General features: G+C 40.5%; 2 protein-coding genes across 3 annotated transcripts; both read right to left on the reverse strand.

The window, feature by feature from the left end:
* Window positions 1-10,448: 10,448 nt before the first annotated feature.
* On the reverse strand, window positions 10,449-25,558 carry Nup42 (nucleoporin 42). Of its 2 annotated transcripts, XM_048440296.3 has the most exons (7): window positions 25,353-25,558; window positions 22,916-23,141; window positions 21,294-21,388; window positions 16,192-16,268; window positions 15,527-15,613; window positions 12,686-12,770; window positions 10,449-11,477 (listed from the first exon to the last, which is right to left on the reverse strand). In XM_048440296.3, exons 1-7 carry the CDS (start codon window positions 25,480-25,482, stop codon window positions 10,915-10,917), a joined length of 1,263 nt encoding a protein of 420 aa, XP_048296253.1. In that variant the 5' UTR covers window positions 25,483-25,558; the 3' UTR covers window positions 10,449-10,914. The 2 variants fall into 2 exon arrangements, with proteins under 2 accessions (XP_048296253.1, XP_048296254.1); XM_048440297.3 differs by lacking the exons at window positions 16,192-16,268; window positions 22,916-23,141; window positions 25,353-25,558.
* A 3,963-nt stretch (window positions 25,559-29,521) lies between these two features.
* On the reverse strand, window positions 29,522-80,408 carry Klhl7 (kelch like family member 7). The gene is made up of 11 exons (XM_048440295.3): window positions 80,117-80,408; window positions 63,787-63,889; window positions 62,791-62,884; window positions 62,487-62,611; window positions 56,062-56,237; window positions 52,710-52,884; window positions 49,728-49,870; window positions 37,149-37,389; window positions 34,363-34,564; window positions 31,699-31,796; window positions 29,522-30,847 (listed from the first exon to the last, which is right to left on the reverse strand). Exons 1-11 carry the CDS (start codon window positions 80,234-80,236, stop codon window positions 30,564-30,566), a joined length of 1,761 nt encoding a protein of 586 aa, XP_048296252.1. The 5' UTR covers window positions 80,237-80,408; the 3' UTR covers window positions 29,522-30,563.
* Between the last annotated feature and the right edge of the window lie 29,973 nt (window positions 80,409-110,381).

Raw genomic sequence — 110,381 nt, forward strand, 5'->3', positions numbered from 1 at the left:
TGGTCTCTGCGCTTTTGCTGAAGGCCAGCAGGTGGAGAGATTTCTCAGTTTTCTCTGGAAAAGGACGCCATTTTTTTCTATCTCTTGTGCTCCAGGTCATTTTGAGGTGGACAGTGTCCAGCAGAATGACTTGTGGTATGTTCATAAAGTTGTTGTAGTACTATGACAAGAGCATTCCCTTGTAATTATGTACATGTCTGTAGTGCTTAAAACTATTACTGCACGGGCTGGAGAGGTATGGCAAAGGCACTTATGCTCTTGCAGATGACCTGAGTTTAGTCCCCAGCACCCACACTGGGCAGCTCAGAATCTCCTGTTACTCCAGTTACAGGAGGATCTGATGCCCTCTTCTGGTCACTTTAGGCACTGCACATGCAAGGTGCACATACAGAAACACACACACATACAGATAAAAATAAAATATAAAAAATAAGAATGCAGTCATTATTACAGACCTAAATTATTAAATAAATATGCAGAGAGCAAGGTCCAGTCAAACTTGATTTTGTTAACGCAATTAAAATATAATTGCCAGAAAAAAAATGCAGTCAAATGTGAAATTCAGAAAAAAGACAAACAGTTTGCTAGGTTAAAAATGCCCTAAATATTACAGAGAACTTAAACTAAAAACTATCCATTATCCTCTGAGATGTGCATTGAACCATTTCCTGTATTTTCTAAGTGATGTAACTTAAGCATGGCTGGGGGGAGAAAGGTTGGATCTGGCAGAGGGCATGCAGCATAGAAACATCACAGTCACCCCCCATTATTTTGCACAATTAATGTGTGTTTATTGAAAAGCATCTCATGAACAGCCCTGGTGAGACTGGACTGGCCACAGTCATCAACTTCTGAGTGTTTACTGGGGAGAAGAGGGCACATTCACAGCAAACCTACACACAAATATTCACAGAGGGCTGGGGAGAGACTGGGGAAAAGTGTTTTCCTCGCAAGCACAAGGACGTTGAAGTTCAATCTCTGTAACTCATGGGAAAATGCCAGGCTTGCTGGAACCCCAGTGTGGGGAGGCAGTGACAGGAGGATCCCAAGGTTCTCTGGGATCTCTGGCCTAAATGTTGAGCTTCAGGCCAATGAGAGACTTTGTGTTGCCAAAGTTCCTTCCCTTGGTAAACAATACTTACCCAACCTCCATGGTTCCAGCACCACAGCTCATGGGGAGAGGGAAACCAAGCAGTTTATTAGGCTTACTTACAGAGCAATGGATGAGGGGGTTCCAGGCAGGAGGATGGGTAACTTTAGTCACCCTAGGTCTGCAGCCAGCAGAGACGGTGGCTATTCCTCATGGCTGCACGAACAGGAGCCCCTCTACACCTCTATCATCTGTCCCCTCCCAGAGATCCCGAGGTTGTGACCGCTCTGCCTGCAAAGAGGAGGCAACACCAGACTCTTCTCACTGTGGTTTATTCAGGAACCTCGGACAATCTTCTGACCCTCTTGCCCCGGGGAAAGCCAGCCCATAGCTTAAATACCCTCTGGGTAGCCAACCCTGGCATGCTATGTGGGGAATGCAGATAGGTTCAGATATGCGGAAGCAAGCCAGATCTCTAGCCTTAGCCTTATATGGAGTTGTTTGTGCCAGGGAGCGCTCACCTTCGGGGGTGGGGGGTGGAAAGCAGAAATTGGCGCCATCTTTAAGGCACAGCACTACGCAGCTCCCTACATACCTGCAATTATGGAAGACTTGCATTGGACAGGTGGGATAGAGTGGTTAGCTACTCAGGGTCCTGTGAGCTCCCCATCAGGACAAAAGGTCAAAGGTCAACAAGCCCAGTTGAGGTGATCGTTGGTGAGCAGGCTCAGCTGGACTTCTGAAGATGACTGTAGTTGGCCTTGGAAGACAGCTCTGTACAACACCTTGTCTCAAGGATTTACTGAGGACAACACTTCAGACTTTGGTCTCTACCTACACACCCAAGCACATATGTGCACCTGCACATACATGAACATGCACTCTCCCTCCCACACAAGAGTAGGAAGAATGTGTCAGCAAATGAATAAAATTGTGCTCTCCAAACAAAGGGATATCACTCGGCAGTAAAAATGCAGACCGATAAGCTTGTAGGAATCTCGAGTGCTACACTGAGGGAAAGAAGTAGGCAAGAAAAGAGGATGTCTCGACAAGGGAGGCAGGCCAGTTCTGTCATGGCGACTGCTGGCAAAAGGGCGAGAGAGCCTTCTGAGGTGACAGTACTGTGCTTTCTTGTGTGTGGTGTTCACACAGGTCTATACAGGTGTCAGAAGCACAGAGCACACTAGACAGTGCATTTCATTGCACGTGAATTCAATATTGCAACAATAGCAACACAAAAGAGAAGCCATGCTGTGCCCCGGCTGCAGTGAATCCTCAGCATGTGTTTAGAGGTCCAGCAGCATGTGCTGGTTTGCAATGAAGCTGACACTCACCAGGCCAGGGCTGTGTATTTCTGCTCACTCATGGTGTTAGCATTTGGGTTATTTCTTTGAATAAAGATATGTTTCCTTCCCTATCTTTTAGATGCAGTCATATTTGTCTAGGATTAATTGGTTTTAAGTCTGGATCCCACAAAGTCTACATTTATTCCTTAAGAATAATGAGGGAAGGCACTTTTAGTGGGAACTCTCCTTTCAATCAACAAATTATTAATTGTCCTCTCTGGGCCAGGCCTTCTGCCAAGTTGCAGTCAGATGTAATGGGGATGCCCGGGAGGCTGACCACTGGGAGCTGAGGGGAGGAGATAGGTCAGACATTATATAAATGCTCAAACATATGAATATCATGAATGTAAAAGGCACACATGTGTAGAGAAACTTGAACTGTCTCTCTTGCTCCCCCCACTCCCCAAAGGATGCTCTGTAGTCAATTAACGCTGGCCTCTGGACCAGGTTGAGTTCTGAAGCAACTCCGAGCCACAGGCACAGCCACATCCTGGGACGAGCACCATCTTAGCAAATGTTCCAGCATTTTCCAAAGTCACATCCTATAAAGCTTCAAGAAAACTGGCCCCCAGCTCCAGCACTGAGGTCCATGTCTACCTGGGAGGCAGTCAGAGGGGGCGACAGTAAGGACAAAAGGGGAGAGGAACCGGGAGGGGCACTGGAGGGGCTGGGGGGGACATAGGAGCTGCTGTAAAGAGGGGGTTTTGCTCTCACTTTGTGAATCTGTGAGAGTCAGTGAGTGACCACACCAACGTCCACACCCATATCTGCATCTGTTTATTAGAAAATGCTGAAACCCGGGGCTGGGGAGATGGCTTAGGGGCCAGCAGCACCGTTTCCCATCGCAGAGGATGGGTTCCCAGCACTCACACGGTGCCTCACAAGCATCCACAACTCTAGCACCAAGGGATCTGATGCCCTCTTCTGACTTCTGAGGCCATGAGGCATACATAAACACACAAAGTGCACATTCATGCACGCAGAAAGAACACTCAAACACATAAGATAAAAAATAAAAAAGCCTAAACTTGGAAACAATTCATTGTCTATCTGAAAATGAGTTGCTAAACACAATTGTAATCAATCCATAAAATGTTTCTACCAATGTCAAAAAAAAAAATAGCAAGCCACTGACAGAGGAACACAGGTGACCTTCGAAACGGCTACTCCAGGGGCTGGAGCGATGGCTCAGCGATTAAGAACACTGACTGCTCTTCCTGAGGACCCATGTCCAGTCCCCAACAGCCTATGGCAGCTCATAACCATCTGCAACTCCAGTCCCAGGGGATCCGATGCCTTCTGGTCTCCAATGGCACTGCATACATACAGTGCATAGCCTTACATGCAGACAAAACACCCAAACATACAAAATAATAAAAAAATTAACAAATGGAGCTTGAGTGAAGGGTCAGCAGCCAGAGCACTTGTTCTGGCAGAGGGCCCAGGATTGATTCCCAGTACTCACACAGCTGACTTCCACGGGCACCAAGCACACATTACACATGCATATGTGGTGAAAAATACATACGTATGTACACATGTGGTGCACATAAATATAGGCAGGTAAAACATAAAAAGTCAATTTAACAAAAAATATCAATGAAACAGACTCCATGTGAAAGGGTGACAGCCATGGCCGCTGTTTCCTTACGTTGGAGTGCTGGGAAAGGCAGCCTCGTTGCTAGTGTCAGAGACTAGTCAGCAGCCACCCGGGCTGCAGGGCTCCTGGGGACACACCGGGTATAGAGATATGCTGGCTTTGGTGGGGGTTTCACGCGTGAGAAGTATGGGCTTTGTCAGAAGCAGAACACAGGTACGCTCTGGACCACGAGGCTTGCACTGGTCTCTTCCTGGAAGGAGATCTGATTTTGTGGAAGGCTTGGGAAGAGGGACTGCCGCTGACAGGTGTTAGCAGCATGGGTGAGCACCAGCCTGGAGATGGCGGGGCTGGGCAAGACTGCGATTGGAGCAGGAGGTGTCAAGACCAAGGCAGACGAGGCTTGGAGGAAGCAGAGTCAGTTTTAGAGGTGAGAAAGGGCAGGGACTGATGGCTGTGGTCTCTACCCAGACAAAGAAATACCTGAGGCCTGGCAGCAGAATCATCCCGGTAGTCTTTCTCCCCTCCTGAGTTTCCCTCTCTGTGACAATTTATTTCGGTCTCAGCTTTGGCTAGTTAGAAGCTTTGTGGCCACTTAGAAAGCTGGAGTTCTAGAGCCAAGGTCGGCCCTCTTCCCTACCATCGAGCAGCATAAGGTGGTTGTTTCTCCCTGTAAAGTTTCCCCTTCCAGGCCTTTCTTGTGAAATTCATCTCTGGGCTGGTGCCGGGCTTGTAGGTTCAGTAGCATCAAATGCCATAAAACTGGCCCGGAGAGCAGAGAGACAACTCAGGGCGTTGGTAGTGCTATCTGGCAGCGATCCTCTCTAGTTCTGAGGCGCCCAAGCAGCACCCACGCAGTGCTGGCTACGTTGTGACTGCTTCACAGCTTCCAGTTTTCAGGCCATCCTGGTGGGGAGGGAGTTGCAGGGCAGCACACACCTTTGGCAGCTGGGAGGGAGGGTGGGAGGGAAGGGAGAGAAGGAGGCAGAGGGAGAGGAAGAGAGACAGAGACACAGAACACAAACACTCTTTCTCCCTTTCCCCTCACACCCTGACCCCCCCCCCCCCCACACCTTAGTTAATCCTCTCTTGAAAATGCCCTTCAGCACACCCAGAAGGGCGCTTTATTAATTTAGGCGTCTTTCTTTCTCTTTGTTTCTTTTCTTTTCTTTTTTGGAGACAGGGATTCTCTAGGTGTCCTGGAACTCACGCTGTAGACCAGGCTGGCCTCGAACTCACAGAGATCTGGCTGCCTCTGCCTCCCGCAAGCTGGGATTAAAGGCGTGTGCCACCACTGCCAGGCTTCTAGGTGTTTTTCAGTAACATTAACCATTGTACTGGTTCTGGGAGCTCCTTGAGTCTTAAAAGAAACATGGCGGCAGGTATAGTGGCACACTCTTTAAATCCAGTACACTTGGGAGGCAGAGGCAAACAGAACTCTGTGAGTTTGAGACCAACCTCTACATAGTTGAGTCCCAGGGCAGTCAAAAGTTACACAGTGAGATTTTGTGTCAAAAATAATTAACAAAAAACAAACATGGCGGATTACACCATATACTTAAGAAGAAACATGGTGAATCATGCCCTAGACTAGCTGCTTCCGCCAAAGCTGACTGAATACGAGAGAAACAACTTAAGGGGGCTGTTTTAGTTCCTGGTTTCAGCTCCTGGCAGGAAGGGCACAGAACAGCCATTCACACCTGGCAGTCAACAAGCATAGGCCCGTCCCCACTGACTGCTTCCTCCAGATAGACCCTACTGCCTCAAATTCCCGAAACCTCCCACAACAGCACCACCAGCTGGAATCCAGACTTCCAAGACAGGAGCCTGGAGGGCACATTTATGCAGAACCCATAACAAGCCCTCCGCCTGAATATATTAGCTACAGCAAAGCCATTGGTCCTGCTCTTCTCTAGTGAAGGCAGCTTGATTTCTTGGTTTTCAAGACCTGTATCATGAGGAAGCAGAGGCGCTCACGACTTTCCACTCAGCATTTTCAGTTATACTTGCAATGGAGTAAAGACCTATGTCCTAGAATTGGCCGCTCTAGTACTGTCAACCTATAACTGGGGGTACGTTACATCAGTTAGCAATGGGCAACAGTCATATAAACCTGTATGTTACTAATGTAGAAAGTTCAAGATGTTTTGTAAATAATAATATACAAAATAGTATGCTACCACTGTTCATTATTATAGTTAATAGGCTACACAGAAAGAAGTAGCACTGGAGTGATGGGTATATGGTGATTTGAAGGAGAACACCCCCTTGCAGGCTCCGAATGTTTGAATGCTTGGTCCCCAGTTCGTGGAGCTGTTTGAGGATTAGAAGGATTAGGAAGTGTGGCCTTGTTGGAAGAAGTATTATGTCACTGTAGGTGAACTTTGAGGTTTCAAAAGCCCAGGCCATGCTCAGTGTCTCTCTGCCTATGTGTCCAGATGTATATAGCTCTCAGCTACTTCTCTAGCAACAACCCTGCCTGTGGCCAGATTCCCTGCCATGCTCATAATGCACTAATCCTCTGAAACTGTAAGCCACGCCCAGTTAAGTGCTTTTTTCTCGAGTTGCCCTGGTCATGGTGTCTCTTCACAGCAACAGAACCGTAACTAAGACAGCACTATCAGACTGACTGTGCTGGCTGGGCATTGAGGCAATGCTTGAGTCTCAACACTTGGAAGGTAGAGATGTGAGGACTGCAGGTTCAAAGGCCAGCATGAGACACACAGAGATTCTACCTCAAAACAAAATGGAACACTAAAGACAGTGTTAGCCAGGAGGGTAGGGGATGTCACTTCCCTGTGAGTTCCTGCCTTTCGGTTTCTCTATAAGGACCCAGTGTTACTTTCCTCAATAATGGAATTTGGAGCATAAATTTTTTTGTTAGTATAAAAAGTTCCTTTATTTATATACATTTAAGCTTTTAACTGCAAATTCATCTTGCTCATCTTCTCATGTAAGGTCCATTAAATGACGGAGCATAACTTTTTATGCTGGGCCCCTTGTATTGTTTCAGATTTAAGCTTCTGATAGTAATGGACATGGGTGCTATTGACTCCAGGTAAGACTTAGAAATGAGCTCGCGCCATGTCACCCAGCTGGTCTAGAGACAAAATAATGACGATCCACCTCAAACCCAGTCTTCACAGGTACAACTGTCCCTTTGTTTAGAAGCTCGCTCAGAGACGTGGAGTAGTGACGTGGCCCGCACTGGCCTCAGCCAGCATCTCACCAGACACACTCACCCCTGCTATGTGAGCTCCCTGCGCCCATGACTCCACTGAATCTTTGGCATTCTCGTGTTCTCTTTCCTTTGCATGGACAGGCAGGAGGACTTGGTCCTCATCTGAGAGCAAGAAAAGAGGACGGAGCTTTGGGAGGGGAGTGAAGAGTTCCGGGTCTCCTGAGAGCACTTCCTTCACCTTGCATCTCAGGACACCAAGCTCCACTAATTACACAGTTCTACTGCAGTGAATGCTCGTAAGAGGAAACCTGCAAAGCACACCCCAAAGGCAAGGCATGCAGAAAGTACTGACAAAAAGAGGAAGTCCTCATGACCTAGGAGCGACCACCGTGGTGGTGACAAGGCACGGCTTCTAGGCCAGGTGTCAGAGTCCAATCCGGCCTTATTAGTTGTTGGTCTCAGATGGGCATTTAACATCTCCAGATCTTGGTACTTCATTTAGAAAATGAAGATCAAGGTTCCAGCACCTTACCATATATGTAACAAGACACTGCCCGCTGCATAGCTAGAGCACACTAAAACTTGAGTCCGCACTGACTTTTAGCCCCTCCCTCAGATACACATACAATCTCCTCTAAATCGGATCACACTGTACCTGTTAGTTAATAGAAAACCTTTTTAGGCTCATTAGAATCTTTTCCAATTATTTTATTCTTACAGGTCACTTGAAAAGGATATATTCCAATAAATGAATTACCACAGTTAGCCATGGATGTTTTAAACAGAACCATCACTCTTGTGTGTAGCTAGTCATGTGTCTTTTAAAGTCAGTTTATTCTGAGGCCATGCTGTCCTGAACTATGACCTCAAACTCAAGACAACCCTTTGGCTCCTGAGCACTGGGATTGTGGATCACATCTGGTTTATAAGCCTTTTAAATCTGTGCTTTTTTTGGTGGCCAGATGTCTTGTGCTAAGAACCACCGAGGTACAGCAGCCCTTACACAGCTCATGCTCTCCTAGCAAGTTCTCAGCGTGCACGTCACCTGCAATTCTACACTTGCTCTGGCCTGGCTGAGGAAGTCTGGAAGAGTTGTGAAGAGAGTGGGTTGTTGGGGGACTTTTCAGTTGCTCAGCTAGCTCCCCTAGAATTACCTGCTTCTTGCTGACAGGCAACCACACAGTGACACAAGCCCTTGCTGCATCTCCTTAGGGGTCACCAGGTCAGCTGCATCTAGCCTGTCTGTTACTCTGAAGTCTGTCCGAAGTCTGAAGTCTTCTCGTTCCTCACCAATGCCAGCACACACGTATACAATTTGGTTCTACACTGTGGGCTTTGCTGCTTTTTAGTTTTTTAAAAATAACTCATAGCATTTTTTGACAACTCTGTGTTATTTCATTATTTGTACTTTTTTTTTGTATGTGTAGGAGCACATAAATAGACCAGCAATTAAAACAAACTCACAAGTCAAACAAGCCAAAATGCAGCTGGAGAGGTTTGTTTGCCAAACTTGCCTAGGGGATCACTTGGAATATTCTGTATTTCCAAGTCCAGGCCAATGGAAAGGCCCCATAGTCTGGATATATTATCTTGATATGAGAGACCTAAAGAAACCCAGTGTTTTGCATGTATATGTATGTGCATGTTGTTTTCATGTGCAGGTATGTATGTATGGGTATACACATGCATGTGAAGGCTGGAGGACCATCTCAGGCATTGGTCTTCAGGTGTCACTGACCTTGTTTCCTAAATGGGTAGCTTATTGGCCCGGAGCTCACTAAGTAGGTGAGTGCCTTCCTAGCCCTAGGATTACAAATGAGTACTATGCCCAGCAGGTATATGGTTATCATGATCTGACATACTTGAGACTAATGGGTCCTCCGTGTGTATCCTTAGAGCGTTAAAGAATACTGAGTTAACTGGAACCTAAGGGAGTCATTAACCAATTTTTAGGCTTAGAATGCACCCTCCCATTCCTGTGCTGAAACTTTCACCACCAATGTAACTGTACTAAGGTGGGCCCTTAAGTGACTAAGTCATTCATCATGGCAGACCATTATGGATGGGTAGGGAACTCTTACAGAAGGCCTTCAGAGAACAGGCTCACTCTCGTGTAAGGACACAATCTCCCTCTGTCACATTGAGGATGCAGCAAGCCACTTCTGAAGAACACACCAGGTATTCAGCAGACACTGAAATTACACTTTGGATTTACAGTATACAGAACTCGTGAGAAATAAATTTGTATTTGTAAATATCCCAAATAACAGGAATGACTAAGCATTCATCTACAGGTAGGTCTCATCTGAGACCCTGAGGTCCACGGGGCAGAATTCTTAGTCTATTTTCTAGGAACACACAAACCAAAGGAGTAACAATTTATATTCTACTTACCAATTACCAAGGATAGTTCTAAACATCAAACATAAAAACAAATTCTGAGAATGAATTTGGTTTAACATGCTGAGGCCCTGAACAGGTTAGATGGGGGTCACACTGTTTAAAGTGGATCAGAATTTGGATCCTCTGGGAACTGAATTCTTTGCAAGCATGTATAAATATTTAGAGCGCTCATCTTTCACTAGGTAAGGCATTCACTTTTTTTTGGTCTGATACATGTGTGTACACGTATGTGCACAGGTGTGTGTGGTGGCCAAAGGTTGGGGTTGGGTGTCTTCCCCTGTCATTCTCCACCCTTAGTTTCTTACAAGGTTTCTAGAAATCACTGATTCAGGTAGAATGGTTGGTCAGCAAGTTCTGGGCATCCACATGTCTCTGCTCTTCCAGTGTTGGGGTGACAGATTCATATATTGTCATACCTAATTGCTGGGTATCCAAACTCAGATTCTCACACGCATGCAGCAATTTCTTTACCCATTCAGCAATCCGTCAGTACCTTCCACATATTCCCACCTCCCATGTTAAAAAATCAGGAGTTGGGACCAGAGATGGCTCAGAGGTTAGGAGCACTTACTGCTATTCCAGAGGATCGGGGTCCTAGAATCTACATGGTGGCTCACAATCTGTAACTCCAGTTCCAGGAAATCTGACACCCTCTTCTGACCTCCATGGGCATCAAGTATGAAGGTAGTGCACAGACACACATGCAGGCAAAAGACCCACACCATACACGTAATTAAGAAGTTTGGGAAGTAGCTCAGTGACATGCACAAGACACTGTACCTGGTTCTGAGCTCCACTCTCCACATCCCTGCTAAAGGGATGGATCATAAATTGGAACAGAATGAGAAAATTACTTTATTTAGTACATTGCATTTTTTAGTTCCACTCACAATTACAGTACAAAAGAGTCCCTTGCTTATTGAGTTTTTGGCTGTGCTTTATTTAGCTAGGTTTATAAAAAATGTTAACCTTTAAAATCCCTCAAATTACTAAAAGCTTACATTCCTCATAACTCAAGACAATCTTAAAAAACATATTTAGGGACAGAGTGTGGCTCAGGTAGAACTTGCCTTGCATGTGTGAGGGCCCAGTGATCCCAAGCACTAAAAAAAACATTTCTTTAAACACCATTCAGATATTTTTCGTGGAGGGTTTCACACAGACCTGGCTGGCCAATTACTTACTCTGTGCAGTTCAGGCTGGCCCTGAATTTGTGGCATCCCTTCTCTCAGCCTCCCAGACCGTAGGCAAGCACCATATGTCTGACTAAAGCCATTCTGTAGTTGAAACTGCCCTTTTATACAGTCAGAAGTTCCACAGGTGGTGGCTTCAATGGGATTTTTCCCAGAGTAAATTTCTGGGACTGGAACTGATCCAGCTCCTCTTTAGTCAGCTGATCCCTGGGTGTGAACAGTACATTGTTTGTGGCAGAGGCGGGGAGGGAGGCTGATATGCTACTACCTCCAAACAAGTCATTAGAAGGTTTGGCAAATACAGATTGAGACTGTGGGCCAGGACTACCAAAACCAGCCACAGAACTGCCACTTCCGAAGGCAGGGGCCACTGCAGGGCCGAAAGGACTCCCTGCCAAGGAAGCTGGAAACCCTGAAAACCCAGGTGATCCAAAACCGGAAGCATCAGGGCTCTTGAAAGAAAATGGAACAGCAGATGTGGCTTCAGGCTTTCCAAATCCAAAGGCTGGAGCGGAGGAAGCAATGGCAGAACCAGCAGAGGGCCCAGCCCCAAAGGCCGAGGGACTCCCAAACACAGGCGTGCTTCCAGAAGGGGCAGTGGCAAATCCAGAGTTTGTTTTAAAACTAAAGTTCTGAACATTACTGCTGCTGCTATTCACTGGAAAACCTACAAAAATAGATTACAGTCAGAAAATGTAGCCATGTTATTCTTTTCTCTTATTCCAGGCATGGTTAGCTACTGAAGAGTTTAGGGGACATGTGAAAACAAGGTTAGAGCAAATCATCTGAACCCCACTGCCCCGGCAGTCCTGCTACCCTGATTCACCAGCATGCATGAGCAGTTGGAGAGCAGGGTGAGAACTTCTGGTTTGTTGTGCTTCTTCTGAAACTCACAGCTGTGCAATGATAGGTTCCCAAGGGCACGGCTGCCAAGCGGTAAAGTCCTATCAGATCCCCGAGGTTCCCAAGGGCACGGCTGCCACAGTGGTCTAGTCTTATCTGATCCCTGAGGCAGACTGTCCTTGTAATGAAGATCAGGCTGGCTCTGAACTTTGGGGTCTTTGTTTTCCTTTGTTGTTATTATTGCTGTTTTTTGGTTTTTCGAGACAGGATTTCTCCGCACAACCCTGGCTGTCCTGGAATTAGCTCTGTATGTAGATCAAGCTGTCCTCAAACTCAGACATCTGCCTGCCTCTGTCTCCTGAGTGCTGGGATTAAAGGTGTGTGCCCCCACCACCAGCAACCACAGCCTTGAACTTTTGATTTTTCACTTCAGTCTCTGAATGCTAGAGTTACATGTATATCATCAGGCTCAGTTTCCTATGGAGCTGAAAAAATATTCCTAAAAGGTTCTTCTGGAGCTGGGCACGGTGGCTTACATTGGTAATTCCAGTTCTCAGAGGGCAGAGGCAGGAGGATCACAAAGCCAATCTGGCTTACATAGTGAGTTCCAGGCCAGGGCTACACAGTGAGACCTTGTCTCAAAAGCGGAAGCATTTCTTCTACAAGCTGAGCCACAGCGACTTTCACAGGACACCTCCCTCTGACCGGCCTTTCCTAAGCATCTGTAAGTTCTTCAAGGCTCCATAATGGAGAAACGTGTGAGAATTATTTAAATTGGTGACTCAGGATTTGTAAAGTTGAAACCTATTAACTGGGTGTTGGTGGCTCACGCCTTTAATTCCAGCACTTGGGAGGCAAAGGCAGGCAGATCTCTGTGAGTTTGAGGTCAGCCTGGTCCACACAGCGAATTCCAGGTCAGGCTCCAAAGCTACAGAGAAACTGTCTCGAAAAACAAAAACAAACAAAAAATGTTGAAGCCTATAGCATCCCACTTTTCTGAGTCAGCAAAACTTGTCCCACTCTGTCTCTTACCTGATGACCCAAATGTCCCTGCTTGCTTACTTCCAAACCCAAATGCAGGCGCTGCTTGACTGGCTCCATCCTTTACATCAGAGAGCTTAAAAACAAACAATACACTACTTGATGAATAATTTCCAGATACCATCGGCATACATTACATTTAAAAATGTATTACTTAAATATGCATCTAAATATCTAGTATACAAAATACCCATAATGTGATCATGCAAAGGAAAGGGTATAATACTCTATAAAATGTATAACCAACCAATATGAATGTCTATAGAAAAATGGATAGAAGTGAACAATGACTACCTCTGGCTGATGAATGATTTTAATTTTGTACTTGCTAAATTTCTAAAAGCAACATATATTACAATCAGAAAAGTATTTTTTTAAAAAATCAAGATACATCGTATCCATATGTAAAAATTTCAAGAATAAATAAAATTACATTTTAAAAAAAAGCACACTTCCAGTGTTTATAAGGTCAAACCTACACCTGTGAAGCACTCTGGATGTTAGAGCATGCCCAGTCTACTCAAACGCTTCAGCTCAAGCGAGGTCACATGTTATCAAAAGCTTACTACCAAAACCCAGCAGACGGTCCTACTCTGCAGACAGATGACCCTTCAAAGAACCTGTCACTGACTCCTTTCCTCCAAGACTTTTTTTTTCTTTTAAGACAGGGTCTCACTATGTATCCTTGGCTGACCTGTAACTCACTGTGTAGACGAGGCCTTGAGGTCACTGATATCCACCTGCCTCTAAGTGCTAGGATGAAAGCTGTGTACCACCGTGCCTTTCTCCGACTCTCTTAAGCAGACCAAGTTGGCTGAACTTCATATCCTTGGAAGCAACTTAGACTACGCTATCACATTAACACACGCTATCACATTAACTCAACCTTCCTAATGCTGTCACCCTCTAACATATACAGCTCCTCATGTTGTAGGAATCCCCAATCAGAGAATTATTTCCATTGTTATTTCATAACTGTACTTTTACTACTGTTATGAATCGTAATGTAAATATTTGATTTGTAGGATCTCTGATACGCAGCATCTGTGAAAGGGTTATTTGACTCCAAGGGGGTCAAGACTGACAAGTTGAGAACCAATGCTAGATGCTTTGTTTTGACATATTTCAGTGAATCCCGACACACTTAAAATCAGCACAATCAAAATTCAGGACATTACTGTGACCCTAGGAGCTCCCTGCACTCTTCCCGGGCAGATAACAGCCCTTTCTTGACTTCCGGCCCCACACAACTGCTCATCTGCTCATCACTACACATAAGCTATGTCCCTTCCATAGTTTTATAAGACAGATTCTTTCAGGTTGTTGTTGTTCTTTCCTTGCTTCTCTTTCTTAGAGTAATAGTCACCAACAGGTAAATAGGTAAATGGCTAAACAAATTTGAGTATATCCATACTCATGATAAAAGAATGAACGATGATATGTGCTAAGTCAGCCCAGGATGGTTCTCTCAGATCAGCAGTAGAGTGACCCTTTCAATGTTAGCAAAGAGCTGGAAACATTCATCCCAGGGATGAAACAGTTCCTTACACTCAGTTAGTGTTGTTTTATGAGCTCTCATCAATGGCGATAGGGTCACGTCTCAGCTGGGGTCACAATATACCTAAATAACCCCACTAAGTTCAAATGGCATTATACAACTGCAAGGCGGCATAAACACATCTTTAAGTACTTGAATTTGTAATATTTCTCAGTTTTTAAAACTAGCCCTACCCCAGTTAAAAACCTTACACTAAAAATAGTTTTTGTTTGTTTGTTTGTTTGTTTTTTTGTTTTTTGAGACAGGGTTTCTCTGTAGTTTTGGAGCCTCTCCTGGAACTAGCTCTTGTAGACCAGGTTTGCCTCGAACTCACAAAGATCCACCTGCCTCTGCCTCTCGAGTGCTGGGATTAAAGGTGTGTGCCACCACTACCCAGCCTAAAAATAGTCTTTACTTTTATTTATTTTGAGACAAGGTCTCTTTAAGCAGTTCTGGGTGTCCTGGACTTCAGTATATAGATCAGGTTGTCATCAAACTCCCAGAGATCTGCCTACCTCTGTCTTTCTAGTGCTGGAATTAAAGGAGTGTGTTACCATGTCTAACTAAGAGTTGTTTTTAGAAAGCATAATTGTCCCTACTTTTCTGAGAAAGAAATACATTCTAGGGCTTCAACTATAAATGACCATAGGCAGAGTTAATTCTCCACAGAGATTTTACCCTTCAAATTGAAGCATTCTCTGTCAAAAATCATAGGGGGCTGGAAAGATGGCTCTGAGGTTAGGGGCACTGACTGTTCTTCAAGAGGACCTGGGTTTGATTCCCAGAATCCACATGAAGTTCTCAACTGTCTGTAACTCCAATTCCAGGGGATCTGACACCCTCTTCTAGCCTCCACTGGACCAGACATATATATGCAAGCAAAACGCTCATATACATAAATAAAAATTAAAAAAAAAATAAAAAAAGCAATAGAACCAGTGTATAGCTTTAATCCTGGCATTCAAGGTAGGGCCAGGAATATCTACGAGTTTGAGGCTAATCTGGTCTACATATTGAGATCCAGGTCAGTCAGATGAGACCCTGTCTCAAAAAATAAATAAAAAAGCAATAAATGCTAGGCATGGTGGATAATGAATATAATCCTAGAAAAGAGGAGGCTGAGATAGGTGGTTCTGAGTTCAAGACCAGCCTGGGCTACACAGCAAGTTGCAGGACAAGTGAGCTCTTGTCTTAAAAAAAAAAAAAAAAAGAAGAAGAAAGAAAAAAGAAAAAAAAGCAACACCACAAAATGCAAAGATGAGTCACTTCTTTGAAGAAAATTCTTCAATACTCACCAGAGTTCCCTTGGTTGACATATTTAAATTTTTCAGTTCATTTATTCTATTCTTCCATTGACTTACTAGCTGTTGAACAGAATTTAGCTGAAGAGAGAAGACAAGAGGTAACTCAATATTGAATGTTTAACCCGTGCTCCTGCTTGCCAGCTCCAGCTCTGTTCTCTAGCTCGCTGGATCTCATGGTGGGTCACCTGGCAGTGCAGAACCGGCGCTATCTGGACAGGAGGGGATAATGTAAACTAGCATAATCCTGGCTGCAGACAACAGAAATTCTCATTTCCTTCAGGTACCCAACTTACTCTACTGACCACCCATTCAGACTCTTTTCTTTTGAATGTCTGGTATTCAAAGGAGTTAATCTATTTAGCAGAAGTGCCGTTTATGTCACTTTGTTTTTCTAGTATTCATCATGGGATCTGCACCGAACAGAAGCAACAATATTTTTCTAAAGATAGATGGCTTGAGTTCTATTTTTTAACAATTTAGACAATTAGACAATTTCAAAGAAAGTAGTCTAGAAAAAAATTTAAAAAGGCAGTGGCCTATAAAGAATTAACAGTTCTCACCAAATGTGCCCAAACACAAGCAAGCCACTACAAACACAGAAAACAGTAATTGACAGCCAAGTGCTACTGGGGTAGAGAAATAGGAAACAAACTTACATAGCTCTGTAAGTTATTGCTGGTTAAGAAGTTATGGTATTCAAGCCTCAACTCTTCTGGTGAAATATCTGTGAAACCTGAAGTGAGGAATCATTTGGGATTTAAACAGTGAGTACTGCTGATTCTGGTAGGGCTGGCGTGCTAGACAAGAAAACGTGCTAATGCTGGTTATCAGAAAAACTTCAAGATCATAGAGTAAACTCCAAAGCCTATATACTAATGCTTAAATTATTAAATCAGAATAAGATACAGCTATTTCTTCTTCAAATGAAGAATTCTGCAAAGATAAAGGACAAAAGGAAAATGAAAGATCTGACTACATACACATTCAAACTCTAGCATAAAAAAATGCTGTTAAGTCTACAATAAACAGATTTAAAAGGCATATGATAAATCAGGGAAACCATGACTACATACAAAAGAGTTAACATCTTTTTTATTTTTTTTTAATTCATTTATTTATCAAGTATTCAGTATTCAGTGTTCTGTGTGTATGTATCCCTGCAAGCCAGAAGAGGGCACCAGAACTGACTACAGATGGTTGTGAGTTACCGTGTGGTTGCTGGGAATTGCTGGAAGATCTTTACATCTTTAACACAGAAGTACTGTTCATAAGTCAGTACAGAATACAGCAAAGACAGAAAGTATAAGCAGTTCACTAGAATTTCAAAAGGCTAGTAAATAAAAGAAAATTTAAAAATGCTACTTAGTGATAAAATGCTCTCCTTACGGACTGGCAGACAGTAGAACAGATGATGATTATTGTTACTCAGTGTGTGGTAATGGATGCTGTTCTGAACATACTAAGAGATTTTCTGGGGCAAACTGTCCATAAGTAATGTTTACAGACTTTGACCTACACTTCTAGGATTTATCCAGATACCTATAATTATACATGCATATAGACAAAGGGTGCTACACAAAAGGATGCTTACTCTAGTACTTTCATTGACAAATTAAATGTAAAATACCATTAGGAAAGAAAGCTCAGTGGCAGAATGTTTGCCTGGCATGCCTGAGATCTTGAGGCCATGCTAAAAAAAAGCAAACACTAAGAAAACAAAACTAGATGATGATCACTTTATATAGAGAAATATATAAATACATAAATGACGTGGAGTATGGATGTTTTGCCCGCATGAATGCATGTGCATCATGTGTGTGCCTGGTGTCAGATCCTCTGGAACTGGAGTTACAGACGGCTGTGAGCTGCCATTTGGATGCTGGAAATTGATCCCAGGTCTTCTGGAAGATCAGACAGTGCTTTTAATATGCACATTATTTTAAAGGAAATACAAAAAAAATATTTCAGTCTCTCTACTACCTAGTGATTTTTACTGTCCAGAGCAATGACTACCTTTAAGCACTGAGAAGATTAAGAATGGAAATGTCTATTTTCTACAGACTCCCTTGGTACCCAGGTACCATTCAGTTTACTCCAGTAGCACCAATAGTTCAGGACAAAGAGCATTTGTGAATCATACGGTATTTGCTTTTCTTTATCTAATATATCAAAACTGGTTCAAAACAGAATTCAAATTTGACCAATTCTGTCTCCACTGCCAACAGCTCTAACCCATCATCAGCAATTACTTCCTAACTTGTCTCCCGCATCTTGACTTGCTCCTGCTCCCAACAGCTCATTCTCCCTGCTGTACCACCGAGCTTTTCCTCATCAGCCCACATCCTCCTGCTTAAGCTCTTCATACTGTACACCCAATGTGATCGGACCCCACACCATGTGGACCTTGGCTACCACCCTGGCTTTGTACTGTATTATTTCTGTTATTTTCTTTCCTGAGTGTTTTGGGCTCATGGCTCTCACCTCAAGGGTTTTCCCAAGTCTTATCTAACAGGTACTTTCTCTTCACCCAGGGCTTAGCTCTAATTGTTTCATAAGAATGCATAACTCTTCTTCAAGAACACTCCACCTCAATTACTCTCTATTTTTCCAAGCTGTGAACAACCAGAGTTTATCTGAATCACAGGACACAGAAAATGACGTGAATAACTATTTTCTCAGGCTTTGGAAGGGTGGTATGTGATGGTGACACTCTCGGCAAGAACCTCAGTTGAGGATGGGGCTGTGAGCATGTCTGTGGGGCATTTTCTTAATTACTAATGGATGCACGAAGGCTAAGGGCCCAGCTCACTGTGGGTAATGGCATCCCTAGGCAGCTGGAATTGGGCTGTGTGAAAAAGCTAGCTGAGCAGGCCTGGGGAAGCAGGCCAGTGACCAGTGTTTCCCTGTGGTTTTTGCTTCAGGCTCTTCCCGTCTTTAGTTCCTGCCCTGGCTTCCCTCAATGATGGACTATGAACCTGTAAGTCAAACAAACCCTTTCTTCTCCAAGTTGCTTTTGGGTCATGATATTTATCACAGCAACAGAAGAGCAAACAAGGACATGATACAAGAGCAATCTTCTAGCTACAGAGGAAAAGTTAGTTCTTTATGATAAACTATGCATGCACCCACAGACTTTATTTTCTAAAACAAAAAAACTTTAGTGAAATAAACAGCAAATCTGTCTATAGCTCTTATTAATATTTGGCTTAACAGACAGCTAGATTTTTAAAAAACTTATTACTTGGTTTTTCGAGACAGGGTTTCTCTGTAGTTTTGGAGCCTGTCCTGGAACCAGCTCTTGTAGACCAGGCTGGCCTCGAACTCACAGAGATCTACCTGCGTTTGCCTCCCGAGTGGTGGGTTTAAAGGCGTCTGACACCCTCCCTCCCCGGTTTAAAAAAAATATTTTTAATTATGGGTATGGCTATGCATCTGTTCTGTAGTAGTGACATGTAAGTGCAGATGTCTGTAGAAGTCAATGCAGTATTGGATGTGCTGGAGGTAGTCACAGGAAGAAACTGAACTCACAGACTCTGCAAGAATAGCACATACTCTTATTGCTGATTGGCATCTTGCCAGCTGACTACTGGATTCCTGTATGTGCTTCTGTAGGTGTTTTTTCATTCATTCCGCTGCAGTGTGGTTGCTGTATAAGAACTACATTCCACAGATATGTCACTGGAAAAAGAAGTCATTGGCCTTTTCAGTTAAATGTGGATATTCTTTGACAATGCACCAGTACTGGAAAAGTGGAGTGGAATGGTTTCGGTTTTTTGCTTTTCAAGATAAAGTCTCACTATGTAGCTCGGCTGTCTTAGAACTCACTCTCTAGACCAGGCTGGCCTCAAACTCACAGAGACCTGCTTGTCTCTGTCCCTCAAGTGCTGGGGTTAAAGGTGTGTGCCACTATGCCCAGACAAGTGGGAGGGTTTTAAAGGTCAGTTATAATGTAGACGCAAAACCCAATGAACTTTTGTGTTTTGTTATAATTTATTAGTTTATCTTGGACTTAGAATAGATTTCAGCCAGCACGATTCTGTAACACAATGCTACAGTCTTGAAGATTATTAGTTATGTCCTACAGAACTTCTATATGTTGACACAGGGCATTCTAGAACACTAAAAGAAAAACAAACAAACCAACCTTGAAATCCTCACATATTAATGCTGTCACTAGTCTTTCTTGAAGAGATTTTGAGTATTGAGATGCTATCGTGTTTCTGTGACAGAAAGGTTTCTCATACTCTAACTTTTCCTAGGAAACTTCAGTTTTATTATGAGCGGTAACCCTGCCATCCTCCTACTGCCACCCTGCCCCTTGAGGTGACACACATTTATCTCATTCATTGTTGAGAAAATATCTGCCTAAGCTAAGTCTGAATAACCACAGATGTTATTCTTTCCAATAAAATCTGTCTGTGACAAAGTAACATGATAACCCAAGTGTTCTTCCTCATAGTGAACATCATACATGGATAAAGGGCAAAAGCCTGGTGTATATGTACCTTCCATTTTTAATAGTATAAATTTCAACACTGAAAGTAACCACCAGTGTATTAGTATTATTATGAAAACTTTTATGAACATATATAGTTCCTACAGATGTGTCAGGGTTAGGTTGGCAGATTAAACTAATAAAAATCCAGAACATCTAGGTAAGCTGAAATTTCAGACATAAAACAAATATTTTATTATGTCCCAGATATTACACAGGATACACATATATTAAAAATATTCCTTACTTATCTGAAATTTAAATTTAACTGAATGTTCTATATCTTACATGGTAACCCCACCCAGAGCTCTCTACAGTCACAGCTGCACAGATCAGGGAACCCCGCCTGCTCGCCTCACAATGTGTCCCTCTCGGGGAGATCAGGGAACCCCGCCTGCTCGCCTCACGATGAGCCCCTTGCATGCACATCAGGAAGTAGGACAAATGAAACCCAGTAAACAATTTTTAAATGAATAAAAAAGTAATTAAGGTGAGAATGAGGCAAGGGGTGAGGTGCAGTGGCTTTCCTAGGATTCTGGGACACTAACTTCAAGGGTTCCTGGCTGTGCCATGTCTATTGTTTCCTCGACAGGAGAAAGACTCCAGATATCCCAGAGCAGACTTGGAAAACCTCAGTAGCCCAAGTTTCAGAGAGGCAGTAGGTTATCATGGAAAAAAAGAAAATGGAAAGAAAGGAATATTCTAAAAAAAACACCACCCATGTAGCTCATCATCTTCAAACTACCCAGGAACATCTCACGGACTTTATGAAAAAAAATTCTTGGAAGGGACAAAGAAGAAATGGAACCAAGCCCTGAAGGCTGTGATGGTGGGTAGCTCCTGACACTCCTGGTTGCTGACGGAGCTAGGAGGTTCGGAGGTTTCACAGAGGGAACCAATACAGTAGAACTTCCTCGATTGAACTGTAATTGTGGTGGGTCCTGATTTTATTATTCTTTCTTGAGAATAATACAACTGAAAAGAACTACATTATCCTTCTCAGTCTCTCTATTATGAAGTTCAGTTGGAATACTTTAAACAAAGACCAAATTCTAGCTATTCCTAAGTTTGGAGTAAATTTATTTAGCACAGTCTTAGTTTTAGAAAGTAGTCACTTTGGAATCTATTTTAAAAACACATACAAGTACTATAGCCTAGTGGTAGGACTTTTGCCTAGCATGAATGAAGGCCAGGGTTCAATCCTAAGCACACAACAAAAAGCAACCAACCACCGACTTAATCAATCAAGTGTTTTCCAGTTACCTGAAATGTTAGGTTTCTTTTTCACTGGTGAGTAAACAGAGAACATCCACTGCCCCGATGATTCCCAAATCTCTACATCTTTAACAATTCCTTCCCTGAAAAAAAAAAAGAGAGAGAATAAATAAAAATGAAAGAGTAATGGGTATTTCCACTTGCTTGTTAAAATTGTTATTTATGAAGTAGAATGACTGAAATTTTAAATTCTATTAAATAAATATACAAACTTACATCTTTTCTATCCCAGAAGTTCACAGAAATACAAATTACAACCTGAGTGTGGTGAGCACAGCTGTAATTCCAGCTCCTGGGTGGCTAAGGAGGATTCTGAGGTCAGTCAGGGACACAGTGAGCTTAAGGCCAATCTGGGCTGCACATCGAGAACTTGTTTCCCAAACAACAAACACCTTATATTTTGTAGTTACAAATAATCTAGAATAATCAACCAGTGTTGGCTTTCTAATTCACAGAAAGACTAATCAATATTTAAGAATTATCTGAAATATAATATTTTTTAAAGAACTAAAATTTTTAAAGAACTATAATACACATCAGAAATACAATATTTTTTAAAGAATAAACACAATAACACAATTGTTAACTGGGAACAACAAATAGTATTACTATTAGTTATGGAGAAGCATTAAAATTTAAGAGTGGGTTATAGGACTTCAGAGACAGTTTTCTTAATTTTCTACTTTGTAATACAGGAAACAGGTCCACACACTTTAAAAATATATTTTAAAAAAATTCGTTTATTTTTAATTTCATGTGCATTGGTGTTTTGCCTGCTGTGCATGTCTGTGTAAAGGTGTTGGATCCCCTGGACAGTTGTAAACTACCATGTGGGTGCTGGGAATTGAACCCAGGACCTCTGGAAGATCAGCCAATAATCTCAACCTGTGAGGCATTCACCTCTCCAGTCCCCAGGCCCATGCACTTAACAGTTAATCTGAAACAAACCTGTGGATACAAATGGTTCTAAATTAAAGTTTCTTTCCATCTAGAATGTGGCCATTAGTAAACAGATAGGTATCAAAAAGAATATGTTATTACACTTAGAATCACAATAAACAGAATTTTGCCTTCTTTATATATATAAATATATATATACACACACACACACACAAAATTGATGCTTGCCCAATACACCTGAAAAATTCACGTTCAATTTTCAGCACTTCAAAAATAAACAGCTGGGCACACACCTTTAATCCCAGCACTCTAGAGGCAGTGATCTCTGTGAGTTCCAAGCCAATTAAGGCTACACAGGGAGACCCTGTCTTAAAGTCTTAAAACAAAACAGCTCCTGCTCCCCACCAAACAAACAAAACTTAAAAAGCCACTATTTATGGAACTTCAAATAGGGTAACTGAAATAAAAGTTTTACAAAGAAAAAGAAGTGCTATTATCAGTAATATTCAGGACCACAGTTGTTCTGAGTCACCCAGTACTCTAAAGAATACAGAGTACAATGACCTTGTAAGCAGGACTAACCTTAAAGTGTGCTCATATAGTTTTGTTTACTCTGATTTTCAACATTACTCTTTTTCATAGAAAAGACTTAAGTGCTTCTGGAAAAACCAAGCAATTGGGCAGTGACTTTCTACAAAACTTTAACTTACAGCAGTTTCTTTTCATCTTTCTGCTCTTCAGAGAGAAGTGAAGCAAAAGGATTTGGAGAAGATCCAAAGCCTCTGCTGGTGGAAGCCCCAGAATCAAAAGAGCCGAATAATGGTTTGTCTTGATCTCTGCTGCCACCCCATGGTGTGGACTTGGAGAAGCTGGATGGCTGGATGACATTGGAGTATCTCTGGCTGCTGGCATTCCACCCACCACGCCTGTTACTCCCTAAAATAATCAAGAAAATTAAAGAATCATAAAATTGGTAACTGTTTCAAATCTTGGAAATCTCCATTACATTTTATCTTATTATATCTAGAAATCATGTAAAGGCTACTAAAGTGCTATTTTCTACCATTTTAAAATGTTAATCCCTTTATGATTTATAGTTTGTTACATGTTATAACTAATCACATAATGTTCTAATTGCATTTAAAAAATGAGATCAAAGTCAGGTGTGTTGGTTTAAGACTTTAATCACAGCACTGTGAAATCAGAGACAGGCAGACTTCTGCGAGTTCTAGACCAGCCAGGGCTACATAGTGAGACCCTATCTCAAATGAATAAAAGAAAAACCCAAACAAACAACAAAAAATGAGACCAATGGGCCAGAGAGATGCTTCAGCAGTTAAGAGCACTGGCTGCTTTTCCAGAGGACCTGGGTTCATACCCTAGCACCCACATGGCAGCTCACAACTATAACACAAGTTCCAGGGGATCCAGCAGCCACACAGATATATACATGTAGGCAAAACACCAATGCGTATGAAAATTTTTTAAAAAGGAGATCAAGAGGATTAGAAATACATAGAAAAACAAAGATACATTGCTGAGTTCAGCTTTGATAAGCCTATTAAACTGCTTGCCCATTGTGGAACAAACAGAAGACACTCTAAAAGTACAGCTCTTCAGTGGATGAGCTTTTGCCTAGCATGCTAAGGTCTGTGTTTTGGCCTAGCGCTGGGTGAATGTGTGTGTTCGGGAAGTTATGTTTTCATTAATTTGCTTCTTCACTGGGTCATATAGAGAGAGAATGAATGAAAAAGGACAATGAATAAACTGGACAATAAAAATGACTATCGGTCCTTAAATAGATATTTAAAGACCATTTGCCTCAGTCTTCCCTCTGTGGACACAATACCCACATACCTATCTTCCATATGGAGATTATAGAGCTCGCTAATAGGGGGATAAAGTACAGGTAGATTTCTAAATTTCATGAATATAAAAAACAAGCCAAGGGAGCTGGAGAGATGGCTCAGAGGTTAAGAGCAATGACTGTTCTTCCAAAGGTCCTGAGCAACCCATGGTGGCTCACAACCATCTGTAATGAGATCTTATGCTCTCTTCTGACCTGCAGGCATACATGCAGACAGAATACTGTATACATAATAAATAAATCTTTAAAAGAAAAAAAAGTTGCAAAAATGAGTCAATAGAATATCTTTCCAGTTTTGAATTGTTTTTAATTTTATCACTTTGTAGTTGAGGCTATGATAAAGGTAATTCATCTTATGACTGATTTGGAAAATATGTCATTTAAAATATACTAAAAACGTAACGATAGGTGTAGCCATATTCTAAATTACTCCATAAATCCAAAGAGAAATAGAAAATGGAAAAGACAGCTGAACCACATTTCTGAAGTAGGAATTAAGGGCATTTTGTTTTGAAGTTCCAAATCCTTTATGTATATGTGTGTGTGTGGGTCACACCATATAGAAATCAACTACTTTATACTGCACTGGATAGCCCTAATTTTGGTTTTATAACTTCACAGAATTTTTTCCTCCTTTTCATCCTAAAGTTTTGTTTTTTGACCCAGTTCTTTATCTACCGAACGTTTACTTTCAAATTACTACATTTAAAGTAGGTTTTCAGAGACATGGCAAGCATTACTCCCAGCAGCCCTTGGGAACACATCAATATTTTATCAGAACTCGAGGCCTAATTGTTGGAGCGTTCCACTAGATCAATTGTAGATGAACGACACAATCTGTCTCCTCCACCATGCTACACAAATGACTGGATGAACCTTAAAGACAAGGAAAAAGAAGCAGCCAATAATAACGTTAAAACCTAGGTTCCAAAACGAAGAAAATAAATGAATCTGACTTTTAAAACCTTGTGCTGCCCGGCTGGTTTAATGCCTGGCCCCTGAATACTCTTTCCTCAAAACCTGTAAGGTTCTTAGCCCAGCATCCCACTCTACCAACTAAAGCCCAAGCTTTAAAGCATGCGATCAAGGACAAGGCGGGGCAAAGTAGGTCAGGATGGACCCACGCCAATTCTCCCAACCGATGGAATTCACCAACGAAGTGGTTTTAATAAAATATACTTCTAATTTTAAAATGCAGAGTTTGGTACCAGCATCCAGGTCCAAAGCCCCGTCCTAGTCTGATCAGCCGAACTGACAACCCTACAGGTGGGGAGCGTCACCTGAGGGCGGCGGCTGCTGCTGTGGTGGCGGCTGCCGGGCCCCGCCCGCACCCCGGGTGCCGGGATGCTCGTTCCAGCAGCGGTCTCCGAAGCGGCACCGGCCTTGAAGGAAAAACTGGCAAATGGTCATCTTAGCGCCGTCCCAGCCCGCGGTCTTCAGGCCCAGTTTCTAACAACCAAAGTCCTGTCGCTGGTGTGACGTCATCCCCCTGCGTCCAGAGGTTCTGCGAGCCGTCTCCAGGGCGGTGAGCGGCGTGGGCTTTAGCCAATGGGATTTGAGAAGAGCAGCCCAGCCCGCGCACGTGTGAAGACGTCTTGAGGAAAAACCCGACCCGAATCTAAAGGGTTCGTGTTATAGCAGACAACCACCAAGGTTCTAGTAGGCTGTAGTTTTGCGAGGCCCAGTCGTTCATTACGTTTATTTAGGCGAAAAAAAAAAAAAGTAAAACCGGGCTCAAAAAGAAAACGATGCAGAAAGCCAGGAACCAGGACGCACTGCAGGCGAAAAACATCACAATATTTTCTTAGTTGGTACTGTCTTCCTGCACACTGAGAAATACTGTTCGTAAAATTTCACGTAAATATTGCCCTTTGAAATTTGATCAAGAAGAATGAAATTTGTCTGGAAAACTAACACACAAGCATCCCACTTTAACGGATGCACAGCTTCAATAAAGGTTTTCTGAAAACATTTCTTTTCTCCCTGACAGGCCTTGAACCCAGAGGCGCACCTGTTTCCCAAGTGCTAAGATCACACACACACACACACACACACACACACACACACACACACACACCTGGTATGTTCCATATATCAACTTTGCAGTTCTCAAACAGGACCGTGTATCAGTATAAAGTACACTATATAAAAGCAAAATGAAGTGCTCTTGAAAGTAAATATTGGCTACTGTGGACAAACTAAGAATTGAAGACAGTTCAGGGACTCTCAAGACTCTAAGTACAAGCCGGGCGGTGGTGGCGCACGCCTTTAATCCCAGCACTCTAGAGGCAGAGGCAGGAGGATCTCTGTGAGTTCGAGGCCAGCCTGGTCTACAAGAGCTAGTTCCAGGACAGGCTCCAAATGCTACAGAGAAACCCTGTCTCGAAAAACCAAGAAAAAAAAAACCTCTAAATACATCTTTAGCTCACTTTACATCTTGATTATGCCAGAGGATGAAAAGATGTCAAACAAAACTCTAGTCAGTAAGCATAACACTTGGGATGGTTAATCTTGTCAAGTTGACACACATCTCTGGACTTCGAGGTGTTAGATTTTACAATTCCCATAGATACACACCGCTGGGCATGCCTGTGAGGACGCTTCCAGGAAGGTTTAACTGGAGAGAAGACACCCCAAGTTTGGACTGCACCATTCATGGAGTGGGGTCACACATCGAATAAAAAGGCAAATTCAAGATGAGCATCCATTGCTGTTTCCAGACTGCAAATGCAATGTGACCAGCTGCCTCATGTTCCCGCCCAACTCTCTTCCAGGCCCTGATGGACTGAACCCTTAACATTGTGAGTCAGAATCAGCCCACTTCCCGATGCTGAACTCCCTCCCAGGTCCTGATGGACTGAACCCTTACATTGTGAGTCAGAATCAACCCACTTCCCGAGGCTGAACTCCCTCCCAGGCTGTGATGGGCTGAACCTTTACACTGTGAGTCAGAATCAACCCATTTCCCGATGTTGCTTTTACCATGTTTTGTCACAGTAATAGGAAGAGTATGAACATATTCCACACAGCTCTCCATGTAGGTGTGAACAAGGCTGGACTCAGAAGTTAGCCATTCTCCTGCTTCAGCCTACCAAGGTGTGAACTATCACACCTGCTTCAGATTACTTTTTAATCTACCCACCATACAACACAGAAATTAGTTTAAAAAAGAAGAAAATGAAGAGGGAACCAGTAAAAATCTTTGGAGGAAACTTAAGGTATTCAAGAGGATCAACCAAGTGTTAAATGTTACAACCCATAAAATTGCCCTTTCATATTTCCAGTAGACTGAGATTTAGGGGGAACTGGGTTGGTGTCCTGTTGGATGGAGTAAATTGGATTTTCTTAAAGTCTTTGACATAGGTTAAGATTATCAGTCTTAAAAAGTTTTTTTTCCCCTAAATATCTCCTTTCCTTTGGTAAACACAATAAGCATTTTTTTCCCTAATGCACACAATGAAAAAAGAATATAGACTTAGTTGAATATCTGTTTAAGTGGCATATATTATTTGGATATGGGTATATTAAAATAGTTAATGGCTCAAAAGTTTTCATATTATAATGTCAAGTTTTAAAAACTAGACCACAAAACCAAAATTCCTGTTTATAGTACATAACAATTTTTGGTTACTAAACATTCATACTCAAATTGTGATTTTTCAAAACTTAATCATGTATTATCAAAATAGGTCACTTCCAAGGATAGAACACCAACAAACCCAGCATATACTGAGATGAAAGCAGAGCACACTACAGGAAAGAAACTTTTTGAAAAAAGTAATGAAATATAACTTTTATAGAAAGTAACTTATATACAATGCAATTTTGAGTCCAGTTTACTTTACCCTTATCCTGGCTTTAAGAATTGTGTATAATAGTTCTTGGGGGGATACATTCTTACTAGGATCATGATAGAGACCACTAGGGGTAAAGCAGCTTTATTGAAAGCTATATCAAACTTGATATAATGTCTTCTAGTTAGTTCATACAGCCTAAAAAAGAACAGCTAGTATATTTAAAATATTTTAAACTGTGCTGCACATTCTACATGGGTAGTTCATCTATTAGTATAACCACAATGTAGCATGATAAATGAATATTTTGTCACCAGAAAATTTAGCCACATTAAAAATTTATATTTACCATGTATGTATGTACTCATGTGCTTCACTGTGTATGCTTGGTACTTGAGGAGGCTAGAAAGAGGGCATCAGATCCCCTGGAAGTAGAGTTGTCCATGGTTGTGGGCCTCTGAGTGGATGCAAAGAACCATACTTGGGTTCTTCTGCAAGAGCATCAAGTGCCATCTCTCCAGCTCCAACTAGCCACATTTTAAAATGAAAGTGCAAAGTTAAAAATCATACATAAAAATGTTCCAACAGTCAAATCTGGAAGTGGAGGTTGCCCAAGGTTGGAGTTTGTAAGGGTGTACTAGGTCAAATAGTGCTCCTCACAAAATTCATGTCTACCTAGAACTACAGAATGTGTTTTCACTTGGAAACAGAATCTTTGTAGATGCAAGTAGTTTAAGATAAAGTACCATTTGATATGTCAGCGCACACCCTTAGTCCCAGCAGTTGGCAAGCAGAAACAGGTGGGTATCTTGATTTCAGGGCAGCTAGAGATGGCGCAAAGGTTAAGGGCACTAGCTGCTTATTCTAGAGAACCTGGGTTCAATTCCCAGAATCCACATGGTAGCTCACAACTGTCTAAAACTGTCAAATCCCAGTTTCAGCGAATTTGACCCCTTTTCTGACCTTTGAGGCCACCAGGCATACACATACAGACAGACAAAACATTCATATACCTAAGTAAAAAACTAATAAAGCCAAAATGATTGCTGTGTTTATAAAAGGACTATATGAAGATAGTTACACAGGAGAAGAAAAACAGCCAGAAGAAGACCAAGGTAGAAGACTGTGTGATGTAGTTACAGGTTAAGAAATAAATACCAAGGACTGCTGGCAACCAGCAGCAGAGAGAAGAGGGCACGGTGGTTTTGCCCAATTCCCTGAAAGCCAGATTTGGGATATGTGGCCTCCTAAACAGTGAGAATACATTTGTTTTAATCCATTAAATATGTGGTAGTTTGCAAAAATCTAGAAAGCTAACACATGGGAAACAGAGTGATTACTAGTACATACAGGGTTTTTTTTGGAGGGTAATGAAAATATTCTAAAAATTTGAGGACTGCATATACTGAATATAGTAGAAGCCACTAAAATGGTACAGTTTAAATGGGTGAATTATATGCCTATGGATTACATCTCAATAGCTGTCCATATATCAAAACTCAACAGATAAATCTGTCATATTTTTCAAATTCATTTTTAATTTTAACATTTTAGTCCATTATAACCTCCATATAGAGAAAAATTAAAAATGAAAACACTTTCACAAATTTAAAAATATTATTGAACATACTTAGAGTGAATGAAGAGTAAATCTATTTAAGTTAAAAATATTTAATATCAGATAAAAACATTAATGATTGACAGTTTTACATGGCACATTTTATACATGGTCAAAGGGTAAAACACTGGGGAAAATTTAATAAGTGGTTTGGCAATCTGTTGTTCACATAAAAGCAATGAAGAGTGTGACATATATTTAATGCCAATTATTACAAACTTTTAGAGAAAACGCAGTTATCTCTGACATGTTTTGCTAGGAGAAAATATCATTTAATCCACATGATACTTGGCTACAGTTATCAATGCTTTTCTAGTGACCTAGACTTTTTTCAGACAGACTTTTTTCTTCCGTTGGCTAACCACTTATTCTGATTGGCTCTCACAGTAAGGACTGAGGGTACAGAGCACTTTTTACATTGCTGAGTAAACTATAAATTAATGATGAGTACTAAGCTTACTAGTTTACATGAAAATATGGAATATTTCATTTAATTGGACTGAATATATTTCACAAATTGGGTATGGTGTTAAATCCCCAAATCTGTAAAGTTTTGTGAGAAAATGTGTATGCCTTGAGCTACTCTTGCTTACTTTAAAATGGAATAGTTTGGCACTAAATAAAATGAAGACAAGCAAAATACATAGTACTAGATACAGTTACTCTATCAGAGTTGACCATCTTGAATTACAAGCCATACTACTACTTAGTTCTTGATCAAACAGAAACAAACAGACCTAACTACACAGTACTTACACAATATGAAAATAGAATCTACAGCTAAGCTGGGCTACTTCTCTGATGAGCATATCCCACTCTGCCAGAATCAGTTATATATTTGAAATTCATATTTTCAAGAAATGCTTAAACTTTTCAAGTTTTCTGGCTGATAGGTTCCTGATTACATGGCCAGCTGAAATATGGTCTTTGAATTAAGTAAAAAGATCCAGATAAAATAAACTATTATTTTATTGGATCTTATCAAAATACCAGACCAGAACTTCATAACCAAATTATTGGAACAAACCACGGATGGCCAGATTTCTGAGTCTCAGATGAGTAGGGGGCCCACTCATCATTCATGTTTCAAGGGTCTCTTCATTTGCTCCACAAGTGTCAACAACACAAATTAGACAGCTTGTGACTGGGAAAGCACGGACTTTGGAGTTGGCAATCCATTTGTCTGTTTCAGTGTTGTACTCAAGGATATGTCCTAATCTACCTACGCCTTGAAACCCTGCCAGGACATAGATGATAGAGCCGACGGCTGCACACTTCACTGTCACACCTCTCCACGGCATCGGCGACACCATCTTCCATTCATTTAATTTAATATCGTAATATTCCACATTGTCCAGACCACCTTCAAAAGAACAAAATATGAGAACTGTATCAGTGATTCTTGGATCTCTTCATAGTTTTTAAAATTTTACATTGTATTTTAAAAATAAAATTGTTAAACATATAGAAAGCATATAAGAGCTTTACAATAATTATCCACATATCCACTACCTAAATATGTATTCCTTTTTTTTTACATAATGTGGATATTTTACTAAATATGTATTCTTAAACATAAAAGAAACTGATAATGTTTCAGGATAATTTTCTTTTCTACAAAGTTAAAAGTTAAAGGTTAAAAAAAAATTTCCTACAAATGTTCTATTCTGGAAAAAAAAAGTACCAGTGATTTACTTTCTCATTTACTTTAATTATAACTTATTTCAAATGTTCTTCTTTCTATCTTTTAGCAATTTATGGAGAGAACCAGTGGGCAAAAGAAAAGAAGCTATTTCTTTGTTTTACTTAACACGTAGATAAGCTGATAAAATGAAGTGCTATCTCTAGATTCAGTTCACATTTCTCATTATTTAATTATTTAAAGAAAATGAAAAGGTAGACAAGAAAGAGTAAGGGTACTTTCATGCAGTGTTTAACATGTTGGAAAGCTGGTAAAGACTGTTTTTAAACACTCACACTCCTCAGCTGCTCAGTCAGTACCGCTGAGGCAGCTGTAAAAAGCATCCTCATGGGTATCCTGGAAAGGCACAAGCCTGTCTAAGGTAGTCACAATCACTGCTTGACAACACTAACATATGTTATGAAATAAGACATAGCTCTGAATGGCAAAGGATTCAATTTTAAGACATGCTCCAGTAATTTAAGAATGTAAGCAAACCCAGGTGAGTTGAAGAGTATGTTAACATCATATACCTAAACCATTCTGGCCACCCACAGCAAATATCTTGTCCTTTACAAACACCAGTCCATGATTCTTCCTGGGCTCAATCATTGAACACAGCTCAGTCCATCTGGGGGGAAAAAAGTATTTAGTGTGCTTATTGACAAGAAGTAAAACAGCTCTATGGGACAGGCCTGTTATCCTAACAAATGCTCACTGACTGCCATGTTTCATACAAGTATACACCTACGGAGCCTGAAGGCTAGAGAACACTCAAGTGGTTTTGAATAATGTTTTTATGGGGGGCAGTCTGACAGTTTAGGAATGTACAGTTTTCAACCTGAAGGTTCAGCATTTAGTTTTTCTTTTTACATTCATTATTTATTTTATCTGTGTGTTTTGCCTGCATGTATGTCTGTGTACCACATTTGTGCCTAGTGACCACGGTCAGCAAAGGGCATTGGATCCCTTAGACTTGGAGAATGGCTGTGGGCCATTGTGGTGGTGGTAGCTGAGGACTGAACCTGGGTCCCCTGGAAGAATACTCTGTGTTCCTAGACACTGAGCCATCTTTCCAAACTTGGAAAATATTTAATTTATGAAGATTAAAGAGTATCAAACAGAATGTTAAGAGAATACAAATTTAAAACACAAGTCCAATATAATAAAAGAGATGCTAAATCTTACATATTCTCAAAACTGAATATTCAGCTAGTTAAAAAAACACCGAGATTACAGATTTCTTTTACTTTGTATTTATTTTCAAAACCTGTGTCTGGGTAGGGCTGTGCGCATGGGAATGCAGAGGCCAGAGCTGTCTTCCTTACAGTTCTTTGCCTTATCTGTCTTCAAAGAGGGTCTCTCACTGGTCAGTCAGTCAGTTCTTGGGATCTACCTGTGTGGTAGTTTGAAAGAAAATAGTTCCCCAAAGGGAGTGGCACTATTAGGAGATGTGACCTTGTGGAGTAGGTGTGTGTGGTCTTGTTGGAGGAAGTGTGTCACTGTGGAGGTGAGCTTTGAGGTATCATAGATGCTCAAGATACCATCCATATATGCTCAAGATTCCTGTTGACTGCAAGATATAGGACTGTCAGACACTTCTCCAGCACCATGTCTGCCTGCATGCCACCATGCTTCCCACCATGACAATGAACTGAACCTCTGAACTGTAAGCCAGCTCTGATGAAATGTTTCTAAGAGTTGCCATATTCATGGCATCTCTTCACAGTAATAGAATCTCTAACTAAGACACATTTTATAAATGTCGTTTTTTTTTAATTGAAAGCAACAGTACAAAGAGATCACAGTTTCCCAATTAGAGTACTATAACATATTTTGAGCATAGGATTTATAGGAGGTAAGTAGAAAATTGTAAAGGGGGAGAACACTCCCCTGAGTGTGGTTTAGGACAAAGTGGAATGGATAAACAGCCCAACGGGTGGATGAAAGGACAAGAACATGAGACCTCAGCATGGTTTGGGACAAGTACAGATTTGAAAAGCAGTGGATTGCAATTCATTTGAGCTCAAGAGATTTCTTTAGTAAAAAGTAAATTTCAAGATTGCCATGGGACAATGATTTTGTATTCTTTAAAGATTTATCAGTTGTATTGCTTTAACAAATTGCTGATTGGCCAGTAACCAAGCAAGAAGTAGAGGTGGGGCAACAAGAACAGGAGAATTCTGGGAAGAGGAAAGGCTGAGTCTGTAGTTGTCACCCAGACACAGAGGAAGCAAGATGTGACTGCCTCGCTGATAAAAGGCACCAAGCCATGTGGCTAATATAGACAAGAATTATGGGCTAATTTAAGATGTAAGGGTTAATAATAAGCCTGAGCTAACAGGCCAACCCATTTATAATTAATGTAGACCTCTGTGTGTTTCTTTGGAACTGAACAACTGTGGGACCAGGTGGGACAGAAACCCCTGTCAACACAAGATCAGTGGCTTTTTGGTGCTAACTCTAGGTGATGAGTTGAATAAAAAAAAAATGAGAATAAAAAACTGCAACTGCACTTTTATTTGGGAAAAGGTTATCGTGTTTCTTTAAATCATTTAAAAATAGAAAGCACAAACAGATCATTATTATTTTATAATGAAAACTTTTCCTCTTGTTTTTTTTTTTTTTCTTCAGACAGGGACTCTTGTTTTCTCCCAGGCAGGCCTCAAACTGATGGACATTCTCCTGCCTCAGTCTTCTCAGTCCTAGGAGTATAGGTATGTACTTCCACACCCAGCTCAGCATTTTGCCTTTCAAATAAGTTACTTGTTTCCCACATGATTCAATATTAATTTTATTAATAAATACTAATTCAGATGCACTTTGGGAGGTATGAACCCCAAGACACACCTAGGACAATGATTAATGCCAAGAACCAATTTGTAATATTGCTCCTTAAGGACAAAACTATTTAATTCTAAGCTTTCTTTCCTTCTCCCCTACATTTATGAGTCTGATGGACCAATCAGGTGTATCTGATTCATATTTACTTAACAAGCAGGTTCAGAAAGAGAGGGGCTCCCATGTGTGACAAGGTCAAGCTATTTCCTAAGGTCTCAAGCTATTCAATTGCATTTATATTCTTAAAAGGAGAATTAAATTTCTGTTGGGTTCCTTTTACTTTTTAGCATCTTCACTCAAGTGAGCTTATGTAATACAATATAACGCTGACAGAATCATCTAAAATAGATACATACGTTTCTGTGGCAGGATCATACACTTCACAGGAACTAAGCACTCTCCCAGAAACATTGTTCCCTAAGCTTCCACCACAAACATAGATGAGGCCATTGGCCTCCACCATTCCATGGCTGCAGCGTTGAGTGAGCATGCTGGGCTTCGTGTGCCAACTTTCAGTTCTTGTATCATAGCACTCAAATAAATACAGAGCTGAGTTTCCTGTAAAGAAAAGCACTCAAATTAAGAGGCTGAGGATTGTGAATGTGAGGCAAGCCTGGGGTATGGAGGAGTCATGCTTCAACACCCTCCCTGGAAAAGTTATACTTGGCTTGGTGTGGGTCTGCAATGAAATGACTATAGAGTTAAATGAAGAGAGGGAAGAATTTAGGTGTGTAAAGATCATTTTTTTTACTTGCCACAATTACTTAAGAAAAAGCTCAGATATTGTATGGGCCTTGGAAAACATTAAAACAAAAGAATCTGTTGGACAGATTTATTAGTATTTAAATTTTAGGAAAAGAACACAAGAGCCACTATACAGTCTTCAAAGTCAGTTGTGCATGATAAGAACTAAGTTCCAAATGTAAGTTTTTTTTTAAAAAATTAATAAATATGGCCAGGCAGTGGTGGCACACACTTTTAATCCCAGCACTTGGGAGGCAGAGGCAGGTGAATCTCTGAGTTCGGGGCCAGCCTGGTCTACATAAATCTAAACCTTAAAATACAAAATGACTATATGACAATATTCTAAGACTTACTTAGTATTCTATAACTGCCTGTCCCATTAATAAAACTTTATGCAGATGAGTCTTGAAGTTATCCTGGTCCCTACTTTTAAGTACAACATCAAGGTATCAATGTGTATTTCTGTCTGGTATTTTAAATATTAAATATATTATAAATGAGTATTTTAAGAGCAAAACATACATTCACTATGTTTCACAACTTTCACATATTGTAGAAGCTCAGTAAGAATTGTGTAAATAATATCATTAAAGAATAAGTGCTAATAAAAATAAAAAAGACCTTGGAACTTTATTTTTTCTTTTTGGGACAGGATCTTATTATATAACCTTGGATGTCCTAGTCCTTGATATGTAGGCCAGGCTGTCTCAGATTCACAGAAATAGCCTGTCTTTGTCTCAGTGCTGGGATTAAAGGTGTCTAGTAATAGTAGATAAAACTTAGAATAAAAAGCCAAAAATAAAAAAAATTACAACAGTTAAGTATGCTAACCCAAAGTAAAACATTTTCTGAGCTATATATACAAAGTCACCAAAGAAACAGAGAGCCTTTTAAAATCCATAGCTTAGGCTTACTTGGTCTTATTAATTTTCTTCAGAAGTTCACTATGTAAGTAATTACTTGAAAAGAGAAAAGCATAAGAAATCTAAAATTATATGCTATTCTATAAAATCTATAATCCTAGGCTATACCTAGAATATTCACTTAGAAAAATACTGACCCTAAAATATTATCAATTAGACAAATATTTATACTTATACTATACCTACTGTGATCCATTAACACAAAGATTTAAAGCAGGTCCTGGGGATATAACTTTGTTCGTAGACTACTGGCCTACTAGTCACAAAATCCTAGGTTTGACACTCTGCACTGCATACTAGTGGTCATGGTGGCACAAGCTTGTAATCCCAGCACTTGGGAGATGGAGCTGGAAGATCAGAAGTTGAGATCATCCACAGCTACATAGTAAGTGGGAAGGCAGCCTGGGTACAGGAGGCCCAATCTCCAAACCAACCAACCATCCAACCAACTCCTCACACTTCTCTTTCTTTCTTTCTTTCTTTCTTTCTTTCTTTCTTTCTTTCTTTCTTTCTTTCTTTCCTTCCTTCCTTCCTTCCTTCCTTCCTTCCTTCCTTCTCTTTCTTTCTCTTCCGTCCGTCCGTCCTTCCTTCCTTCCTTCCTTCCTTCCTTTCTTTCTTTCTCTTCCGTCCGTCCTTCCTTCCTTCCTTCCTTCCTTCCTTCCTTCCTTCCTTCCTTCCTTCCTTCCTTCCTTCCTTCCTTTCTTTCTTTCTCTCTTTTTAGCAAATGAATATAATTATTCATGAGCTGGAGATATAGTGGTTCATATATGTGTTCCCAGCACTCAGAAGATAGAGGCAGGCAGATGATGAGTTCAAGACCACCTTGGGCTATGAAGTAAGAGAGTCTAACTCAAAAAATAGAAAGAAGAAAAAAAGAACATTCATTCTTAAGATACAAAGGAAACAAAGATAATACAGATTACAAGTAACATGTTCTTACTGGATCAGTGATTAAGTCAAACTCTGAAACCTTCAAAGGAAATAACATTATCTACCCCAAAACAGGTAATCCATAAGTAAAATTAAGATATTGTCAACTAGCATTTCATCATAATAAAATGAGGGCTATTTATCTAGAAGGATGGCATTATATTTTTTGTTATTTTTAATTATGTGTATGTGTGTCTATGACTAGCATGCAGATGCCTACAGAGGCCAAAATTATTGGATGCCCTTCAGAGCTGGAGTTATAAGTGGTTGTAAGTCTATCTGATGTGCCTACCAGGAATTGAACTCAGGTCCTCTGGATTAACAGTACCTTTAATTACTGAGCCATCTCTCTAGCCCCAAAATGCTGCCACTCTTGCTGGTGAATGTGAAGGATTAAGATAAATTTACAAGAAAATAAGCTCTACAATGTTAACAGACATTAAATTACCAAAGTATCTGGACAAATCTTCCTAATTTTTGGAAAATATGAATGCCAAGATACTTAGATTAAAATACTTCTGTTAAAAATATCAACAGGGTCTTACCTACTTCTGAACCTCCAGATGTATAAATTTTGCCTTCTGCAGCACAGGCAGCAAGGCTGTCTCGAGGTGTTGGAGGGCCCAGTTTGGAATACCAGCTATCCTTTACAACATTGTAGCAATCCATTCGCTTTATGGGGAAAAGCTGAGAACCACCCAAAATGTATACTACATTGTCCCAAAACACACAAGCTGCATCTCTTCGTTTTTCAAAGGGGCAGCGAATGTCTGTCCAGCTGTAATCCTGAAATAAGACAGAACAGGAAGCTTTCAGAAATGGAAACCGGAAACGACAAAACACAGATAAAGAAAGATAATACAAAGACCATGGGTGTGTTTTACTTATTAGACTGCACATTAAAATGTTTGGGTTTAGACTATCACCAGTTTAAACTGAATGAGTTGAAGACTAGATAGTTATAGTTGTTTACCAGACATAGAAAAGAAGCTCACTAAAGAGGTGTAAAATATGTAAGGTTGAGAGGTATCAAAAGACAGCTTTGGACGGTAATACAAGTTATGACAGAAAGTAAATTAGGTACAAGACTTTGGACTCCACCAAGATAGAATAGATAATGGAGTATTTTATCTGAATTTGTCAAATGCAAATGACTAGACATTGTTGATGTACTTATTGCCTGTATATATTATATATAGTTACTGTACTTATTGTATATAGGTTTTCTTATATTAATTATAGTCTTTTTATTTTAGACAAAAGGGGAAATGTGGTTTTTTTTGTTTGTGTTTTAATAAATAATCTTGCCTGAAGATTAGAGTGCAGAGTTAAGCCACTAGAGTCAGGAGTGGTGGCACACACCTTTAATCCCAGAACTCAAGGCCACCCTGGGCTTTGTGAGATTGAATCTCTCTAAAAAGAGAAATAGAGCTCACACAAAGGTGATCCGTGCACTTGGGATCCCATGTCTTTAATCCCAGCACTAAGGAGATAAAGAAATGGGAATGATATGGCTGGGAGGAGAAAGGAATATAAGGAGGAGGAGACAAGAGCTCATTGAAGTCTTAAGGTTTGGTGGAGACACAGTGCAGTCTAGGTAGCCTGAGGATTGCCCTTTGGTTTGAGCATTGGTAGAGCTATAAGGTCTCTCTAGTGGTTTACTGCTCTGCTTCTCTGATCTTCAGCTTTAATTCCTATATCTGATTCTGGGTTTTGATTAGTTAAGACCAACTAGAATTTGTGCTACAAAGTCAGGCTTATCACTTTCTGTTTTGTGGTACTTCTACCCACCTACCTTGTATGTGCATGGGTAATGTCGACAAAGGTATAATATACTAACATTTGTTCCTGCTGCTTTCCAAAATAATTTAAAATTATCAGGATCAATTGTTTGGGAATCCAAACAATTCCCAATCTCACTGAGCAAAGCACTGTGTATAAATGTTACTGCTGAGGTCCCTATAAGAATATCAAACTGATATTTATATCTTGCTAGCATCTGTTGTGTCAAATGTTCATTAGATTAGAACATATCCTAAGAATAGAAAGGCTGATCTCTTAGGAAAGAAAGTGCATTTGCAGGGACTTTTAACTCTTAATGATAAACATTGTTTTTCAATAAGGAAAACAGAGCATTCATCACTCAGGTTTTAACCTTAAGTCAGGATCTTTGTCCCCTTGGGTTACGGGGTGGCATACCTACTGGCAGGCAAACAACTACAAGCTAAATATGACATTTTTGATGTGGGATTCCCCTCTGTATGCTGTGAATATGTTTTATTACCATTCGTTAATAAAGAAGCTGCTTTGGGCCTATGGCAGGGCAGAATAAAGCCAGGCAGGAAATCCGAACAGAGATACAGAGAGTAGGCGGAGTCAAAGAGATACCGTGTAGCTACTGAAAGTGACAGACGCCGGAACTTTATCCGGTTGTGGCGATACACAGAATAATAGAAATGGGTTAATTTAAGATGTAAGAGTTAATTAATAAGAAACCTAAGCTAATAGGCCAAGCAGTGTTTTTAATTAATAAAGTTCCTGTGTGACTATTTTGAGTTTGGGCGGCCGGGAAACGAACAAACAGTCTCTGTCTACACATTTTGAAGCTTTAGTCTTATCCAATGGACACAGAAAGCCTAGGGATAAATACTTTTACATATTTATTAGATAAAACTGTATACTACAGAACAAAGTAATTACCATATATTCTATAGGGAGCAGTTTTTAAAGGCAATCTAAATGATTTTCATATATTGTACAAATCCACTAAGCAGAAAAATACAACTTAACTACATTAACTCAGTCAATCTTAGGTCTTACCATGACTATTCACACAATTTACTGAATACTATATGGGAAAGTCGTTGTAATTTTAAAAGATACCGGTTACTTTATCCTTCTATGACCTTCACTTAAATTTAGGCTGAAAAAGACTAGTCATTTATTCTTTTATTTCATCTCCAACACTTTTTATTCTTGAAATTAAAATAACTGCCCAGGGCCTGGGAAGATTGGCTTAGTGGTTAAGAGCATATACTGCTCTTGCAAAGGACTCAGGTTAGTTTCCCAGCACCAATGTGGGGTGGCTCACAGCTGCTTTGAACTTCAGCTCCAGGGGCTCTGTGAGGACTATTCTTGGCTGTCAACTTGACCACATTTGGAATTAACTAAAACCCAAGTAGCTAGAGATACCTGTGAGGAATTTTTCTTTTTGGCTTTTTAAAGACAGGGTTCTCTGTGCAACAGTCCTGGTTGTCCTGAAACTCGCTTTGTAGACCAGGCTGGCCTTGAACTCACTGAAATAAATCTGCCTGCCTCTGCTTCCCAAGTGTTGGAAGTAAAGGCATGTGCCACCACAGGTCAGCTGAGAATTTTTTTCTTAAATAATTTGAAGTGGGAAGACTCACTTTTAATCCAGATCTTTTGAGGTTGGAAGATCTACCTTTATCTGGGCTAACCTGCTGGCATTGTGTAGGAGGTCCTTCTGTTTCTGTGTTGCTTTCATTGGTTAATAAATAAAGAAACTGCCTTGGCTTAGTTGATAGGGCAGAACTTAGGTAGGTGGAGAAAACAGAACTGGGAATGCTGGGAGGAAGAAGGCAGAGGGAGAGAAGCCATGGATCCTCTGCCTAAGATGGACGCCGGTTAGTGGTAAACCACTGCCATGTGGTGATATACAGATTAATGGACATGGGCTAAATCAAGATGTAAGAATTAGCCAATAAGAAGTTAGAGCTAATGGGCCAGGCAGTTTTTAAATTAATACTGTTTCTCTGTGGTTATTTTGGATGTAAGCTAGCTGGGTGGCCAGGACAAACAAGGGGCCACACTCCTTGCAACACTGGCAGACTATATAACGGACAAGGACCAAGGAAACTTGCCCTCTTTGTTTGCTCTTGCTGGCTAGTTTGTTCCTTCACTGGGAGTAGAGCCCACTTCTTCAGGATTCTGGTGTATATTGAAGACCAACTGAGATATTCAGTGTTGGGGAATATTATTTTCAGGTGTGTTGCTTTTGTTTATGCTGCATTTATTTAAGTCTGTGAAGCTGTGATTTTTGCTTGTCTAACACACCTGATGGGCTAATAAAGAGATGAACAGCCAATAGTGAGGCAGGAGCAAGGATAGGCAGGGATCGCAGACAATATAAATAGGAGGAGCAATGAAAGAACAAGAACAGGAGAAAACCAGGGGGCAGCCATCCACCTATCCAGCCAGTCATGGAGTAAGAGTGAAAGTAAGATACACAGAAGTAAGAAAAGAAAAAGCCTAAGATGGACAGGATAATTTAAAATTAAGAAAAGTAGACTAGAAACAAGCCCAGATAAGGTCGGACGTTTATAACTAAGAATAAGCCTCCAGGTGTGATTTATTTGGGAGCTGAGTGGTGTTCCCCCCTTCCCCCGCCAAAGACAAAAGAGTAAAACATGCAACAATTTGGCATCATGGGCTTAACAATTACTGGGTTCTTGTACCTTCCATTGGTAAACAGTAGTTGTTAGACTAGCTGGACTCCAGCTTGTAAGCCGTTCTAGTAAATCTTCACCCCCCACTCTCAGTTCTGTGTCTCCAGAGCAGTGTTCTCAACCTGTGGGTTATGACCCCTTTGGGAGTTGAGGAACCCTTCCATAGGGATCACCTAAGACTGGTGATCCACTGGAAAATTATATAATGTAATATATTTATAATATAACCTGTAACAGTAGCAAAACCACAGTTATGAAGAAGCAACAGAAATAATTTTACTGTTGGAGGTCACTACAACATGAGGAACTGAATATTAAAGGGTTGCAGAATTAGGAAAGTTGAGAACCACTGCTCTAGAGACTCTAACACAGATTTTGGTATCAGGAGTAGGGTAACCTTAATACAGTATCTGACACCCTCTTTTGACCTTCACGGCTAGACTCATGTGAGCCTTTACTCACAGGCTCATACTCCTAACATGTGTCTCAGGGTCTTCCTACATTTCAAATTTAAGAATGAAAATAACTTTAGGGGTAGCAAGGAGAGTAGAGATGCTTTTCAAAGTTGAAGACCTAAGTTCAATCCTGGAGACCTATAATTTACGCATTTCTTAAAAATCTTCTAAGTTTTCTTAGTTTTGAATCAAGACCTTGCTATGTTGTAGAGTCACATCTCAAACTCTTTGTCTCAAGTGGAACTAGAGGTACATAACACCATGCCTGACTCTTGTTCTCTTTAACATATTTAATGATAGTTAATCTTAAACTCAATCGTTATTGTATATGTCAGACACTATGTTTAGTAACCATTAGCTACATAAAATATTGTAATGGTTACCATCTTTTAGGAAGTTAAACAAAATATCCTTTGTAAACATTTCTACTAAGAATACAAATTACTCATGTTAGCTATTATTTAGTGCCTTACAATTCAGTCATTTAAAAAGATCTGTTTGAAGCCTGGTGGTGGTGGTGCACACCTTTGATTCCAGCACTTGGGAGTCAGAGACAAGCAAATATCTTTGAGTTCAAGACCAGCCTGGCCTATTGAGTGAATTCCAGTAAAGTCAAGGCTACACAGAGAAACCCCGTCTTGGGAAAACAAACAAACAACAAAACAAAAATAAAAACTTTAAATCAGTTAAGTTTTACTGAATATGTCACTGCAAATATGTGCTTAGGTGTTGAGAAAATAGGAAGCTAGGGCTGGAGAGATGGCTCAGTGGTTAAGAGCACTGGCTGCTCTTCCAGAGGTCCACAGTTTAATTTCCAGCACCCACATGGCAGCTCACACCTGTCTGTAACTCCGGTTTCAGGGAACCCAACACCCATGGCAAATCACCAATGCACTATATATATATATATATATATATATATATATATATATATATATATATTTAAAGAAAACAGGAAAACTGGAAAGGTATGAAGAGCAGGATGTAAGTTCTCACACAGTACCATGCCACCATGTATGTATATACACTGAAACAGGATGTTCTTTCTTCCTTGGTCCTACTCAGCTTTTCTTGCCACAGACTATAATTCTTTTTAACAATTTAAATTTATGTGCAGTGGTGTGAAGGTGTCAGATCCCCTGGCCCCGGAGTTACAGACAGCTGTGAGCTGCCATGTGGGTTCTGAGAATTGAACCCAGGTCCTCTGGAAGAGCAGCCAGTGCTCTTAACCACCATCTCACCAGGCCCAGACTATAATTTTTCAAGAACAAAAGTCCTTTCCTTCGGTAGGCTTCATTGAGTCCCTTCTGTGAATCCTGCCCATGTAGAGTCCAGACAGAGAACTGAGCCCTCCATTCCCACTACCCTCCAGCCACTTCCAGATGGCTACAGCCCATAAAGGCACCATCACACAGATTCTATTCTTACTTACAGCCCTTATCATACACCTGAAACTATTTTGTTTTTCTCCAAACCTTTGCATGATCTGCCAATTTACCATGTTATCTGTGACAGACAATGAATTTGTATCCTAGCTTTGTCAAGTTGACACAGCCTTGAGGGATTACTCAGATCAGATTAGGCTTGTCTATGAGGCACTTGATCTAAGAGGGCTGGCCCCGCCTACTGTGGGTGTCATTTCCTTTCCTCACTGATAGACTAATCTGTAAGCAGAAATAAATACTTTCCTTCCCTAAATTGTTCTTGGTCATTGTATCTTACCACAGCAACAGAAAGGAAACTAGACCATCAGGTCAGTCATATTTTCACTGAAAAGTTTCTGAAAGGTGCAGTTATCACACAACACAAAGCAACATATTTCTGAAGGTAAGAATTTTAGGTGCTGGACAAAAGTGGGTGGAGGATATGAGGTAAAGTCCATGACACTACAGTCACTGTGTTAGGAAGATAACTAGAAAGAAACAGGAGGACTGGCAAGATGGCTCAGCTGGTTAAGGTGCCTGTTGCTGAGTCTAATGACCTGAATTTAATCCGTGGGTAAACTCACACGATGAGTTTATGTAAGTTCACATAATGGAAAGATAGAACTGAATCTCGTAAGTTGTTCTCTGATCTCCACATGCACATCACGGCATTTTCATGATCCTACCCCACCTCACAAACATAAAGAGACTGAAACTAACATACTTAAATTTGTAAGGCCTTTAAGGAAGGCCGAGTGCTCAACAGAGAATCTGTTCAGTGTATTCTCCACATGAAGATGAAAGTAATGTGTCTGTCCACTGAAAAGATTCAGGCAAAACCTCTACTGTGAATGAGCTAAAGAGAACAATAGCTTCTTACTGTTAGCTGAGGAAGCTCACGGGTGCCCATAATGATTTCTGTCACATTCCAGCAATGTCAGCTGCTGGGATCATAGCACAGTGTCTTTTGAGACACTGTGTATCCCTGACTGGCCTGAAACTCAGATCTACCTGCCTTTGCCTCTGACTCCAGAATCCTGGGATGAAAGATGCACCATCCTGCCTAGCTCCAAAGTCTCAGTTTTAGAAAGGCAATGTCACTTTCTTTTAAGGTCTACTCTCTAGCTTTTATACATGTTCTTTCAAAAATCATACACAAGATATAAATGTCAAATTCCACTCTCACCATAGGGTAGAACTGTCTCCTTAGCCTTAAGAGAGAAGGTGGCTATCATACTGTGAGATAAAAGTAAGCAGTATTTCTAATGAGAAAATGTGCTCTGGGTTGAAGATAAATTTTTTTGAGGGGGATGGGAGTGAGTTTATATTTAGATGCTACCACATAAAACCAGGTAATAAAATTCCCCGGGAAACGTCATAAAATGTTATATTTGTTCATTCTTTCTCATACACTCATATCCTTCCTCACAACAGACCACATACTAACCTCATACTTAATTTGAATGAGAAAATGTGCCCAGAGATTGTAATTCCAGTACTTGGGAAGTTGAGGTAGCAGATCACTGAGTTCAAGGTCAGTTTGGTCTATACAGTTTGCGGAGAGGGAAGGCTCAGAACAAACCTTTGAATCCCGTATGACAAATGATATATACATTTTCTATCTTTATAATATTTGAGCTGGGTTTACCACTTGTTTGTTTTCTTGCCAAAGAATATGCTAGATCCTTTCTTCTCTATGGCATAGTCTCCCTTTCCTTCAGTACATCAAAGTGGTTAAATGAAGATCTTCACAGAGTTCTAGGCCCTTAACCCATCCTTTTATTAGGCATCCAAATAAAAATTGGTCAATTAAGTCAACTTTTATTTAGGCATCAGTACCATCATACATTGCCATGCTACAGTTAAGTAAACAAACAGAAACAGAACACTGAACACATAGTTCTTTAAGCAATCACTAAGCACTTCAAAGTTGAAAACTAGGTACAAGATGGGAAAAGGGAGAAGTGTTTTTACAATTTTTGCTATCACCTTTTTAATCATCAATTGGTACAAGCATTTGCCTTCTGACACCAGTAATACCCAAGGAATATCAAAGAGGCTATCAGGGAGCTGATAGATATCTCAACTAACAAGCACTGCTTAAAAGTTGTTCTCTTTGAAGGAGATCAGTTCCCTGAAACTGATCATCTTTTTGGCTTGTACAAGAGCCACACAAATGATTCCCATTAATGAGTGAGAACCATTTCTAAACATATTAAGTTAAAGAATTTTAAAGTAAACCACCTCCTCTTTGTTACTTCTTATTAAGCAGTTTATTACTTGACTAATGATATAATGTTCACTTGGGGCATCCCAAATAAATAATTTTATAATTAAATCACCTTATTTAATATTAGAAATAATTAGAACTAATTAATTTAAACACTAAAATGTTAATGATAACTGGCTAAAGTTTTTCAAGATGAGTTTACATCAGAAAAGACAGGAGCTTGCTCTTCTAAGAAAAACCGTAAATACTATAGATGGATTCTAATAGTGCTTAGAATTTCAGGGAATAAAATAACATATGGAACGACATTTTTAAATTAAGTAGGCAATTCCTCCATTATTTGAATTTTCTAATAATTTGTGGTTGAGTACAAAAGGCAGCAATTAAGAGTGGGCCATTTTAAAGAACAAAGCAAGGCATCCAGTGAGGATTCTGGAGCTACAGTCTCAGTACCAAGGTCGTGCAGAATTTCCATCTTTTCCCAGCTGTCCAATAAAAACAACAGCAAGGAAAGTGTTAGATTTACAGGCTCAAGTGTCAGAGTTATCTCATTTGTCTTATTCTAGCAATGATGCTCCTTGCCTCCCAAATGAATCCAAGATTCTCTGGCCCATCATATACACCAGCATAGTTCTTTGTTTGTTTATTTATTCAGTTTTTCAAGACAGGGTTTCTCTGTAGCTTTGGAGCCTGTCCTGGAACTCGCTCTGTAAACCAGGCTGGCCTCAAACTCACAGAGATCCTCCTACTTCTGCCTTCTGAGTGCTGGGATTAAAGGCGTGCGCCACCATGGCTGGTATGATTATTATTTTTTTTATTGCCTAAATAAACACCACAGCTAGGTTTTAAGGGTGAAACTATGATTACCACCTGAAAGCTTAGTTTGTAAAAAGTACAATTTAAACTGCTAGGATTTCAGGATATGCTTAGGAAGGGATTATTTTTTTTTTCTTCACTCAAAAAGATACTGAAAATTTAAAAAGCAAATTATCACTTAAATTTCAACAGGTTTACCCTCATCTGGTATAAAAAAGGTATGCAGGTGTGACTAAGTCTTTTAAACAACTAAGAAAATTGTATTTATTGGTTTGTACGATTTAGGCCACAATTCTCATAGCAGACTTCTAACGAAAAAGAAGTTATATGTAAGCCTGTATTTTGAGGAGGGAGGGATGGTTCAGAAGTAATTTCTGGGTGACAACAGCCCAACAGAGATTAACAAATATGATAGTGAATGTGATTCTTTTCGTGGGAGGTGTTTTTTTGTATCTGGCAGCACATCACTTACTTTTTGGTTTATGGTATTAAATGTCCTCAGAAGAAGCTATTGGAGACGAAAAAGTTACAGAGGAGTAACCGCTGAGTGAGTGAGCCACAGCCAGAGACCGCTGAGGGTCTGGATGTGAATCTGGGACCTTCAAGGGAGTAGACCTAAGCCTGGACCCCTGTAGGTCTGGGCGCGAGTCTAGGACCTCCCAGGAACTAGGCCTGAGCCAGGACCTCTGCCAGTCTGGGCATGAATCTGGGACCTCTGAGGGAGTAGACGAAAACCAGAGATCTCTGTGGGGCCAGGCATGAGTCTGGGACCTCAGAGGGAATAGGCCTGAGCCAGGACCTCTGTGGGTCTGGGCATTGGTCTGGGACATCAAAAGATATAGGCAGGAACCTGGAACCTCTGTGGGTCTGAGCATGAGTCTGGGACCTTTGAGGGAGTAAGCCTGAGCCAGGTCCTCTGAGGTTCTAGGCTCACCAGAGCCTGGGAACTCCAAGGCAGTAGACCGGAGCTAGAAATCATTGCAGGACTAACTCCAAGCCAGGAACTTCTGCAGGAGGGGATACAGACTAGGATTTACAGAAACAGTTCAAAGCCAAAGTAGGCCTGAGACAGCAAACTCCAAGGGAGCAGAGCAGAGCACTGAGCTATCTCCAGGAACAGGAGTAACCGATGGAGTAACTAGAACTGTGACACTGACTGTACCACGAGAACAACCATCTGAGCTTTGGATACATTGGCATCTAGAAGATTATTCAACAGAATCTCAGACAACCCCAACCCCACCTATTAGAAGAAAAGAAGAGTAGAAAAGGTAAGAACACACGTAACACCACAAAGGTCAACACAACACCAGTAAAACCTAAAGACCCTACAAAAGCAAGACCTGAACAATCAAATATAGATGAAGTAGAAGAAAATGACCTAAAAAAATAACTTCAGGAGAATGTTTGAAACTCTTAAAGAGAAAATGAGAAATTCCCTTAAAGAAATGGAGGAAACGATAAAACAAAAATTGGAAGACATCAGCAAATCCCTCAAAGAAAACCAAGACAAAGAAATCAAACATATGAAAGAAACTATTCAAAAGACTTGAAAACTGAAATAGAGACAATAAAGAAAATACAAAGCTAAGGGAATTATAGAAACCAAAATCATGAGGAAACAAACAATCAGGAACGACAAACGCAAGCATGAACAGCAGAACTCAAGAGAAGGAAGAAAGAATCTCAAGTGCTGAAGATACAATAGAGGAAATAGACTCATCAATTAAAGAAAATATTAAATCTAACAAAAGCTTAACCCAAAATATCCAGGAAATATGGGACACCATGAAAAGGCCAAATCTACGAATAATAAATATAGAAGGAGAAGAACTTCAACTCAAAAGCACAGAAAATATATTTAACAAAATCATAGAAGAAAAGTTTCCCAACCTAAAGAAAGATATGCCCATGAAGATACAAGAAGCTTACAGATCACCAAATACACTGGATCCAAATAAAACGTCCTCTTGTCACATAATAATCAAAACACTAAACATACAGAGTACAGAAAGAATATTAAGAGCTGCAAGGGAAAAAGGCCAAGTAACATATAAAGAAAGACCTATCAGAATTACACATGACTACTCATTGGAGACAATGAAAGCCGGAAGGTCGAGGTCAAGCATTATGTAGACATTAAGAAACCACAGATGCCAGCCCAGACTACTATACCCAGCAAAACTTTCAATCACCATAAAAGGACAAAACAAGACATTCTATGACAAAACTAGATTTCACCAATACCTAGCCACAAACCCAGCCCTACACAAAATACTAGAAGGAAAACTCCAACCCAAGGAAGTTGGCTACATTAACAAAAAACACAGACAATTGATGATCTCATAGCAGCAAATCCCAAAGGGTAAAACACACAAATTAACATCACCAACAATGAAAACTAAATTAACAGGAGATAGCAATCACTGGTCATGAATATCCCTTAATGTTAATGGACTCAACTCACCTATAAAAAGGCATAGACTAACAGACTGGATATGAAAACAGAATCCATCCTTCTTCTGCATACAAGAAACACATCTCAACCTCAAAGACAGACATTGTCTCAAAGTAAAGGGTTGGGAAATCAAATGGACATAAGGAACAAGCAGGTGTAGCTATCCTAATATCTAAAAAAAACAGACTTCAAGCCAAAATCAGTCAAAAAAGACAAAGAAGGTCATTTCATATTAGTTACAGGAAAAATCCACTAAGAGGAAATCTCAATACTGAACATCTATGCCCCAAATACAAGGGCACCCTCATATATAAAAGAAATACTTTTTAACCAGTTAGCTACCCAATAACAGGCTACCACACTGGGACACATCCATTTGTAAGAAGACAATGCTTGCCTTCCTAGGAATTGAAACAATGCAGATTTGGACTTGTCCATTTCTGTCTTGACATTCCTATGCTTTTATTACATGGATGTCTTGAAGGACCAACTTTACATAGAAAAAGGTACCAGACAAGTATCCTAATGTCAATAAGATGTTCTCGCCTCAAGTACTAACCATTAATAGAAAAGGGGGACTTTTAAGAGAAAGTTATCCTGTTATGCTTGGATTCAGCATGGGTTATAGATACCTTATAGCAAATTCTGTGTGTTATCATTTATGATTTTGGTACTTGCTCTGCTCCAGCAATGCATGCAGTATCAGAAAAATATTGTATTTCCGTACCTCTAAAAACACAGGATAAGACACAAAGAGAAATATGAATGAACCATATTGAGGCTGTAACCAAACATTGACATATTTTAAAAAGTTGTGTTCCTAGACCTATGGCTCATAATCTGCTCTTTCAATTGTTATTAAATGTACTGGAAAACAGACTAAAAGTGTTAATTGTTTCTAGATAGTTGGATAAAGGTATCTATGTGACTACATTTTTCCAAATTTTCTAAAATGGCAATGTACTATAATTATTAAAGAAATAAAAAACATCTAGCCTAAGAAGCTAGTTTTCACTGAAGATTATCACCTAATCAAAGCAAGGACACGAGAACGAGTGCATAGACTTGCTAACAAAGACTGAACTTTGACTCTTCTGTAGCGGTTTCCTTTTAAAGCACTCCAGAGTAGTTATAGGGGATCTTTGAAATCTAATTCTCAATTTCTTTACCCTATAAAACAACAATAACTAGGCAATCAATTACTACTTACCACATGAGATATGTGTCTTTATGTACTGAGTCCCTTCAAAATAAAAATCAGAAAAAATTAGTTACCTTTGGGTTAAAATATCTACAGGACTGTGGTTGGGAGCCTCCGAACAGAGCTATGCGGTAATCATGTTTCTTTCTTCTAGGCCGGGTGCCACCTGCAAGTTCTTCTCGATCCTCAGGAGACAGTAGATGGTACCTCATTCCACCTGCACAAAATACATGGTTACTCTTCAAGAGCTTCAAGTACTACTAAGTCAGTGATTTGAAAAGTAAAGTAGGGGCTGGAGAAATAGCTCAGAGAGGTTAAGAGCATTGACTGTTCTTCCAGAGGTCCTGAGTTCAATTCCTAGCAACCACACAGTGGCTCACAACCATCTATAATTATATCTGAAACCTTCTTCTGGTGTGCAAGGAAACATGCAGAAGAACATCCTCTTTTGGCATGTAGGCAAACAAGCAGACAGAACAATGCATAAATAATACATCATTTTAAAAAAAAGTAAAGTAGTTCTTTTTATTTTAGCCCCTCCCTCTGTAACTTAAATTATTTTTTGATCCTTCTAGTGTTCTAGGAAGAAAGGAGACAGAGGCAGGATAAATGTCTAAGAATTATCATCTTAATTAATTTACCACCCTCAGCAATCAATATTACTAAGACTATGTCACTTACTATGTACCAATGAATTATCTGGTTACTTAAGAGTGGTTGTCAAAATAAGTACTGAAATCTAGATCTCTTAACCTAGTAATCTCTTTTTTTTATGAATTAAGATTTTACTATGTAACACAGGAAACTGTACTTTAACTAGTAAGCCTCTTGCCTCAATTCCCTAATGCTGAGATAACAAATGTGTGCTCTCTGTTTTCACTGCATATTAGAATCACATAAGAAATCTCTATACCTGGTTCCTACCACAGTTCAATTAAAATCTCTAGTGCAGGCACCAGGTATTTGGTGTGTTAAAGGGTTCCATCTTGTCATTTAAATGTGGTTCAAATAGGAGCAGCTTCAGAACCTGGAACTTCGTTAGAAATGCTGAATCCCACTGCCCAAAAGCTACCAAAGCACCATCTGTGTACCTGATATACACTTACTTAACATCCCAAGTTAACTTAACATCCCAAGTTAACTCAGATGTACATAAAACTTTGAGAAGGACTATCTTAGATCAAATGCAATGAGGATTCAAAACTATTATGGATCTTCCTTAATTTGGTTGAGTCACACATCAATAACTGTTTAAGATGTCATTTTACATTAGTGTGGGAAAAATGGATTGTCTATTAATTTTAGACAAGAGGGAAAAACTATATTTCCTATCTCATATTTTCTTCTCAGCAAAAATTGAAATTTGAAAAAAAATCTCATAAATGTTGGAAAGGAAAACTAGGAAAATATTCATTATATAAAACAGAATTACAAAGCTTTCCTACTAGAGAAATTAAGTTTAGCAACTTCACAAAAAGTAGATTAAGTACCAAGATGCAGTTCACAAAAAATAAAAATAAAGACAATTCTTCAAAATATAAAACATGCTTGAACATCTCCCACACTCTTTTATTCAGATTTGCCGAGATCAAACAGTTGAGCACAGGGTTATGAAGGCCCAAACTAAGGTGCCCAGTCTCTCCATATACAGTTCCATTTGTTAGTCTTGTAAGGACTTGCTCTTAACTGACTCATGGGCAAAACTACATACTCAAGAAGAGCTGACAAGAATAATAAGCAAGAACACTCAATGATAATACAGACAAGACAGGCAGCATAGATAAGTTCCAAAGCATCAAAGTGACCATCTGAGAACAATAATGATATTACTCTCATTAAATAAGAAATCAAGAGTTAAGTAGGGACTCATCAAAATTAAAAATAGTGGAAATATAAAGTTTATAAAGATAAATTAAGGTAAATTCTCAGACGATGACCAATGTGGGAACAGAACTAAGAAAGACAAAGAAACATGAGATCAATATTTAATGAAGAATCACAGTATTAATAACAAAGAACATAGAAATCAAAGGCTGGAAAAAGAAAATGATCTTAAAGAAATACACACACACTACTGCCAACTTTCAAACCACCAGGATTAAATAAAACAGTACACTGATCTTACATGAGATATTAAAACAAAGAACAATCAAATTGGCACTAGAATTCTCAATAGCAGTACCAGCATCCTGCAGATGACAGAGCAGTGCATTCAATAGGCTAACTGCAAGGCTGTTTTCAGCATATGTGGTTTAACTAACTTCAATTTTTATAGTGAAATAAATGAGAGATTCATCAAATCTCCATCTAACAGATGAAAAACAGGTGGAGTCAAGAATGACAGGCCACACCTGTAATCTCAGCACTAAGGAGAGGGAAGACAGGAGATTTTGAGTTTCTGGCCCACCTGGGCTTCACAGTGAGAGAAATTTTGTCTCAAAACAAACAAAAACAACAAAAAAGGAAATAAAATCTTGCATTCAGAAGAGAACAGATTGAAAAGATACTCTAGGATGGTAAAGGAAGGTCCCAGGACAAGAACTGTGTATCAGGCCCAATCCAGAGGGCAAGCAGCCCATGTAGGAATAGGCAGAAGAAAAGTACTGAAAGGAACATTTTAAAGAATAACGTTTTAAATAACTAAAAACAATGGGTTAATTTTATGAAGTGGCATTTTATGAAAATATTTAGGACTTCTCGATTGAGAAAATAAAAAAAAATGAAAGAAATCAGTATATTATTAGCTCCAGGAAAATAAAGAAATGTAAAGATGGAATACTACTTGGTTAAATAAAAAGGAAACACTATTAACGAAGTACATGAATGGTATTGTGTACAAATTAGAACAGGCCCAAGATGGGGGTGGGAATCTTCACTTTTTCACTATAAAACAAGGGCTGAGGCTAATGCTTTTCAGAGGGCTGAGAACCCACACTTAGAAGACAAAGTCTTTCAATGGTTTTCCCTGACAAGTAAGTGTGATCCACTGAACAGGTTTTTAGTTTATGGGAAAAGGTCACGTGATCCATATATAAATGAGTATTAAGGCAACTTACTTATCACCATCTTAAGGCATTCTGGATTGTCTTGAATAAGCGGTTCAGCCTGTACTGTTTTACTTAGGAAATTCTTCGATATAAGAGGAAATCTGACTTTAGCAAGGATATCAACCATAAATGGCTGGCGATTAGGCTCATCATATTTCAGCCACCTCACTGCAGCATCATAAACCTAGGGGGGAAACAGAAGAGTCAAGTTCTGAGATATCAAACATTCCAAACGTCAGTTTTCACTCACATTGAAAAGGGGACAATTACTCATTCTCAGTATTTTGTTCAATACTTGTTTGCATTCCTGACTCTATCTCAAACACTTTACACTGCATTAGTGAGCCTTATAAGCAGTGTGTCTGCTATAACTAACTACTAATATACATCGTGATGGGAAGGATTGTTAACATTGTGATTTTAAGAAGAGATTTATGGGACTGAAGAGATGGTTCAGCTGTCAAGAACACATACTGCTCTTCTAGAGGACCTGAGTTTGGTTCCTAGCACCCATATCAGGCAAGTCACAATGGTCTCTAACTCCAGCTCCAGGGGATCCAATGCCTGGCTTCTAAGGGCACTTGCACATAAGTGCACATATCTACACACATATACATGTAATTAAAAATAAAATTCTGTAAAAAGAATTATTTTCATTTATGTCTATGTATGTATGTGTCCCCATGTGTTGGTGGGTACTTTCAGAGACCATAAGAGGTTATCATAATCTTTGCAGTTGTGACTCATCTGATTGGGAACTGAATTCCTTGGGAAGAGCAGCAAGTGCTTTTAACCACTGAGCCATCTCACTATTCCCAAAATTTGTGTGTGTTTTCTAGAACAACAAATCATAGTTTCCTTTTCAGAAGCAGTCACATGATACGGAAAGAAATCCATTCTTAGTAGTAGCTCCAACACATGCTCAGGACCAGGAACACAGGTTACCCAAGAGGGCTTCCATTCCAGGAGATAAGAGAGCTATTTATTTTAACCTTGTATTTCTATACTGTGAACCAACAGACTTACCTGCTTCTAGAAAATTTAAGTTACAGAATTCTATATTTAATAAAATTGAATTGCTTTCATAAATAATACTGTAGTATTTACCTAACTGCACTGAACAAGCTCAAGTTCATTAATATAATTTAATTTACAAATCACTAAATAGCTCTGACAACTTATTTCATATACATGCTCATCTACTACACATATGTTTGATCTAGATAATAAATTATGGGAACTGAAATTTTAAAGAGATGCCTTTAATTTTACAACATATTTAGATTGTTTTTTGTTTTTGTTTTGGCTAATATCAAGTGCAGAACAGATTTAGATTCAGTATTCTCTGCACCCAGTCACTATAGTATGAAGCATCTGTCATAACCAATTAACACCATACTATTTTTATATTTTCTTAGTGTTTATCTAGTATTATTTTTCTTCCCATTACCCCATAAAGGAGACCACATTATATTAAGTAAGTCACCTATTTTTTTTTTAGACTGTAGAAACTTCTCAGAACTTTTCTTCCTTATGACAACCTGAACAGTTATGAATTCTGGTGAGGTAAACTGTCCTTAATTTCAGTTTGTTTGATGTCTTGTCCATTAGCCTAGTATTATGCTTTTGGGGAGGCTGACCACAGTGATTGGCTTCTATTGCTGTGATAAAACATCATGACCAAAAGCAACTTGGGGAGAAAGGGATTTATTTTTGCTTCATCTCTCAGGTCGTACTCCATCACTACGTAAAATTGGGGTAGAAATTCAAGACAGGAAACTGGAAGCAAGGGACGGAAGCAGAGACCATAGGAACTCTGCTTATTGGTTTCTTCCTCCTGGCTAGCTTAGTATGCTTATACATATCAGGACCACCTGCCTAAGGGCTGCACCGCCCAGGGAACCAGGATTAATGTCCCACAGTCTTGCCTACAGGCCAGTCTTACAAAGACATTTTCTCAAACAAGATTCCCTCTTTGCAGATGTTTCTAGGTTTATGTCAAGTTGACAAAACCCAACCAAACCGTGATGATTTGCTGTTTTATTACATCAAGTAAGCATGCACTCAATAAGACATCACTGATGACCACCAGCCGGCAGTATCTGTCACGTTTTCCAGTATAAAGTCACTTTTTCTTCCCCTGCATACAAGCCAGTTAATTTCGATTTATTTGTATTTTATGTGCATTGTTGTTTTGCCTGTGTTTGTGGGAAGGTGTAAGGATCCCTGGAACAGGAGTTACAGACAGTTGTGAGCTGCTATGTGGGTGCTGAGAATTGAACCCAGGTCCTCTGGAAGAGCAGTCAGTGCTCTTAACCACTGAGCATCTCTCCAGTCCCAAGAACTGATGTGTGTGTGTGTGTGTGTGTGTATGTGTGTATGTGTGTGTGTATGTGTTTTATCTTCTTTTCTCTTGTTTCTCTTTAGACAGGGTCACTTTACATTCTAATTGGTTTCAATATCTTGGGCTCAAGTAATTCTTCTTTGGCATACTGCTGTGCCTGACATAGAGAACTCTTTTTCTTTTTATCTAGTCAAATCTTTCAACCTGAAAATTCTATGTTATGAACAACACAGAGCAAAAGAACATGATTTAGTACAATCTTAATAGAATGTAAATCAAGTAATGCTGGGTTAAAAATCAAGGTCCCAGAAGGGCTACCTGGAGGCCCCATAGGATAAAATTATTTCATGACCATTTCCTGTCTCTTATCACCTATCTGTACTGTGGACCTCCTCCACCTCCAAAGCAGCAATGTCTGGTCAACTCTTTGGTACACTGTCCTCTCATCCACAATTAAGGACTCTTATGATTATGATCATATATATAATTATGATTATAGCCTACCCATCCTCTCATCCTCATCTTGGTCACATGCTCTAAGTTCCCTACCTCATGTAAAGTAATATAAGTTCAGGAAATCTTTTGGGGGAGACACTGATGGGCCTAAGATGGTACCCAATAGCTTTATCTCTACCATGCACTCTGTAATTCAAATAGTTTTGACTTTTTCAATGAAAAAGGCTTTGTGATAATGTTATTTATTAAAGAACACATTCTTGGACACACACCTTTAATCCCAGCACCCAGGAGGCAGAGGCTGGCAGATCCCTGTGAGTTCAAGGCCAGCTTGATCTACCAGAGTGAGTTCTAGGACAGTAAGACCTGTTACATAGAGAGGCCCGTCTTGAAAAAAATAAAACAAAAATACCCAAAACAAAACAAAAAAACAATCAAACAAAAGAAAACATTCTTCCTTAATATGAGAACTTTGTTGTCATATATTAAAGCATCATGTAGAGGAAATTGATAAAGAAATTTCTACCAAGAAATATCTAAGAAGCCAATATAGTTAGTTACCTGATCCTCTGCTCTCACAGTCAGAGTGTCCTGGCTGAGAAGCTGTGTTACTCGTTTGACATCAAGTTGTAGAAATTCATCCGTTTTATAAACCTCAGTAAAATGCTGATGAATAAAGTCATCTGCTGTTGCTTTCAGATCGGGACAGTCCAGACACTCTGCAAGCACACTTATACCTAAGCACAGAGAGAATGGGAACAGAAGACACCGACTTTAGAAAACCACATACTACCCCAGATCATGAGAAGAATAAGCAGGAAAATCTCAAATTTAAGGCTAGTCTGGACTAGAGCAATAGCCTGATTTAAAAAAAAAATAACTGTACTATGTGTTTTAGGGGGTGCTGGGGAGGAGATAAAGCAAGACTTGAGAAAAAATTTAAGTAGATCTCATAAATCTAGGTCTTGTTTCAAAAACTTGTCTACTTTTGTGGCAATATGAGGTTGTCTTATGCTTGACAATAATAAGACAGTATCAATTTTTACAAACTGCTCTCAGGCATTTTTAAATCACTTTCTTTTATAAATAAACTTAAAACTAAGTATCACATCTTACTTACAGATGAATTGATTTTTGTTAGGATTGCACTCAACTTTTGGATTGCTTTGGGGGAACAGCTGAAACATTGAGGAAGAGGTCCATGTAAGCACTAGGCACTGGGAGAGTTCAACACATAAAAGGACTTGCTACCAAGCCTGATATTCCTGGGACCCACATGGAGGAAGGGAGTCAACTCCCATAGCTGTCTCCTGATACTGGGCGCATTTATCTACAATACATCCAATTAAAAAAACAACTTGACATTTCAATTTATTTCGCTGTAAATTATTTATTAACATTCAGCTTTTATTAAATCCTTTTCTTATACATTACTGATATAAATATATATTTTACTCCCTTGTATATATAAAAAATATATTTTTCATATTTTCCAGAGGCAGGAGAAACAGCTCAGCAGTTACAAGCACTGGTTGATCTTCCAGGGGTTCCGAGTTCAATCCCAGCAACCACATGGCAACTCATAACCATCTGTAATGGAATCTGATTCCTTTTTCTGGTATGCATGAAGACAGGTCACTAATATACACAAAATAAATATTTATAAAACAAGTTTTGCATATTTTCCATTCAGCCTTTCCCCAATTATTCTATTTTGTTTTGGAGGGAATTTCTCATGTTCTATATAAGGAGGCAAAGTACTGTCCACAGGTCAAATGTAGTCAGTCCTCAATCTGTCTGTGTGCCACTTTGCTAAAGTTACTGTTATGTTTCAAGTCTAAATGCTTAAAAGAGGAAGATGAGGACAAAAAGAAGAAAGTAGTAGTCGTAGTAGTGGTGTGGGGGGGAGGCAGGGAAGAAGAGGAGGAGAAGTGGGGAAAGACAAATGCTAACAAAGTCTAAAATATTTACTATCATTCCTTTACAGGAAAGGTTTGGCAAGCCCTCTTAGATTATTCTGGTGTACAAATTTGCAAATAAATGTCTTTCGAAATCTTAACTGAGTCCCCTCCGCCCCATGTTTCAACTTCATGTCGCTTATTAACATGTTATGGGCTGGGTTTTTGTTGTTTTATTTTTGAAGCCCTGGGTGCTTGGAACTTGCTACACTGGTCTCGAACTCACACAGATCTGCCTGCTTCTGCCTTCCAAGTTCTGGAATTAAAGGCACTACTGTGTCTGGCCAATACAGTTTTGGGGCTTTCATATTTGTAACATAACTCATCACTATCAACCAATCTGTCAGGGTAGCTGGTATCTTTCTTCTCCTTTCTAAAAATGCACTGACTTTATGCCATGGTATTCTGAATATTCATGGCAAAAAGCATGCTACTTCTATGTATATTTGCCTGTACCAGTGAAACAGCAAGATTTGGCCTGTGGTTTATGGTTTTACCATAACCACAGATTTGTGAATGAAATCTCAGTATGTTAGATTTGCCTTAAACTCACAATCCTTTTGCCTCAGTTTGAGTGCTAGAATATGAATGTGCCACCATAACAAGCTAAAACCTATTCATTTTCTTAAATATCACAAATAGACACTGAAAACACAGAAGTGCCTTTATTACCTATGGCTATGACTTTAAGTATGTTTAGATTTTAGCTTGTTAGTAATCTGAGACTTCTAGACAATGAAAGAGAAGGATGGAATTTCTGGATAAACTCTCTATGATTAATAAACTTTAGAGGGTAGTTTTAGGTTTACACTAAAATTAAGAATAGAGTTCCCTTAAATTTCTTGTCACACACATTAGTTAATCTTCAGCATTATCATTGTTTTAAAAAATAATTTTGTGTGTGTATGTTTTGCCTGCATATATGTCTGTGTACTATGTGCAATGTCCATGAAAATCAGAGGGTGTTGGACCTTTGGAACTAGAGAGTTACAGATAGTTGTGAGCCTTCATGTGGGTACTGGGAAACTGAATCTAGTTTTTTTTTTTTCAAGAGCAACAAGTGCCCTTAACCACTGAGACATCTCTTCAGCCCCCATTATTATCTTGAATTGGAGAGGGGAAGAATTTTTTCTAAAAATACACTCATTGCTGGATTTGAGATAGTTTTAGCACTGAACACAATGGCTCTAAGTGAAGCTAGAGTCACATGCACATTTGTACATGCACACATACTTGTTCTTTGTTCAAAGTTGGCAGTATGGGACTATTTTTGGGACATGTCTACCCTTTTTTATTGATCTAAAATTTAAATAATAAAAATTAATCTCAACTTTCTGTGTGTACTAGCACTAACTCATAAAGACATCACACTTGGTACCTTTCCAGACATCTGAGGTTGGTCTTGCCTTTTGCTTTCCTAGTTACAGATCCAATTCTGATGCTGTTCTTTGAGCTTTCTTTCTTAATCAGACTTTGACAGGTTTTCTTACCTCTTTGAGCAGAGTCCTTAAATCAAAGAAATAAATTTCTTTCTAAAAAAAATGCTTTGGTTATATTTCAAAGATTCTATTTGTTGTGTTATTATCATTTTAAAAACCTAAAATTTAGTTTTTAATACTTCTTTACAATTATTCAGTTAAGTCTCCAGGTGCTGAAAACGGTGCTGGAGACAGGTGCCCTCTGATGCTCATTTCTCACCTCACTGCATTGCTGGGGGCAGGCCCTATGCTTCTTTCCTTCCAGAAGTTCCATGCTTCCGGTTGCTGGTGATCAGTATTTGTAAACATTCCAGGGGAATAAACTTGTACACAGCCTCTGATCACAGTACAAAACAGTCTGTGATATCTATCTAAACAAGTTTGTTACTCAAATCCTACTTTTTCTAAGCCCAACTTTTGAGGTATGGGCAATTTCATAAGTTATGTATTGTGGCCTCTCAAATTCCCTTTCTGTTTAAAACAAGCAGTGATCTTATTTTTCTGGGCATGGTCGCCCACATCTTTAAACCCAGCCCTCAGGAGGCAGAAGCAGATGAATTTCTGTAAGTCTGGGATCAGTTCTGATGTACAAATAGAGTTCCCAGGCCAGGCAAGGTACAGACCCTGTCTCACAAGACAAACAGCTCATTTTGCCACCACTAAAACAACTAACCAGGATATTCTTATTGATGAAGTTAGTAGTCTCATGATGCAATAATCTCAATAGTTGAAGACTAAAGGACACAGAAGTCATTTTGTGGGACACTTCATACACAACCATAGTAGGACAGAAATAGTAGTTTGCTTGTTTTGGTAACCTATCACACTCATCTCTAAGAATTTTATATTAATTTTTTGGTGGTAAATACATGTAATAAAATCTACCACCAGTCACATTTAATATACTCATGTCATCCTGGCATGATTATCATCTAGCTCCACCACTTTTATCACCTCAAACCGAAGCCCTTGATGTTTAAAGATATATCACCAGGATATATTTAAAAAACATCTTGGTTCATGGGTGAGACTTCATACTCAGTCTGAAATTGTCTTGAAGGTACAAATGACTTTTCCTTTGCCGTTTATTGACTGTTTTGCTTCTTTTATCTGCTCCTGGAGCTCCTGCTTCATATTAGTGTCCTGTTTCTTCCTCTAATGGCTCTTTCATCTTTCAGTAATGGCTTCTTTTAATTTGTAGTATTGTATCATGAGATAAGTTTCCCAACTGATCTTTAGTTTGAATTTTAGGGGCATCTAACTTTACTGTTCAATTTGATTAAATGTCAAGACTGGAAAATCACCCCTTCAAACATCCTGTTTTATTATTATTACTATTATTATTATTTTGGTTTTTCAAGACAGTTTTTCTCTGTATAGCCTTTACTCTCCTGAAACTACCTTTGTAGACCAGAGTGGCCTTGAACTCCAGAGATCTGCCTACCTCTGTCTCCTGAGTGCTGGGGTTAAAGGTGCAAGCTGCCACCACCTGCCTATCTTTTCTATTTTTAATTTTCTTTCTATTTTTTACATTAAATTTGTCTCCAGGAGTGTGATTTTTCTGTCTCTCAAACTAATAGGTTTCCTTGAACTTTGTATGATTTTATTTTGTTATTCTGAGACCAGGTCTCACCATATAGCCTTGGTTAGCCTGAACAAGCTATATAAACCAAGCTAGTCAGTATAGGGTTATAGGTGTGCATCATCATGTCTGACTGAATTTTGCCCAATCAATCAGTTGCGATAGATTCCCTCTTAACACTTGTGAAAGTTAGACTGGCAAGAAGCAAAAGGAAATCTTAGGCAGGAGTTTTTTTCAACTGGTCAGCAGTGGCAACTATGCTCAGATCCACACAGAAACCAAGCAGACGCAGGTCCTCTCACCCTATCTTTACCAAGTTACCGAGGGACTGTAAATGGCTCAGAGACACTGTCCCCCTTTTTTGAGACAAAGCCTCATTCTGTAACCCAGCTGGCCTTGAAACAGGGGCAATCCTCCTACTTCAGCCATCATGCCTAGTTGAAGTTACTGTCTTTGTTCCAGGCTTAGGCTCAGAAACAGGCTCCTTTTTAGGCTACTGGGGTATCCTTTCTCTCTCAGCTTTGTTATACTCTCCCTCTCCCCCAAAAAAGAAATAATAAACTAGATAAATAGAGCCATAAATTATTCAGAGCTGTAAACTACAATACAGAAATGGACTCTCAGTCCAGAGGGTGCCTGATATATAGGACAATAACAGGCACTGTTTATTCCCTAATATAGGGTCTTGCCATGTTGACATATGGCTAACAAAGAAATTCCATTATGCTTACTCCACAGCTACTTGTCCTCCTACTCCATCAACTGCAGTTTCTTTTCTGGATATCAGATCAGTCTCATTTTTATCCTTTTTGCCTGACTTTTACTCTTTTCTGCAATTATCCTGTTTTCTTTTTGACAGCCCCCAGGCTCACAGTATGTGTGCCAGAAGGAGTGCCCTGAGGGAAAAAGAATAGGAAAAATTGGGCCAGAAGAAGTCCAAATCATCTTCAGAAGCCCTTTGCCCAGCCTTCAGTTTCCTGCCATCAGCATCCCTCCATTAGTGTTGACTAGGTTCCAGGCCCCTCTGTTTCCTTGATTCTACTCTTTCTCTCTGTTGTTCTGGACCTTTAGCCTTCTCTTTCCCTAAAGCCTATGGATTGCAGTATGTGTAGAGAAATGTAATTACAAAGAGCTGAGTACTTGTTTGCTGCCAGTAAGGATCATCTCACAGTAAAATGCATACTACACTAAGAAACATCTCAGTTACTTTCTCTGTTTCTTTCAAGGACAAATTGCTTACCTGAGCAATAGCTTCAAATGAAGATCTACAGAAGCTCCTCAACTAGTACCTTAATTTATGATTTCTCTGTTCCCTAGTACAAAACATATTTGACAATGGAGAGACAGCATGGTGTACTAAACAAGCATCAGATTACTCAAACTCCACTTTAGTTCACTCAGGGAATGACCACATCACTTCAGGGAAGTTCATAAACCTGACCTCAAATTTTCATTTTAAGAAAATGAAAATGTTCATTTTTTTATATATAAAACTACTATAAATAAATAGATGGAATTCTTGTTGTTTGTCTTTGATGAATGAAAGCCATTATAAAAGTCATGTTACTGCTGGGCATGGTGGTGCAGGTCTTTAATCTCAACGCCCAGGAGGCAGAGGCAGGTGGATATATGTAAGTTCAACGCCAGCTTGACCTGCAGAGCAGTTCCAGGACAGTCAGAGCTGTTACAGAATGAAACCCTGTCTTGAAAAACAAAACAACAAACAAACAAAGAGTCCTATTTCATTTTAGAAAAGTGACACAGTATTTATTGAGCTAATTGCTACCCAGGCTAGTATGTGCTTCTAAAAAGTTCCTTTTAAATTTTATTAGTAAAAATGTTTCAATGGACAGTATCTTTAAGCCTAAATGAAGATTCTTACCAATATGTTTTTTTCTTTATTTAAATACACAATGAGGACTTTTTTTTGGAAAAAAAAAAACAAAACAGGAATTTGGTATTTCTTACCAAGACAATTTGAAGCATCAACTTGTTCTTTCAAAAAATCAACACACATTTTCTTCACAGGTTCAATCTGGTACTGATTTGCTGCATCTAACAAAGACTGGACATTGTTGCTATTCACAGAAATTCTGTAAGTTAAACGAAACAATTTCACACTGTAGAATATGCTCTATGACATATGATCCCTCCAACTCCTCCATTACAGATTTTTGTTCTAAGGAATCAGGAGCAAATTAATTTGTCACAACAATGCTTTTCTGTGGCAGACCCAATCTTACTCCCCCAAACAGGATGATTCTTAACTCACCTCGCAGTATAAGCAAATTCCACCAGTTGTTCAATAATATCAGGTTCAGCATCTTTGAGTTCTACTTCAAAGGATTTAGATTCAAGCATGTTAGCTGAAGGAAGAGAAGACACATAAATGATCACCAGCAGCACCCAGAGGTCTAACTAGGAACTGACACAGTCCAGGTTATATTAAATACAGAAGACATTAGGACAGTATCTCTGGAAGGAAATACACCCAAATCAACTCTCCGTGTTAGTGGCACCCCTTGAATTAATCTAAGAGATTTCTCAAGTGCAAAGAGAAAGATATAAAATTAGATTTTCTTTTCTCCCAATCCTAAAAGAATTCAGTGTCCCTCTTCTCTTATTTCCTCTAAATCCTCAGAGGTAGGTAGGGCACCAAAGACAAAACTTGAGGCAGATATATTGTTTAACTTGATCACAGAACAAGAGATAGGTGTCATGATGTACGCCTGTGATCTCAGCACTTGGGAGGAAGAGGTAAGAGGATCACTCAAATCTTCAGACCCCCCCACCCTGCCTACATGGCAAGCTCCTGTCTCAAAATCAAAACAACAAAGCCTCATAAAAGAATATGAAGTAGTTTAATAGGACTTGGTTCTAGGTCTCAGCTAAAAGAAAGGGTTCTTTCCACTACAATGTGCTACATTTTCTTCCCCTCTTCCTTCTCCCCCTCCAGTCCTTTCGAGGCATAAATTTGCCAAGAGATGTATCTGTTACCCTGATTTTCTACCTCAGGTGAAGAAAACAAACCCTGGACATTCAGGCAGACACTACCTTTATACCATTAAAGACATTGGGCCCTTGGGGCTAATGAAAGAACACTTTACCTTTTGATGGTCATCACATCTGACCACTTTCATTCTCTTTACTGTTCTATAGCCTTAAGTTCTAAAGAGCTTTAAGAACTGGAAAAAAATATTTTTATTTAGATTCTACCTAATTCTCATAGAAAAAAAAACAGTAACAGGTTTTGCCTGAAAATACTCACTTGTGAACATTAAGTTAAAAAAGTGACTGGCTGCAGCGAGGACAACGCGGTGAGCAGGAATCTTCCTTTCCTGGACCATGAGGATCACGTCACACAACGTTCTCTGGTGAGAAGGAGAAAAGCATATAAAAAGCAGCTCACTGGTTCTTGCTCAGCAATATTAATTTTAACAAAGTAGGAACCAACCAAAAGCTGTAACACCTCTATCTACTTTCTACTTAAATTCTTCTTTTCACACACATATTTAGCAAAGATTAACGGAGTTGCTGTCAGACAATATCAAAATTTGGCACTATAATCCCAACAGTCAAGAGGAAAATAAATTAGCATATCTATCATTAAAAACAAGTCTCCGGAGCTATGTGTGATGGCCCACAGCTGTCAAGAGGCTCAAGATAACAACTCTGAGGCCAGTCTGCGCAGCACAAGGAAATTCTCTCACCTCAAAAGAAAGTTGTCTACCAATCCTTCAGAGATGTCAAAACTTTTTTTCCTAGTATAAATTCTGAGGCCTTTATTGTGAGCTTCCTGCAGGGAAGAGGGATTAAATGATATGACGGCATATACAAATCATAATTTTTAAACATTGTAGTCTATATTTGATTTTCCTAAATCATCAATGCTGGTAAAATCCAGAGTAAAAGTAGCTGTCAAGAGTTCTGATGAAAACAGAAAGGATTAGGAACACAAAGTGGATGAACTGATTGCCCCTGCACTAATCTTCCCTTAAACAGCTCTTCTCACAAGCACCCTGCTGACAGGAGATGGAGGGCAGCCATTTCTAAACTCTAGGCTGCTAAAAGGAGGTATGCCTACAACAACTTAAATTACTGGAAAGAACAAAAGGAATACTGAAAAAATATCAAAGGTTGTCATAGATGACTTTTAAAGAAAAAAATTTCTGAAGGGATCATTAAATAATAAATTCATAACGAAACTAAAAGTATTATATACAGAGCTCACAGAAAATTTGGTGCCTACTATTGGCAACCAGTGTCCTAACCACTGGGAGTAAGGCAAGCAATACATTCTGAGTTTTTTATTCTGTCTTAAGTTTTAAAATGTTTATGGGTGTTTACTTGCAAGTATGTCTGTGCACCAAATGACACCTGAGGGGTTCAGATGATAGTGTCAATTTTCTGGTATTGGGATGGTTTTGAGACGCCATGTGGGTACTGGGAATTGAATCTGGGTCCTCTGCTGAGTCACCTTTCCAGCCCAATATTGAGTGGTTTTTAAATCTTGTTACAAATCTATAATAGTTCAGGAGCTTAGCAGATACAGTTTTTGCAAATTTTAAGTATTTTTCTAAATGACAAATATTTTACTAATAGAATATTGTTTTGGACAGCTTGACATTTCCTATTGTGTATTTAGTTAGCTATTTTGTGTGTGCATACACACGAGGCATGTGGGTCAATGCCTGTATACAGAGGCCAGAGAAGGCTAACAGGTGTTTTTCTTCCTCACCTTCCACCTAAGTTTTTTGAGACAGTCTCTCAGTGAACCTAAAACTTGCTGTTTTGTTAGACTTGGCTGGTTAACCAGCGAGTTCTAAGGACCTGACTCTCTCCACCCTCTGCTGGGGTTACAGACACATTTGGCCATGTCTCATTTTCTGTGTGTGTTAGAAACATGAATCAGTCCTCTTGCTTTCCCAGCAAGTGTTCTTACCCATTACACCATTCCCCTAGTACTACTTTATTTTGTGAATAAAAATCCAAGTAAGATGCTAATGCTTAGGAAAAGAGAAATGAGCCCCCAAAAGTAGACTAAAAGATAAAAAAAAAAAAACCTTCAATTTTACAGTCTATTTCAAGATTTGGTAATAAGTTTTGTGGACCAGTGCTTAAAATCATATGCAGATTGATAGCCCCTAAAGCTATGAATGGTTCATGTCTGATCATATGTGGAAAAGGTGCAGAATAGGCACAGTCCTTAGGTGATTTGCCATATACCATACCAAAACACACAAAGTAGCAAAACCAAACCAGAGAGTCATTTAGTTACACCACCAAAAAAACCGAGCTAGTTACACTAACTGGAAGCAAGGTGGTGGGGGTGTGGCAGGATGGAAAGCAGGAATTAAAGAGGAAGACAGAACATCAAGCAAAATCCGTGTATCAGATAACAGAGCTCTCTCTCTCAAAAAGGATGGATCTTTGTCAAGTGATAGGAATTTCCACAAAACGGGAATAACCCAGAATATAGAAAAACATTTCCGTGAAAAAGGAATTTTAAGTTGAATGAACGCTGTCTGCTGGTAGTTTCTGAGTGTGCAGCTGGGTACTACCACTATAACCCGTAGGGTGAAGAGGGAGGAGTCATTTGTCTCCCAGTGGCACATTTATTTAACTGTACTGCAATGAACTGATGTTTCTAAAGGAGATGGGTAATATGAGTTCGTATCTGATACCATCAATTAATGAAGAAGTTATCCACAAACAAGACAGAGAGAGACCCAAGTCTGGAGAATATGACAGTACTCAACAAAGCAAAAAAACCAAACCAAACCAAAACAAAAAATCCAAAACCAACAACAAACAAACCAAAACCACTAATGGTATGAGAGGTCCTTCTGTCTATGCATCTATGTGTTGCTTGTATTGGTTAATGATTTAGAAACTGCCTTGGCCTGATAGGGCAAAACTTAGGTAGACGGGAGGACTGGACTGAATGCTGGGAGAAAGAAGGGCAGAGTGAGAAGACACTATGGAGCAGCCACCACTGGGACAGATATGCTGAAACTTTGCTGGTAAGTCACTGCCATGTGGCAATACACAGATTAATGGAGATGGGTTAAATTAATATGTAAGAGTTAGCCAATAAAAGTTTGAGTATGGGGCTGGAAAGATGGCTCAGTGGTTAAGAGCACTGCCTGTTTTTCTAAAGGCCCTGAGTTCAATTCCCAGCAACCATCTGTAATGAGGTCTTGTATCCTCTTCTGGTCTACAAGCATACAGACAAACAGAACACTATATACATAATAAATAAATCTAAAAAAAAAAAAAAGAAGTTAGAGCTAATGGGGTCGAGCAGTGTTTTAATTAATACAGTTTTCTGTGTGATTATTTCGGGGCTAAGCTAGCCGGGAGGCCGGGATGAACAAGTGGTTCCTTGCAACACACTAATATTTGGCAATACATACTGGCTGGTTAAATAAAGGGGGAAAAAAAACCTACCTTGTAATTTCTTCTGGTCATTGCCTCCCACATTAGTTAAATTTTTGCATTTATTATTCTCAGCTTTAAAATCTTTAGTCTTCCATAAGCAGAACATGTTTCCATGTGTCTGCTATGGTTTGAATCCTCCCCTTAAATCTCACGTTGCATTTTAATCGCTATTCTGACTGGTATTGAGAGGGTACCTTTGACAACAGGGAAAATGGCAGTGGTGGTTCCACAGCAGGCATGGAATGGAGAGCTGTTGTGCAGTGAACAGATGTCCAAGAAAGATATTATTTGCAGGATTACAATTCAGACTCATTTCGTTCATGGCATATACTATTAGGAAACACTGAAAATGTAACTAAGATGGTTAAGAGGAGCACTTGGGTACAGTTTATAGCTATCTTTTTAAAGTAAGCATTTCAAGGGTACTGAAATATAAGCAGTGTCAGTGCAAATGAAAGCTGTGGAGCCTAATGAAGACAAACTCAGGAAATTAAGTCTGAAGAGACCCTGGATAAGGATCTACCAATGTATACAGTATCTGCTATAAAATGGAGATAAAATCAACTTTCCCAAAAGGACGGTGCTGCTCACTGGCTAGTTTACAGGAACACTACAGGATGAGGCTGGGCTTGCTATTAACATTCAAACAAATTCAAAGAAGAGGAAAATGCCAAGCCTTTAAATTTCCAAGATGGAAATAGAGAGGCTATCAGAGGAAGGCAAGAAGCACTTCTGACTATGGGGAGAGGAGAAAAGCTCAGCTGGAAACTAAACAGGATGGAATCATGGGGAGAAAGAAAGGGCAGCTGGATGCCAAAATCCACCAAACCTTGTTTTTTAAGATGCAATTAGATACTGAGCAGTGTTTCATAGCTAATGACAACAGCAACATAACAGATCTTGTTAAGTGTTTTAAGGTGTGGTGGCTGGATGACGGTGCTCACCGTAGTTTACATACTTGAAGGTTTGTTTCCCAGTTGGTGGAATGTTTAGGAAGGATTAGGAGGTCTGTCCTTGTTGGAGAAGGTGTGTCACTGGGAGTGAGCTTTGAGGTTTCAAAAGCCCACACCAGGCTCAGGCTCCCTTTTCTCTGCCCCCTGCCCGTGGAAGAGGATTGTAAGCTCTCAGCAACTGTTCCAGTGCCATGTCTGCCTGTCACCATGTTCCCTGACATGATGGTCATGGATTAACCCTCTGAAACTGCAAGCAAGTCCCCAATTAAATGCTGCCTTGATTATGATGTCTCTTCACAGCCATAGATATAGGGAAGAGTAAAAATGAAGTTAAAACATGTTTACTTAATCTGAGAAATATAATCCCTTATAAGTCTCTTGAAATCTCAAATGTTTTATTAGACTGTAGAATACTAAGATTTTTTTAAAATTTTTCTTTCTACCTCATATTGTAAACTAAAAGGTATTTTAAAAAAGTATGACTTGGGGGCAAGAGATGGTTCAGTGATTAAGAATACTTGCTGCTCTTCCATAGAACTCAAGTTCGGTTCCTAGTAATTAACTTTAGGAAGCTCACAACCTCTTGTAACTCTTGTAAGCAAATAAACTTCCACTTATTTATAAATTACTAGGTTTTACCACAGCAGAAAGCAGACTAAAATAGTGACTTAGTTTAAATTCACACTAACACAATTTCTATAAGGCTTATTCTTTTATAGTTATTCTAACATGTCATCTGATCTCTGCTATCTTCAGCTATGATATGGGTTATGCTTGTCAAATAAATTGCTGCCTTAGTTACTATTCTATTGCTGTAAAGAGATATCATGACCAAGGCGACTAAAAGAAGAAAGCACTTATTGGGATCTTGCTTACAGCTTCAGAGGATTAGTTTTTTAGTTCTTTATGAACATGACAGCAGACAGGCATGGGGTTGAGAGCTTATATCCTGATCCTCAGAACTCATGCAGATGCTGGATGGACATTGATTTGCCTACAATTCCAGCCATGGAAGGTGGAGACAGAGCCCCACAACAAGCTGGCTAGAGAATCTAGCATAGTCACAAACTCAGGTTTGTGAGAAACCCTTCCTTAAGGGGTAGGTAGAAAAGGTATCGATGGAGGATGATTTCTGATATCAATCTTGGGCCTCCACATGCACTCATCAAAATACATGTATGAACACACACAAAATGCAACAAAGATACTACAGACAGTCCATTTTGTCACAAATGAATAAGAGGAACATGTCTGCTGCTCCTTTGTTATAAAGCCTGGAAAATCCAAACACTCAGGAAAGATAAAGCTTAGGGGCAAGGCATCTGTTACATTCTCTAACTAATAAAGATGAAATAAAAAGAGGGAAGACTCCCTCAAAAGACAGAGCTACAGATGGAGGAATTCCATCCCATAAGAAGTTAGGCTCATAAGGGACACCCAAGGTGCAGAGTAGTCAGGAGCAGCAGAGCTGTACAAGATGCAAGGCGGCAACTTGCTCTGCACGACTGCTGGCTGCAAATGAGGGTAACCGCTCTCAAGACGGAGGAAAGCTCCATCACTAGAGAGAACTTGGACATCAGTCAGGGATACGAAGTTCAAAAAATCCACTAGGCCTCCAATATACAGGATGAATAACAGTCAAAGAAAGGAAAGTCAGGGAACCTGGGGACTGATTCTAACCATCTGGCAAATTTCTAGCATTGTGCACAAGAAAAAAGAATGTATCTATGTACTCTTTAGTGGCTTTTAGACATAAAGCAAAGAAAAACCAGTGTACAATTCACAATCCCAGAGACTCTAGACACCAAAGGGGACCCTAAGAGAGACATACATGGATCTAATCTACATGGAAGTAGAAAAAGACAAGATCTCCTGAGTAAATTGGGAGTGTGGGGATCATGGGAGACAGTAGAAGGGGAGGAGGAATAAAGGGAGGGGAACAAAGAAAAATATATAGCCCAACAAAAACAATTAAAAAAAAAAGAAAAAAATAACTATAGCATGATTAATAAAAACCCAGAGACCGAAATTAGGGTTCAACCTGAAGGTTTGAAAAGCAAAACTGCCAGTTACTGGCTCTTACCTCTACCTCAGTCCGAAATGGCGATCCTGCCTCCAGGAATCTCAGAATGAGACTTTCTGAGAGCTGTCTCCTCTTGTGTTATATTCTTCTCTAGGGCTGGGATTCAAAGTGTGCACCACTATTGCCTGGTTTCTATGACAAATTAGCGTGGCTAATGGGATTAAAGGTGTGTGTCACCACTGTCTAGTATGTAAGGCTGGTCAGTGTGTCTGTTTTACTCTCTGATCTTCAGGCAAGCTTTATTTATTAGAATACAAATATCACTACAAATAACTGACATTACCAACATTATTGCGGTGACAAATATGGTCCATCACAAACTCTAGAAAGAATATTTAAAAATTTATATGCTAGAGAAGCAGCAGTGTACATGGACAAAAATCTTTTCTTTAAGAGGTAAATGGTTTCCCTGTAGGCCTCTTGAGGGATAATTCTTCCCAGATGGGTTTAGTCTGACACTCTGAAGGCCAGAGATGGGAGAGTATACGGGTGGGTGTGTGCAGCCTGTTAAAAACCAAAGCTGAACTTTCTTTTCTCATCTTTTCTTTGAAAATTATTTGTTCTGAGGTGTGGTGGGGTACACTTTTAATCCCAGAGGGAGAGGCACGCAGATCTCTGAGTTGGAGGCCTCATTTTACTTTTTCTTCATACTGGCGGGGAGGAGGAGGGAAGAAGGAAACGGGGGGGGGGGGGGGAGACACCACTGCCACAACCAAACAAAACAAAACGCAAAGCCAAGGACAACGAAACCATCAAACCCCAGAAGAGTTACTTTTAGCTGGTGCTGACCCTGGCCATCAAGGAGAAACTGTTGTTCTATCCCATGAGCTGAGACAACTAGAACTCACGTGGTGACACTCTTGAGTATCTTCTGTTGTGGAATGAGAGTCCTTTATGGACCTTTTGATCCTCCACATATCCTGTGACTGACAAGGAAGCAAAGTGCTCCTAATTTCTTGATGTATGCCACTATTTCTCAGAATTGTGTTGGCTGAGTGACAGAATCGTGTAAGAATAAATAATAAGAGGGTCTTGATACAATCTAGGGCCTCAAAGAGCAAGAGGCATTTAGGAGAAGAAAAGAAACAAGAGAGAGAAAGAAGTTAAAGTATATTCCATGTACTAAAGTATGTTAGGGTTTCTATTGCTGTGAAGAAACACCATGACCAAAAAGCAAGTTGGGGAGGAAAGGGTTTATTTGGCTTAACATATCCATATCACTGTTCACCATGGAAGGAAGTTGGGGCAGAACTCAAGCAGGGCAGGAACCTGGAGGCAGGAGCTGATGCAGAGGCCATGGAGGGGTGCTGCTTGCTGGCTTGCTCAGCCTGTTTTTCTTTCCATCTGGCCCAAGGATGGAACAACCCACAATAGACTGAACCCACCCTCATCGATCACTAAGAAAATGTCCTCCTGTCCCAGCTACAACCTGATCTTATAGAGGCATTTTCTTAATTGAGGTCTCCCCCTTCAGATGACTTTTGCTGTGTAAAAGTCGACAAAAAGTTCTAAGCACATACCTGAAGTACAAAAGCTAAAAGAATAGGGATGGACAACTGGAAAAGGAGGTTGAGATCAGACAAGAACAGGGCTTTGAAGGCCAGCTAAAGGGTCCAGAGAACCTTCAGAAACACTGCTAAACACCTTTCTTCACCCTTCAGCTTTCCTTTCTTCCTCTTCCATTTTAGCAGAAGATCTCACTGCCTCTTTTTCAGAGAAAAACAAGACTGGGTAACACCCCAATTTTTCTGATTCCAAACAGACCTATCTGCCAGTCCTTTACTCCTTCTCACTTACTAGGAAGAAGAGCTGCCAGATCTTTGAGACTGACCATGCTTACTTTGTTACCAGGAATCACCAACTCCCCATTTGTCTCTCATACAGTCACCTCCTATTTCTATTATTTTTGTTGCTTTGCTGCCTTTGGTTTGGCTTCTGTTTCATCACAGAGGGTTTCCCTGTAGTTATGCAGCTCAGGCCATCAGTTAATTATGAGCAGCCTGCATTTTGGGATTACAGGCATGAGTCACCTTATCCAGTTTGCAATTCCTTTTTAAACAGATTGATTTTCCTCCCATTTAAACAAAGCCAAGCAACCTTCACTTGACTCTTGTACTTTCTTCAGAGCCAAATTTCTCAAGACCAGTTGTTTTAATTTTCTCATATCTTACATACTACAGCTTACACTAATCTGATTCCCATCTGTCCCTCTAACAAAATATTGAGTCAATAAGCTTATGTAACTATATCTAATCTGCTTCTGACTTTTCCTTGGCTTTAAAATGAGGTCCTCCTTTTGAAACAATTTAATCCTTGATTTTTCGAAATTTTTATATTTCTCCTCTCTTCTGGACACTGTTTTTTCGCATTTTTCAAGGCTCATTCCCTACCTTCGTCCTAGATTCTTAAGCTGCCATAGCATCAATGAAGAAGTTATCTTCTGTAGACAGAGAACTGATTACATTCACACTTCTAGGGGCAGGAGAGATGGCTCAGAGTTTAAGAGCACTGGCTGCTCTTCCAGAAGACCCAAGTTCAATTCCCAGCAACCACAGGATGGCTCACAAGTATCTACAATGAGATCTGGCGCCCTCTTCAGTTATGCAGTCATACATGCAGGTAGAACACTGTATACATAATAAATAAATTCACACTTCTAAGCTACAACCATCCAGACCTATCAGCTGATCATCTTTTGACAACCCAAAAGAAATATATCTGAAAATTCAGATTATAATCCTTGCTCCAATGTTTTGATTTTCATCTAGTTACACATTCCAGAATGTTAAAAGTCAGACTTTGCATTAAACCCCTAGGTTCCAATCGACTACAAAGGGTAACAAAACAACTAACATTTACTTAGATGTCCGGTCCCTATTTTAAGTTATCTTATTTTGGTTATAACCACACATGGAAGTCATCACACTGAGGTCGGCTCACAGTTCAGTCTCACAGCAAACACTCTAAGATCTATTTTAATTCACATTATTTATTTTCACTCACATAAAGAAAAAGATTGTAGGCTAGGTGTGGTGGTATACACCTTTAATTCCAGCATTCGGAGGCAGAGGCAGGTGGATCTCTGAGTTCTGGTCTACAGAGAGACTTCCAATAAAACTATAATAAACAATCAAACCAACAAACAACTTTTTCAAAAGAAAAACAGGTTTGTTTTTTTTTTTAATTTTATTTCAACTTTATTTCATTACATTGGTGTAAAGGTGTCAGCTTCCAGGGAGCTGAAGCTACAGGCAGTTGTGAGCTGCCATGTGGGTGCTAGGAATTGAACCCAGGTCCTCCGGAAGAGCAGCCAGTGCTCTTAACCATTGAGCCATCTCTCCAGCCAAAAAAACAGGTTTTAAATAATGACAAATTCTAACTTGATGAAGCAGCACACAAGCAAGCCCCTGGCTACTCCATCAGTTTCATCCCACACCATGTTCACTCCTCCAGTCAAGCTGGACTTTAACCAATGCCTTGCACGTGCCATTTTAAAGTAAAGTAGGTTTCCTGCGTAAGCATGTTGTTTCTGGTGAGAGGCCTTCTCCTCTGCCTGGGAAACACTCTTATGCTAGTTCTTCATTACCAGTTGCTTAGAGAAAATTTCCTGAGAGTCAATGTACTACAGTCTTCTCCTTAATAATACTCACCACTATTGCAATTTTACATTTATCTGTGTAGCTCTTAACTAATGAATATTTCTCTTTCCTAACTGGACTGTAAACTGTATAGGAAAAGGGCCCAACAGGCTTTGTTTACTATTGTAATCCTAGCAGTATTTCTGGTACATAACAGTCTCTTAGTAAATACCCATTTGGATGAACGAGTTAGGAAGTCAAACCGCACCAGGACAACATATGAATTGTGAGTAAAAAGGGCAGAACTTACTCAACTTTGGGGTTCAATAGTAAAAAGAGTTATTTTAAGAGGAATGTTAAAGTTGAGAATGGTAATGCCTGCTGGTTGATTAAAAATCAAGAAGTTAAAACATGTTTAAATACTGACAGCAAAATGCCAACATAATAAGTTAAAGATGCTGAACAAAGATGGACTAAGAATTTAACTTTTCAGAAGTCAGTATCAAAGAAGCCGAAGCCTCAAAAATAGATGGCATTGTGGTTTAGACATGAAGTTTACCTCCAAAAGGTCCATGTATGGAAAGCCTGGTTGTAAATGGCACCACTATTTTAGGAGATCAGCTGAAAATTTTAGAAATAAGGCCAAGGTAGAAGTAGGCCACTGGAGGCAAGTCCTCTTTTTGGGGTAGGGGGTGGGGAATAATCTGTCCTTGGTCCCTTCTTGTCTGTGTCCTGTCTATGCCATCTGTGTCACATGTAGGACCAGCCAATCATGGATTCAGCACACTCAAGTCCAGATCCCAAGTAAAATCATTCCTTTGTTAAGTTGCTTTGTTCAGGTATTTTATCCCAGCTATGAAAACAACAAAGCAGCAACACAGGAAACTAAAACAAGGAGTGGGTAACCGTTGTAGTTAACCTGAATGTATAGTCCAGGGACCTTTGGAACTAGTACATGGAAAATCTGGAAGAGACTGGAGAAGCCCTGGAATACAATAATGCTTAACTCTCATAGAAGCTCAAAGGGCAGGATGCCAACAGAAATGCAGAGGCTAAGGATGGGAACAAGGATTCTGTGTTACCACATGGCAAAGATGTTGTCTGTATTTTGTTCATGACCTGAATCTTTCTAGAAACCTGAATTTAATCTAGCAGAGGAAGTTTCAGGGCAGCCCAGCATTCAGAATGTGGAACAGGGAGGCAGGTTACTTTATCCAGGTTACAATAAAATGAAGCAGAAACATTTGCAATTTGGTCAGAAAAGTCTGTATAAAGTTGGTGTCAAAGAGGCATGGTTTTTGCAAAGTTAGAGCTATTAAGAACAAGCATGTGATCAAATCGGACTCTCTGATGGTGGCTGACAATGGGGGCTGACTGAGAAGCCATTGATAAAGGAACTGGGACTTGTTTTTATGGCATGTTCTGGCTTTCTGGGACCCTAGTCTATATGGATGCACAGCTTCCTAGGCCTGGATGTAGAGGGGAGGGCCTTGGACTTCCCACAGGGCAGATCTGTACAAAACAGATCTTCAATAGAAATATTGGTGGGGGGGAACCAACCAAAAACCAAAACACCCTGAAACTAAAGGAGATGCATTTAGATACAAGAAGCATGCAGAACACAGAAAAGACCAGAAAAACTTCCTACATCATATTATAGTTAGAACACAGGACTGCTGCAAGCTGCAAGAGAAGCCTCAAGTCAGTTACACAGGCAAGCCCATTAGAACAACAGATGACTTCTAAATGAAGACTTGAGAAACCATGAGGAATTTGGAATAATATCCTAAAAAAGCATCAATGCCAAGTTAGACTAATTTACTCAGCAAAACTGTCACAGTTCAAGTAGAAAGAAAAATTTTCCATGATACAAATAGGCCAAAGAAATTCATGTCCGAACAAGCACTACAGAAAATGCTGGAAGAAATACTTAGCACTAAAGAGAATAAGTATAACCAAGAGGCTTCTGGAGGAAAACAAGTGACAGTGTGATAATTCATATACAAAGTAGGACTAAGAGCACAAACGTGGCTTGGGCAGTTTGTGGGGCCACTGCTGTGAAACCAGTATTTATCCCTAGTGCACGAACTAGCTTTTTGGAGTCCATTGCCTATGGAAGGATACCTTGCTCAGCCTAGATAGAGAGAGGAGGGCCTTGGTCCTGTCTCAAGTGATGTGACAGACTCCCATGGGAGTCACCTTCTCTGAGGAATGGATGAGAAGTGGGGTGGGGGGAAATTAGAGGGAGTGGGAGTGGAGGGAGAGTGAACCAGAATTGGTATGTAAAATTAAAAAAGATTGTTTTAAAAAATAAAGTAAAACAGGGTGGTGGTGGTGCACGCCTTTAATCCCAGCATTCGGGAGGCGGAGGGAGGTGGATCTCTGTGAGTTTGAGGCTACCCTGGTCTGCAAGAGCTAGTTCTAGGACAGGCTTCAAAGCCACAGAGAAACCCTGTCTCAAACATCCCCCCCCCAAAAAAAATTTAAAAAATTAAAAAATAAAATAAAAAGTGTAATAAAAAGATATCAATCAACATACATTTCTCTATAATAACTTCAAACATTAATGGTGTCAATTCACCAACTAAAAGACAAGCTATCTGAATGGATTAAGAAACAAGATCCATCTTCTTATCGACAATAAACATTCCTCACTTTCAAGGATGACACTGTATTAGAGTGAAAGGATTTAAGAAAATATATATACTAAAAAGTTTAATTAGCATTATCCTACAGATAATGCTCCTTTGAGAAACCATGACTACTGTATAAAAAGTCCAGTCTCGGGTGTGGGCTACCCACCTCCCTTAGAGTTGTTGGTCAAGGGAGTCTAAGAGGTTCCCATCAGAACATTAAGACGATAGCCACTGCACTTGGTTGCCCACCAGAACTTGGGGATAAGATGCTAATGCTGAAGATACCGCATACTTGGTTCACAGAACTCGAAGAAAGCACGCTGAAAGCACGCTGGCATCAAACTGGAAGCCTCCTTTTTGATGGTCAATTTTCATAGTGCTACAAGCAAGCTGCTGGGAGAGAAAAGGCACCAATAGTCTTTCCCAGCAAGATATGCCCACTGGTATAGTGGCACCAATGACTCAGGGTGTGTGGTGGTTTGAATGAGAAACAGGCTCATAGATTTTAATACCTGGTCCCCAGTTAGGGGAGGTAACTGGAGGAAGTATGTCACTAAGGTGGACTTGAGGTACAGTATAGCCTCACTTTCTATTCTCCTTACTTCACTCTCTTTCCTGTGCGTAGTTGAAAATTGGTTGGGTGGTGGTGGCAGCACCTTCAATTCCAGCATTTGGGGAGACAGAGGCAGGTGGATCTCTGAGTTCGAGGCTAGCCTGGTCTACAAAGTGAGTTTCAGGACAGTCAGGACTATAGAGAAACCCTGTCTCAAAAAACCAAACAACCAAATAAATAAATAAAATGATATATAATATACATATATATTATATATATGACCATTTCCTGCTCCTGCCACATGCTTTCCTTCCCTGATGTTGCCATGCCTTTCCTACCATAATGGATGCCATCCCACTAGAACCATAGACATAAATAAACCTTTTCTTTTTTAATTTGTTTTTCATCAGATTTATGTCTGATTTAGGGCCTGCTTCAACAAGAGGGAACTCATGAACTATAAAGTAAACTTGGCCAATAACCTGTAGTTAGAAAGAATCTATTACTACCTTTTTGTTGTCTATCACTATACCCCACAGATTACCCCTCCTTAGAGAAGCTTTTTTTTTTGGCAGTGTATAGAAGTTAACATAGAGGATTAAAAATGATCAAAGTGAAGAGATTAAGTCATTGTGTATGTAGTACTCATCCCCAAATGAAAAAAATCAAGTGACAATCAAATAAGCTGCCACTATAATTAGAAGAGGTAAAATAACAAAGGCCAACAGTACCACCCTGTCAGAAGTATAAATTTGGTAAAATCGTGTTGAAAAACTTGAGAGCTATGTGTTAAAATTGAATGTGTTATGTTCTCTATAATAACTTAGTAACTCCCCTCCTTGGAATTTCCCAATATAAACACAAACATACACACACCTTAAAATATATTTAAAAATGTTGAATGCAGTATTCTTTAAAAAAAATGTTTTTATTTATTCTTTGAGAATTTTATTCAATGTGGCTTTGATGTTATTTTTCCTCCTAACTCCTTCAAGATCCTCCCTACTTCCCCAATTTCATGTTCTTTCTCTAAACGTTTTAGGAAAAAATAATTACTTTTCTTTCCTATGTTTTTGTATCAGGGTCTCACTTCATAGCCTTTGCAGGTCTAGGGTTCACTATGTAGACCAGAATGGCCTGAAATTCATATAGATCTGCTTGCCTCGTGGCCTAGAGATCATTCTTAAGATATTTTGGTGAAGAATGTTGCTGTTCTCTGCCCTTGTTCAAAAAGTCTGCCTAAGGCTTAATTGAAAAGTTATTAATCAACAGTTTTGGCAGGGATTTCAAAGCAGCCTAGTACCGACTGTGTTGTGTGGTTATTAGTGGCCAGTTTTATGCTGTAATGAAAAGGGGAAGCTGAGCAAGTTAAACTACAAAATGTACAGTTTAAGGAGAAAAGGAACACCAGGAATTATAATGACCCTTGTAGTCAAGGAAATAAAAAGTTAAAAGCCTGGTCCTAAATGAAATGGAGAAAACAGTGACCTGAGGGCAAAACTCCACCCAACTAAGCTTCCAATTTGTGAAAAGGAATTAGACAAAAGAGAAAGGAAAAAAGTTAAGGGCCAGGCTTGGAGGTAAACAGCTTTAATTAATTACAGCACTCAGGAGGCAGAGGCAGAAAGATCTCTGAGTTCAACGCCAGCCTGGTCTACAGAGCGGGTTCCAGAGTGGACAAGCTTAGGCAGTAAAAGAAAACCACAGCAAACAGAACCCTGGTGAAAATATATTAGAACAAGGGGTTCATGCTCCAGCCTCAGCAAGTAACAGAACTTGGCATAAAATCCTAAGACAAACATACAGTAGGAATCCATTAAGGCGATTAAAATGCTACATGAATTTGTAATACCCTAATAAAACTAAACAGACAATGTAAATCAATACAAAATGATACTATGCATCTTTTAAAAATGCAGGAATCCACCAAGTTGATAAAAATGCTAGAGGAGTCAGAAATACACCCAAGTCAATGATAAAAAATAATCAAGCAGATTAGCCACAGTAAAAGGGTTGGATCTCTGGATGCTCACCAAGAAGCCACATTCCTCTTTGTACTCAGGAGCATAACATTGATTTCTAAGTAACTCTAATTTCATTTCTATATTAACAACAAAATAGACGTGATAGTAGTCTAAAGCCAAGTCTAAGACTATATATGAACCAATTTTAAAATCGCTAAACGTATGTTTAGGCTCAGCCAATCTTCTCAAGCTTAACATCTGATGTTGCAGCCTATCTATTTAAGGAATGAGGTAATGCTTTTCAACGCTGCAGTCCACGGACGACAAGGTTTGGGGGAGTGGGAGTATACGAGAATGAGTTTAAACAAGTTTAAGCACCAGTGAGCTTGATTTAATTACTAATTACCACCACAAGCACACATCAAAGACACCTGCGATCCCAAATCATCAATACTGTAAAGCACACAAAGGTTACAAGTCGACGAATGTGAAAGGAGATAGATATTAAATAATGAAATCAGCCATTCACGGCTATTTCAGCATAAAAGCCAGGAAAGATCTACGCATTGGAGAACAGTATCTACTGAGCCGGAGCACTGTGCCAGCTGGTGAACAAAGACAAGATTGCTGCAACCAGCATTCTCTTAAAGACATCAAGAGCTGACACCTTCCTAAACAGATCAGAAATTCTTCTAATGTCTAGACTCTCAGCAAAAGCGCCAGAAAGGCGAATTAGGTTTTTCAATCACTCAAGCTTAGGTTGTGCTTTGTCCTCTTGAAAAACAGAATCGGCGTCAACAAACTGAAACACCCCTAGAACCTCCTTCCATGTGTGTTCTCTACCAAGTAAAAGCTCACGGAAAGCACTCCCATGCTTACCGGTTGATTAACAGTTAAAATAGTGAATAAATAAAAAACCTGTCTACAGTCTCGCCGTTAAAACGTGCTTTTCCTAAGCCACCTTTCGACGACGTGCTGCAGTTTCACGAATACATCTCATATCAGAGACAGAACAAAGAGACACTCTTGGTAACAGCGGTGTCCAGAGCCCATAGAAACCGGTTATTTACCGGTACCTGTTCTCTAAATTAGAAGGTATGAGAGGATTTGTCAAGGAGTGCGACCTGGGTGACACCAGAGGCAGGGCCTCCGATCTCACTGCACCACAACCCCCCCCCCCCCCGCAAACCCAAGGCTCCCGGCTTCAGAGAACCGGAGTAGACCGGTTACACAACGGCCTTTGAGGCCCACCGCCCGCCTCCGTTGTCCCCGCTGAGTGGGCCTTGGAAGCCCCGTGGCGGAGTAGGCCCGCAGCCAAGGCGATAGCCCCGCAGCCAAGGCGACAGGCCCCGCCGCCCGGCCCCGCCCCGCGGCCCCGCACAGCCCGCACCTGCTTTCTCATGTTGTTCATGACGCCCATGAACCCCGCGAGCAGCTTGGCTTCTTCCCGAGCCGCAAGTTTCTTCTCCGTCTTCTTCTTGCTACTCTTCTCCACGCCGGAGGTAGCCATCCTCTTTCTGAAGCCGCGAGGGTTTGCCCGCCACAGGCGGCGGTCGGGAGCACGGCGTCGATTGAGGGGCGCCGGGGCCTGCGGGAACGCCGAGGGAGGACGGCGCTCCTCAAGTAATCGCTGGCCGGGTGAAGACAGCTCCGCCACGGTTGCAGCTGAAGGGAATCGCGAGTATGCGCACCAGGCCGGGAATGAGGGGGGCGGGACGCTAAGCGGTAGGGGGCGGGGCAGTGCGTCACGGACGCGCGTCGCGCCTAGCAACCGGCTGTGTCGTGCAAAGCCTTGGGTTCGGCCACTGAGTGGCTGTTGCAACGGCCTCATCCAAGGTCGCATGTACCTTCTTCTGCCAAAGGCAGAGCCCCCAGGTTTAGATGTCGTGATGATCTATTTTGGGTGATTGTATAAAAGAGCTTACTAAAACGTCTGCCGATCGTGTAACCTCCTAGAGAACAGGGTCAGTTCTTCACTGCAGCGTCGAGTGTGGCATATTATAGGCTCCCAGTAACTATTAAATGATTAAAGAAAACTGCATACTGCAAGGCGATAGCTTGTTTATCCAGAACACAAGATTTGGGATTCAGAAAGCAATAGTACGGTCCTATCGATGTCTCTTAGCATGGCATGCCTGCTTGTTTAATAGGCTGTTGACTCTCATTAAAACAGATCAGGTGGGGGTACATGAGGCAGGTGAATCTCTGAAAAAAACCGTCTCTCTTGAAAAACTAAACAAAACAAGCCAAAGATCAAGTGTCGGTTCCAGAAGGCTTCAGTTAGGCTTCCTAGGGAGTTCTACAGGAACACAGAGTTCAATCCTAGAACTCAAACGTGTTTCATCCTAGAGTTTTTCATTTTACCGTTTAGGAATATAAAGACTGTCTGAAAACGCTATTTCTAATAATGAAAATTTTCTACATAGCCTCTCAGTTTTCTGCCTAGATGTATAAGGGACTAGATGTAAACATTGCAACTCGGAAAGGTATCATGGCAGTCGGGAGTCAAGAAAAACCATAAAGCCACTGTAAGTGTAGTAGCTTACAGCTGTGCCCCAGGAAAAGGTTTCCCCAGTGTAACAACTCTGCTCGGGCAGGGGAGGGTTTACCCAGTCCTGAAAACCTTTGTTTCAGAGAAGAGTTACAGCTCTGCTCAGGTAGGGGCAAGTTGCCCCGTTTAAGTTTTACAGTTTTGCTCTTTTCCTCTCTGGCTTCTGCGAAATTTGTTAACACCTGGGCTCCAGTCCTTTTTGAAAATGTCACACCTCACAACAAACCTCACTCAAGAGATTTATTAGGAAGGAAAAATCCAGGGGGGTGGCTGCCCCTCTGGTAAGAAGCCATAGCAGACTGAACAGGGTACAGGGCCCCCCTCCCCCCACCCTTTTCACCCTACGCTAGACAGAGAAGCTTTAGGTAAAATGAACTAGACTGTTGTCTATATTAAACAATAGATACTTAAGAGAAAATTAAATAATTTTAAACCATAGAGGAACAGCTACAGCCTAAAAACAGGGGTTCAATTTACCCTAGATAACATGTTCCACTATAAAAGAGATTACATAAATGAACAAAGGAAAATTTTTTAAAAAAATCAAGATATTTACCAAACACACTGGCGGGAACATCAGGTAGGTAAACTACAGCACACTGGAAAAACCCCTTGTATAGGTTTCAGACTTCCCCCCTTTTTCAATCGTTTCTCCCCACCTCCATTTTATGTGTATGGGTGTTTGAGTCTCTGTGTGTCATTTGAGTGCAGTGCCCATGAAGGCCAGAAGAGAGTATTTGATCCTCTAGGACTGAAGTTATAGAGGGTTTTGAGCCTCTGCTTGGGTGCTCGGACTTGAATTCAAGTCTCCTGGAAGAGCAGCCAGTTCTCTCTGGGCCCCATTTCAGCCTTATCTAAATTTTTTTTTATTATTTAAAATAATTTTAAAATTTAAGTATACTCACCCAACTTTAAGTTCTTTCTCAAAACGAAACAAAAATCCAAACCAAATATCCAATACTGTAACAACAAAACCCCAAAACCCAAGAAAGCAAAAATAAAAGCAACACCCAAAAAGAAAAATAAATGCCAACTGTAACCAAATTAAAGCACACACACAGAACTATGGAGTTCATTATATGCTCCACCACACCTGGCTCACATATTACAGATTTAAAACACTTGAGGTTCATGTAAGTACCATAGAATTCAGAGTTCATATAGAACATGAAGATTATATAGCACAGGCATTAAGTGTTGCCTGGATACAAAATCAAGTACCCACAAATTCTAATTCTACAACACTGGGAAATTTAACTTTCCTCGTGTCTTGGTCATCTAATCTGCTAAGGTGAAACTTTGATATCAAGCTGGCAAGAGCATTTTAAAAATGCTTAGATTGATATCGGCACAAAGTGCTCAGTACTGCTTTGTGGAATTACTATTAATTAGACTTATTTAAGCAATAATTTCCTCAAATGCATCCCCCAGAATTCTAATCTCATAACCCTCCCCACCCTTCCCAGCCTTTCTAGAGTTGACTCCATTTGAACACACCTGCAGACTCGGTGTCCAGATGGGCTGGGCCAGCCCTGCTTTGCCCCTCCTTCTTGTCGTTCTCATAGTAACAGTATAACACAACATCCTAACACAGGAAAGTAATGTTTACAACAGTAAACATTAGTTATGTCCTTATTGCTCCCAAAGCAAGGTGTCCTACAGGGCTTGACCCCATGACTCCAGTAGTAGGTAGGGCATAAGCCCTAGGGCTGAGTGTTTTCGTGGTCTCACCACCATAGTGGCATATGGGGCAGAAACAGATGAGATGCCAACTGCTTTCCTGAGCCTTGGAGGAGCCGTGGCTCTTAGGGTGCTGTTTTGGCTGACTGTGAGTAATAAATCTGCTTTGTCTGACCTCTTGAATGAATAGTCTGTCTCATTGGATTTACGCAAATGACAGCCTTTGTAATAACTTTGGGAAGTATTCAAAAATAACTTTCTTGGAGAAAATCCCACATGTGTTTCTATTTCTGGTTTGGAGATTGGTGGCACCTATGGCTTGAAACTATTTGTTGTAGTCTACTGCCTCTTGAAATGGTCTCCATTTTCTCTTTAATTATCCACCCCTATATCCATTTGTGGTGTGGATTGCTAAGGCTGTACTTGATCTGTAGGGCTTGATCTCTACAAGCCTCAGCTGTTAGATCAAGGTTGAACACCAACAAATAAAGCCAATGGGCAAACTTGGTTATATGGCACCGTGGGCTCTCAATAGAGGGATCTTGGTAATTTGCTGTTTTGCAATTTGCCTAGGCATGGGAACGAGGGACCCCGCCACTCATGTCTGGAGCACGTATATAAATAAGCGCAGAAAGGCAATCTGTAGAGACTGCAGACAGGAGAACAAGGCAAAGGTGAAGCCCTAAGGAGAAGTCAGAGGAGACATTGGGCAGTGGGTGGAATTTCTGTGAGATTAACTAGCTTAAAATTCATTGTCTCTAGCTTACAAAGATCTACTTCCAAGGTTGGAGGCCTAGCAGTATGCTTACATGATCCTTTGGTTTTGTAAAATTATTCAAATATTTTAATTATAATAGTTTGAACATTGTCTTTTTCCACTAATTTCCCCTCTAACACACTTCTTACTTTTCAGAGTGTGTTGAAGTAGCCATGGGTATTTTGGGAAACTAAGGACCAATAAAGTAGAGAATACATTTTATTGGTGTCTAGTGGAGTATTTCCAGGTCACACTGAGGTCCATACAGTAAAATTTTTTTCAGTCTTCCTAATATAAGAGTCTCATGGGACTATATGTCAACTGCCAGCCTTATTGTGTCTTCCAAAGATGTGGGGCTGGAGACCTTATCACAGTGCCTTGCAGTACTCACTGGAGGAAGCTTGAAACAAGTTTGGCTAAGCCAGAAGCTGTTGTGTGGCAAATTCCTCAGATCATAAATACGTAGGAACTACAAGGCAGGGATTTGGCACTCTAGTCAAGAGTCGAGGAAATGAAGTTGCCATGCTTGTATTTTAAATCACAGCACATGAATCATAAGGATGACCTTACCTTCCAGAATGGCAGAGCAGGGCCTCTGGGAGTCCTTCCTCCATGATGCCAACAAGAACACTGGACAATTGTCAAAATTAATTTTCTAGAATGCTAGAAATTAACTAATGGCTTAGAGCCACCAGGGAGTATTTATTCAAGAAAAATGATTTAATCTCTGTAAGAGCAATTAAATGTGGTATTTAAACTTTGCCAGATTGGTGGGAACCTTAAAAATTGATAACCCAACAAATATGGTAGTAATGCCATCACCAGTCTAGAAGCCAGTGCACGAGGCAGGAGAGGTTAAGAACCCTGTTCCTCAAGCACCACCAAGCCAGCTTCTGAAGGGCATTCAGGATTGGACCTGCCTATTAGCTTATCTAATAAATCTCCATTTCGGGGCTTGTCTTTAGTTGACCTGACTTAAGCTTGTTTTATGCAAATAATCCTGTCAACAAGGCATTTTATAAAACTAAGTGACATTCTCTGTTGAACTGTTGGTCAGGTTTGTCTAGGAGACTCTCAAAACATACAGTTTGTTGCTGTTGTCCTTGGTTACCCTGCCCCCAGAGGTGGAAGGTAAGTCTCTATTGCTGAAGACACCATGCACTTCAGAAACAGAACCCAGAGGCCCTGGAGCTGGGACTGCCCTAAATGTCCCATCCCTGAGGACTAGCATTCATTGGACCAGAAGGCACAATGCAAGCTTCCAAAGGAGGGAGGAAAGCAACAGTCCTACCCAGCTATGACGCCTCTGAACCACATCAATGGCCAGCATGACACAATAGTACTATGGGTGCAGTAATGGCACACATAACTTGGTAGTTACCAACCTCTGTCTAACTTAGGACCTGCTCAACAAGAGGGATGCCATGCCTGGTGATGGAAACCTGACTAACTACTACTCAGTGCTACTAAAACTGTGGGTATTGGAGGAGAGTCTACAGCTACTACTTTACTAAGCAAGCCCAATCCCTAACAATCTATAAATCTGTATCCACAGATGAGTGTAGTCTTAACCCTCATCAGTGAAACATCTCTTTGCAAAAATGGAGACCATTACATAAAACCACAACCATTCAAGATGCAAGGTTGTGGAGCCCAGTCCTAATGGATACGTCTACAAAATGCTCCTGTACCTGAGGCTCAGGCAACATTGTGGAAGAGGGGGTTAAAAATGGTAAGAGCCAGAGAATCAAGGACTTTTCTGTAAGATTGTGTCTCCTAGTAACATTAGAAACTCTTCCCATAAAGCCCCCAAAATTTGACTGCCCAAATGTGAGCTAAACAAGGATGAGACCAGTGAATGTGCCAGGTGGGCCTCACCGCACACAAAGGACTACAGGCAGCCCAGAAGTTGGGAGCGGAAGAGTGCTCCTCCCAAGGAAAAGCACACCAAGTTTTTGTCTAGTGTCTAGTGTCAAGTGCTCAGTCCTGAAAGCATATATACATACAACATAATAGGGACTCGGTAGATTCTATTTAGGAACATATGTATACACAAATACATGTTTGCTTGCTGTGAGAGAAAGAAAAAATAAAGTTATAATAAATATCTTAGTTATGGTTTTTATTGCTGAGATGAAATACCATGACCAAAAGGCAAGTTGTGGAGGAAAGAGTTTATTTGGCTTACACTTCAGCATTGTTGGTCATCACTGAAGGAAGTCTGGACAGGAACTCAAACAGGGAAGGATCCTGGAGACAGGAGCTGATGCAGAGGCCATGGAGGGGAGCTGCTTACTGACTTGGTTCCTGTGGCTTGCTCAGCCTGCTTTCTTATAGAACCCAGAACCAGCAGCCTAGGAATGGTACCGTCCATCATGGGCTGGACCCTCCCACATTGATCACTAAATGAGAAAATGCCTTACAGCTGGATCTCAAGGAGGCATTTCCTCAGCTGAGCTCCTTCCTCTGACGACTCTAGCTTTTGCCAAGTTGACATGCAAAACCACCCAGTACCATAAGATACCACTCCATAGCCCTCAGATATTCCTATCTTTGAGAGACTAGCGGCATCAGGTGTTGGTGAAGCTGTGGAAGAACTCAGCTTGTATACTGCAGCGGGGATGTGAAACAGATGCCCGCTGAGAAAACCGTCGGGCCGTCGGCAGGCTATAAAAGCTGACCATTCTATTCTGGATGCTTACCCTAAGGAAATGAAGACATATGTCCTAAAAAAGGCTTGTATGAAAATTATCAAACTTATTTAAATAGCCTAAAGGGCCTGGAGAGATGACACAGTGTTTAAGAGCACTGACTGCTCTTCCAGAGGACCCTGGTTCAACTCCCAGCACCCATATGGCAGTTTGCAACTGTCTGCATGTCCAGTTTCAGGAGACCTGAAGCTTCCCATGGCAAAACACTAATGCATATTAAAAACAAAAAAGAAAGAAAAAAAGAAAGAAAAGAAAAAAGAAGAAAATCACCTAAAATTGAAAACAATCCAATGTCCACCAGGTGAAGAGATTAAGTAAAATGATACATTCATACAATGGAAGGCAGATTGGGCATCTTAATCTGGAAATCTGAAATACAATATGCTGCAATATCCAAAACTCTTTGAAGCACTAACATGACATCATAATGTCTGTTATTAGGAGTGTCCAACATTTTGGCTTCTCTGTACCACACTGGATGAAAGAGAATTGTCTTGAGCTACACATAAAATACCTTGAAATCAATGACACCAGCTAAGAATTTAAGCAATAGTGGATAGGATGTCTTCCTTGTCCTTCTCCTATAATCAGATTGATGATTCCCTTAATTGTCTTCATAGAACCTTCATGAAAGCAGATGCAGCGATCCACAGCTAAGCACCTGGCCATAGAGAGGGAGGAGCGAAGATATGAGCAAAAGGGTCAAGACCATAATGGGGAAACCCACAGAAACAGCTGACCCAAGCTAGTGGGAGCTCCCTGACTCGGGACTGACAGCTGGGGAACCTGCATATGACCGAACTAGGCCCTCTGAATGTGGATGACAGTTGTGTGGCTTGGGCAGTTTGTGGGGCCACTGGCAGTAGAACCAGTATTTATCCCTAGTGCATGAACTTGCTTTTTGTAGCCCATTCCTGAAAGAGGGATACCTTGCTCAGCCTAGATACAGGGGAGAAGGCCTTGGTCCTACCTCAAGTGGTGTGACAGACTTTGTTGACTCCCCATGGGAGGCCTCACCCTTTCTGAGGAGTGGATAGGGGATGGGATGAGGGGAAGGTGGGGAGAGTGGGAAGAGGGGAGAGAGAGGGAATTGGGATTGGTATGTAAAATAAAAACGATTGTTTAAAAAAAATTCAAAAAAGAAAATAAAGGAAAAAGAAAATAGACTGAGCAAGCCATGGGAAGTAAGCCTGTAAGCAACACTTCTCCATAGACTCTGTCTCAACTCCTGCATCCAGGTTCCTGCTCTGAGTTCCTGCCCTAACTTCCTGGGATGATGGACCTTAAAAGAAAATAAACCTTTTCCTGCCTCCCCAAAACCTTGAAACCTTGTATTTTTGTGTGTAAAGTTTTAAAATACTTAAATATTAAAATATTCAAAAGATGGTATAAAATTACCTTCAAGCTATGTATACAAGGTATACAAAATGCAAATTAATTTTGTGTCTTAATCTTGGATCCTACACCCTACTCATGCACATGAATATACACACAGAGATTCCCAGATCTGATATACTTCAAGTCCCAAGCATTTTAGACAAAGGATACTCAACTTATACCATGAAGCAAAAAAAAAAGAATGAATTACTGACACTTATGAAAATGGATGAAGATGAAAATTATGATATGAATAGCACTCATAGCATCCTCCTGTTTAAATCAGGTTCTAGACAATGCAAACTCATCTTTAACATTTGACAGAAAACAAATGAGTAGACTCTTGGGACCAGGCTGGAGACAGACAGTTCACAGGAAGGATTAAACCAGGAGCACAAGGAAGGATTTTGAGGGACGAATGCTCATTATCTTGACTGTAATGATAGTTTTGCCAATTCATGGCAAAAATAATCAAATCATACATTTCAAGGGTTTGTAGTTTATTGCATGCCCATTATACTTCAACTAAGTTGTTAAAAAAGAGGCCGTGGTGACTTTCGGATAGATGAGACATAAACTTCATTATTTGGCCTACTTAGTACTTGTTTAAAAATATCTTAAAATTTACCTAACACAGATAAGCTGGTAACAAGCTTAGAGACATTGTAGTTAACATTAAATTTCTTGGTTTTCTTTTCTGTTTTTTTTTGCTTGTTTTTTAATGTATTTATTTTACAACAGGGTGTTATTATGTAGCCCAGCTCCCCTCAAACTTGAAATTCTCCTGTTTAACTTCTCAATTGCTGGGATCATATGTGATGCAATTAACTTTAAATAAAAGTTTTAATTTTACTTTTACTTTATATGTATGTGTTTTTTGCCTGTATGTATGTCTGTGTGCTACTGTGTGCCCTGTGCCTACAAAGGCCAGAAGAGGGTGTCATATACCCTGAAACTAGAATCATGGAGGTTTGTCAGATGTGTGTGAGTTCTGAGAATCGAACTCTTGTCCTCTAGAAAAGCAGCCAGTGCTCTTAACCACTGAGCCATCTCTCCTGCCTATGATTAATTTTTTAAATGAGTTTTGTTGTTTGCTTTTAAAATCTGTATCACCAGTGGAACAGAGGGCATGTGGAAGCTGTCAGTGTGATAAGCAGAAAATGGTCTTTTTAAGTGTTACTTTGAAATCCTTAACTAAGTTGAACATCTTTCCATACGTTTATTGGGTACTTGTAGTTTTCTTTTGTTACCTGTTTATCTTCGCTCATTTTCCTTTGGGATTTTTTTCTTTCTTGGTTTTGTACATATTCTTAGTTGAAGTAGCTTTCAGCCAAATTGAGCATGAGGTCATATGTGTGTAGAACATTCAGTAAGTCACCGAAAGTGCAGGATTGGGTCTCCAAGGACAAGAAAACAGATGAACCAAATCAAATTATTGAATGCACGTTAAAGAAATGAAAAGGATCCAATGGAGTCAAAGAAGGATTGAGTGACCTGGGAAATCATGTCCTTGTGTAACCCGAAGCAGACACACTTCCTTTTACTATCCAGCTTAGTGTGTCAGACATGCCTGTAGGGAGTCAGGGCTTTTCCCGAGTTTTCCTCCTCCAGCAAACACAAGAAGTCCCTGGTTTCTGATGCTCTTCCAAGTGTCTGTCCTACTTTCCTATGTTTTTGCTCTTGGCAAACTCCAACTCAGTGTGCCCTCTTAAGGCTCCAGAATTCCACAGAGCTGCCTCCACCCTGGGAATCTGGAATGTGCTGCGGATGCAGCTGACCACGGTTCCTGGTACACTGCCTTCTGAAACCCAAGCTGCCTGAAGACTGCCAAGATCAGTCTTGTCCAATGACTATCCTTGCAGTTGCCACTACTGCTGCAGCTGAGCCTCGGGGTTGCTGTCAAATAGAGCAAGACAAATAGCTGTGACTTAAGTGGGGAACGCCTGCCCTATTTATTGCCACTATAGATATTTAAGGATGCTAAGCAAGGCTCTAGTACTCACCATTGTCCTAATGCTCTTTTCCCATTCCCATGGTTTTTATGTGATCCTTTAAATAGAATATTTTTAAATTTTTCTCTTAAACAAGTTTGTTCCCCTTCCCCCAATTCTATTAATTTAGGCTCCACAAAGCCTGAAGCCCAACCTGATCCTAGCAAAATTTCACGAGTGTTTTGTCGGTGCTCTTGTTTTTCATTGTTATTTTGACTGTTAAGTGGCAAGGTGGATAACAGAACCAGACTGGTCTGATTTCATGTCTGCTTCTACTCTTACTATGTGTGCAGTGCCAGACTGTGTGCTGACTAGTTTCTTGTCAACTTGACTCAAGCACAACGATTTGGAAAGAAGGACTCTCCGTGGAGAAAATGCACCAATAAGATTGGCTGGTAGGCGGGCCCAGAATGTGTTTTCTTAATTAGTGATTGATGTGGATGACCAAAATGTTGTGCCTTATGGGTCTTATTTGTTGGAGCCACAAGACTACACAGTAAATGCACAGCTGACAGACCAATAGGCAGAGCCACAGGAAGTGTAGACGTACATGTCCACATGGAATAACCCATTTTGCAAAGCTGCGGGAACACTCGCCTTTTGGAAAAATTGCTGTCATATCTGTAAAGACCTTGTGAGGCCATGATTCTCTCTTCAAAATGGGATTCATTCCCCAAACACCTCAGCAGTGTAATTTCTCCTGCAAGGACAATGGAATGACCTTGCTCCATTCCCCCACACCATGAGGCCTTAGAGCGATAACATTCACTCTTTGTTCTAACAATCAAATTTATATAAAGTCAGTCCCACAAAATTACCTGCTAACAGACCACATAAAAAATTCTATGGAAGACAGGCATTGAGCAGGAAGGCAGCATGCCCCACCTTTGCTAACAAACAAATCTGGCTGTCCCCAAAGCTGGTTATCACAGAAGAGATTAGGTGAGGAGAATGGGTGAATGCAGGATTCAGGGATGTTTAGTAACTTTCTCTAATGGTTTGGGATGTCAGGTACTTCCCCTTGGATGCTAGCTCTTTCCTTGATCCTGTCACTTGTTTTGGAGTGCTACTTTGTCAGGTTCTACCTGCCCTTTTGGTGACTTTGGTAAACATATTATCATTGTCCTTGCCTATGGAAATTTTCAACTATGACTGTAAAAAATAGAAACTGTTGACAGAAATCTCAGACAACAAATAGCGCCAATGTGGACAGCTAAATCCACTTAAAACCTAAGAGAGTTTGGGAAGTAATTCTAGACACAAAAGAACAGAGTTAAGCAAGGCTTCTTGGTAGCAGAATTTTCTTGGGTGGACTCTGTTTGCTAGAGGCAAGTATGTCTCATTTAAGAGAGATTTCCTGACTCAGCTTTAGCTGCAAAAACCTTGCAGCTCTTTTAAGAAACCCTGCCATGAAACACTTAAATGGTGTTGATGAATAGCCGATTGCATGTTTTTTGGTGGTGGCAGGGATCTTGAAACTCCATAGAGTTGTGAGAATAAACATGGCTCTGGTCAGTACCTCCACCATGAGGTTAGACTCTCAGAAAGCTAAGGGTGGATCCAGCTGTCAAAGCCACGGCTTTTATCCTTGCCATATCACTTAGCAAATTAAAGATTCATGTGTTCAGAAAAAGAGAGATATACAGTAAAGATAGATTCAGATGAAAAAAACCTCTAAATGGTTTAGAATGTGTTAAAAATATATATAGGCTTGGGAGAGAAAAGAAAAAGGATACAGTTCTAAGAAAGAAAGAAAGGAAGGAAGGAAGAAAGGAAGGAAGGAAGGAAGGAAGGAAGGAAGGAAGAAAGAAAGGAAGAAAGAAATTGGGTGTGGTGGCACACACCTTTAATCCCAGCATTTGGGAAGCAGAGGCAGGCAGACCTCTGTGAGTTCAAGGACAGCCTGGTCTACAGAGTGAGTTCCAGCCAAGATACACAGAGAAACCCTGTTTCAAAAAACCAAAAGTTAAAAATAAAAACAAAAGAAATAGAGTTTAAAAATAAAGCCACTTAAAGATGGAAAATATACAGAGAATCTGGATACTGTAAGCTATTGTGTCTTTGAATTGTTGGACAGCTGAGAAAAGAACAACAGCTGCTAAAAGACATTTAATTACAAATGCTGCTGGATTAATACAACATATATATTTTGAAAATGCATTGACTTCAAAATTTAAGTCAAAAGATATGTTACTTTGGAGAAGAGGTTTTGCTTTTGTTTCCACAGGAAATGAAAGGCTGTGGATTCATTCTGGGTTAAGAAAAATCAGGTTTGATCAATGAAGACCCCTCCCCCACTTGAGAAATCTCTGATGGGAGTAGATGGCCCAGATATCTGAGCTCTATATCCAGAACAGCCTCAAGACTGCTGAGATGATCAAGTCTCACAGAATATTCTAGTCAGGACTTGACCATAATTCTAAATTTTCTTTAGGTCCCCATAAAATTATCAGGGCCCCAATCAGCAGAAAGTAGCCTAGAAAACTACACCCACATTCCCAAAATATAGATTATGGATGTTTGTCTTTGTTTAGAGTGTTGGCTACAAGTGGTTATGGATAATAGACAGGAAAAAAAGCTAAACAAAGGAGATTAGATTCAGAGTTCTTGTTTTGAAAAAAAGAGGGGGTGCTGTGGGACAATGGTCTTGTACCCTGTCACTTGTATTGTTTTAATAAAATGATGATTGGCCAGTAACTATCCAGGAAGTAGAGGCAGGACAACAAGAACAGGAGAGTTCTGGGAAGAGGAAAGAGTCAGACTGTAGTTGCCACCCAGACACAGAGGAAGCAAGGTGAGAATGCCTCTCTGATAAAGGTAGCAAGTCACGTGGCTAACACAGACAAGAATTATGGGTTAATGTAAGTTATAAGAGTTAATAAGAAGCCTGAGCTAATAGACCAACCAGTTTATAATTAATGTAGGCCTTTGGGACTGAACAGTTGTAGGGAAGGGCAGGACAGAAACCTCTGTCAACAAGAAACCTCATGAAGATCACCTCTTTATTCTCCTTATTTTCCTTTTTTTCTGCACTCCTTCACTTTACTTTTCACCCCTCACCTGAAAAATAAAGAGCATGCAGAGGTAATGTGCTTGAATTTATATTTTACCCTCAGATCCCCATTTGCCATAGACATCCTATTCTGAGCCCCGAGGGGGTACTGAGACTGGTACTCCAGGCCCCCCGATACTTATTATCTTATTAATTGTGAAGATATGTACCTTAGAGGCATCCCCTTATTTCCCATGTTTCCTAAATATTGACTACCCCTCACCTCTAAACTAGGCCTATCCAAACAGAGCCCTGAACTTGAAAGAAGAGGAAGCCAGAAGTGGGGTTGGCTCTGAACTTAATTGGTTCATATAACAACTAAGTACAATTTTTTTCTTGCATATCTCAAATTTAAATTTTTCTGAGAGAAAAGATTGCTTTACTTTTCCTATTTCTAAGGCTTCACTGCAGGCAAAAAAAAAAAAAAAAAAGAACATGAACCTTCACAACTATCCATTTTCCCCATAACACTGAAAGTATAAGGTAAGGGTGAATTATCTTTCAAACAATATAGTATACCATTATATCAGCAGGTTCCTATAATCCCAGAATGTGGGAGATAGAGACAGGAGGATCAGGAATTCAAAATCATCCTTGGCTCCACAATGAGTCTGAGGTCATTTGAGGCTACATGAGACCCTGTCTCAAAACAAAACCCAAAAGTCAAAGCAGCAACGTTTAGACTACATCAGTTTCTGGGGTCACATCCAGGATGAAGTACTTCTTTCCTGCTCCAATTATCAAACAAAATATAGTTATTCTTCCACCTTCATCTGATTCTTAAACTGAAGAAAAGCAGTTTAAGTTTGTAATTTAGTTACAAAATTTGATGTTGTAATTTAGTTACAACATCATCCTCATCTTAAAAGATATGAGTGAGGTGTGTGTGTGTGTGTGTGTGTGTGTGTGTGTGTGTGAGAGAGAGAGAGAGAGAGAGAGAGAGAGAGAGAGAGAGAGAGAGCGCACAAGTTCTAATGAAAAGACTCAGGAGTGAGAAGCAGTATCTCAAATATCCTCAAGAAATTGAAATCCAATAAAGTCGATACATTTCTTATAATTGCATAATTGGCCGATCGCCTGGGAACCATACACCAATTCACTTCAACCATAACTTGTGAAATTGAAATGCTATTTTAGTTTAAAAGGACAGCATGACAGTGAATCATGCTACGAACTGATTTCAGTCCAAGGCATTTAGTTCGGCTTCACATTTGTTAAATGAAAGTAAATGTTGACTTTCTTCTCCTGAGTACTTAAAATAGACAGTGTCTCACAGCCATCTTGATTCAAGCGCATAAATATTTATGCAAAACCTAGGTGGGGGCAATATGAGAGATTGCAAATGTAATCTCTTTTCGTTATATAAATTATCAAATGCTTCTGATTATTTTGCTTCCTTTGCCATTTATTAGCAACTTTAGAGAAAAGAGCATTAAACTACTGGCATACACTACCTCGCACAGGGGCCTTGGAAGTAGATTACACGGAATTACAAGGAGAAGTCTGAGTGCACAAGATCTACCAGCTCCCAGGTACTTTCTGAAGTTGATGCCAGAAGCCCAGCAGGGAGAGTGGTCTGAGATTCAACTGAAGGGCATAGATTACATCCTGAGGAAGACTGAAACTTGTGACCAGAGTAACAAACTATCACAGTGACCGAGTGACCATTATGTGCTATACAGTCACTATACAGAACATACATTTAATGAGAACAACAACACTTGACACAGGGAATATCACTAGTTTCATTTTGCAGACAAAAACAAAAAACAAAAAAACAACAGGTTTTGAGAGATTAAGCACTTTGACTTAGGACACAGAAAGTGGCAGGCAGGGCTGGGGTTATATCTCTACTGATAGACGGTTTACCTATCATACACAAACCTCTAGCTTGGAGCCCAGCACCACACAGACCAGTTGTAGTGGTGCATGCTTGTAATTCCAGCATTTGGGAGGTGGTTAGCTATATACAGAGTCTGAGGTCAGCCTGGGTCAGAGGCAGTCTCAGAGAGGCTGCAGGGGTGGCGGGACACATATGTGTTCATTTTGTTTTAGTCACAGTAGCTGGTGAATGGATTCAGCCTAGATGTCCATCAACTGAAGGATGGATAGTGAAAATGTGGTGCATCTACACAATGGGATTTTACTCAGCTGTATAGGAAAACAAAATTAGGAATGATATAACTCAGTCCCCCAATACAAACACCACATATTCTCTCACAGTTTGTTTAATTTGGAGTGTCCGCGGAGGTCAGCAAATGAGAAGGGGCTCATGAAAGGCGACCTTCGGCGGGGAGAGGGGATAGTAGAACTCAGGTAAAATGAAAGTAGAAGGATATTGGGAGTGGAAAGATTTAAATGATGATGGGGGAAGAGGGAGGGTAAACCAAAATTAAGGATGTATGAGAAAGTCATATGGAAACAAACTACTTTGTAAGCTAATTAAAAATTATGAATAAAAAAAGGAGTTTGAATGGAGGTGTCCTACAAGAGTAGATAATATTGTTCCCAGAAGCCATAAATTATTAAATTAAAATCCCATTGCCAGACTGATGTGAAGTTCCCCTCTGTATGCTGTGAATATGTTTTATTATCACTGGTTAATAAAGAAGCTGCTTTGGCAGTGCAGAATAGAGCTAGGCAGGAAAACTAAACTGAATGCTGGGAGAAAGTAGGTAGAGCCAGTGAGATACCATGTAGCTGCTGAAGGAGACAGATGCCAGAACTTTACCTGCTAAGCCACAGCCTTGTGGCAACACACAGAATAATAGAAATGGGTTAATTTAAGATGTAAGAGCTACCCAGAACTATGCTCAAGTTATTGGACAAACAGTATTATAATTAATATAGTTTCTGTGTGAGTTTTTTTGGGTCTCGACATCCGGGGAAACAAATGAGCAGCCTCTAACTACACCAGACATAGGATGTTTCCCTAAGAGACATCCAAATAAAACAAGCTAATGGCATTGCTCTTAGTTGCCAAACTACTAGATTCCTATTGATGAAGACATCCCACATTTGGTTGCTGGACAGAGAAATCAAGCATGAACTGACCTGGAAATGTCCCTTCTGTTGACCAACTTTCATTCTGGAAGATATTATTTAGGCCACCTGGGGAGTAAGGTTCAATGGTCTCAGCAGGGAATCATGTCTACAACAACATGGACCTGCTGGCAAGATCTGCCCACTGGTGCAATAGTAGCATGAATGTTACATGGGCAGTGAAGGTAATAACCACTTTCTGATTGAACTTGAAGTCTGCTATGAAGGAGGGAATTTGTGTCTGGTACTGTAAGCATGGCTGTAAACCTGTGTCTGGAGAGGTCATAGGTCCCACACTGCTGCTGTGTTGCTAAAAGGACACGCTGTCAAAATGCCGTCTAAATATTTATGCTTGTAGCTATAGATTAGTGCTATTCAACGTTGGTCAGAGAACTTCTTTTTGCAATGGGAAGCACTCAGTGGAGCCATTCCCAATGTGTCAAAGTGCTAGGACTGTTGAGTACGAATAATAGAAATGAGACCTTTCTATTAACTCCTCCCCGTGAAGGCTGAGGGACCATCGCAGAAGAGGATGTGGGGGAGTTGCTGTAAACACTGCCTTTTGAATGCATCATGATGGCCGCACTCTGAACTCCCAGCAGCTGCAGCCAGCCACCTGCACACAGCCTGCGTGAGTCTGTCAGCTTTCCAGCGTGGATCAGAGATGAACGAGTGAAACCCCACCCCTCACTGAGATGCTGTCGGAAGTTGGTGTCTGCTGGGAGTGGGAAGTCATCTTCCTTCAATGGTCTGTGCTTCAGCATGTAACTCCACACCCTAATCAGCATGAAGTGAAAACAGCTACAGAGAAAGCAGGAGGGGACTTGGGAAGAAGGAATCTAGAGAGAGTGGTAGGGGGGCCAAGGGGGCAAAGATGATCAAAATACAGCATATACATGAATATGTGAAATTGTCAAAGAATAAATTAGAAATATTTATTTTTCCCAAAGGAACTGGGAGTAGAGGCTAGGCACGAGGGAGCATGCCTCTAGTCTTAGTACTCAGGAAGTTGAGACAGCATTATGAATTCAAGGCTGGCTGGGGTACAAAATGAGATCCTATCTCAAAAATAAAAATTGTTTTTACAGTCACAGGGGAAAATATACAACATGCAATGTTTTAGTGTGTGTGTGTGGGGGGGGTGGACAGTGCAGACAAATTGAGCCCAGAAACCCACATCCCTACCCTATTCTATTGACCCTGAATATAGAAGTAGGTTTTTCCTAGGAGTATGAACTAACCATCTACAGTGTGAACCTGAACAGGACAGATCAGAGCCAGCAACCCTTGGCTACCTTCTCAAGTCTTGAAACCCCAAGTCTTGCTGCTGCCCAGGTGTTGACAGAGGTTTCTGTCATACCCAGTCCCACAGCCATTCAGTCCCAAAGAAACACACAGAGGCCAAAATTAATTATAAACTGGTTGGCCTATTAGCTCAGGCTTCTTATTAACAAACTCTTACATCTTACATTAACCCATAATTCTTGTCTGTGTTAGCCAAATGACTTGGTACCTTTTATCAGTGAGGCATTGTCATCTTGCTTCCTCTGTGTCTGGGTGGCAACTGCAGTCTGACTCTTTCCTCTTCCCAGAATTCTCCTGTTCTTGTTGCCCTGCCTATACTTCCTGCCTGGCTACTTGGCAATCAGCATTTTATTAAACCAATACAAGTGACAAATCTTTACAGAGTACAAGATCGAGTACCCAGGTGCTTCTCAGCTGCTGCTATGATGATCCCCTATCCCAAGTCCCCATAGAACTTGGAGGTCATTGACTGCCAAAAACCCTGGAATTCTGGGGCTGGAGAGATGGTTCAGAGGTTAAGGGCACTGCCTGCTCTCCCAAAGATTCTGAGTTCAATTCCCAGCAACCACATGGTGGCTCACAATCATCTGTAATGAGGTCTGGTGCCCTCTTCTGGCCTGAGGGCATACACACAGACAGAATATTGTATACATAATACATATATACATACATACATACATACATACATACATACACCTTTGTTTTTTAAAAACAAAAACCCTGGAATTCCTTGAGTTCTCCTTTCCGTTCGTGCCCACATCTAATTATCCTTGCTTTACTACTCTGAGTGTGGCTAAACATCTTTGAAGGACTTCACCAAATGCTTTCTTCACCAGGCTCATGCTAGGAAACTGAGGAATCTGAGAACCACTCAAAGAGGCTGAATCTTCATTGAGCAAAGTAAGACCCTGAGACAGTATTCTGGAACACCTCCTCACTGAGTCGGTGATAACAGAACTGCACCCAAATGACCTCACAGAGCCCTATCACCTTTCACCTCTCACCTGAATGATTACATGGAATCGCTCAAGAATTGAGAATCATATAGCAAACATGTCCCTGGTTAGCCATGACAAAATATACATCAGACAAGACACTCTGGGAGATACCAGTAAGGAAAGCTCAGCTGCCATCTTCCTCACAGTCACTGAGTGACTTCCCTGGACATAAAGGCAGTACACAAATGTAGGGTTGCTCCTAGCTTTTCTATAAACTGCGGTAAAACATCTACTAAAGTTCTGGGACTCATGCCAGTAGCCCCGCTCCAAAGAAACGGCGCGCCAGTGTGTCTTGTTAGCCGTATCCCCAGGCCAGTGCTTCTGATTTCCTGGTGAACAAGGCAGGCGGTTCTCATAACTGCTGCAGCTGAGCTCTGACTTGACCCATGCCCTCGAGAGGCTCGGCAAGTTTATGGGACTTACGCCTTCTGTCACTGGGAAGTGTCTGTCGGAGGGTCAGTCACGAACTGAAGGACTTAGCCTTTGGGCCACAGGAAGTATCTGACGGAGTGCCAATCCTGAGCCGAAGTGACTGTTGATTCCCAGAGAACTCCTCTAACAGGCTGAATTATTTTCTCATTGATGTTGCTAAATACCTGATAAAAGAAACCTAAAGGTTTATTTTGGGTCTCAGTCTGAGACTACAGTTCATCATGGAGGGGAAGGCATGGTGGCAGAAGTGTGACCCGCCTAGTGAAAGCTCAGCAGCTGTACTCAGTTCCATTTCCTTTCTTTTTTCTTTTTTTTTTCTTTTTTCTTTTTTTGTATTCAGTCTATGAACCAACCCAATGGAATAATGTCACCCATATTTAGGGTGGGTTCTCCCTCTTCAAAACCTCTCTAAAATCATACCTAGCAGTATGTTTCCATGGTGATCTTAGATCCAGTCAAATTGACAATAACGATTAACAACCCACACAGGCTTCATTCTTCTCCCTTTCATTCATAAGCCCACCTCCCCTTTCCACATCCAATCCTCTGCCTCGAGGAAATCCTGACTTGAAAGGGCTGCGAATCAACCATCTCCAAGACAGCTTCTGCCACTCTATGCCCTGGCATCTTGTGCGGCTGGTGAGAGTCGTTGTACCAGCTCTTTTCCCCACATTGTAAGAGAACAAGACTAAACTTCTCAGCTTGCTTCTCAAGCTATGGTTGGTGGGAGCTGTAAATCAGTTTTCAGTCAACCCAGCACCTGCCATTTTGCTAGACAATCAACTGGAAATAGTAAATGAAGAGGCTCCTTTGTTGAACGAGGTTCTAACTGGTCTTAATAATAAAAACTCAGAGCCAGATATCGGGGCAAATGCTGAAAGATCAGAGAGAGAAAAAGGAGTTAGTCACAGCCAACTTTTACCTTCCTAACTCCTTACCCGAAGAAGGACTGTCTCCTCCCACTTTATATTCCTCTCTCCTCCCAGCTGTATCCCTTCCTGTCTGTCTGTACATACCTCCAGATCTCTATGGTTAACTAGTGGCTAGCTCTACCCTCTGATCTACAGGCAAGCTTTATTTGTTAGAGCACAAACAAAATATCACCACACTACTTTTTTCCTCCATTTCATTAATCAACATCCTGGGCTCTGACTCTTGTCTTCTACATTCCAGACAACTAAATCATCACCACCAGGCCCTGTAAACCATGAGTTGTTTTCAGTTTCTAGCAAATGCTCCATATGGCAATAAAACTGTAGCATCTTTGGGGCAAATTTCTCCACCAACTGTTCAGCGTCACCTTACCAAATACTCGAGGGTGACCTCTAGCTTTATGGCTCCAGCACTATTGAGGCTTTTATTGTTGAGGATTGGTAGTCAAATATACTTTGGAAGCCTAGTTGGTAAACAGTGACATCCAGGTTTCATCATGCCCAACTCTCTTTCCAGAACTAATTTCTTCAAATTTCTCTTTGAAAAGGAGCTAGTATTCCACATACTACAACTGCTACAGTTGTATACAAAGTTGGCACTAGTGGTCTTCAAGAGTTTGATGTAGGGATTTTGCCTCTGACTTTCAGGAACTGGAATGTGTGAAATCTGTTCTGAGAGCTTGCTGCACCTTTGACGTGCCAGCTCACTCTGCACCATGTTTTGTTCAGGCAGAAATGACTGTTCCCTCGTTAGATGTCTTTGCCACCAGTGTGAGTCAGAACTGTTTGCTGATCCAGGATTAACAGCAATCTTGGTGGCAGGGTCAAGGGGACTCAGTGTCTGTGGTCCTGCTGCAGAACCTGGTACCTAGTTGGTATTCAGTAAATGAAACAAGCATATGAACTTCAGTAGATTATACATTTTTTCCTCATTTCTGGAGCTTTTCTAGCACTGGGATGCGACTGTTGATGGAAAATATGGCTTTCTCTTTTAAAAGAGAACAAGATAGTTTATTCAGAGCCAAACATAACTGATCATGACCCAAAAAAATGAATTTAGGGTACTCTGCATGACCTATTCTACCACAGAAACGATCTTTTTGTCACAGAACAAAAGAAGTCATAACTCAAGGCATTTGCATAATGCATTGTTGAGGAGCGCTAGGCAGGTTAAAGCAAAGTGTAGAAAACCCAGCTATAGGTTTTGGATGATGTTTGGTGACATCTTAAACTTTTGGGGTGGTGGAAGCTCTTGATTTGCTCTGCAAAGCATATATTTCTAAGATTGTACCTGAGAATCAAAAGGATGAAGGATGTCAGGATGGGCAATAAATGACCATCAAGGACACTAAAAAAGATCTAAGGTAATTTGATTGTCAGCATTCTCTCTCTTCAAGAGAGAGAGCATTTGAAGGAACCAATTCTTTCTCTAAAGTTTGTCCTATAATGTGCCACAAAAGAAATGGAGATTTCCTTATTTTCCTAAAGCTAGCCCATCTGTGGTTTTTGAAAGATCAATTTCTCTCTCTTCAGAGATAATATAAACAGATTAGAGTACATCACTGCTCTGTTCTCACGGGACACTGACTGCTATGCTTTAGACAGGTACAGAGGCTAAGACAGAAAGGCCTCAGTTACGGGCACCTGAGTATTCCTGTGGCCAGTGGTGTCTGTCCGGACTGAGAGTTTTCAGGAACTTTGTGTCTTGTTCAAAGAACTGGGATTGAATAAAGAAGCAAGGGATTTTATTTCTGACACAGCGGAAGTTCAGAGCAGGTGGGCTGGAAAAGCGTCAGCTACCTGAGCTACGGTGCTCAAGAAGACCTGTTTGTTACTAGGGATTTCCATTTGTGAATCCCCAAGGAGTTGGAAGCGGAGTGTGGACAGCTTTCTGTTTCGATTTACAGACTTGGGTATGTGATCTTTGGTTCACTGTGCATATCCTTTGCCGTGGTGCATCTGATTTTAATAATATGCATACCCCAAAATGCATAGGCAGAAGGTGGTAAATAGATGAATTTATCTTAACATTCACTCAGAGAACAGTTTGCCTTACTATGTATGCACCCCAAACCAGTCCAAGATGGATTAGCACATTGCCCCTAGTTCCTAGATATGTTCCAGGATGCATCTAGCCGCAAATGAATTGTTACTAAGGGGTTGCTAGGGAGCTCTAGGTTGGAATGACCAGATTGCTTTGTTTGGAGAAAGATGTGCATGCAGCTCCAAGTAAGGGCAGCTCCCAGGTTGCTATGTGCTTTGTAGGGAGGTGTGTGTGTGTGTGTGTGTGTGTGTGTGTGTGTGTGTGTGTGTGTGGTGTACTTGCCTCATTGTCATAAAGTGATAAAGGTTTTAAGTCTATTATTGATAATCTGTGATATTGTCTGATTATGACATAATGATTATAACATAATAACTACCTGCCCCCCCCCGTGTTGATATCTTGAGTATTTGTGTCTGTTTGAGAAACAATCTAGATATTTTGGAGATGGTGTGAGTTCTGTGCTTGAGTCAGTGACTTCCTGTGAGAGGACTCTCTCTTCAGTGCCCTTTGGCTGTCTTACAGGGGACCTGGGAGAATGCCTGAGCCCTCTAACTCAGATGTTTCTGTGTTAATGCTAAACAGAACATGCAGATCCAGAGATCTGACATTAGTCATTGTTTGAGTTCCCTGGAGAGGGCAGGGTGTAATTTTGTGTCTACAAAAACTTCAGCTAAGGAGAAGAAAAAGATAACTTTAGATATCTGATTTCCATCAAGGGGGAAAAGCCCACAGTGGGGAAAACTGTGTTTCTTGCTTTAGAGAAAGCCCCAGGGACTGTAATGACGAGTCTAGTGTCCTTCGAGGACCATGGAAGTCTCTGCCACTACCAAACGGGAAGTTAAAGTTAGTATTTTATGTCTCACATCGGACCAAAATTCTAGTTCAAAGCCAGAAGACTGAAGATTATTTGAGCTCTGTGTCTAAAGCGATTTTCCTGAACCCATCTGTTTTCTGACCTTTCCCCGTTTCTGCTTATACGAACACACACAGGGTTATAGCAACGAAACACATTAGAGTTCAAACACAGATCGTGTTTATAGTCCTCCCCAAACAATCTTTCTCTTTGAATCCGGACCTCTCTCTCTCCTTTTCTGTCAGTTAGGTGTAATACCTTTAGTCTAAACAACAAACAAAAAGTCTTAGAGGTGAGTGAAACCCCAGGTTATATAAACTGTAGGGCACAGCAATTTAATATGCTTGGGGAAATCAGTATGAATTCAAGCCTTTCAAGAGACATTTTCCAGCTCTGTGGTTTCTCAAGTGCTGCCTCCTGGTGCTCACGCCCAGATCCAATGCTGTGAAGCTTTTCTCCACTAGAAGGAGCCTTATGCCTTAGATAACAGCAATTTCAAGACTAGGCAGAAAAAAATTTTTTTCAACAAGAAATAGCCTAAGCTTTCTACTATTATTTGTTAATTAAATGAGAACCTCCTAAAATGAGGACCCAGTACCTTAACAACAACAACATCAACAAAATACATGTGCCCCATCCCCTGAGCAACCTGTGTGGAGATCAGAGGACAGTAACCTCAGGTATCAGTCCTCGCCTCCCACCTTGTTGAGACAAATATCTTGTTTGCTTCTCTGCATGCCATCCTTGCTGGCCCATGGGCTTCTGGGAGTTCTCCTTCTTCTACCTCCTATCCAGGACAAGCCATTGGATTGCAGACACACACTACTTTCAGGAGGTTCTGGGAATCAAACTCAGGTCCTCATGCCGTGTGCAGCAAACTCTTTATCCACTGAACTATTACCCAACCCCAGAAAATGAGGGATCTTTCAATGTGCATTAGCATGAGCACTGAAAGGGCAATGGGACCAAATGAAGGGGTTTCCACTGGCAAAGTTTCGAAAGACAGTAGTGAAATGACTGTGTCATTAATTTATTTTCATAAGGTTACTGAAGAGTAAAAAGTTAAGCATAAAAATGAAAAGCAAGACAATGGTGGAGAGCAATAGATTTGTTGATGTTTTGGTGTATACTTATGAATGTGAGCAGTTAGTAAATAAGACAGAGATTTATTTCCAATTAATTGTATGTTTAGCTAAAGAATAAACTTAGGCTGGGTGTGATGGTGCATGCCTAACATCCCAGCACTTAGAAGGCAGAGCAAACAGATCTCTGTGAGTTTGAGGTTAGCCTACCTGGTCTATAGAACAGCCAGAACTACACAGAGAAGCCCTGTTTCAGAAGAAAAAAAAAGAATAGCTTTTAAAAGTATAACCATATGACTTTCTTATGTAAAATCAATGTGAAAAGTTTTATTTAACTAACAAATAAAAACATTGATTTGTTAATAGTGACGTTAGAATTTTATCAAAGAACATATACACACAGACAGACAGAAAGACAGACAGAGTGAAAGATGGAGATGACACAAAGTAAGAAATGCTAAAATGAAATTTCAAAGAGGTACAAATTATATCTGTCCAAAGAACAAGAATCACTGCATTCCATTATTAATTTGTATTTCTTCACAGAAGAATCCTTTGTAATATTATTAGTTCATTACAATTTAACAAGCTGTAAAATATTTCATATAAAACCTCAAAAGGTGTGCCATACAAGACTGCCAATAATCTTAAGAATTTTAATTTTTTTTTACATTTCCTTCTTTCTTCATTCCTTTCTTTCGTGTGTGTGTGTGTGTGTGTGTGTGTGTGTGTGTGTGTGTGTGACGGCAAGGCTCACATATGGAGTCAGAGGGCAACTTTTAGGAGTAAACTCTCTTCTCCCATGTGGGTTCTGGGGATCAAACTCAGATTGCCAGACTTGGTGCCAGGCGCCCTTATCTGCTGAGCTATCTTATGACTAAGTGTTTCTTTAAGTTCATACTCCCTCTCTTGGTTGAAATCTGTTGGCAGGTCAGTAGTCATCTTCGTGTCTCTAGAGTTACCTGGCTGTTCTGGGAACATCCAAGCTTGTATTAGAATCCTGAGGCTGGTCAGTGTTCAGCTGAGCAACTAGAGCTGGCTGCTATTGAGGGAAATCCAGATGCCTTTTAGATCTGAATCTCAGTCCCTTGGGTTAAATTGGTTCCAGTTCCTGTCTGTGTTACCAATGCTGGCTGTGGTTTCTTTTCTCTACTGGGATCAGGGTAGTTCCTCAGTGTTGGCTGATCTGGGTCCTTGAGTGGTAAAGACTTGTAGACTGGAATCCCAGGGCTTATAGCTCCTCTTCCCCTCTTCTCCCCCACCGCGCTCTCTCTCTTGTTAGCATGCCAAGTACTGGACATCATTATGGTATTGTGGGACAAAGTGCTTTAGTGATTGCCCTTCTCCCTGACCCCACTGCTCCTCCCAATCTCTTTTCCTCTTTTATGACTCACATGTCCTTTTCTCTACCCCCATTCTTCCTCATCATCTACCTTTACCATTTCCCAGTCTCTTCCACACTCATACTCATTTATATGTATATGTATGTGTTTGTGTGTTGTGGTTTACAGTCTAGGACCCACATATGAGACAGAATATGTGTTTTTGTTTTTTAAAATTTGGGTCATCTTGCTTAATATCTCCAGATCTAGCAAATTTCATTTTTCTTTGTAACTAAATAAAACTTTCATTTTGTTTATGAATCACATTTTCATGATCTATTCCTTTGCTGATGAACATCTGGGCTGGTTCCATTTCCTCACTATTGTAAATAGAGCAGCAATGAACATGGGTGAGCAGGTATCTCCACAGTAGAATATGGAAACCTTTGGTTATATGCTGAGGAGTGGTTTAGCCGAATCACATGGTAGTTGTATTTTGAACTTTCTTTTCTATCTCCACATTGACCACCACAATGGCTGTACTAGTTAGTACTCCTGCCAGCAGTGAATAAGAGTTCCGATAACCTTTTTTTCTATGTTTTTCCTGTTTTACTGACACTTTAATTACAAAATGTAGAAATAGCTTTATTTTTCTGTCTATAAGAAAAAAATACACCTGGGGAAGAAACATCAGAAGCAGCTATTATTCCAAGAAAGTGAGAAATTGAAACAGAATCTGTCCCGCGCTACCGTCTCGCCAGCAAGAATGACGCGGCACACTTAGGATCCTTCTGTAGAAAAGCTTTAATGCGTCTTGAGAGAGAGAGCATAAGCTTATGCGGAGACCCAGAATGAGGGGAACCCATCCCTTATATAGGAAACAGTCCTCGCTTCGGACATGTCACTCTTGGATTGGTCCGCTGCCCATCAACCCAGATAACGCCTCGGGAGTAGGCAGGGACGCAGCAGTGGAAAGTTACCAAGCACATGCGCATTATAGTCCCACTGTCTCTGCCTCCCCCACAATGCTGGGATTAAAGGCGTGTGCTACAACACCTTGAACCCACAGAGATCTGTCTCTGCCTCCCAGTCATTGGGATTAAAGGTGTGTGCTACCACACCTTGAAGTCACAGAGGTCAACTACCTCTGTCCCTTAAAGTAATGGAGAAAGTGGTTGCGGCCCTCCACAAGAATCCATGAAGGAAAGAAGAGAACTGGTCACACAGAGAAAATACCCTCTCAACTTAGGCCTGCAGTTTGTGGTACGACAGCCGTGTACTCGACAGTGTTTGCCTGTTAGGCATGCAGACCCTTCGGCCCCGTTCTAGCTCCGCTAAACCAGCACCTAGGTCTTGCTGAGAATCTCAGGCAATTTGAATGCACCTTAAAGCTCTGCAAAAAACCTTAGTCTAGATGCTCTATTCACTCTAAAGAGATTCCTGGGGAACTGGAAGTCTCTCTTTAGACCCTTAGACTAGAATATTCTATCAAATATGTTTGGTACTACCAGACCTGGAAAACATGAAAGTATGAATCCTTTTGTTCAGAAATGCCATGTATCAAAAATTCAAGACTAGGAGCCAGTGAGATGACATAACCAAAGAAGTCACTTGTCAACAAGCCTGAATGTTGTCTTCTGTGCTCACAAACACACATAAAGTTAGAAGGTAAATAAATGTTAATGATCAAGTCTATTTGAAAGGCGTTTAATTAAAAGCAAAAGTAAGTTTTAATTATAATAGAGTTTCAATTTAATAACTAGTGGTCTGAAGTTAAATAATTTTGGACAGTGTGATCAGATTTCAAATTTAATTGAGACTCAATCCTTTAACAACCTAAATCTTGCATAACTGATAATCAATATAGTATTGGTGTATGCATTGTCTCTATTATATATTATCTAAAATATTAAAAATAGTTATTATAATTGTGATATATTAAGGTTGAGATTTTTAAGTAAAGACTATATATAATTGTATCAGTTACTTTTTTAAAATTGAACTTGCTTTTTATTTATTCTTTGTGTCTTTCACATCACGCATCTTGATTCCACTCATTTCACTCTCTTTATTTCTGCCCTCTGCCCTTGCAACCTCCCCCCACCAAAAAATAAAATTTAATTAAAAGAAAAAAATCTTGTCATGGAAGCTGTAGTGTGACATAGTGAGTCACACAGTGATCCCTTTGATCCATACATCTTTACTTGCAAGTGTTTATTGCAAAGAGTCATTGATCTTGTTTGAGGCTTCTAGTTTCTGCTATAGTGTAGATGCTGGGCCCTCCCTGGGACTCCTCTTGGAGCCTGTTGTTGCTCTGTGTTCTGGAGATTCTGCAGTTTTGGTTCTACAGGACTGGCCCTTTCATGTGCTCCAGCAGATCACAGATGTGGTGGATGTTTGGGTGGACCAACTCATAACCCTGGTTCTGGGTCTGGGTAGTTGTAGGGTTGCCAGGTTGGTAGCCCCACCAGCTCTTCCCCATCTTCACTACCAGGTGAGCTCTCCAGCACTATTGCCCTGGCTAGTTCACCCCTTGCAGCAATGAGTAAGGGGCAAGGCCAGTTCTCCTGTTTCCAAGCCCTCAGGGTTGGCTCTCCCACATCTACACCTTCAAGGCCAGCTCTGCTGTGCTGCCCAGGAGAGGTGCAGGGGCCACTTTCCCAAGTGCTGCAATTGGTAAGGGGAGGGTCAGCTCCCTCACCCACCAAAGGTGGCAGGGGCAAGGGAGGAGAGCATCTTTCCCTGGACCTCACCACCACATGGCAGACAAGGGGTGTGTGGCCAGCTATTCCACTCTTCCACTCTCAGATCCAGTTCACCCACGCTTCTACTAACAGGGTCAGCTCCACTGTGCTGCCCAGGTGAGGTGCAGGGCCTGCTCTCCCAAGTGCAGTAGCTGGTAGGGGGCGGGGCCAGCTCTTCTACTCTTATGACCTCAGGACCAGCTTTCCCACTAGCCTCAGGCATAGAGGGGTGGAGGAGGGGGAGGGCATCTCTCCCCTGCCCATGCTGCCATAATGCAGATGAGGGGCGGGGCTGGATCTTGCATGTTCAGGGCTGGCTCACCTGTGTCCCCATCATATCAGTTATTTTTTGCTGTGGCTAAAGGTGTGACAGAAACAACTCAAAAGAGGAAAGACTTACTTGACTCATGATTCCAGGAGTTCAGTTCACGGTTACTTGGCCCAATGTGCTCGACAGAACATGATGAGAGGTGGGGGTGTGTAGTACAGGAGAAACTATAATGGAGAAGAGGAGGGGAGAGGAAGGTAACCATGGTAACCTTAAAAGCACCCTTCCTGAGATTTTCTTTTGCCAGCGCCATCCTGGCCTAAGTCTCCATAATTTCCTGGAGCAGTGCCACCAGCTGTGATCCAAATATTCACTACATGACCCCCTTGGGGACATTGTAAATTCAAACTGCAACGTTCCATTCCTGATCTGCAGACTCAAGACCATCTCATATCACAAATGTATTTAATTCAACCCCGAGAGCACCCAAATTCTTTTTATTTTTAGTAATTCTTTTTATTTTTATTATTACTTAATTTTTATATGTATGTATGTGTGACTGAGCGTATGTGCATGTATGTATGTGTACCACATGTGTGTAGGAACCCACTGAGATCAGAAGAGGGGTCAGATACCTTGGAACTAGATATGGTAGCCTCCATGTAGGTTCTGGGTGTTTGGTTGGAACCCCCCAGTTTTCTCTTGCAGCTCCTGCACAGTCGAGAAGCCCTGTTCCTCTCTCTCCAAACCTTACCAACTCAGAGAATTTTCAAACAAAGGGAAGGCACCAAAAAACCTTCTGGCCTTTGGCATTCTTGGTGGCTACAACAGCTGTTCCTCTGAAATTGCCAGAAGCCCAAGTCCCTGTCTTATCACTTCTAACACTATTCAAAAGTCAGTCCAGTTGGGTGGTGGTGGTGCCTGCCTTTAATCCAGCACTCCTTTAATCTCAGGTGTCATCTCTGAGTTCAAGACCAACCTGTTCTACAGAGCCAGATCCGGGACAGCCAAGGCTACACAGAGAAAGCCTGTCTCAAAAAAAAAAAAAAAAAAAAAAAAAAAAAACGAAAACAAAATAAAATAAAAATCACTCCAAAGACTCTAAGCAATATATTAACTACCAGCCTCTGTAAAATCAAATGAAAGTTACATATTTCCAAGATACCATGGCACAGAATAAGCAATTCCATTCCGAGGAGGAAGAACTGGAGGGCGGAAAGAAATGATTGGACCAAAATCAGACCAAAACCTAACAAGGTAAACATCATGAATCCTCTAATTCCATGTGTAGCATCTGGAGTGTGCAATGGTTTGATATAAGCTCTAGCAGCCTGGGACAGCCCTGCCCCTGCAGCCTTCCTGGCAAAAGCTCTATGTTACCGGCATGTCTAAGTTCCTAGCTCATCCACTGGAACTTAGGTTTCACACTCATGTCTTCATGTTTTGTCCCTTCTGGAATTCCTTACAGAGAGGATGTTACACATTGCTTGGCCTCCCAGGCTGTCCCTTGATATGTGGCTCTGGAGAAGTCCTCATTACACTATAACTATTATATTCTACACGATTATGAAACCATGCTGCCAAGGAAGCTCAAGCAGTAGCCAGGCCTCTGCACCATGGCTGCATGGACATCTGAGTCCCTGGACAGCTGAACACAGACAAACTATGAGGAGACAACTTAGAGGTGGCTCTGGGTGAGCAGAGGGCTCTGGGAGGCACTCAGGGGGAGGTTTCAAGTGAGTTTGCACACTCACTCCTTTAAGCCTATAACGACTGGGGTCTGGCTAACTCATGACTCCTAACTCCTGAGGCATCTTTCTCACCATTCTGGCACAAAGTACTCAGCTTGTTTTTATAGCAACAATCTTTTCAGAAACCTTAACTTTGTTAGGCTAAACTTTACAGTCTTTCAATTTTTTTTCTTGCTTTTTGCTCCTATTCTCACTGTAAACCTGGCTAAAAACATCCAGCAATAATCAATGTCACAGTCTGTATGCTGCACTGCTTTAAAATTTCCTCCATGATAAGCTCTCAGGACAGGAACGCAATGTAGACAAATTCTTTCCCACAATGCAACATGTATAGTGTCTAGCACAACTCCCATCTGAAACTACTGAGCAGTATTCAGTGTCTGCATTCCTGTGGGTCTTATCCTCTGAGCATGCACTGGAATGTCCCATTGAGTAAAGCTTGCAGACAGCGAGATAGAGTATCTCTAGCCTGCACCCCTGAACTCTTCCAAATTCCTCTTCCTCAAATAATTCCAAGCCAAAAAAAAAATTACAGCCAAGATCACACTTCTTGGGTACCAATTTTCTGTATTAGTTATTGTTGTCATCACTGAGACCAAATACCCAACAGAAACATGTTGAAAGAGAAAAGGGTTAATTTTGGCTCAGAGCTTTAGAGGGTTTAGTTCATGGTTTCTTGGGTCCCTGAAGGGTGTGTGGGATGAGAGGACAGTTGTTCACTTCTGGTGAGCAGGAAGCAGGAGAGAGAAAGACTGGAGACCTG

This window comes from Myodes glareolus, chromosome 6 (assembly GCF_982192425.1).
Source record: "Myodes glareolus chromosome 6, mMyoGla1.1, whole genome shotgun sequence".
NCBI classification, from domain to species: Eukaryota; Metazoa; Chordata; class Mammalia; order Rodentia; family Cricetidae; genus Myodes; species Myodes glareolus.

Coding starts and splice junctions, on each gene's coding strand:
- Nup42 (XM_048440296.3), bottom strand. CDS start 25,482: ATGACCATTTGCCAGTTTTTCCTTCAAGGCCGGTGCCGCTTCGGAGAC. Junction 21,389..22,915: donor AAAGATGAAAAGAAACTGCT/GTAAGTTAAAGT, acceptor TTTTTTTTTCAG/GGAAGGAATTGTTAAAGATG. Junction 15,614..16,191: donor GCAATAACTTACAGAGCTAT/GTAAGTTTGTTT, acceptor TTCTCTCTTCAG/CTAAATTCTGTTCAACAGCT.
- Klhl7 (XM_048440295.3), bottom strand. CDS start 80,236: ATGGCTACCTCCGGCGTGGAGAAGAGTAGCAAGAAGAAGACGGAGAAG. Junction 37,390..49,727: donor GTAGATATTTTAACCCAAAG/GTAACTAATTTT, acceptor GTCTTATTTCAG/GATTACAGCTGGACAGACAT. Junction 34,565..37,148: donor ATCTGGAGGTTCAGAAGTAG/GTAAGACCCTGT, acceptor TTTTCTTTACAG/GAAACTCAGCTCTGTATTTA.